General features: G+C 58.3%; 6 protein-coding genes across 22 annotated transcripts; 2 read left to right on the top strand and 4 right to left on the bottom strand.

Moving 5' to 3' along the window:
• Positions 1 to 29,457: 29,457 nt before the first annotated feature.
• CD40 (CD40 molecule) lies at positions 29,458 to 37,800 on the bottom strand. Of its 3 annotated transcripts, none has more exons than XM_066199017.1 (9): positions 37,719 to 37,800; positions 36,378 to 36,459; positions 35,672 to 35,797; positions 35,439 to 35,582; positions 35,116 to 35,215; positions 34,149 to 34,210; positions 33,794 to 33,892; positions 33,335 to 33,360; positions 29,458 to 33,031 (listed from the first exon to the last, which is right to left on the bottom strand). In XM_066199017.1, exons 1-9 carry the CDS (start codon positions 37,764 to 37,766, stop codon positions 32,876 to 32,878), a joined length of 843 nt encoding a protein of 280 aa, XP_066055114.1. In that variant the 5' UTR covers positions 37,767 to 37,800; the 3' UTR covers positions 29,458 to 32,875. The 3 variants fall into 3 exon arrangements, with proteins under 3 accessions (XP_066055114.1, XP_066055115.1, XP_066055113.1); XM_066199018.1 differs by having other exon boundaries at positions 29,458 to 32,953; XM_066199016.1 differs by lacking the exons at positions 36,378 to 36,459; positions 37,719 to 37,800 and having other exon boundaries at positions 35,672 to 36,065.
• A 1,705-nt stretch (positions 37,801 to 39,505) lies between these two features.
• On the top strand, positions 39,506 to 58,529 carry NCOA5 (nuclear receptor coactivator 5). Of its 5 annotated transcripts, XM_066198906.1 has the most exons (10): positions 39,506 to 39,696; positions 42,613 to 42,800; positions 43,291 to 43,398; positions 47,243 to 47,309; positions 50,729 to 51,088; positions 51,337 to 51,428; positions 51,555 to 51,681; positions 53,665 to 53,864; positions 55,796 to 56,119; positions 56,528 to 58,529. In XM_066198906.1, the coding sequence occupies exons 2-10, from the start codon at positions 42,638 to 42,640 to the stop codon at positions 57,184 to 57,186; spliced, it is 2,100 nt and encodes a 699-aa protein (XP_066055003.1). In that variant the 5' UTR covers positions 39,506 to 39,696; positions 42,613 to 42,637; the 3' UTR covers positions 57,187 to 58,529. The 5 variants fall into 5 exon arrangements, with proteins under 5 accessions (XP_066055003.1, XP_066055006.1, XP_066055004.1 ...); XM_066198907.1 differs by lacking the exons at positions 42,613 to 42,800; positions 43,291 to 43,398 and having other exon boundaries at positions 39,643 to 39,696; XM_066198909.1 differs by lacking the exons at positions 42,613 to 42,800; positions 43,291 to 43,398; positions 47,243 to 47,309 and having other exon boundaries at positions 39,635 to 39,696.
• A 508-nt stretch (positions 58,530 to 59,037) lies between these two features.
• SLC12A5 (solute carrier family 12 member 5) lies at positions 59,038 to 90,556 on the bottom strand. Of its 3 annotated transcripts, XM_066198699.1 has the most exons (27): positions 83,984 to 84,101; positions 77,036 to 77,130; positions 76,682 to 76,813; positions 76,322 to 76,468; positions 75,650 to 75,704; positions 74,656 to 74,786; positions 74,281 to 74,522; positions 73,998 to 74,209; positions 71,964 to 72,131; positions 70,906 to 71,004; positions 70,681 to 70,738; positions 69,845 to 70,019; positions 68,908 to 69,026; positions 68,517 to 68,615; positions 68,304 to 68,423; positions 68,041 to 68,145; positions 67,784 to 67,952; positions 66,700 to 66,895; positions 66,450 to 66,619; positions 66,231 to 66,362; positions 65,954 to 66,061; positions 65,658 to 65,780; positions 65,397 to 65,578; positions 65,028 to 65,042; positions 64,334 to 64,467; positions 63,740 to 63,848; positions 59,038 to 63,600 (listed from the first exon to the last, which is right to left on the bottom strand). In XM_066198699.1, exons 1-26 carry the CDS (start codon positions 84,033 to 84,035, stop codon positions 63,757 to 63,759), a joined length of 3,330 nt encoding a protein of 1,109 aa, XP_066054796.1. In that variant the 5' UTR covers positions 84,036 to 84,101; the 3' UTR covers positions 59,038 to 63,600; positions 63,740 to 63,756. The 3 variants fall into 3 exon arrangements, with proteins under 3 accessions (XP_066054796.1, XP_066054797.1, XP_066054795.1); XM_066198700.1 differs by lacking the exon at positions 83,984 to 84,101 and adding an exon at positions 90,481 to 90,556 and having other exon boundaries at positions 59,038 to 63,848; XM_066198698.1 differs by having other exon boundaries at positions 59,038 to 63,848.
• Positions 90,557 to 91,437: 881 nt separating this feature from the next.
• MMP9 (matrix metallopeptidase 9) lies at positions 91,438 to 95,946 on the bottom strand. Its single transcript, XM_066198701.1, has 13 exons — positions 95,727 to 95,946; positions 95,285 to 95,523; positions 94,801 to 94,949; positions 94,471 to 94,599; positions 94,217 to 94,390; positions 93,968 to 94,141; positions 93,668 to 93,841; positions 93,367 to 93,522; positions 93,026 to 93,278; positions 92,768 to 92,907; positions 92,506 to 92,656; positions 92,309 to 92,412; positions 91,438 to 92,033 (listed from the first exon to the last, which is right to left on the bottom strand). The coding sequence occupies exons 1-13, from the start codon at positions 95,865 to 95,867 to the stop codon at positions 91,924 to 91,926; spliced, it is 2,094 nt and encodes a 697-aa protein (XP_066054798.1). The 5' UTR covers positions 95,868 to 95,946; the 3' UTR covers positions 91,438 to 91,923.
• A 9,992-nt stretch (positions 95,947 to 105,938) lies between these two features.
• Positions 105,939 to 115,822, top strand: ZNF335 (zinc finger protein 335). 9 transcript variants are annotated; one of them, XM_066198801.1, is made up of 28 exons: positions 105,939 to 106,072; positions 106,544 to 106,775; positions 107,121 to 107,394; positions 107,768 to 107,845; positions 108,075 to 108,404; positions 108,548 to 108,679; positions 108,757 to 108,915; positions 109,024 to 109,282; positions 109,374 to 109,551; positions 109,628 to 109,740; positions 109,924 to 109,942; positions 110,154 to 110,270; positions 110,356 to 110,432; positions 110,512 to 110,672; positions 110,793 to 111,022; positions 111,098 to 111,206; positions 111,288 to 111,382; positions 111,516 to 111,796; positions 111,903 to 112,044; positions 112,115 to 112,504; positions 112,597 to 112,739; positions 113,076 to 113,209; positions 113,644 to 113,747; positions 113,870 to 113,947; positions 114,139 to 114,222; positions 114,383 to 114,448; positions 114,622 to 114,703; positions 115,073 to 115,822. In XM_066198801.1, exons 2-28 carry the CDS (start codon positions 106,575 to 106,577, stop codon positions 115,189 to 115,191), a joined length of 4,155 nt encoding a protein of 1,384 aa, XP_066054898.1. In that variant the 5' UTR covers positions 105,939 to 106,072; positions 106,544 to 106,574; the 3' UTR covers positions 115,192 to 115,822. The 9 variants fall into 9 exon arrangements, with proteins under 9 accessions (XP_066054898.1, XP_066054900.1, XP_066054904.1 ...); XM_066198803.1 differs by lacking the exon at positions 105,939 to 106,072 and adding an exon at positions 106,122 to 106,193 and having other exon boundaries at positions 108,551 to 108,679; XM_066198807.1 differs by lacking the exon at positions 105,939 to 106,072 and adding an exon at positions 106,122 to 106,193 and having other exon boundaries at positions 109,024 to 109,267; positions 111,906 to 112,044.
• A 3,408-nt stretch (positions 115,823 to 119,230) lies between these two features.
• Positions 119,231 to 121,153, bottom strand: LOC136298420 (E3 ubiquitin-protein ligase RNF182-like). The gene is made up of 2 exons (XM_066199134.1): positions 121,078 to 121,153; positions 119,231 to 120,604 (listed from the first exon to the last, which is right to left on the bottom strand). The coding sequence occupies exon 2, from the start codon at positions 120,571 to 120,573 to the stop codon at positions 119,848 to 119,850; it is 726 nt and encodes a 241-aa protein (XP_066055231.1). The 5' UTR covers positions 120,574 to 120,604; positions 121,078 to 121,153; the 3' UTR covers positions 119,231 to 119,847.
• Positions 121,154 to 121,524: the final 371 nt, after the last annotated feature.

Raw genomic sequence — 121,524 nt, 5'->3', positions numbered from 1 at the left:
TCCTTCAAACTCAGTTTTAATACTGAAATGATGCAAATAAATGAGATTCTGGCCTGCCCACAGCTAAATCAATTGCTGGTGGTTTCCTTGGTGCTTGGGGGCTGGGGAAGGATCAAGATACTCACGGCAAAAAGGCGTGACCTTCCCTGGGCCTGGGAAGCCTCACTGAGGTGGCTGCAAATGTTCCAGCACCCATCAGTGTGACAATGGCACACCATGGAGGGGGGGAGCAGGCACAGAGAGACGGGACATGGCCAATCTCAGGGGTGGCCTCAGTGTAGAACAGGCAGACTTTAAACTGCTCCATAAAGCAACAGTCATTTAAACAGCATCTTGAAGTCCTGGCTCCAAAACAGGATTATTGTTCCCCCAGGTCTTTGAGTGTTTCCTTATCCTTCACCATCCCCCTGCCTCCACTCCATCCTGCTCCCTTGATTATTCACTAAATGTTATGGAAGAAGCATCTGGTGACCTTTGATGACAGCAGTTAATGGGATACTGCGACAGAAGGGGGAAGTCCTGAGCCTGGAGGGTTTTCCAGAGGCACAAGGTGTGCTGTCAGACCTCAACATTTGCATGGTTTTCCTTCTCACACTAAAAATTAGTGCCTCTACAGCTGCCAGCCTTGAGGAAGCCTTTCTACCAGCATCACCATTAATTGCACCATTAATTACTCCCTCACAGCAAGCCTGTCAGTGCTGTGGTCACAGCTGCCTGCTCTGGCAGGTCTGGACACTTGGCCCGTTGCTGTTTGCAGAGAGTTGAGCATTGCTGAGTGTTTGCACCCAGGTTTCCAGCCCAGGCCCTTGGCAACAAGAACTCTCATCCAGCTGCAGCTCTTCAAGTCCTGCTGTCCCACTTCAGGCACCCAAACACTTTGGGACTCTAGAGGCCGGGGCTGAAGTGTTCTGGGAACTCCTCGTTGAGGAGGAGGAGGTGTCTGCAGTCACTGTGCTCATTGCAGTGGAGGTGACAAGTGCCTGGCACTGACTGTGAGCCTGCGCTGTGCAGGAGGATTTGCTTCTTGTATATTGTGGGGAAATGGAGAGAGCTCAAAGCAACAAATTGCCAGTCAGAACCAGACCCTTCACTACAAAAGAAGAGGATTATTGAGAGCTTTGATTGCAGAAGCATCTGTGAAGATGCTTGAATAGCTCCATGCCTCCTCAACACAGCCCCTTCTGAGGAAATTTTCCTGTAGCAGCTTCTGTCTCCAGCAGTTGCACAACAGCCTCCTTGCAGAGCAGGGTAATGGCAGGTTCTTCTCCTCTTCCTTCTGCAGGAGGGGACGCCAGTCCTTCTCTGCAGATGATGGTTCTCACCACGTGGGACGTGACCTGTGGCTGTCTACTGTCAGTGCTGGCTGAGGACAGTGGCACTTGCCACTGTCACATTCTGAACGGGTCCTACAGGGCTGGTGCTGCTGTGTCCCATCAGCCACGGGCTGCTGCAGCCCCTTTTCCATCCCCAGCACAGGGAGGCTGCATCAGTCACCTCCAGTGCCTGTACTGAGCCATGGCAAGCTCCAGAAGGCAAGGTGTCCAGGTCTCCTCTAGAGAGGTATTTGCAAAAGATGGATGTGATCTTCTGGGATCATTAAAGGGTAGTGAAAAAAGGGCAGTGATACCTTCACCCCCAGGAGGAAAATCCATCTCTGGGAGCTGAATGTAGCAAGGCTGTGTCAACCTCTACCTTCCATTCCCACTGGCATTATCATGCTCTGGAAGGTGATCCCTTCTCCCTCCATATCCTCTGAGGAAGCTGCTTTATCACCAGAAAGCTGACTCCTTTAACCACCTCCACTATGGCTAATATCCCAGCCCCCTACATCCTTTCATTTACCGAGCCCTTGAGCTCTCAGGGCTGGTGTCAGACTCTCCCTGCTCAGCAAAACCTGTTTTACATCTCTGCCCTGTGCTTGGTGCAGGCAGCAGCTCTGTCTTGTCAGGGCTCTCTTGCTGTGCCACAGAACTCTGGTTTGTGCTCTCTACTTGCTGTGGCTCTGCTGCCTCCCAACCCATCCCAGGAGTGTTCCCAGTATCTGGAGATGACCTGGCTCTGTGCTCAGCAGCAGCAGTTCTTGCTCCCCTCTTCACTGGTGGGAACGTAGCTGTGTTTCCAGGCAGCTGTCACAGCTCTGTCACCACAGCCAGAGAAGTTGGTGAGAAACAAAATCATTGAATTTCACTTGGCCTTGGAAGTGTGCTTTTGGGCAGCCAGTGAGGCTGAAACCACCCCTCACCTTGCTGAGCAGCCAGGGCAGTGTGGTGGAGAGCTGGTCTTCCTGCTGCCAGCGAGACTGTGTCCTCTGGGGATGCTGGTGCCATGCTGAACAGCCAGGCTGGCCATCATCTGTCACTCACACATCCCAGCCTGGGCTTTCTCCAGCCTCACAATCCCTTGCCAGATGAGTGTGGATTTAATGACTGTTCTTCAAATTTTTAGGGAAGTACCTTGGGCTTTGCAAAGCTGAATCCAGCATGGGTGGGCAGAGTCTGAAGTGGTTGAGATACACAGCAAAGCACGGCCAGGGCTCCCCACGCAGCAGTCACACAGCCCTGGCTTTCCCATGGCCCATGCCATCCCACCTGCCCTCTCCAACACTGAAACCCAGTTGTGAGGGGTCAAATCTGGCATTTAACAGGATGACATTGGGCAGCAAGGAAGGGTAAAAGCAGGAGCAGGGGCCCAGTGCCTTGGTGTTTGCCTCCCCTAGGCTGTGCAGCGAGTCACACCATCCACCCACCTCTTCTGCTGCTGTGCGTGCCCAGCAGTCGTGGTTGGGAGGCCAAGTGGTGATTCTTGGACATCCCTCATCTGTAGTCAGTGACAGCAAGTGTTTGTGGCTCAGGGTTGTTAACTGCCCTGTCCAGCTACACTGCAGGTTTTATAGACATCCATTTTTCATCTCTCTCCTTCGCTGCTGTGGAGGAGCTGCTCAGGTGAGCATGAATTGGTCCAGCTGTTCACTGGGGGAACAGCCACCAGCCATTTCTAAGCAGAACACATCCCCTTAGCTTGTGTTTTAACCATGGTGATTCGTAGACTTTTAATCCCTCTTCTACTGGGGGAAGCACGTGTTGCCGTCCACCCCAACCCACGGCAGCCTCCACTACAGTCAGGAGTCACTCACCTTTAGCCAGGAGCCAGGCAGCTGTTGAAATCCCTTCACACTGCACGCAAATTAGGCATTGAAAACACTCATTACAGGCAACATGACACGCCTTCATTATTCCAGAATAATTGTCTGAAAAGCTCAGCTCGCAGCACAAGCTTCACTTGGTGCAGGAATGTGATAAAAAGAAAACAGGAAGTGCAATCAATGCTTGTAATCCTTTTAAATAAAAAGGTACTTGCTAGTAGCTGCCAACATCTTTAAAAAGCTGTGATTTCCCCGGAGAGAGCCCTTATCAGCTATGACTGCGTGTCATTCTGGCTGTCTGTCAATCCATCAGACTTCAGTGCCACTGACATTAAGAAGCCAGGCGTTAAGATTATCACATTTACCCGTAATGTAGCACAGATTGTGTTGACATTTGGGAAGTATTCCACCACAGGAGCTATTTGACTTCAATGCTTTCTTCCTGAAGAAAAAAATGCTTTGAAATACTCGAGGGCAGGAGCCTGCTCTGCCTGCAGCATGCTGGCATGGGGAGTGGGAGGAGAGTAAGGGGGCACAAGCAATGACCCAGGATGTATGCCAGGAATTCTGCCCTCCTGTTCTTTGACTGCACCTGGCATGGAGCAGGCAGGTATTTGGGTTGATTGAGGAGGGTTCCCCTGTGCCCTGCCCTGAAGCAGCTGTGGTACAGTCTCCACAGGGACCCAGAGAGCAGCACCATCTGCTTGCACCCCTCCTTCCTCCTCCTGGTACTCCTCCTCCTCCTCCTCCTGAGAAGGCCTCGGCTCTGTCCACAATTGAGAGGGGGAATATTCCAGGCTAGGCCATGGAAACAATGGTAAATGACCTAAAATGAACTGATTAATCTCTTTAAATAACTGTGAAGCCGTTTTCCAGAAAAAGTTAATGTACTCTAAATGGCTCTGGTGCTTTTCTTGGGCTCCAATCAATATGTGGTCGCTTGCTTTTCATGTGTAATTCACAGTAATTGCAAAAGAGCATTTTCTGAAGAAAATGACACTCTGCAAGCAGAAATGCAAAAAGACACAAGGGCCAATTGTCTTTAAATCCCAGCACAAGGCATGCTGTCAGACACACTGGTGAGCTGGAGGTGCTTCTGCATCACAGGTTCTTCTAGGTTCTTCCCTGGGAAGCTGCTGGAGGTGCTGGAGCGTGTTGTGTCCAGATGGCTTGATTTGGAATCTCATCTGCTTTCAGGTCTGGCTGCCAAGGCCCTGGCCTGTGGACCCCTAGCCCAGCAGCTGCACAGAGAAGTTGGCTGCAAGATTACAAGGTTAGGCAGAGACACATCCCTTTCCTGTCCCTGCAGGCATTGCTGGGATTGGGAGGCAGCTGTGCTCCTTGCCAGGCTGAGCCATCCAGGGCTGCACACAGCCAGCACTGCCCATGCACAGCAGCACCCAGCCATCACCCAGGGCCTCTGGGGTCTGGGATGAGTCCTGTGTGCAGAGCTGGTGCAGTCCAGTGCAGATCACATTCCCAGGTCTGTCCTGTCCCTTTCATCTGCTCACGTTTGCGCCAACCAGGCTTGCTTCATCCGTGCCCAGCCTCGAGCCATGGCTGCCTGATGGTAGGACAGGCATCCCCTTCCAAAGAGTCCATTGCCTTTCTGTCATACGCTGTAAAACCAGAGCATAATTTTCCAGGATGTCATTCTAATTCTACTGAGAAACCTTATTACTTGTGATTTACCCATAAAGAAGGCGGGTGACTTACGCCAATGTGTCTGTGGGTTTGCCCATCAATCCATCCCGGCGGCGGCCGGCTCTCCGCAGGGCAGGGGGAGCGGATCCAGGAGCTGAGGTGAGCATGCCACTGTGATTGACACGCTGCTTTTACCGGCCCTAAAGCCTCTGACATATTCCTTTTGGCTCGCTGAGGATCCGCACTGCTGAGCTCCAGCACAAATGTCATTAAAACATGTTCTACCCATGGTACCTATAAATAATTGAGGCAGCAGGTCTGCACTGAGCTCTGTGCTGCAGCTTTCTGCTCCTCCAGTGAGGCGGTCTGGGGAGATGACCTCTCCTTCTCCCACTCACCATCTTGGACATGAAGGGGCACCTGATACTTGTCCCCACACTAATTTCTCTGCTGCATTGGCAGGCTGTGCTCCCAGGGCTGGGGGTCTGGGCTGCTCCCTGCAGGGAGGTGAGTGCAGACCATTGAGCTCCAGACCTTGCCTTTATGGGCCATGAGCAGTGCCTGGCTCCTGCCTGGGGCACTGCCACATGTGGATGTGTGGGGAGAACCTGTCATGTGGGTAGAGGAGCCCAGTGATCTCAGTGACTCAGGAGCAGTTCCTGCCTGTCAGTGTCCACCACCTCCCAATCTGTTGAAGTTTCCAGAGCTGCCTAGGGCAGCACCTGCAGGTCTCCCTGTGCCAGCACATGGCCAGCACAGTTAATGCTATCTGAAGTAGTTTAACTCAGATGCATTTCCAATACTGTCACTAAATGTGTGGGAAATTCACAATCCATGGCTGAGAATGCTTGTTGCTGCTGTGGCCTTGGAAGCACAATCTATCCCTGAACACAGCTTTCCTCACTCACCTGGCCAAGACTGGTGGGAGCATCCTGTCCCTTGGGAGTGCCACCTCGGTGTAGTACCTGCCACCCATTCTGTTCACCAGTCAGACCCCTCCAGCCCTTCTGCAAGTCCTGGCACAAAGGGCAAGTGCAATCCTTGATCGGGGCTCCTGCAGGCCATCAGGCATGAGCTGTGGGCTGGCAGATGAGCTTGCAGGCAAGGCTTACCTGTGCGGGATACCCATGTGGGACACCCACGTGGGACACCTAATGGGGTACATCAGCTTCTCTTGAGGGGCAAGCTCACACCTTCAGCATCAGCCCCCTACACCTCCCATCACATGGTTCTGGCTCCCTTCATGCCCACGAACAGGTTTTTTCTTTCCTTCCTTCCCATGACAGCCACCAGCTCCCCCGTACCAGTGGGAGTCATTAGCAGGCATCACGCTGGAAATGTGCAGTGTAAATATGGAGTGCTGATATCCCCCTTTGCTGTGTGCTGGGAGCAGCAACCCCAGACTGACGCTGTTCCCCTGGCAGCTCCCACCCATCAGTCTGGCCCTGGATTCTTTAGATCCATGGACTCCTTCTGGTGCCCTGAGTTCAGGAGAGCACAGTGCAAGAGAGTTGTGTCATGGCCACACACAAAGACAGAGAGGGGCTCATCCATTGTCCAGCACAGAGGCACACATGGAGCCACAGCAAGGTGTTCTGGATGGAGAAGCCACCTCCTGCCCCAGGGACACCTCCCAGGCAGCAGGGCTGAGCGTGGCTGTCCTGCCCCTGCACACACATGTGCAGGGTGCTGACACGTGCAGAGGCAGGTGCTGTCTGCATGTGGAGGTGTGCAGCCATGCAGAAGCATGTGTGTGCTGAGGCAGACGCTGTGCTGTGCAGCCCGTGTGTGCCCTGACAGATCGTGAAGGTGTATTAAGTAGCAGCTGTCGGGCTCTTCCCGTGCACAGCGGTAACACAGTTGGGACCATAGTGATGTCTTCTTAATTTAAACTCGTGTTGTCTTTCAGCCACGTGCTAATGAGGGCTAATGGGAAGATCAGCTTGCTGTTTGCCAGTGCTGCTGTGTGCATTGCCATGGCCCTGTCACTCCTGCAGCCTGGTTGTTCTCGCTGGCTGGTGTCTTTCCCTGCCTTGCTGCTCTGATGGGGAGAGGGACTCGGGGTCTGCTCCCCCTGGAGCTCATGTGGCGTGTCAAAAACCACTCCACCAAGCCAACTCCTCTGACCACAGAGCAGCAGGACTCATCTGGGGAGCAGAGCCTCCTGGTGCTGTCCATGGGCAGTCACCGGGATCCCCAGGGCTCCCTTATGTCACGGCATCAACAGTCCCAAAATCTCAGTTGGCCCCTGTGGCTGGGACACCCACAGTGCTGCCATATCCTCTCCTGTCTCTGCAGCCCCACGACAGCCACATGCACCCTTGGGACCCTCCTCTTAGAGAAGGGGCAGCCATGGAGTCTGTGCCACCCCTCGTGCTGCCCTGCTGTGACTCGGGGTCTGCACAGGGTACAGCAGTCACTGATACCCAGAGGAGTGATGGTTTGGCCACAGCTCAGTAACTTTTTGTCGCCTACATGCCCATCCTGGCTCGCATGGCTGTGGTGCTGGTGCCTGGGGACAGAGCAGCTCTGCAGGGGACATGTCTGCTCCACCGGGCTGGGCCCATTATCCCTCTCCCTGTGGCTGTCCCCTGCTGTCCCTGCTTCACAGCCACAGGTGCCAGCTGCACAGCAGGACACTGTCCCAGGGCTGGTGGCAGGGCTGCCTGATGGGTGCCAGCACCGACCCTTTGGAGCCGGAGCGGAGCACAGGAAGCTCCCTGGTGGCAGCATCCCTGGAGCTGCTTCTCCCAGCACTAACCCACACATTTATCAGGATTAATGAAGCGTGCAACAAACAGATCGGGGAGGCAAAGAAAGCAGCAGAGGCAGAGCCAGTGGCTGGCAGCAGGCAGGAGGGAGGTGAAGGAGTGTGTGGACCAATGAAGCTGGCCAGGGCTGCACAGGAGCAGCACACCTCCCTGGGTACATGCTCCCCGCTTCCCACATGGACACGCAGGAGTGCTCATGTTAGCTCATCATCGTGCACTCAGGCATGAAGAGAGGAGACAGTCCTACCAGAGATCAGCCATCAATATTTGAAAAAAAGCCATTGAATACTAACACAGCCACTTAAGCCGTATTTGCATACTTGCTTAATAAAAAATTATGACCATTCAAAGCCCAATCATTAATTAGCCAGCATATTTTTGTTTAACTCCCTCCCTTTTTTATTACAGACTAAGCTGTTTTCCTGCTTATTCAGCAAAAATTCCCTACTCTTCCACCAGGACGAGACATGCAATAAATATGTACTTATTAAGTGTGCATTACAACTGCACGAGCTGGGAGAAATAATAACAGGCCCAACATAAAGCTGAAGTATTTATGCATGTACCTAGGGCCACTTTAGCTATTTATTTTCACAAAGAAATTAAATTAGATAGTTTGATAGCTCTCAGTGTGACTATGGTGGGGATTTACATAGGCCCCAGCCTGTCAGGTGGAGATGGGTTTGAAGGCACAAACCCACGATGAGGACAAGCTGCAGACATCCTGCCAAGCCAGGTGTGCTGGGCAGGACTCCCATCCAGGAGGGTCAGTGCCCTGCCAATCTCCTCTGCCTCCCAGCTGGGAATCCCATGGGGACTCCAGGCAGTGAGGATGGACACCAGGCAGGCAGGATGAGGCTGCCTACTGCTGGGATCAGAAGCGATTCTTTGTGGGAAAAACACAGTGGTACAGTGTCCTTGGAGAAAAACTGTTGAGATGTGAAGAGGGACAAATTTTCTCAGGAAAATTGACTTTCCAACCTTTCTCACTTGAAATAATCCCAGCACCTTTGTGAGTGTTTAACGCCCACTCTCCGTAGATGCCTTTGACAAGAGATGTGACACCTGCCCCGGACAGGAGAGGGGATGGGGAGGGCAGTGCCACCTCCCTCCGCGCCCCCCAGCCCTCCCCACCCTGCGGGAGGCCCCGCAATTAGTGAGCGACCTGATTAGCGCTGATTGCGCACACACCGCCTGCAGCGGCGAGAGCTTGCGGTGCTGCCTGCGGTGCTGCCTGCAGTTCTGCCAGCTCTGCCCCACCACGACCCCGCACCAGTCCCACCCCAGGGCACAGCAGAGGGCACCAAGCCCGGGGGCTGTGAGCCTGGAGGGGACACTTAGCCCGGGGCCCGCCTGCCTGTTCACGTGGGGCTGGGACCACCTGCAGGACCCCCAGCTCCCCAGGGAGTGGCTTCCCCTTGTGCTTGTCCCCTGGGTGTCTGACATCCCCCTGTGCCTGTCATGCAGATTCCTGATGTCTCCGAGTTATTAAAGATGAGATTTTTAAATAGCACAGAAGATGTACAAGTTTTGCGGTGTCAGCACGGGGGAGTGACAGGAGCTGCTGGGAACCAGCCCAACCCCGGCAGTGACAGTGTCCTTTAATTACAATTGATGACCTGGCATCTCCCTTCCCTAGTGCTCCTCAGCTCATTGCCTCGCAGCAGGACAATGGGACCCCAGGCCCTACGCAGCCGCTCCCTGAACCCGGGCACAGCCTGCTCTGCTCCTCCAAATGCCCACGTTTTATCCAGTATAAAGGAAACATTGGCAAGATGCCTGCCCAGGAGGCAGAGGCGCCTCGGTGAAGTGCCCGGCGCCTGCCCATCCATGTATATGTGGCATCATGGTCCTGGTCATCCCATGGCCTCCAGCAGCTGCTTCCAATGAGGGCTTGTAGAGAGACCAGCAGCTGCCAAGCTTGGGGTGGTGTTTGCTGGCAGAGGAGTGAGAGGAAAACTGTCTCTGCCCGCGGCATGGCTGGGGTGGAAGAACGCGAGCTGAGCGCCGGTGCTGACCGTGGATGTACCAGCTTGCCAAGAGAAGTGTGAGAACTGCCTCTCGCTGGTGGAACAGGAGGGAGCACAGCTCAGCAATTACAGCACAATTAGCTCAAACAGCAGGTTGATTGTAAATTGCAGCTCTGTGCCAGCTACAAGTACGGAGCGAATGGCTGGCGGGAGCTCTCCTGCAGCCCGGCTGTCTCTGCTCGGGTCTGAGCCAAGCAGGAGGTGTAGGGCCATGGCCCACAGCATCCCCCGTGGGGTCTCCTGGCACTTGGCCCCACAGCCTCCCCCTCGAGCTGCTGTGGACACAGGAGAGCTGGTGAGGAGCCCTGTGGCCTTGCTAGTACAGTTCCTCTATGGAGAGCTGCCAGGAGCAGCTCGGCAGAGAGGAGCTGTTGGCCCTTCTTGGGGCCACAGGGTATATGAGTCACGCTGCCTTCCCAGAGCATCCCTTGCTGCAGAAGAGCTCCTGGGCCTCCCCTGCTCCATGCTGGAGCCTGGACTGCCACTGTCTTGGAGTCCAAATGAGCAGTGTCACCCATGGGTCCCCAAACCAGGTTTGCAGGGTGCAGCAGCCCTGCTGGAAAGGGGGTAGTTGTAACACTTCTCCTGCATCCTGTGTGGGAAGCAGCCATAGGGGAGACCGCCTCTCAGAGGGGGACCCCCAGACCAGTCCCTGTAGGGCAGGGAGAGATGACTGAGCATGGGCTCACCTTGCAGGACAACCAGTTACAGCCAAGCAGGGAGTGTGGTTGTTGTGCTGCCAAGGGGATGTGTGGCAATGAACATGGGCACTTCTCTTGGGAATGACTGCCTCAAAGCAGCCTGTTCCCTGCACCATCCCATCCCATGCTGTCCTGCCTGATGTACACAGGACAGGCACTGTCAAGGAAGAGGAGGGGACCTGGAACAGGCTGTCTCTGATGCCCAAGCAGTCATCCACCCTAACTCTTGTGCAGGGTATGAGGCAGCCTGGCTTCTCCGGCTGGCCATGGAGACATGGCAGGACTCCTGTGCAGCCCTAGGGAGGGACAGGCTTCTGGGGGCTCATAGTGGAGCTCCACTCACTAAGCTGCGCTGAGGGAACTCTGGTACAGGAGGACTCAATGCTGCTGGTGGAGCTTACAGTAATCCCTGTCCCCTGGGACAGCACCCCTCTGAAGGATGGCAGGGGGATGCTCACAGCCATCTTTGGGGATGGCCGTGCCCTCAGCAGGGTGTCCCGTTGGCTCCGTCCCCCAGACTGTGCTGGCAGTGGGGTCAGTACTCGGCGTGGAGCTGCGCCCTCAGCAGCAGCGGCAGACGGACACTGAGCCTGTGCCGGGGAGGGGCAGGAGGGGCCCCTGTACCCCGGCTGTCCCTGTGCGTGGGCTGCCGAGGGGCCTGGGGCAGGCGGGGGGCAGCGCCTGTCAGCCTGCTGAGGCTGATGCCTGCCATCTCTGAGTTACTGGCTCGTGTCAGGGCAGAGCTGGAAATGTCAGGGACTGCTGCAGGGTGACCGTGCAGAGTGGCAGATGGTCAATGATGGATTTGTCACTTCAGATTCAGGCGGTTTTTAAATATTCAGCAGAATCGGAGGTGACAGCTCATGGCAGCAGGCAGAATTTCTGTACGTCTCGGTAAGACCTCCTGGCCCCCTGGGAGGGGGGGCACAGCAGGACAAACCCCGGCACCTCGCGGCAGTGGCTGGGGACAGCGCAGCCTGGGACCATGGTGTGCACAGCCAGGGCTCCCTGTGCTCCCCGTGGCTGGTGACCCAGTGCAGGTGCAGGAATGAGGCTGCTGCTGGGCTTGTTCTGCTCCAGCTGCTCCCTGCAAGCTACATGCAGGTAGTGCCTGTGCTGCCTGTAGCCACCCTGTTTTGTCAGCACCAGTGCATTGGGGTGTCTCAAGAGCACTGGGGGCTTCCACCAGCTCCACACCAGAGCTGGCCCTCCCCAATGCCTTTGGTGATGGCCATGGAAGCCACGTTCTGAGAAGAGGCCCAGCAAGTGTGAAGGAGGCTCCTGAGCCAGGAAGAACAGGGGTGTGGGCAGAGCCAGTGGCAGGCTCGGCTGAGCATGCAAAGTAGCTGGGTCAGCAGGGAAGAGAGATGGAGCTCGGCACAGCCCACAGAGCTGCCCTCCAGAGAGTCATGCCTCGGACAGGGAACAGGGTGCCTGCTGGGCTGCATACAGGTGCTCTGCAGATTCCCAGTGGTAGCAGCAGTAAGGGAGGGCTGCAGAGCTGTGCAGCAGGTCAAGGTACACTGTTGAGTGATGCCTTCCACAGCTGCTGCCATCAGCCCAGGTCTACTGATGGTAATGAGGAGCAGTCACTCCTTGCTAGTGCTTCTTACTGCAGCACAAGTCATTGGTCAAAAACTGCCTTGTACCTGCTCAGGGCCCCTGTGGTGTGTGGATGGACATGGCCCTGCAGAGCCAGCACAGGAAATGTCTCCTGTTGCAAGAGGTGCAGAGCCAGGCTGGAGCGTAGGTCCTGGCTGATCCAAGGGACATGGAGCTTCCCCTCCCTAGGGGTTTGTGTGGCTGTGGCCACTGGCGGGAAGAAGGCAGCAAGGTCATTGCAGTAATGAACACACTGGCTTTTGAGGGCAGGGGATGCAGTATTGACTCTGCATCCCCTGTGCCTGCTGCCTCAAAGAGAGCTCTGCCCATGCCAGCTGGATTAACCAATCTGTCTGTCCCTCTGCCACAGCTCATCAGGTGCAGCCCAGGCTGCAGGGCAGGCACTGCCAACCACAAGCATTTGCATCAAACTTTGCTAACAGTGCAGGTCCTCCTGTACACCCACCATGTGTGCAGAGATGCCTGGCTAGGGGGCATGAGCAGAGGGATGGCATGCTCCCCCTGGTCCTCCTGTGCTGCAGGCAGGCCTGGGTAACCTCCCTGCCTCCCCCCAGCCCAGACAGTGGTGCCCTTGCAGTACAGATTTGCAGTCCAGGCTGCCCATGCAACATACAGTGGGAGCAGCACTGAGAGGGCTGTGTCTATCAGAGCTGTCTCCCCATGCCCCAGCAAGGCAAAGCACCTTGGCTTGGGAGTGAAACAGGTGAAATTGCAGCCCCTCCCTGCCACTGTCCAGCCCTACCAGGAGCCTGATAGGCAGTCAATGATGGCTGAAGTCAAACCCTTCCACCAGCTCCAACCTTAGAGTGCTCTGCAGAGCACTGCAGCCCCCAGGAGAGGTTCACAGAGGTTCTCCCAGGGAACCCCAGGAGAGTTCACAGACCACTCTGAATGTTGTGGCTCTGCAGCAGTGCCCTGCTCCACAGGGCTGACTCCTCCTCAATACTGTGCTGTCAACAGCCTGTTCCTCTCTCCAGCACGGGCTGCGTGATCGCAGCAGCCTCCAGCAGGGCCAGTTCTCTGCAGCCCAGCCCAGTGCCAAATTTTTCCTCCATTAGGTGCTTCTCTGATCAACAAGCAGAAGGCAACTTGCTGGTCAGACTCTCCTGGAAGACCTGAGCTTGGCTCTGGCTCCAGCCTGAGCTTAGAGCAATTTAATATCAGCAGCAGGAGGGGATGGGGAATTAATTTTGGTTGCTGCCACCCCTTTGGGCCACACCTACGTGTGCTGGGTAGTGCAATGTGCTGGCTCCCCCCTTCCTCTGCTGTAACAGCTGCTTGAATTTCCTTGTCCTGCCTTCATCCCTCCTTGCATTAACTGTTTCTCAGCCACGAAACACTGAAGAGCTGCAGCTGGCTCTGCCCGACAGGCTTGGCCCTTCTGCTGATGGAAAAGCACAAAGCTCTCAAGGAAAGCACAGGCCATAAATCAAGGACAGCAGCAGCATCAGGCAGCCCTTGGCTCTGAAGGGGCCCTGCAGGGCTCACCAGCACAGCTCAGGTGTTGGTGGCCACCACCCCCTCCAGATGACTGCAGTGGGACTCCTGGGTGGGTGCAGAGTCCAGGCTTTATAGGGCAGCCCCACACAGCACTGGGGTCTCAGGTCACATAGCACAACACGCTGTGTCCCCGCCCCTGAGAGACAGCACAGGATGTGTCCCAGCTCAGGTCTGGGGGTAGTGGGGTCTGGGGGGGACTTCCTGAGGAGGTGGGACTGAGCACTCACCCTGTAGAGGGGCACATAGCTCCAGCTGGCTCTGAAGAGGTTAAATCTTTCTAATCGCTCAGTAAGACCTTCTCTAAGAATTTATCTACTTTCTGCCTTCCAAGAACATATGGATAAAATCCCCCTGAGCGGGACTTACATTTATAGCATCTATTACTGAGATCAAGGTTAATCCAGAGTAATCTAATGGGGTGAAAAGGACTTTATATAAATCTGTTTTAATCTATGGGACATGATAGCCTGACAAGGCCATCAGAACACTCCTGCGCCACTGCTGGGGCAGCAAGAGGTGCCAGAGTTGCACAGGGGATGCAGGAGGGAGAGCTGGTGCTCATCCAGCACCCAGCAGTCTGAGTGCAACGGGATCAGGGGACTGGCAGGGCTGGAACACGGCTCACCGGGCCCAGAGCCAGGCCAGCTGTCCTGGTGTGCAGCTGCTGCTGGTGCCTCCAGAGAGATTGAGTGTCCCTGTCCCTGTAGGGATGTTGTGCCATGGGACAGGGATGTAAATGCTCTAAATTAAGGACCATCCCTGATATGTGTGATTGATCTACACTTAAAAAGAGGGGATTCAGCAGGGAGACACAGAAGGTGAACTTCAGTGGCTGCCAGCACTGAGGCCACATCCTGTGTGCTTGCCCATGCTGGGGACTGGTGGCTCCACCGGGGCTGGTGCCTGCAGCACATGCACAGGGCATTCCAGGTGGGCAGAGAAGAAGGACTGCCCCTGCCAGGATGTCACACTGTGATCCCTACTACATGCCACGTCTCCCATAGCTGGGTGAGTGCACCCACTCAAAGCTGTCTAGTGCCAAGCATTGCTCCCTCTGCTCCCTCTGCTCCCTGTCCTGCCAGCACAGGGCTCACTCCAGTCTGAGCCCTGCAGCTGTGCCTGCTGTCTGGGGATGTGCTGAGCCCCAGCCAGGCCTGGTGCTGAGGACAGCTCATGCCTGCTGTCTGCCCAGGCAGCAAGACTCAGGAGTGAATCCCACGGACACAGGAGTCCAAATAAGACAGTTCTCCAGAGCATGGCGTGTCGTTTTACATCTGCTCAGATGGAGACTGAGTTATCCAGGTCCCTGAGTCCCAGACCCGCCAGAAGACAGTATCTCAGCTAAACGATGCAAAAATGATTTAATGGAGGGAACTAATCAAGGAATCCAAGAGAGACTGCTCACCAAGGGCTGATGCAAGATTCAATTAAACTGCAGCCTTTGTGGGTTCACCATTTTAATTTTCCACAAATTAGCTTAAAAAAGGTATGGAAATGAAGATATTAGATTTTTTTTTAAGTCAAAAGGAAAAATCCTTTGAGGATTATATTAGCTATTTCACTTTAACAAACATAATTTCTATACTCATTTTCTTGTTTTAATCTCAGCTGTTGAGATACTCTTTCCATTCCAGCTCCAGTGTCAGTGTGGAAGGCTGTTAACCCTCCCCAGAGCAGGTCCTACAGCCCAGCTGCTGCAGTGCCCCATTCCCATGCCAGCCACGGTGCTGGGGCGAGGGCAGCACGATGGCACGGGAAGCCTCCTTGGTCAGCTGGGTTCCAAACTGGTGCAGCAGCACAATAAGAAGCAAGTCCAGCCCCACAGTGGTGATGGAGATGCCCCCCCACTTCAAGGGCTCTGCTCTGTCCCTGCCTGTGCCAGGCCAGTTGGACAGAGGCTGGCTGTGAGTGATTCCAGTGCAGACAGGGCTGTGGATCCACCCGGAGCTGCAGCAATGCTAAGCTCCAGACACCCCACATGTTCTGTGACTTCACCTGCTTTTGCCCTGAGGCAGCTGGAGATAAACACGGAGTAACAGTGTTGTGTGTCGGCTGTGATTTGTCTTCTGCAAGAGTATGTCTTGCACTGAGGATCTCCTGTGAGTAATAACAGCTGCTGTTATGGCCCTGCCTCCACTGGCACCTGCTGGCCTGGCATGGCTGGCCTTTTCCTGCCCTGTGTGGTGCAGCTCCAGGGCTTGGCTGGAGGCTGCTCTCCAGTAGGAAAGGTGCCTTGAAAGTGTCAGGGCTAGTGGCTGGTTCACTGGGCTTTGCCTGGCCCCACTACCTGCTCCTCACCCCAAGGAACAGTGTTCCTCTCCCTGGGTTCCTGCTCATCAGTGGAAAACAAGTCCCCATCAGCAGCATCATTTACTGGTGTGGGGGCTTTGCCAGGACCACAGTGGGTCTGGCTGGGCCACCCTGGCCAGGGCTGGCATGGCCAGGCCATGGCACCAGGCATGTACCATGGTGCTGAGGAGCATCATCCACAAACCCCCTGCTCCCAGGGTGGGGTCGACTCCTCCTTGCCCTCTCCTCCCAGAACTGTCTGCACCTCTGGCACTGTCCATTAGGCGCCACATTCACCGTCCCACCCTGCTTGCACCTTCCTGTCCTGCACTGTCCCCTCCTGGACCTCCCCTTGCCCCATGGCAGCTTCATCTGGCTCCTGGGTGACCTTCAGCTTACAACTCCTGGAAGCACCTCCCTGTCCCCTTCCTCTGTGCCTCGAGTGGAACGGAGCTTCATTTGTCACTGTCTCTTTTAAAAGGTCCAATCTCTTCCATGGGGTCACCTGGCTGCTCTGCCAGCAGCTCCTCGTGCTGGCAGGGCTCTGCTGCAGCCGCCGCAGCTGCCAGTCCAGGATGCGTCATCCCTGTCCCCTTGTCCTTGGGGTCCTGAGTGCTCCCCTCTCTGCCCATGGGTACAGGACTCCCAGTCAGAGCCCAACCCACAGGTGGCTGCAGCACACAGCTGGGGCTCAGGGCAACCCATCCCCTCCTCATGGAGAGGGAAGCAGAGCCAGGGACATGGGGCCTCTCGTGCACCACCCTCCCAGGGCTCCTCCAGATTATGCAGGGCTGGCTTGGCTCCTGGCACAGGTCTCGCAGTGGAGGCTGTGGCCGGGACCCTTCCCACCCTGCACACATTGAGCCCTGAGTGGAGCTCAATGCAGAATTAATTTGTCATATTGACACTGATCGTTTATTAGGGAGCAGAGTGGAGCCCATTCATTTAAACAGAAAACATTTCATCTTATCTCCTGCCTTTTCATGCCTCAGCTCTCACTCTTTAACCTTGGACAACGAGACATTCATAATTTCCTCACTGGCTCTATGGCTCCTCTAGATAAGAAACTTATTTTTTAATCTTTCTTTCTATTGAATTTTAAACATGTTCCATTACAAAACCTGATGCACATAACAACATGTTTCACCCAGAATTAATGTGGCCATGCTGTGCTGCAGCCTCTGCCCTGAGCTGGGCTCCAGGCCCTGCCATTCCCTGAGACCCGAGGGCCAGGGAGTAGCTCTGTTTTTCCAAATACCTGTAGGGGCTCTGGCAGTGGTGCAGGCGCAGGCAGGGCCCAGGCAAGCCTCTGCTCTGGGGGCAGTGTGACACCAGGGTGTTGCCTGCAGAAGGGCGCACAGGTTTGCAGGGCTGGATCTGCCCACTGCAGGGATTGCAGGCACTGGCACTGCAGGGGAATGGGGGCTACAAGAGGAACATGCAGTCACCACCTGATGGTTTTCAGCAATTCCCATTTGCTGTAATGTCGTCTGAGCTTGGGAAAGCATTTCTTGTTTGGGGAGGGTCACTGGAGAGTCAGCTCATGACTGGGAACTCTTGCAGCCCCACACATGAGCCCCACTGCAGCCTCACATAACAGTCCAGAGTCTGCCCCAGCCCAGGGTCATGAGCAGCTGCAGAGAGATTTGTCTCATTTCCAGTCCACAAAGCTACTGCCCCGACAACAAATAGCCCCACCAGGGCCCCTACAAGGAGAGGCCATGATTGCTTTCCATGTGCAGAAGAGCCAGAGAGATAAGGCTTTCACCTCCAGGCTCTGCTGAAAAATTAGGGATGGGAGGTGGGAGGGAGCAAATTGAGATAAATGAGCGTGCTGCATGGCATCCTGCCTGCAGGATGCTGAAATAAAAAATCAGTAAATAAAAAATCACCAGTCTTTATCTGGTCAGAGCCTGAATGGGCTGTGTGATAACTATAACGGATGAGCCTGCCATAAGGGCCTCTGAGAGGGACCTGCTGGCCCTCGTGCCACGTGGGAAGGCACCTGCTGGCGCTGGGGACGCAGCAGTGGCACGCACAAAGGGCCAGGGCAGCAGCTCTGCCGTGACACGCTGGGTCCTGTCCCTCTGAGTGCACCATGCTGGCTGCTGCACCAATCCCAGGTGGCTCTGGGAAGGGCTTGGCTCCTTCCTCAGTGTGAAATGCACTTTTCCAAGTCGTCCTTCACAGTGAGAAAAAGGCAGATCAGATGCCGAATTAGCCTGCGAGAGCCGTGTTCCCGTCTCTCTTATCTAACTCACTGTAACAAGCTCTTTGCATTTATTCTACCAAATGTGCTGCAGAATTGCGTTACAGCTCATGGCTGCGAGCCATCTGTGGAGAGAAATCCAGTTATACCTTGTATAATAAGTTCCTGACAATCTTACAGAGGACTCCGGGTCATAAAAGTCTCCCAGTTTTATCGCCAGTAACAGACACGGAGAGAAATTAAGTTGTCTTATCAAATTTAGATAATATATATCCCTCTGGAGTGGAAGGTTTCTGATGGATCTTTTACAGTATTAGAACATTTAGAGGGGTGAGCAGAAATGCACAGTGGGGGTGGGAGAGCATTGGGGTGCAAAACACCCAGGGGCACCCAGAAGCAGGAGTCTTGTAGCCACTGGGCAGAGACCAGCCCTGGGGAGCCCTTGGAAAGCATAAGGGAGGCAAAGGCTGTTTGCAGCCTCCAGGAGCCGTGCTGAGAGGTGGGTTTTACTCCTGCCTGGCTCACCTCGATCACTCTCATGCAGCTATTAATGAAAGCAATAACCTCCAGCATCCTGATATGCACACTCCTTCCCGCTGCCTCCTGCGCCAGTCACTGCGGGCAGAAGGAGCCACAGGGTGTCTGCTGAGTTCCTGGGTCCTGGGATGTGCTGAAATCAGGAGCCAAGCCCTGGGAAGAGGCTGGACTTGGGATGTCCCTGTCACATATCCTCTGTGGCCAGTGCAAGGATGAGGACCCCTGGTTTTGGAAGGGTCCTGCTCTGCCAGCCTGCACAGTGTTAGCCCTGTCTGGGCTCTTCTTGCAGCAGTTGGCAGGGAAAGGAGTGCTGCTCCATTCAGGCAGTAATTTTAAGCTCCCTGGAGAAGGCTCCCTACTGATCCCATTGCCCAGGGCTTGGTCTATCCCTGCCCTGACTCAGGTGTCAAGGCTCCTGCAGCCAGGAGGCTGGGACAGGGATGGTCGCCACCTGGACTGATCTGTGGCCCCAGGCCAACCTCTCCCTCCTGGGGGACCAGCTGCCCACAGGGATGGCGCTGGTGGCGTGGGAGGGCTGGGATCCTTGGCACACCTGCTCTCTGTTCAATATTTAGTTTCTGCAGAGGCAGAGTGCAGTAGCCATGGCAATGCAGCGGGCAGGCCCAGCAGCGCCGGTGTGCCGTTTATTATGAGCTGAGCAGTCTTGGGCACTGGGGATGCAGACACACGCCTCCCCCAAGAGCCCTGTGCTAATAAAAAAAAATGAATCCTCACTTACTGATCTCTGTATTTTTAAAGATTGGTTACTCTATCTTTTCCTTTTTCATTCATTTTTTAAAAAATCTATCTTGCCGTTCAGGGCAGAATTATCTGTTTAGCACCGTTGTTACTTTAATCACAATTAGCTTTCCCACTCCATTAATAAGACTCTCAATAGTGCTACATCATGGGAATGTGCCTTCACGGCCGTCCTGGCACTCTGCCGACTCTGATGCCCAGGGTTTGTTCTCCCTGCAGCCAGTGCTCTCAGTGCCATGCTGTGCACTCATCTCCACCGCCTCTGTGCTTCGAGGGGTGCTGAACCCCATGGCCAAGCAGGCTCTGGGGCAGGCAGGCGCTGGCAGCACTTCCCTGGAAGGCTGAGCTGGAGCTGTTCCCGCTCCTGGCAGCAGGAGCAGAGAGGCTGGGAATTAGGATTTTACCTCAAGAGTGGGTCAAGAGACTACCTCGCCTCCCCACATCTTTTCTTCAGAGCATTTGGTGAACAATGCATGCAGAAGGCTTTTTATTTTTGTGTAGAAACGTGTGTCTAATGAATTAGCCACGGATTGGAGCCTAACATGGGTAATTTACACTGAACATTCGCTTGCTCAGAATCATCCATCAATTTTGTACCACATTAAAACCCACGTCCCGCCCTGGGAGTGCGTGGCTGGTGCTACACCTCCAGACTGCCTCCCAGCACATCCCTTAGTGCAGTGTGACCACACTGGTGCCCTCTGCAGGGAGGGGGACTGGTGTGCCACAGGCTGTGGTCACATTGGCTTGGCCACTTCGTGGGCAATGGGATTTGCCCAGGAGTCATTGGAATGACATGGGGACAGACACAGGTTCCCTGTCCTGCAGCCTCTGGGCACAGGGTGTCCCTGTCCCAAGGCACTGAGCTCAGTCAGAAGCTCTGCTGTGTGCTCAGTCTCCCCCAAAAACACAAACAGCTTTTCTGCTGGGAGTTGTGTCCCCACAGCTTACAGTGTGGCATGAACCTAAATTGCCTGCCTGGGGACAGGCACCAGACCTAGGAGAGGATGCTGCCACCAAAAACCAGCATGGCCACAGCGGGGCACCTGTAACACCAGCAGGGTGTGGGTGGGGTGGCCATGCTCAGGGCACAGTGGGCAGCTCACCCCTACCTCAGGTGTACTGGGCCCCCTCCTCTCATTGGCCTCCCCAGCACTGCAGGGCCTGTCCCCCCCGGGGGAGGCATTACACGAGGGAATTGCTGGCACAGGCATAATTGCTCAGATAACTGCTGATTGTGGAGTTTGCAAACAAAAAATAGAGTGGCCAGGGTCAGTTATAATTGGTAAATATTTGTCTATCTAATCAAAAGGCCTTTTAATTAACAATTTTCTTCTTGCAACTGGTTTAATTTTTTTAAAGAATTTCTGCGGGAAGTCAATTAGACCCAACAGATGGCGAAGAACATCCCAGCATCAGCACATCCTGCCATCTGCCACCTCTGGAAATGGCAGCCCCACCAAAGCCTCATGCCCCATGGCAACCACCCCTGGGACAGGGTGGCTCTGACACTTTGCCCCCCATGGACCACAGGCAGGTGGGATTCTCTCAACGAGAGTCATGCACAGCCAGTGCTGGTGCAGATTCTGGGGCAAGAGGCGGCACTGGAACTGCCTGAAGCACACACCAGGGCCTCAGGGACTGCAACTCTGCCCCAGGCATTTTGCCTCTTTTTTCCTCGCCCTGGGCAGCTCTTGAGCCCTGACCCAAGCAAGCAGCAGGCAAAAAGGTAGCTCTGCCATGCTACAGGCTGGCTCCAGGTAGCATCAGCAGCTGGCACTGTTCAAGGTGGGCTCAGCTTGCCCTGTTGACAGGCTCTGCCCCAAAGCTGGAGACCACAGCACAGTGCCCCTGCCTGCTGCTGCTCATGGGGCTGCCTGGCCCCTGGTCCCCAGGTGGACTGTCCCTGCCAGGCTGGGGCAGACCTGCCCAGCCCTTGGCAGAGAAATACCAGCAGGGACACACGGCACTGTCATTTGGGAACGCAGGGCTCTGGTGTGCAGGGACCCAGGGCACTGCCACATGGGGACACAGGGCACATGCTGTGCAGGGACCCAGGGCACTGCCACATGGGGACACAGGGCACATGCTGTGCAGGGACCCAGGGCACTGCCACATGGGGACACAGGGCACATGCTGTGCAGGGACCCAGGGCACTGCCACATGGGGACACAGGGCACATGCTGTGCAGGGACCCAGGGCACTGGCACATGGGGACACAGGGCACATGCTGTGCAGGGACCCAGGGCACTGGAACATGGGGACACAGGGCACATGCTGTGCAGGGACCCAGGGCACTGGCACATGGGGGCACAGGGCACATGCTGTGCAGGGACATAGGACACACTCCCTTTCACATCCACCCTGCTCTCCCCGCTGTCCTCCCTTCCATCGAGGCAGGAAGAGCTCCTCTCTGCAGGTGAGCTGGCAGCACTCGCACCTGCGGCTCTCCACAATCAGGAGATTGCTGTGCACAAGAGGCAGCTGACGCATCTCTTCCTCAATCAGCTGCTCTTCACGCCCAGCTCCGTGCCACTCGCTGTGCCACTCTGTGTGCCACTCGCTGTTGATTGCCCTTTGTCTCCTGCAAGGCCACACTCGGTGGCAGCACAGACAGCAGGACCAGGGTGCTCCCATGGCCCTCCCGTGGGGTGGTTTTGCCCTCCACTCCCCAAGAACCCACAGTTCCCAGCAGAGGAAGATGCTGGGGCTCTCCCAGTTCCAGGGGCTTGAGGGGGAGCCCCGGGGATGGGCTCTCTGCAGGGTGCTGGCTTTGGCCCCACGTGGATGCCGGACCCTGCTGCTCCTGCCCCCAGGAAGGTGTCCAGAGAGCCTGCAGCCAGCTGAGTCTCCAGGTCCGTCTGGTGATCAACCATGGGGCAAGAGGCTGGTCCTGCTGCTGGCAGGGCAGGGAGAGATGCGGGTGAGCAAAGGGCTGGTCTGGGAGCCGGGCAGAGTGCCCGTGCCTCAGGGCTGGGCACAGGGTGGGAGGGATACAGCCGCCCCGAGCATCCTGCCCGGTCACACCACTGGAGCATCTCCAAAGCACCACGGAGCAAAGCACCTAAATCTTTCCTGCCAGGCCCTCCAGAGATGTCCCCCTTTATTCACAACTGCTTTTTAATTGCCTTTTGTCAATTACAGCGAGATGGATCGGGTTCCTCGGGGAGGCAGCAATTAGCGCGGGGATGAATGCCGAGGCAACCAAGCTCCCTCTGCACGCAGCAGTGGTGATTTGTAAACCTGTCACCCAGACACCGAGCTCCGCTCGCAGCCACAGCGGCCGCACGGCCCCCACGGCAGCGGGAGCACCGTCGCACCTGCCCCCGGAGCGACAGGACCCGGGCATCCGCCCCAGGCTCCCCCTGCAAAGCGCCCCAGCCGTGTCCCCTCGGTGCGGCTCCGGGGAGGGGACACGGCCGGTGTCCAGGCGGGCTGTGCCCCGCCGTTGGATACTGGGGCGCATGCAGAGCAGGGTGAGGACGGGAACATGGTGCCAGGGCCCTTGGGAGCTGCTCTGGACAGGCTGGGTGGCAGGAGCCCCTCTGGATGGGGCACCACCCCTGCCAGAAACAATTAACACCTACAGTTTCCAGCTGGCTGTGGCCAAGCCTCCTAATTAGGTGTGGTGACAATGGCAATTAGTCATCGAGGTTCCCCAGTACGGTTCCTGGGACGTGCAGGGAGGGAGCTCTGACCAGGGCACTGCTTTCCACGCTATGACTCCAGGTGTTCTCTCCATGGCTCAGCCTGCACAGATATACTGCCTGCTACTGCACAGCCACCACAGCTAACTGTCCTTGAGCTCAGGATGCTCTCATTCATCCCAAATGCATCCCTCCAGATAACCTGGTCGGTGATGGGACAACCTAGGCAGGACTTGTCTTGGCTGCATCCAGAGGTTCAGACTGCCAGGGGCTTGTTCTTCCTCAACACCCATCCCTTCCTTGGCACTCACTGATGTCTCTCACCATCCTGGTCCCAGTTCTGCAGGGCTTTGGGGACCAAGGATGTTTGGCCATCAGCCCATTCTGGGGCTGCAGCAGCCACTGCCTGCTCTTCCCGAATTCACCCAACCCTCCCTCTCTGCTTCATGGCCTTTGTCTAATTCCCTACGCCCCTTTCCTATTTTTCTTCTTGACAGAAGCAGCAGGCTCATGCATCCAGAGACTCCACAGCCCTTTCTTGTAGCTGTAGATTAAATTTCCCAGCTCAGTGTCTGCTGGCCTCTGGCTGAGTCACTGTGCACAGGTGTCCTCCTGTCCCCAGGAGCAGCAGGCAGTCCTGGTGGTGCCAGAGCCTGGGGAGAGGGTGCATGCAGGGGCATAAGGTGGTCCCTGCCAGCTGAGCTAAACTAAGCACAGCCTCCTGGGCCATGGCTGTGGGCAGAGAAAAGGGGTAAATCTTGTGTGGGCCCAGCAGGCAAACCCTGCCAAGCATTCCTCAGCTCCTGCTTCCCTCACTCCACTCCGTCCTTGACCCTGGGGAGAGTGCAGCAAGTGGAGGGAGCCCGGCTGCTCTAATTAAACCATGTTTGCAAATTCCCATGGCAAGCATCACTAATTATAATTAGGGAGAGTAGATCTGCCGTTCCTGCCTCTTGGACACATGAAGCACCATGCATGCTGACCAGGCTTGGAGGGCACTGAGGGCTGGCACATGGCACTGCTTAGCCTCCCCTGGGCTGGACACATTCCTGGAACAGCCCCCATGAGGCAACAACACCATTGGAGCCCTTGGGCTGGAGTGCCAGGCCGGGGGCAGAGGGCCATGGTGCAGCTGGCAGCAACCCCTGCACCCAGGCGTGGTATGACTGCACCCCTCTTCCTCAGCACACACTCTTCATGCTTGAACCATTGGCCTAACGATTTCAGGTTTTTCCCCATTTTCCTGTATTATTATTTGTCGTTGTTCCTGTTACAGTTCAGTGACCATGAATTATTGAACGTCTGCTTGCTCAGTAACTCTTTACTTCCACCTCGGCACACTGCTGCCGTGCCGCCTGTGTGGGACGGCCGCCAGCTCCTGCCCCCGGCCCCTCCTGCTGCCATGGGACCCCTCACCACACTCGGCACATGGCAGGGCCCCACATGCTGCCAGGGCTGTGGGCAAGAGGCCATACAGGCTCTGGGTCCAGCAAAGGCCCTTTCTTTGGCTCCACTACAGCAGTGCAAGGGCTCTCAGCCATGGGACCCCTGGCTGGGACACGGGATGCACTAGAATGTACTGGGATGCATTGAGAGGGTTTGCAGTGAGTGCTCTTGGGGCAGCACTCACAGGCATGAGGGGATTTGCCCAGCACCAATCCCTACTGTCAAGAACTCTGTGCCCATCCATGGGCAGGGACATGTTGGTGACCACTGTGCTGCCCTCGTGGTGATGGTGGCAGGACAGGGGTTGGAGCTGCAGCTGAGCCATGGTGTTGGCAGGAGTGAGAAGGCTTCTAGTGGGTGACAGTGCCTGTCCAGGCCACCAAGGCACAGAGGGGGCTCAGAGCGTGCTGATGCTCCAGAGCTGCTCTGGGCAATGTACAAGCACTGGAGATGAACAAGACAGGATCATGTCAGAACCCAGCCTAACGTGGGATGGGAGGACTGGGCTTTCCCAGAACGGCAGAACATATCCCTTCCCTGTGTCATACTCAGGATGCATTTGCCAGGGACAGAGGAGAGTCCCGAGGTCTAACAGGCCTTGGAAGTGACCCTGTGGTGGGTGTGAGGACACAGATATTGTCTGTGCCAGCGGAAGCCAGTCCTGGCAGTGCTGGGGCAGCCAGGATGGCTGTGGTAGAAGCTGCTGCCCTTGCAAAGCCATTGCTTTCCCTGAGCTGCTTTTGTACTTGGGGCAGAGTTGAGAAATCTCTGCTGGTATTGTGGGATTTCACAGACATGAAGGATAAAGTCTCTGAACTCCCACAGCTGCATTTTCTGAGCACTGCAACACTCCGATACCTCTGAACCGCTATTAAGCACCTGGTGCTGGTTTGTCTTTGCAACTGTGTCCCCTAAATAAATCCCTTCCCCATGCTGAGCCATGCTAATGGCCTATTGTTAAATGGCCAGCCAGCACACTGTAAGCTGAAGTCATTATTTTTTCCACTCATCGCTGGGAGAAAATCTCTCTCCAGCATCTGTCTTGAAGGATAAGACTGAAACTTGGAAGCTGCAAGCTGCTGTGCAGGGCACATGCCCCTTGCCATCGAATGGTGGCCACTCAGGCCCCTGCAGGGCTCCTCACAGGAAGCAGGGCTTGCCATTATTGAGCAGGATGAGACACCTCTCTGGTGGGACAGAATGGCACCAGGGCTGGGGAGCAATGTGGCAGCAGCTTCTCTGTCAAGGTGGGCTGGCAGCACCCACAGGGACCCTCGGCCCCCTCAGACTGTCCTGGACCCACCAGCACCTCTGGCCTCCCCTGTTGTGAGCCTGGGCAATCGCTGCCTGGTTCTGGGCTGCCTGGACTGACGGTGAGGCCAGGCAGGGGACCTGGCCCTTGGCACATGCGTGTGCCTGGCACTGCCTCCCACCGTGTCCCACCCCGGCTGCTCCCTGGCACCCGCGCCTGTCTCTGTCTGCCACCATCTCGCACGTAAGTGGCTCCCTGGGAGACTTGCTCCATTTTTTTCCTTTAACCTTGAAATGCAATTTCCTCCCCAAAATATCCTTTTTCCTGTAAACATCATCTCTTTAGTGAGATTACAGCAGAAATCCCTGAGCTCCCAGGTCCCAGGTGCTTTATCACCTGGTGAGCCCCATCCGTCACGGCCGCGCGTGGGTTCTCACCACCCCGCCCCTGCCGGCGGGTGATGGTCTTTTCATCATTTTTACAGATTTATTTTACAATAATTTAATTTCATCCTCAGCCCTGGGAAGACGAATTGGCCCCTGATGTGACTGGGGATTCAGAGCCAGTCTCATAAATTTGCCGCCTCTACACAAAGCTCTATTTGGAGTTCCTGATGCAACCGTGAGCGAGAGTCCTTAAACAACGGGAGACGGACTGTAAATCCCATGTGTGGCAGAGGGATGTCGTGGTGCCAGTGATGCTCCCTAAGCCTCAGCCTGACTTGCTGGCTCTGTGTGGCCACAGGGAGAGCAAATGGCAGAGAGCTGGGAAAGGGGCAGACAGGGCTTTGCAGGCTACCCCAGCATGGCCCATGTGACACTAGGTGCTGCCAGTGCTGCACTGCCAGGATGCCATCTGCCCACATGGGCACCGCTGTACAGGTGCCCTGGAGTGGCAAGTGCCCAGGACCCATGTCTGCCAGCACGTGCCTCACTTCCTGAGTCACTGGAGCTGGTGCTGTGTCGGTGCTGTGCCGGGCACAGGAGTCAGGGTGGTGCCGCCAGCTCTGCCACCAAGCTCTGCACATTCCTGCACATCTGTGCTTGACACATCTGGGACTTGCTGTGCTTTTGCTGCAAGAGGCTTGCCAATGTAATTAAACTCGAGTGACTCCCCTGCCCCCAGGCACAGCCCCTCATTTCCCTTTGATTTATTATGTCTTCTTAATTTATTTAAATGAGCCTCGGTGTTTGCACAGGCTCAGAGGGGGCTGGCTGGAGCTCTAATTGCCGGAGCGAAGGGAAGGTGGTGGGAGGGTTCCAGGGGATCTCTGCAGGGGTGTGTGCTGCGGGGTCGGGGGCTGCGGCCAGACCTCCAGCTGAACCCCAGATTTGGGAAATGCATTTGGAGCAAAGCTTCCTGCACATGTGGTGGTGGTTTGGCCCCTGGTGCTGGGCTGTGCCAGTGCCTGGGGATCTGCCTCAATGGGGCTCTGTAGGAAAGGCTGAGCATCTTTCAGAGCTGGCATAGGGGTATCTCTCTGGGGCATTGCAGGACAGTGAGCTGCCCTGGCTCTGAGCTGCCAAAGTCAGGAGATTGAGAAGCCCAGCAGGAAACCTCTGCTCAGCCACGCACCTGAAGTGTACAGGGCTGGGATGCTGCCAGATCTCACTGTAGCTCCTGGCCAGGTGGGAGAAGTGCATGGGACCATGGGGGAGCCCATGGCACAGCTCCAGGAGGTCAGCCTGTGCTTGAGGCCAACAAGGGTTTCTCTCACTCCCTCCATCCACTCCTCCTGCCTCCTCATGGCCCTACTCCCCCAGCTCAGACTGAGCAGACTGCGTTTCTCCTGCCAGCCCCATGCCTGCCCCATGCCTGTGTGGCCTCATGCCTGGCTGGACCCCACGCTGCCGGCCCTGCTTGTGTTTGCACAGCTGATTGTTCCCCTGCTCAGCGTACTGCCGTGCACTTGTCCCTGTTGAATTTCATCCTATTTTTTCCAGTCCATTTCTCCAATTTGTCAAGATCATTTTGAATTCTAATCCTGTCCTCCAAGATACTTGTAGTCCCTCCCAGCTTCGTGTCATCTGCAAATTTAATAAGCACTTTCTCTATTCCATCATCCAGATCCTTAATGAAAACATTGCGCAAACCAGAACCAGGGCAAGCCCTTCGCCATCCGAGCAGCCCAACAAATGCTGTGCTCACCATGCTCTGCCCAAACGTGACAGAAAAGGGTACCAGAGCTTTGCCGTGTTGGCTGTGCCTCACTGCACCCCCAGCTCACATGGGACTTCTCTGCTTTGCTGCCCTGGAGCAGTGCTGGCTGGCACCATGGTGTGCTGACAGTATCAGGGGTGCTGGTGCGAGGCTGGGATGGGACAGGGCTCATCTCCAGGACAGCTCCAGCTTGAGCCACCACTGGCTGGCACAGTGCAAAGGCCAGGGAGCAGCTCCCATGTGCTCCCATGTGACCCCGGTGGTCAGAGTGGGCACAGGGACAGCACAGCAGCCCCTGATGGGGCCATCCTCCCCTCTCACAGCTGCCCACCTCCTCTTCTACCGGGTGAGGCCTCTGCCCAGCCACACTATCTCCCCATTCTGAGGCTGCTCCCTTTGGGCTGGGACTGCTCCTGGGGCTGTATGGCAGGGATCTGGAACCAGCCCCAACCTGGAGCCATCTCGTGTGCCACCTCTGGCTACAGCCATCTCTTTTCTTTAATTGATTGTAGAAAGCAATTTAAAAATACAAACTTCTGCTTGTGCCAAGCCCTGCATGTCCAGGCAAAGCCTAATTTCACAGTAAAATTTCAAGTGCAATGAATGGCTTTTCCCAGCACCAGTCCATGTCCAAGCCAAGAGCTTTGCAGTTTGCATAAGCTGTGCTGAGCAGCCCAGAAATGGCTTTGCACTGCCCTGCGGAGCATGCAGCTCCCTTGGGCTGGCTGTCACAATAGCCAGGGCAGCTCTGCCAGCACTTACTTTTGGGCTGGTGCTGCCTGGGTTGGCATGGCTGTGTGGGACCACCATGGCTGCAGCCTGGTCTGCAAAGAGCCACAAGCCCCAGCTCTCCGTGCAGCCAGCTGGATGATGCAGGAATCCTGAGTGGTGCATGTGGCCATCAGGAAGGTGTCCCAGCAGGGCTGGCCAGAGCTGCAATGACGGGGGCTCAGCTGAGAGATGGTGCTCCCGGGCTCTGGCTCTTTTCATGTCAAAGCTGTAATTTCATGTCAGGGTCTAGGAGGTTTGTACACACAGATGCATTAATTCTGCATTTAGTGATACAGGAATAATTGGTGTCACATCAATTAGATCGGTTCTTGGATACTGCAGTGATAAGTGCTGTGCAAAGGCCTCTGGGCTGCAGGATATGAGGAATTCCAGCAGTGAGCAAGCCTGGTGGGGTTGGCAGCAGCAGGCAGAGAGGGGCTGGCAGGGACATTGGGTGCTGAGAGAGTGGTGGACTGTCCAGCACTTTTGGCCTTTGCAGGAGAACAGCAAGGCCTGGGGCTCTCACGGTGGTCAGTGCCTGGGGCTGCTGTGCTGGGGGCTGCTGCACAGTCTGGGGATACAGGCCTGTGCGTGGGGAGGGGCTGGTAACTTGGCAAACCTCTGAGCCTAATGTTCCAGTCCCATCAAGGTGATCCTCTGTGTCAAGCCACTTGTTAGATACCTGGTTCAGCATCATCAGCTGTATCCCTCATCGCTGTGGCACGGCTTCGCACACATGGTGGGCTTGCCTGCTTACGGCTGCCTGCCCCACCAGCTAATGGGACAAGGCTCAGGTGGGTCTCAGGCAGCGTGAAGACCCCCTGTGCTCACACTCCCACAGCACAGATCGGCGCTGTCAGTCCCATCCCTGCTGCGAACTGTAGGCAGAGGTAATTTGCAGATGACATATATCCCTGACAGTAAATATTTTTCCCGCCCTCATCTTTCTACAAGCAGATAAGGTGGCAGCACTGTAGCAATACGGTTGCTGGAGGGAGACAAACTCTTTGGCAGACTTAAAAGTCTATTGTGTCCCCGCAATTATTTATAGATAAAGAGAAGAAAGCCAATAAGCAGAGAAAGGAGCTGCACAACTGCATTTGTTATGACGATGATGATGTTATCTCTCCCTCACACCCACACACGCACATCTTCAGTGCATGGAAACTTGCTGCTGGCAACAATCAAATCCCCTACCAGGACAAGCCAGGACACACTGGAGGTTTTGCCCTCTCATCACTGACTTGTGTCCAGCCTGTTTTCCCACAGTGAACCCACCACACAACTCCTGTGGTTTCTCTGGAATAGCACCTGCAGGGCCTCAGGGGGTCTCTCTGTTTCTGGCTGCAGGATGTGGAGACCAGGTGGTCTTTGTCCCCAGCCCCTGGCATGCTGGATGCCTTGTGGTGAGGAGGGTCTGGGGTTGCCTGTAGGGAATATGGGACTGGCTGGGTCCTCACCAGCTCATGCAGCAGGACCCCAGAATGTGGGTGCTCCCCACTGATGGCAGGGTGCAGGGGGACTCTGTCAGCTTTCCCAGATCTGCATGGCCAGGACCTCCTCTCCCATCCCACACCACTTCTGAGAACAGAAATGTGGGTGTTTGGAGGGATCTGGGATTAAAAGATGTGGCAGGCAAGAGTGATGGAGGTCACTGCCAATAAGTGCATTTCTGCAGCCAGTGGAGCAGAGACACCCTGAGTGAGAAACATTGACTGCAGCATGGGAAGAGGTTGGGAAGCACCGTGCTCTCCCTTTCCAGTGAGCACTGCAGGAGCCAGTGGAGAAGACTATGGGCCTGGCAGGGCTGGACCCACAAAAGGGAAGAACAAGGAAGTTGAGGGGTCAAGACCTGGAGTGCCACTGAGCCAGGCATCGAGGTCCCTGTGTGATCTGTCAAATGTGTGACACTGGGGCTCTTGACCAGCCCATGTCTCCCCACGTTCCAGGGTGCTTCATGGCATTGCTTGGCTCCTGCTGGCGCAGAAGTCCTGCACCTCCCCAGAGCACGCACAGCCACTGCTCCTCCCCAGGGCTGGGGGTGCAGGAGGGGTGTGGGCTCCTGCCAAGTGCTCAGCCCCATCTCAGAGGGACCCCCACCCTGAGAAAGCCCCAGGGTGAGCTCTCCAGCTGGTAAGATATTGCTCAAAAGAGTGACTGGGAACCCTTAACTGGACTGGAGACTGGGACGATTTTTCATTGCTTCCTCATAATATGAGGACAGGAGTAAGTGACTAGTACAGTCCGTTCACTCGGTAAAGATTTATACAATCACTTCATCCGGTAATTGGTATTCTGGGGAGAGAGAGCAAGCTGCAGCTCCAGCATCCGCCTCTATTTGTTTTATCTCTGTCTTTCTCTCTTTCTCTCCCCTTTTCAGAATGAGTAATTCTGTCCCTCACAATCCCATTTAAACAGAGCATTTGCAGAGTGAATAATTAGTTACATTCAATTAGGCCTCATGCACTCTCCCTTCTCACTTTGGGGGACAGACGCACTAATGAGATGGTACATGCCTGACACACGGGAGTGGGCACTGAATATGCTGCGTGCCAGCACAGAAGGGTCAGCCCTGGGGGAAATGGGGAGGCGGCCCCAGAGAGCTCAGCCTGCCACCTGGGGAGACAGTCCTTTGGAAACCACGTGCAGCCAAAGGTTTAATGTTTGGAGCCAAACACTTTGCATCTGTGGCCCACATAACACCTTCTCCTCCAGCAGGATCACATCTGTCCCCAGAACTGGGTGTTCTCTGGGCTGGTGCCAAGGGAATGCTGCCCAGCCTGAGACCATCCCACCAGCACTGCTGGGAGTGCCAAGCTCTGAGAGGAGGGAAAGCTGCTGCCATGTTTTTATCTCCCTTATTAAACCTAACATTAGGTTTTAAGAGGAGCCTTAAATAATGTGCCACTGCCTGTACAGGCAAAGTTGCTCCATGCTCCAGCTGCTCCTGCTCTGGGATTTATGGCCTTTCCCATGCCATCCCACCTGTGCTCAGGCAGTAGTGGGTCACAGGCTAAGGATGCTCCCAGTACCTAAAGCCCGCAGTGGGCTCAGTGCCACTGCAGCCCCACGCCAGTGCTTTGTACTCCGTGGTGACTCTGCTGCTACACCGCAGCACCCTGCAGTGCAATGGACCCTACTTGTGCATTCTACTGCCAGAGCAGCGAGGCGAGGGGCACAGAGACGCCTGTGCAGGCAGCCCTGCCCCATCCTGTGTCTCCTCTGGCATGGGACACGGGCTGGGCACGGCTGTGCTGGGGGCAGCTCCTGCTGTGGGGGTCAGTGAGGGCAGCCACAGGGGAAGCACATGCAGGGGAGTGGACCCAGCCAGGGTGTGCTGGGGAGGGCTTGGGGCAGGGTGGGGGTCAGCACAGCTGGTGGCAGCTCTTCCCTCACTCCTCTGGTGGAAGCCTCTGCCTTGGGAGCGCCCATTCCCAAAGCATCCTTCCCGGAACATCAGAGCTGGGACCGCCGGTCCCGGGGGCTCGGGGCTGCTCACGCACAGGGGGCAAATAATCACGTTTAATCACACGGTTTCGCCAGCAGTGGGTGGAGGGGGACGGAGCGCGGCCGCTCCCGCACGGACGGGTGGGTGTGCGGGGGAGCCGCGGGAGGAGGCCCCGCGCTGTGCAGAGCCCCCCGTGCCCACCCGGAGCCTACGCGGGCCGGGGCGGGGGCGGGCGGTGCCGGTGCCGCCCCGCGCAGCCCGCGCCGGTCCCGCAGCACCATCTCCCGGCCGCCGCACGCCGGTGTCCGCGCTCCGGCCCCGCCGCCGTCCCCGGCCCCGTCCCAGCGCAGAGCCGCGGGGCCGCCTGTCCTGCCTTCGTTCGTCCCACGGGGCACGGCGGGGCCGGGGCCGGGCCGGGGTGCCCTGTCCGGATGGCAGCAGCCACCGGGCCCTGCTCCAGCACGGGCAGCACTTCCACAGCGCCCCAGACAGGACACCGAGCTCTGCCGTGATGATCTCACACTAGAAGCCCCCTTTCCCAGCCTTGGCTTCTCCAGTACTCAGGCAGACCGGGCTCCGTGCCGGCGTCTTCTGTCAGCAGTGACACCCTGCTGGGGCCAGAGGGTGCACTGGGCTCTGCAAGGGCTCAGCAGGCGAGCAGCCACGCTGGGCTTCATTGCATCACTTGGGCAGGAAGCAGGATGGGGCCCTGTTCCATGTCTTCATGTGGGCAGCCAAGCCTTGCTCCACCAGGGCAGCCCTGTGCAGGTGACCAGACCAGGAGTTGTGGTGGTATTCCCGTGGGGTGGTCGTGCCATGGTCCACTGCAGCATCACATCATTTGCAGTCAGGCCAGATGCCAGATTTCCTCCCCAGCTGGAGAGGGGACAGAGGAGATGGTGCTGTCCCCAGTCTGTGCTCCTGTTGGAGGCAGTGCCCTGTGCCTTCACAGCATCTCCTGCTCCGAGATGCGGCTCTCCTTGCCATCCTCCTGGGCCACAGGCTGGCCCCTGAGTAGGGTCTCCTGCACAGGCAAGACATTCTCATCCTGCTCCGTGGGCTGCTGGGTAACTGCGTTCTCTCCGGGCTCCCCAGCCTCTATCTGCACAGGGGCAGGGGTCAGGGGCAGACAGCTACATTCCCCCGTTCTGCACCCATGTCTTTCCACAGGCTCCTGCTACGCTCCCATGCAGGCCAGAGTACGGGTCCCTCCCAGATGTTTAGCACTTGCCAGCAGCACCCTTGGGTTGCCTCAGCCCTTGTCCTGCCCCAGCCAGGCAGCCTAGTTCAGCCCCCACCCCTCCTGCATTGCAAAGCCACCACACCTGCTCTGCTGCTGGCACATCCCCAGCTGTGTCCAGGAGGGATCCCACCCACTCCTGGAGGGGGGTCTAGGTAGACTCACCTCCTTCGGAATCCGTCGCCTGGAATCTGGATGGAAAGAGGGACAAAGAAGGCAATGTTCAGGGGAAGGTGCTCCTGCCCTGGAGGAAGCTTCCCAAGGTCAGGGCCAGGGCTGGTGCTGCTGCACCACAGGTCCTGCAGCTCACATTATGCCTGCTGCCACGGCCAGGCTGGGCAGGCTGGGGGTCACAGCAGGAGACAGAATAGACTCATGGGGCACCAGTGATGTCCCCCAAGAGCTGGGCCAGCTCAGGCTGCAGCAGTGCCAACACACTCGCTCCCAAAGACAGAGCAGAACTCAGCAAAACCTGCCCTGGTGATGTCCCCAGAGGAACTTTCTCACTCTCAGCAGAGCTGCTGCTGTCCTCCCTGGCTCAGCCCCTCAGCCCTTTATGACCCCTCAGGCCAAGGTTCTCCCTCCCTCGGCCAAGGCAGCAGCTCATATGTTTTAGCCCCTCACCTGTGTGGACCAGGCAGTAGATGCAGACACCCACGAGGCATGTGACAACTGCAGCCGTGATGGGGATCAGCACTGACAGCGAGGAGCGCCTGCTCGACTCTGTGGGAGGACACGGGGTCAGTGAGGCACCCACGGGACACCCAGCACAACACAGAGTGCTCCGCTCCAGCCCCAGCCCCACAGGGATCCCTCACGGAGACAGAAAGGCAGGAAGGCATCACACTGGCCACGCACTGACCACTTCCTCTCCCAAAAACACCATTCACGAGGCCAGCTCTTCTGAGTGCTGCAGGAGCTGGAGCCCTGGGGGGCTCTCTGCTTTGGACTGGATCAGCCCTGGGCACCAGGCACTTACCACAGATCACATCCGAGGAGTTCGTCCCTTTCACCTTCACCACCAGCCCCTTTTCCTCACAACTGCAGGGAAGAATAAGACCACGTAACCACAGCAGTAACCCGAGCTCAGGGAATAGTTGGGGCTGGGCAGGCACCCAAGCTGCCCCAAAACACATCCTGCTCTGAGCCCACCAAGCTCCAGCAGAGTGAGCAGGGGGATCCCCACTGACACAGCGTGATGGGGACAGCCGGGTACCAACCCAAGGGCTTAGCCTGGAGTTGCTGAAACTGCTGAGGATGGGAGCACGTTTAGGAACAAGGCAAAGGAAGGAGCAGACCTGCCTGGTCAGGGAAACCATCAGGGCTTGAGCACTGTAGCTACAACAGAAAAGCTCCGATAGGCTACAAGTGCTCTGTGGGGAAGTAATTTCTGGGCACAGATAAAAGCAAAGTGAAATCCAATGGCTGGCAGCTGAAGCAAGACTAATTCAGCTTGGAAATAAAGCTCATGTTTCTACCAGGAACTGCAATTAACCCTCAAGCAGCTTTCTAAAGACAGGGATGACCTGCCAATTCATGGCATCCTCAAAGCCAAACTCCCCATGGAGAGGGCTCGTGATGACTACAGTCACAGGGAGCACTGGGAGGGAGAACCTGAACAGGGCATGGGGCATTCCCATAGATCCTGATCCCTTGCTTCCAGCATGGATGACAGCATGGACACCCCTGAGGGGACAAGCAGTCTGTGCACATACTGAGGGACAGACACAAGTGCCTGAATGTCTGCCTTGACCTCAGTCAAGGCTGCACTGGACTGCACTGTGCTCCTAGCCCTGTTCCTCTCACTCTGGCCCTACACCGGCCAGAAGCTGTGACCCTCAGAGACCAGCCTGGCTGCCCAGTCCTCAAGGCTACCAAGAAAACTGGCAGCAGAGGATGTGCTCACTGGGGCTGGTGGAAGAACATAGTCTGTACTCAGACAATACCTTGTCCAGGGGTGGCATGGTTCGGTTTTAGAAGAGACATTGGAGAAGGTGCCTTCTGCACAGGGTTCACAGGGGGATGACATCTGGTCCATGACCTTGGCTGAAGAGGAGCAGAGATGGCAGAAAGGTCAGCAGGGGCTGTGGGGGGTGAGGGCCTGAGGGGGCCAGGGGCTGCAAAGGCCAGGTGTGCAGCACAGCCTGTGGCAATGGCACAGCTCTCCCAAGGCCCTACCAGGGGGCACCATGCTGGAGGAGCTCCCATTCCCTGAGGTCAGTCCTGATGGCATCAGCCCTGTTGAGAGGGAACAGCTTGTCAGATTTACCTGCCACGAAGCCAGAGCCAAGCTGGCAAGGCTGGTTCTCCACGCAGGTCTGGCAGCTGATGTCAGAGCAGTGCATGCCAGACTGGCACTGGCACACTGTGTTGTGTGTTGCACTTCCTGGCATCTTCACAATGAGGCCAGCATCTGGGCAGAGGGGACATGGATAAGGTGAGACACCAAGCAGGGGAGCCAGCCCCCACAGGTTGGGGTCAGTGGTCAGAGGGAGCACTTACTCTTTTCACAGATATCATGAGGAGTACAGTGCTTCTCCTTGGTCCAGCTTGGCTGATAGTGCCCACTCTCACAGGGGGCACATACAGAGTCTTCTGTTTTATTGCACTCAGAGACCAGCTTTTCCCCTGCAACAGAGGCTGGTGAGGAAGGGGCAGGGGGGATTTCCCTCTCTCCAGACAGCACCTCTGCCAGCAGGACAGGGGAATACTGGCATCTGTGGATGCCAGGACTGCTGCAGCATTCTGTATGGAAGCCAGGGCTGAAGGAGCCAGCTCGCCTGATGACCACAAACACTGCAGGGGCCAGGTGGGGAGGCAAGGCTGTGGGGCCACTCCAGCACTCCAGGGACTGGGACATGACCTGACAGTGACAGCAGGAGCTGGCAAATACCATCACAATTTGCTAGTGCCAGTGGCAGCACTCTCCCCACAAAACTGCCTTTGCCATGGGGTCCTGTAGCTGCAAGAGCACAAACAGTCTCAAGAGAGCTGTGGTGCCTTTGGCGAGGTCCAAGGGGTCTCCTAGAGCACCCACAAGGCCCTGGTTGCTCTGTCACTGAGATGACACAGGGAAGTGAAGCTGTCAGCATTGCTCGCAATGAGGTGGAGGGGCTTCATCACACAAAATTAAGCTTGCCCCGCTGTGGCCAGGCAGTAGGTCCTGGCACAACCCAGTTGTGAGGTCCTTAGGAAAGGGTTTCCATACCTGGCCGACACCGGTTGCAGCATCTGCCCTTGTACACATACTGCTTATCAAAGCATGTTAAGGCATCACCAGGTTCCCAGCACTGGAAGAAACAAGACCAGTGAATTCATATCCAATGCTCCCACATCACCGCACACTTCCACAGACACATGTGCGAACCTGCACCCTGAGGTGAGGGCTTTCTCACACTGCTCTTCCCACACATCCACTAACCACAGACCACAGCAGCCACCCACGCTGCTTGATGGCATCAGTGCTGTCTTTGAAGTGGAGTAACAGTGATTCCGGTAGAGTTGCTCCACATTTCGCCAGATTTCCAACTATAAGGACTGCCCGTCACCCTGTGCCCCTGCCAATAGTACTGCAGTCCCTCACAAAGGGAGCAGCGATCACCAAGCTTTCACGCCCAGAGCACTGCCAGCCCCTTCCCAAGGCTGACACACCGTCCCTGAGGAACAGGAAATCCCCAGTCAAGCACATCACCCATGCAAACTTTGTCAGAGCCTGCCCTTGCTCCTCCTAGCAGGGGACTGCCTGCACAGGGAAGGGTAAAAAGGAGGCAGGGAATGAGCTCTTGGGCAAGACAGGGTGCAGGAGGGCACCCGGAACACCGTTCCTCTCACAGAGCCAGCCCCTCGCTGCCCATCCCCAGTGGTCCGGCAGCTCCCAGCAGAACCGCCTGGCCTTGCTGGGGAGCGGGACGGGGGCTCCGGCAGAGAGCGAGGGAGAGAGGGCAGGGCCGAGGGTGCCGTGGACGGGCATCCAGCACGGCCGGGCGCAGCCCATCCCCGTGGGCACCTCGAGCAGCGCCGGCCCGGGGACAGCGATGAGGCCGCGGGGCCGCCCCAGCAGTCACACCCGCCCACATGGGACCCAGAACTGAAAGACGCGCCGGCAGCCGGTTCCAGAGCCCCGCCCGACGGGGGGTCCCGGCCGAGGGTCCCGGGGCTCGCCGCTACCCGTCCCTGCCCTTGGGGACCCCCGGGGCAGAGCAGGGTGGGGCTGGGCTGCCGGGCCCGCGCCATCGGAGGAAAGCGAAAGCGGGTGGGTAAAAGACCCAGGAGAGCATACCAGGCAGCCCAGACTGCTCCTCCGTCCCGGCTGGGTCCCGGGAGACCGGACCGACGGACCCGACGCGGCGGCGCCGCCGGGTCCCGCTCACGCCGCCCGCGCACAGCCCCGGGGCTCCCCGGAGGGGAGCGGCTGCGCCGAGGGGACGGGCCGGAGCGGCCGGACCGTGCCCCGTCCCGGAAAGCCCGGCGGGACACAGACACAGGGATGGAGGGATCCCCTCCCCCTCTGCCCCGTCCCGGTCCATGCCCCAATCCCGGCCCCACTCACGCCCAGCAGCGCCGCGCAGAGCAGTCCCAAAAGCCCCAGCCGGTTCATGGCGCTGCACCCCGGCCGCCGCCGCCGCCCTCCTAAGAACGCCTCGGTCCGTTCCCGCCCAGGAAGGGGCGTTGGGCCGCCGGGGCTTCCCCGCCGGCCCCGGCTGGGGACAGCTCCCTGAGCCCCGCGCTGCCCGCCCGGCCTGCGGGCAGGCTCTGCCGCAGCCGGGAACCCCCGGCCCGGAGCCACGGCCACAGGCAGGAGCCGGGGCAGGGGGCGGCCGCGGTCTGCGGGATGGGGAGGGGAGCGCCTGTGCAGCCCCCCGGCAGGAACTCCAGGTTTCACTTCTTCTTTCCAACAGCAGCTCAGAGAGGTTTGGGATTTTTTTATTTAGCCTTTAAGAGCCTCTGAGCTGTCGCCCTGGAGGGCCCCCACGGCTTGGTCAGGGAGAGCCCCTCTGGCTGCAACCCTGGAGAGCCCCCACAGCCGCCAGGAGTCCTGACCTCTGCGGAGCGTCCCGGCAAACACGTCAGTCCTGAAAGGAAGGGGGCAACAGTGCTGTGACGCGTCTGTACCTCCCTCTCAGAGGGGTTCCCAGCAACCCTCAGGGAATTTCCAGGATCATTGCTCGCTCCGGAGACATTCCTTGGACTCCCCTTGGCATTGCGGTGGCCGGGCAGCGAACGGCGGCTCCTCAGCGCCCCTCGGTGTCCCGGTCACTTCTGGCACTGCCGCCCCGTCCCCCGCGGCCACACAGCCCACACTGCCGCGATGCCGGAGAGGACACACCGCAGGGGCCGCCTCCCCGGTCCCGGTCACGGCCTCGGCCCCGGCCGGAGGCTGGTGGACACAACCGGCCGTCGCCACGTCACAGCTGCTCCCGGGAAGAAGGACAGCGTGCTCCCCGCGCGCAGCGAGAATTGGGAACCGAGTGCTCTGGATTCCCCGGCCCAATGTCACTTCCCAGAACTGACTCACTCGGGAGCACGAAGGGTCCCTGGGGAATCTCGAGGGCAGAGGGGGCGGCCGCAGAGAGAAGGGGATTTTTGGGCACGACTCCTGTGGGCCTGGCCTGGGAAATCCCCGCGGCGCCGGGCACTACCTGAGCAGGGTCTCCTGTGGCCCTTGCTCTCCGTGCCGGGCGGCAGCGGGGGCCCGGTTCTCCCGGTCGGCAGGAGCTGCTCAGGGAGCCCCTACGAGAGCCCCCGGTCCCGTCACTCGCACAGCGGGACAGAGCAGAGGGGCAGCTGCTGCTCGGGGCGGTGCCAGGGCTGCGGGCTCGGCACAGGGACACCGCCCCTTGAACGGGGCAGGGACACTCCGGTCCTGATCCTGGCCCCTGGTCCGGTCTGACCCCGACCCCTACCTCGGTCCCAGTCTGATCCCGACCCCGACTCCAGTCCTGGTCTCGGTCAGATCCCGATCGCGGCCCCAGTCTCAGTCCCTGTCCTGGTCTGATTCTCATCCCGGTCTCGATCCTGACACTGGTCCCAGTCCCGTTCCAAAGCTCCGTCTGGTCCCTGTCTGATCCCAAACCCTACTCCTGTCCCAACAGCAGTTTGATCCCGATCCCGGTTCCTGTCACAGTCTGATCCCGATGCCGGTGCGTGTCTCAGTCTGATCCCGATTTCGGTCCCTGTCTCAGTCTGATCCCGATTCCGGTCCCTGTCATAGTCTGATCCCGAGTCCGCCGCCTCCCCCGCGCGAGGTCCGATAGCGCCACCCAGCGGCCGCCTGGCCTCCTCGGCACTACAACTCCCGACCCGCCTTGCGGCGCCGTACCGCAGGTCATGCCGGGAGCCGGGGCAAATGGCCTTTGCCTCGGCAGGTATGGCGGCACGCTGCCGCGCCGTAAAGTGCGGTACGTCGCTATAGCGACCGTGCTCCCCTCTGCTCCTCTTTGCGACGGCGCCGTGCGGTAGCGGCGGGTGGCGCCTTTGTCCTGGCGGCAGCGGCCTGACGGGGCATCGGGTCCGGGCCGGCACCGGCGGTGAGTCTGCGGGTCCGCGGCCCCGGTACGCGGAGCGCCCGAGCGAGAGGCTTGCGGCAGCGAGCCCCGCGGAGGGCTCGGTCCTCCCGGCCCTCGGCTTAGGCTGGGCCGGGCGTGCCTCGCGGCCTGCGGGCGGGCCGCGCCTCCGCCTCGCGTCCGGGCGGCGCGGGATCGCCGGGATTCGCTGGGGTCGGCGGGGCTGCTCCGCGTCCCCGGAGCGGCCGGTGCGCGGGGTGAGCGGCGCTGGCAGCGCCCAGGCCCGGGCGGAGGTAGGGGAGGCAGGCTGGGAGGGGCGGCCGCCGGTGACGCTCCCGCTGCCCCGGGAGCCGCGGCGGGCCCGGGCTGAGCGGGCCCCGGGGCCAGGGCGGCGTTCCGAAGGCGGAGGCGCTCCCGGGGTTACCGTGTGCGCGGCACCGCGTCTGCCCAGGTGCGGGGGGCCGGGACGGGCCGCGCCAGCGCTGCCCCCGGAGGGCCCTCCTGGCTTTTGGGGGAGAACGCGGGTCCGCTCCGGGGGAAGCTCCTTGTTCTTCGGCACCTCTGCCTGCCGTGCCCGCTGTCTCGGCTTTGCCCCCGAACTTCTCGGACACTTGTGTCGTGTTTCGCTTGTGGCAAATTAGTTTCAGTATCCTACTCCAGCAGAGTCTTGTTCCTGAAGCTGTAGCGCTGTTAATAAACAACTCTGGTTTTAAATATAAGATTTTTAGAGAGATGTGGCTTTAATTACTTTCCAGAGGATTTGTTGGCTCATGAAGTGCCGTGGGCTGTCCTGCCGTAGCACCCACAGTTACTGCGCGGGGAACTGGCACCTCTAAACCGTCCCGGTGCCTCTCTGGCTGCCTTCATACAGCAAGACTCTAATATGGGAATTAGGTGTTCTCCCGATATAGCGTGCCCAGATGTGGGACAACATTCATTTATTCTGGTCTTATGATCACTAAATGGCCCTTAACTATGTCATCTGCCATGTGGAAAACGGTGAGAGGCAGTGAATTACCTTAGATGAGAGTTCTGGGTAACTCATCTGATTTACTGATGGTTTTGAAGTGGGAAAATAGCTCTCTATTTTTCTTAATGTGGGAAGTTCTTGCAGCCTCTTCCTCTGACATCCCCTGCTATCCCCACCCCTAAGGAACACATAAGGGAATTTCTTACAGCTTTTTATACTGTAAGTGAGATGTCCTGCCAGCATTTACAGGCCTGTTTGACACCTTTTTGCTGTGTGTGCCTGTACACTGCATCCTGCTCTGAATGGACCTTAGATGGTGCCTTCCATGGTTTATTGCCACTTATTCATTTTGAGGGAATTTTGAAAGCTTCTCTACCCTCAACTGATGAGAACTTGAGCTGCAGTAGTGAAATAGAAGTCCAATGATTCCATAATAAAATGGGATTTGGTACTTCTCGTGAGGAAGACAAAACTCTGTGTGTGTGTGGACAAACTTGCAGGGGGATAGGGGCAGATATGATAGAGGAGATTAATTTTGTTGGGTTTTGGGTTGGGTGTTGGGTTTTTTAACTCACCCCGGTTCTGGCAGTTAATTTTAGAAAGTTTATTAGACAGGGAAGTGTTCTCTGCCTCCCGTCTCTGCAAGGTTTCCTGAAAAGGGGGAAAAGTGATACAGGTGTGAAGCTGATTGATCTTTAAAAGATAAATAAATACATTTTATGTCTCAAATCTGGAGTAAATGTATTTTTCATGCCAGTTAAGTATTGCAAAAGTATTGATATAGAGCCGTCTTATATATTTCGACATTTGATTTATTTATTTAGAGATGACTTTTAAATTGTATTTACTCCAGGGTACTGTTAGGGGTTATCTAGGTTGTAGGCATTGCATGATTAAAAAGAGAAGTTTCTGTTGATAAATTTAACAATCTTTCTTTTTCCAGGCTTCTTGCATGTTACAAACAGAAAATCCCATCCTGCATTCCTGTTGGTGAATGCCTAGGAAGTAGAACAACTTTATTAAATAATCTTCAAACTTTTAAGTTCACCTTGAAAAATTCAGTGTTATTAATTTCTTTAAGCTTTATCTAATGGTGGATTTTAAACCAAAAAGTCTGAATCCTGGGGATGGTGTTTTTTGTTAGCCTTGGCAGTGTTCGTTTGGGGTTTTTTTTGTGGGTCTTTTTTTATTTGTTTGGGTGAGTTTGTGCAGTGAATGTTGCTGACTGCTCCAGCTGTGTGCAGGGGTGTGGGCTAAGGGAATGTGCTTTTGCTGCATGGGGGAGGTGAGGAACGGTGCAGCATTTTCCTGGGGGTTCTTAAATTCCCAGCTCTGGACCCGCCTGCTGTGGGAGCTGACATCTCCATGAGGACAGGAGTATGCTGTCTAATAGAAATGAGAACCTGTGTTTTCTGGGATTGGAAAGCTGAGATTTCACACTTAGTGAAGTGATCCAGGTGTAGTCACATAGGTGTATTTCAGCAGTATTTCCTGATTCCTCATTCCAAACCCTACTGGAATATTTGGGTGCTGTTATGCAATGTTGCAATGAACGTTTTCTTTCTGCTTATTAAAATATTGCATAAATTTCAATACTTCTTATCAGTGGATTGAAGAACTAGATGTGACAACAATGGGTGTGTTGAAAAGCTTAAAGTTAAGGTGTTTTAGTGGAAAATTAGTTTTATTTATATCTTAGATTGGAGTTAAACCATTAAAACTTATCTGCAATATAAGTAGGTTTGCTACCTTTCAGTATTACAGAAAAGCTCCACCAGAATGCTGCAGTGAGTGTTTTTGCCTGACCTCTGTGTCCCTCGTATTAAGATTTCTCTGGAGTGAAGTTTGCGTCAAGCAGACCCAGTTGGCTCCTAGTCTGCAAAGCTGTTAAGTTTAATCTTGTTCCAGTTTAATTTTAATGTCGTGGATTGATATTATATGCATGGCCATTTTTTTTTTTTTTTGCGAAGAGTTGGATTTGGAAACGAAAGCAAAATGGCTCGAGGACGCAAGAGCAATAGCATCAAACAGAGCGACTTCACTAACAGCACCAATCCTCAGGATTTAGAGAGAAGACTTTTTGTCGGCAATTTGCCCACAGACCACATGACTCGTGAAGAAATGGAAGAGATATTTTCAAAATATGGCAAAATCAGGGGTTAGTATATTATCTTATGCCTCTTTGTGGCAGGGATTTCAGTGAGAAATATTGCTTCATGCTTGTCAAATGCTATTTGATGATGATGAGAGGAGTGACCAACGTTGTTCCTAAGTAGTGACCTTTTAATAATTTTAATAGTTTTTGATAATTTTTTTCTGGAAAAGTGATTCCTTCAGTACAGCTCAAACACAATGCAAATATATCAGCTATGTTTTAGCTTTTAGAGTTGCAGTATGATGTCACAATACTCTTTCATAGCCTCTTAATCAAATCTTGGTCACTTCATGGACTGTATTTTGGTCACTGCCTTGGCAGAAGGAACGTGATCAGAGTCTTTGAGCTCTGCATTTTGATCCTGGTGGATTTGACTTTCCCAGGAAGAGCTTGCATAGTGTTTCCTGGGTAGAGTGCAGCTGGTGGGGTTAGCGGTGTGGGTCAGCACTGTCCGTGGTTGTAACCGGTCTTGCCCTGCTGTTGACTCTTGCAGCCCTCAGCATGTACCATGGCTATGGGTTCGTGCAGTATGACCGTCTAGAAGATGTCCAGGCCGCTCTGGACGGTGAGAAGGGTCGCCTTTATAAAGGGTATAGATTAGGTAAGGAAAACTGCTCCTCGCTCTCCTGACCCAGCATGCGTTCGGGAGAAAGAGTGCTGTTGTTTTAAAGCCCTCTGGAAAGGTCACAATGTCTGGCCTTAGCCTCAATCACTTTACTCAGAATTTATTTGCCTCCTGAGTTCCTGCTGTGTGCCTCACCTGCAAGGTGGTTCGCCTTGCTGCCTGGGTCTTACCCTGAATTTTTACATGTTAGTATTTGGAAAGCTCTGTTAGCCTGTGTAAGAAACTGTGCAACAAGTAAGCCCTGGAAAGGGATCATTGAAATGTCCAGCACAGAGTTTAATAGCATTTGTAAACCAAAACTGGGTTTCATCTTGACATGCTCAAAGGAATTGGTCACAGCACTTAGCTGCTGGTTAGCTAAATAAACTTAGCTGGGATTTTTGCACAAGTGGAGGCAGCCTTTAAGCAGTGCTATAAATACTGGGTGTTTTAAAAAGGATATTTTCATAAAGACGAAGATAATTCTGCTAAATGTGCTGGGAGCAGACTTAAACAGAAATGAATGGTTAGAAATCCACGAGTAGTCTTTTAAATGCAAGGAAAAATTTACTTTCAAAGTAAAGCCTATGATAATTTGAAGAAAAACAGTGTGACTTAAAAAAGAATGACAGAAGGAATAAATAGTAACCTGTGGGAAGGTGTATGTACAGTAACAAATAGGAGCCTGAAGATGGAAATGAAGGCAAATAGACAAGAAGGATAGAAGGATACAAAAAGAAATTATGTCCAGCATTATCCAAATCTAGAGGCTTAAATAGGATCAACTTTGGCTGTTTTAGAAGCTAAGGGTAACTGACTGAAAATGATAAAATTTCTGAGAATGTAATGTTTCTGCTGTCTGTTTTTGAAGAGGCAGGAGGTGTGTTTAATGTAATTTCCATTTCAGTAGCAAAACCAAAAAGGTAAAACTGCAGCTACCAAACCTAGAGCTCTCAAAAGAATTAGCATCAGTGAGGCTCAGTGAACTACTGACCTGCCTAGTCTGTTACTGGTGTTTTTCCACAAGCCTTGGAAAACTAGAGAGTTTCCAGGGAGCTGGTAGAGTGCTGCAGGTGAGCCAGTAGGCAGGGTGAATGGAATGGGCCTGGCATCAGTGCCTGGGAACAAAGGGATTCTTTCACCTGATGCTGATGAGAAGGCGGAATGTCCATCAAAATAAATCCTGTCTTAGTTACTCTTATGGTACTGCAAGCTCTAGGGCTGGAAGCAGCAGTGTTAATGTGCAGATTGCTGTAAGGTGTTTGGCTTGATGAGAAGCAAGAACAGATAAAAACAACAGTTAAATGAATTTCAAGTGAATATAGAACAGAATAGATATAACATAGGTGGAATTTCTCAGTGCGTTGAGCGGTGGTCTAGAAAAACTGAGTCCTGGCCAGGGCTTTTATAAGTGAGTTGGAGAGAAAAACATTTATGAAAAAGGATGAAATAAAGAAGATTTGAGTCACTGGTGGTGAAAGGACCTGGACTTCCTATCCTGGATGCAGACAGACCTGAACTTTAAGTGAAGCTGACAGGGAAGGTCTGCACCCAGCCAGAGTGCTTTGGTCATCCTTGGCCATGCAAAACACAGATGTGCAAGTAGGGAGGTTTTGGTACCTGTGTGATTTTGCTGCTGGAAGAGTGCTCAGTTTTGATATGCCTGGTTCAAAAAGGATAATGCTGAATTGGAAAAACCGGACAGTGGTTTAGAATTAAAGAACGAGCCCAAGAAAAAGCCTCAAGAGAAAGGAGTGATGTGATTTCTGTATAACAGACAGACCTGGGGATCAGGGAGTTTTAGTGTAGTAGGCTTAGGTGTGACAATGCCTTGAATGTGAATAAAGACTTCTCTCTAACAGCAGAGTAATTGGCTTCTGGAGTAATTTATTGGATCTGTGGTGGTTTCTGTGCTCTGAAGACTTTTAAATTGGAATTGGATGTTTTGTTAAAAGATAAGCACTAGTTCAGTGCCACTACTGCACTTGAGATAGATGGATTCCAGAAACTCCTGTCACCTGTATTTGTTCAGAAGGTTACTGTGTGATTATAGTGGCCCTGTCATCTCAAAATCCTGTGGGACAGAAGACTTTTTATTTGGGCTTTTTTTTTTTCCTGAAGTTTTGTCAGTGTTCAAATACTTAACTTGTAAACGCTGTGGCATTAAATAAAATGTTACTAAATGTGTTTTGCACAAGAGAAGAATCCCTGTCTAAGTTTTTTTTTTCTTCTAGTAGAATATTTTTGTGCAGATTTAAATACTTTTTTATTTGAAAGAAATGTATGATACTGAGTGTAAAAATCATAATAGGTTTCTTCAATGGCACCTTAAAACAGAAAATAAAAATAATCTTAAACCAAAGAAAGCAACTAGTGTCTTGCTTAAAGATAACACTTTAAAGGGAAAAAATATCAACTAAAAAATAAATGCAAGGAGAACAGATACTTCAGTTATGCAGCCTGAGTATTAAATACAATTGTTAATAACACAATAAAGTAAAAAGGTGTGGGAGAGTTTAACTCCAGTGTAGCATTATACAAGTATTTCCACAAATGCACAAAAGTGTTTTCACATCTTTAGCAGTAAAACTATTTACAGAATAAATGTCCTTCAGATGTAGTTTGGAACAGTAGACCCTGCAGCTGTGTTTGATGCTGGAGAGGTGCTCTGGGGTCCTGTGAGTGGTGTTATGCTGCAGTTGTAGTTAATGTTCAGATTGCACTTGCTTCTCTGCCCCATCAGAGAGGCAACATGCTGCTTGATTGACATCAAGAACAAAAATTAGATCCAGTCCTTTTATTACAGTTTTAATCTTGAAAATAATGAAAGCTAGTTTGGGATGTTGCAGGAGATATTAAGACTGAGTCTGCCTAAAGACATCATGGCATGTTTATATTCTCATGTAAGCACTTTGAAAGTGGTTAATGCAAATAACTCATCAGGTTTGAGTTCTTTTCCTTAAAAGGTTCTCAGTAAAATGTCCAAAGTCACTTTGCTGTTTGCTCTTGCCCCCCTCCAGTGCATTATTTCATCTCCAGTCAGCTGTCACAGGAGGCTTTGAGAACAGTGTGGGTCCCTAACAGTTCTGGGCAGCTTCGCTTTTGCGGGTTGAGGACATGATTCTATTTCTTCAGCTCTCTTACTTCTTTGGTTTCCCTTCATGGTGTTTTTCACGGAGATGCTCAGAAGCCAACCAATTTTCAAATTTCTGATCTGTTGCCTCAGTTCGCATCACATTTACAATGGTGTTTTGAATGCACCATGTTGACTTCATAAGGAGCCTGTGTTCCAGGCTCTCGGATCCATTTCTCAGTGGTGGGGGCCGTGCACCTTAACACTGCAGCAGTCCCTTGGAAGGCAGTTGCACGTGCCCCTTTGAGAACCCTTGGATTATTTCCTACAAGGGTATCGGCATGCTCCGTTGAACAGGACTGGCTGTGAACTTAAGACTGTGCTGGCCATCATTCCTTTCTCGGAGGTTTTCAGACTCCACTTTTTCTCCTAGAGTCCATGAGTCGCGTTCTGCTCGCTCATAGACTGCAGAAGAAAGAGATTCTCTTATGGAAGGAAGAGTCTGGCTGTAGGCCCGAACGTGCAGGGTTAAAACTTCACCCAAGCTCTCCAGCCTATTTTGAAGTCAGAGAAATCCATGAAATTTTTATTATGTTGTACTATCTAAACTTAATAAAAAATTGTCAAAGTGACAATGTCTCTCTGCTGAATGGATTTCCTTGCACCATTCTGGATGTTGTTGAGCTTAAGTTGCTTTCATTTGAATTGTGCTGATGATCTTTTTTTTGTTTCATAGCATTGAACAGATGGGTTGATTATTCTTTACAGATATTAATAAAGCAGTGGAAAGAAGAAATATGAATAAGGCTTCATCAAGGTCCAGTCCGACACGAAGGTAAAGTACCTGGAAGCAGTGAGTTATATTAGGAATTCAGGCCTTCAGGGCATGAGCCCAGCGGCCTGTGCTAAATGTCTTTGTCTCTTCCCTACTGCCACCTCCCCAAACAGTGATGCTTCAGCAGGAAAGTGTCTGCTCCACCTCTGAGAGCCCTTTTGGCTCCAGCACCTTGGGAGGCCCGAGGGAAACCTTGTGTCTGCTGCCATTACTGCAGCCCGGCATTCGGTTTTGCAGCACAGGCTGTAAGAGACTTGGGAGGAAGAATATACTTGATGCTTGCTCCTGCCTCCAAGGATCAGAGAACCCGAGACATGTCTAGAGAATGCCAAGGGGCTGCAGCATTTCCAGTGCAGAGGATGTTGGGATCTTGCCTCTTCTGATGTTGAAAGCTTCCAATGCTGTGATGAGACCGGAAAAGAGCACTTGAACAAAACACAAGACAGAGCAAATGGCTCTTGCACGGTCCTGTCCGCCGATGTGGTTGTGTTATCAGAGCCTGAAGCCTGCCCCCCTGTGCTGTTACTGCTGTGCTCTTCAGCTTCTCCTGGCTTCCCACCACTCAGTGGGCACAGCACATTCACCTCCTTCACCTCCTCTGTGTGGGCAGCCACAGGCAAGGGGAAGAGATAAGGATTGTCCTGTTACAGGAAGATTACTTCAGTTTCCTTTCCACAGCATCACTAGGAAGCACACAAAGACATGCTCCGGTGTTGTTTGGTACAAGGTATCCACCCTGGGTGTCTCTGCTGTAAAGCTTTCCATGAGAAGGCATGGTGATTGTTGGACTTGAAGGTAATTGAGGTTGCACATGCGCTTTACTAGCTTGACCTGTTAAATTACCAAAAATAAGGAAAAAGTGCAACTAGCAAGACATCTGCACCAAAAAATAAAAGCGCAGAGAATGAGTAGCTGCAATTCTTGGCACCATCTAGGATTTTTATGCACTGCACATAATCCTACACAGTGTCAAATGTGCTTGCAGAGACCGGTGTGTGGGTGTCAGGCCCAAGAAGGGCTGGGATTCCTGTGGCAGATGCATTAAGTCTTGGGCCTGGTGTGTGCTCGGTGCTGGTGGGAGGACCCTGGGACTGTGTGTGCAGCAGGCACTGGATGGCATATCTTTGGCCTCAGTGCCACCAGTGCTGCAGCACTGCAGGGATGAGGGGCAGGCATCTGTACCATGACCATTGGTCCTTGGACTGTGCTGCAGAGGGTCAAGCACAGGCACTGATGCCATGGGCATTGCAACCTCTGTCATCCTGCATGTGTGCAAGAGAAGGTGCCTGTGCCACAGTCCTAAAGAGCACTACATGTGCATGAGCTGTGGTGCTGTGGGCACCAGGCTGTGGACTGGACAGCAGCCGAAGGCTTTGGTCCCGCTGTGACAGGCACTGGATTTTGGCTGGCACTCCATACACCATGGCCATCCCATGTGGTTAGCACCAGGTCCCAAGCAGCAGTGTGGGCACAGGTGGTGGTGGGGTCACAGTCATCAAGTCCTGGGCATGGCTGTGATCAATGGGCTCTGGACCACGCTGTGGCCTGGGAACAACAGCTGCCGCTGCCAGTGCTGCAGGGCCCCACGCTGCACCGCACACAGCAGTGCTGGGCCGGCAGGGCTGAGTCCCACGCAGATGCAGGCAGTGGTGCTGATGCTGCAGGAGCCAGGCCATGGTGACTGAGGTGTGGAAGCTGTGCTTTTGTGCTGCTGTCTCCCTTGAGCAGGGCAGCCATGCGGGCACAAGAGCCAAGGGTACCAGTGCCACGTCTCTGCTTCTGTCTCAGTTGTGCTTTGTTCATTCTGGATCTCTTCGTCTCTGCAGAAAATGAATGTGGCCTGTTCTGGTCACCCCCACTCTAGCTGGAATAAATGTCATGTGCCAAACAATTCCCCTGCATCTGGTTGTGTTGCTAAATGGTCTCACAGCTATGGAAAGATCAGTTACTCAATATCCATTAGAGTAAGTCAGAAGTTTCCCCTGAGCTTCTGCCATCATTCATTGTAGGTTTTGAGGGAAGGGGGCTATGATGTGTCTCTCACAGGATGTGGTTTCAACACAGATCACAAACAAAAAGTGGATTTATATGTCCAAGAGGCTGAAGGAGTTTACACCTGGCTGTCTGCAAATTCAATATGTCACTTAGAGGAGGAGGCTATGTGTGTCTTGGGATCTCTCATTTGTCCCAAAATCTGGTTTGTATCTGACATGCAAACAGAGAATACCAGCACTTATGTGTTCCCAGCACAGCTGGGCATCTGACACCAAAATCTGTGCACAGACTCTGCTCTTCCACCTCATTCCTGTCACTCTGCCTGACGCCAAACTTGGGCTCATCTGACTCGTTCTCTCCAGGTGATCTCTGTATGACTGCACTGCAGTGGATGCAGACTTCGGTTCTGCTTATCTTTCCTAAACTAAATTAGGCTGTTTGAGGACTGTAAAAGTCATGTCAAGTATGGGAAATAAAAAGATTCAAAAAGCTGGGGTTTTTTTTCCTGATGGTTGTCAGTATTTTGGGGAAAAAACAGTCCGAACACATGAAGCTCTGTAGTTTTTCTGCAAGATTTTTTTAAATGCTTTGTTTTGACTACAGTGGAAAACAGAATACAACCTGGAAAAAACCCTACTACTTTGGGAAAACATGAAGACTGGAACATTATTTTTTCTTACCTCTGAAGACTGCAATACAGAGTCTGAATGAGATGGATCATTCAGATCCAACAGAGAAGTCTTTTGCGGCGGCTGAGGATTCACTGCTGGTTGGGTTTAGTACCCTCTTAAAGCAGGCCATTATAAACATAAAGCTGGCTTTCTACAGAAACTATCCCTCAGATCCAGGACAACACCATAGCTGTCTTTGCTTTCTGTCAGCAGCACAAACCCAACCGCAACGTGGAACCTGCAATGTCTTTGCTCACAAGCTGCTCCTTTTTTTAATCATATGCCAATAACATTACTTCACGTGTTCTGCTGTCATTGATGAGTGAATTTAATGGATCCCTTGAGCACTCCTGGCTATTGTGTATTTGTGGGTATTAGCCTACATCACCTTAAATTCTCTCAAAGAATTTGCCTGACATGATTGATAGATCGTGTATGGCTGATCTTGGAGGTAGGAGGCCTAAAAAATGATGATTTCTGAAGAGCCTGTTCACTTCATCCACAGGTGCTCTACACTTAATGCTCCATTAAGGAGCTTTCTGGGTCTTGTTTGGCTATGCTGAATATTAGAATTAAAAACCTTCTCCAGACTACTTCAAAAATATGACTTCTGGTCAGTTTTTGTTGTTGTGGGATAGGAGGGGGGATTCAGCTGCTGTGAAAGGTCACTTTGGCACCTCAGGTAAGAGATCTAGGGGTAGCTGTCCTCGTGTTGTTAGGAGGCTAATGGAATTTCCCTGGTGTTTTCCTCAGAGAGCAATATGCCTACGGGGATGGCCGAGATGCCAGGCGCGACCGCTCCCCTCTTCGGGGGAGCCCACGGAGAGACCCCAGGGATGGCAGGGATGGCAGGAACGGGCGAGATGCTAGAGACGCTCGAGACATTCGAGGTAGAGACATGCGTGATGCCAGAGACCACAGGGACCCACGGGACCTGCGAGACCCACGGGATATCAGGGATCCAAGGGACTTGAGGGACCCACGTGATGTTAGAGATCTTCGTGACCCACGGGAGCCACTGTATGATCGATACAGGGATCCGCGGGATATGAGAAGTGCCCGAGATGTGAGGGATCCACGGGACATGAGAGACCCTCGGGACCCTTTGTACAGGTAAACTCTGCGGGATCCTATTTGCCAAAATAATGTTTTTATGACATTTCTGCTGCAATTGTTTGAGTGGTGTCAGGTGTTTAAGGAAACCACCCTTGGCTGGGGACAGTGGGGTGCTTGCTCTGTGTCTTGTGAGGAGCAGATGGGTACCTCAGAAATGAAACTTGGGGGAGGTCTGGGTGCATTGGCCAAAGTCACTGCCTGAGATGGTGCTGGAGGAAACCCATTGCTGCTTCTGAACGTTACAGACGAGACGAATCTTATGATCGATACCTGCGCCTCGACGACTACTATCGGCGCAAGGACGACTCCTACTACGACCGCTACAAGGAGCCAGAGGGTGAGTACCTGTACCACTTCACAGGGAGGGTGCTGGGATGCCACAGTGCCACCGTTGTGGCACTCTGTGCCCCTCTTGAGCAGGTCTGAAGGGTGTCGTTCGTTCTGTCCCTGCGGTTCTTTTCAGACCGCCTGAAGCGCGAGGAGCGGCGCCGGGAGGAGCTGTACCGTCAGTACTACGAGGAAATCAAGAGACGTTTTGATGCAGAGAGACCCGTGGATTGTTCTGTGATAGTGGTGAATAAACAGACAAAGTAAGAAAATAGTTACAATCAGTTTTATTATTGCATGATAGAAGAGAATGGATTTAAACTTAGTCCTGCCTTGAGGCTTACCGGTTGCTCTTGAGGAGTGTGGCTTTGGAGTCCCCACAAAGCTACAGCTCCAGTTTTTATTCTGGGAGTATATGTTGATGAGATGAGGAAATGTATCTTATGCTTTGCTTGTATTTTCCCCGTGTAATCTATTGCTGTACCTTCTCCTGATACTTCTATACCTACTCTCCATATAAACCTAGCATTTCAATAGGTTTTAGGGGCCTGTACTTGTTTTTACTTGTTTTTCCTGGGTAGCATGATATGGAATTTAGGAATATGTGCCAACCAGGTGACAATACAGAGCAGGGGTCAGGGTGGATTGGGGGTGTTTGTTCAGAGCTCCTGCTGGATTGATTCCTAGGTCAGACACCAGTCATTGTCATTAGTCCAATATGCAAGAAGTACAAAATCACTGCTGAAGGCAGTCATGGATGGTATCGAAAGCAGGTAGAAGCAGTAACCAGGGAGATCTAGTATGGCTGTCTGAGCACTTACTGAGTTCATGGGGCAGGCATTCTGTTGGGAACAGAAGGTGCACTTGACGCAGTAGTAGAGGGCTTTAACAATGTCACCAGTCTGATGTCTGTATCTTTACAATTAAATATACTAAAGAAGAGTAAAGATGTAAATAAATCACAGATCTGGCTTGTAATCTGAGGAAAATGTTTGTCGGGGGGAAAGGTAAAGCTCTATCTCCTTCACCCTTCAGAGAAAAGATCAAGAGTTGTTTTTCTTTAACTTTGTTGTACATGTGGGGCAGAAAAAGACATCTGGCACTTGCCTCATCTGCTGGTAGAAAATGGAGCAGGAAATGGAAACAGGAGAAGCGGTGAAACTAGAAATAAACTTCTGATGGAGTTGATTACCTATTGGAACAAATCTTGAGAGGAAATTTTAGATCCTTTATCCGCTGGTGGCTAAAAGTCTTCGAAAGATATTCTAATAGACCACAAGATACCATGCTTGACGCAAGAATAATTTTTTTGTGTCAGAGGGTCAGCTTAATATCCCAAGAATCATTTTGGTCTGTAACAGCTACAAACCTTAAGAGTTGGAGTCTGTTCATAAATCTTGTATTGAAGCATTGATGTCAGCTGCTATAGACCTGTTGAAAGATGACTCCTGAATGCCTTAGATACGGTCATTTTACTTTGAAGCTCTTAAAAAGATGGTTGACGGGGAGACAGTTTTAGTCACCATTACAGACTTTGCCTCCAAAGACAATAAAATGACCCTCTTTCTTGAGGTGTGGGTGCACACAGACTCAATTTGTCAGACTTTTTGTGCAGTCAGTATTGCAGGTTTGGTTCTAAGTATTGTAGGCTTAAAAAAACCTTGGCAATTTAAGCTCAGCCTCGTGAGCTGTGTTTTGTGCTTGGATGAGGAAGTCTGTAGAACAGGGTATACAGGAGCAGTGGAACCAGAGATGCTGTGCTGGCAATAGGTTAGAGCGGAAAGCAGGTAGTAGAATAGAGCAGGCTGATAAGGAATGAGGCACGTGTGAACAGTCGAGATACTGAACAAAGCAGGAGTAAGTGAGTTCTGTAGGTTGGCTCCTCTGCTCTGTACTCCTTGGACCTCTGCTTGAGTAAATTTCTTCCCCTAATGAATTCAGCTGAAACACAATTATGTGTAAACAAATTTGTAATAGTGTAAATCCCTTTGCAAAGATTTTGTTTCTCAGCTAAGCTAAGGCTTGATTTGTAATTTATTTTGGTTGAACTGAAATTACTGATTCAGATCAGAATAAGGGTTTTTATATTGCTATAATGGGATTGCTTTAGTAGTGTCCTGGTAAACGTCATGAAGCTGGGCAAGTAATCAGAAAAGCGAATCTGAGATGTGGAGAGGGTGCAGTGCCAAGGTTTCTGTTCCTGTGTGTGACTGATTTGTTAAACTGCTGTCTTTGCTTTGTGGTAGGGAATACGCGGAGTCAGTGGGGCGGAAGGTGCGGGACCTGGGCATGGTAGTGGACCTGATCTTCCTCAACACAGAGATGTCACTGACGCAAGCCCTGGATGATGTGAGCAGAGGAGGGTCTCCTTTTGCCATTGTCATCACCCAGCAGCATCAAGTTCACCGTTCTTGCACTGTTAACATCATGTTTGGCACCCCACAAGGTACTAAGGTCTCAGTAGGCTGGGAATTGTGTGGTCACTCAAAACCTTTCTTTCAGGCAGCACCACATAGGACGAAGTTCATCCTTGTCACATAAGTAGTTATAAATGGCTTGACACCATGTCATAACTGTGAATATCATTATTTACAAGCTTCTGTAATACTCTATTTGCCCCTTGTCAAAAGGAATGTGTAGTTCCTGCCAAGAGGGAATCTCATCTGTGTTCTTGGCTCCTAGCACTGCCAGCCGTTGCATCTCAGGGCAAGTCATGGATCCCAGAGCTGCAGTGCTGTGGGAGATCTCTGAGAAATACCCACCCAACCTCACTCTACCATTTGTTGCTCTCAAAAAGAGCCTGTTGGGAGTGTGGCAAATTAAAGGACAGATTTTAAAATCAAATGTGATTTAATAAGGATTTGGTAAAGGTAGAGATTTGATAATGAAACTGGGAATAGTAATGAAAAGATAAAACTACAAAGTGTTTGGGTATATGGGCTCTACCTTCTTAGCACCTTTACACTTGTCACATCACTTTCCATCACAGGGTGTGACTTGGTTGTTGCATGAGGGTGGGTGTATATACTAAAAATGCCTTATCAGAATATGATTGTGGAAAGCAGCTGTTATTCTGATCAGAGGCCTTTTCACCATAATCTGTCAACACAGGTGACTGGTTTGACCACAGCTGAGCTTTCAAAGGTTATTGCTCCCTTACTGCGTTCCCAAGTAATGTTCTGCAAGTTCATCTGGGAGAGGAAACCTCTGAGTGCACAGTCAGTGCTTAGTGTGTGCTCCCTGACTGGAGAAGCCCGGTTTCTTTTAACATCAGATGCAGATGTGAGAAAAGAGCTCCCTCATTTCCTGCAGACACATAGCTTACACACACTGTCACTGGGCTTCCCATTGCCCTTGGTTTTAATTCTTAACTTCTTTGGTTTAACACCTGTTAAACCTTTGGCAGAAGGCCAAAGCTTCTTTTCTTCACTGGATCTGCTGGGGTATCAGACCTGATGGGAACCCCAGTCATTAGCTCATGCACAGCTCATTCCAGAGATTAAATATGCTCACTTCAACTGCTCCTGGCCACCTTTGCGTGCATGTTTGTTTCAGGGAACTCTTTCGCAACTTGTGCAAAGCCTAATGTTAAAATGAACCCAAATTTCCTGTTAGGAGGAGGAGTCTTGCAGGATTTGATGTTCTGCAGGTGTAAAAAGGACCCTCCCCAGAGCTTTGGGCACTTTTGGGAAGGTAAAGGCTCTTTTGATCTATCAGTTTAAATCTGTGTTCAGGTGACTGTTCATGCATGTGCTTTGGGAGGTGGAAATAATGACCTCAAACCCTGTAATTGCCCAATACTCACTTTATCACAGAAGAATTTGATTGCTGCTTGTTGCTTCAGAGTGGTGAATGTGTGCAGCCATGTGACACTGAGCCAGTGCTGCTCCCTCTTCATCTGCATGTGCACATGAGGTGTTAAGGCACTGGCAGCACAGAAACAAAGGTATTCCAATGGCTGTCCTCCTTTGGGAAGCATACAGCTTTCAGAGGGCAAGTTTTGGATCTGTCCAAGGGTTTAACAGTAAAATAACTGGGACCACCTCATCTCAGAGACCTGAGGATTTATGTGAGAGGTAGAGGGAGCTGCTTTCCTTGTAACTGGTGAGAGACAAGAAGGACATTTCTGGGCTGATGGGATGTCTGCTTAGAGCCCTCAGCTGGGAAAGGAAAGACTGGCCTTGCTGGCTGATAGCCGTGGGTCTTCTGTTGGCTTTGGAAATGCAACTGTTTCCCTGTGCCTGGGAAGTTCCCAAGTCTGCCCTCACACTCCCTGAGCAGTGCCTGCAGTTGACTGGGCTGTGCTGGCAGGCAGGAGGAATGGCACCTCTGTCAGGGTCACTTTGGGTCACTCACAGCATTTCTTCCTTTGTGCAGAGCACCGCAACATGCCCCAGGCTGATGCCATGGTGCTGGTGGCAAGGAATTACGAGCGCTACAAGACAGAGTCCCGGGAGAAGGAGCGGGAGGAGATCGCCCGGCAGGCTGCCAAGATGGCAGATGAAGCTATTCTGCAGGAGCGGGAGCGCCCACCCCCCATGGAGGAGGGTGTCAGAGGAGGTCACCCTCCCGGGATCCAAACTCTCCTGAACCTGCTGGCAGACAATCGCTATGTGACTGCTGAGGAGATAGATAAAGTCATTAATTACCTGAGAGACCGGAAGGAACGGTTGCTGCGGGGCAGCTCTGAATCTCTGCAGGGTAGGTCCCACGGCCCCAGACTGAGTTTATTGTGTGGTTTGTTGTCCTCAAGGCTGGGACAGGAAAAGAGTCTTGGGGCTGCAGAGGAGCTTGGGAGCATAATATCCTCATGCAGCACCTCATTTTACTGAGATGGACATGTCGTTGCGTGCCATGAGACAATTCAGAGTTTTCATGTGGAAGACCTTTTATACTGGATTCTCTTAGGGCAATAGCAGGACTGCCACAACTGGCTGGGCTGCTACTCTCAGTTCTGTAGAGTGGTTTGGGTTCCCAGAGCTGTGCAGGTGTGATCTGAGGATGGATGTTCACTGATGCCATGTCTTTGGTAGCTGTTTTATTAGTTTTCTTTAGATGTCCCTTCAAGGGAATTTGCAGAGCTTTAACCATCTTTCCTTTCTTTCCCAGCACCCATGTCAAGACAACCTTTGGGGGCACCTTCAGGATCATCACTGGGTAGTCAGTCCAACCTTCCAAGTTCTCAGGCTCATCAGGGTTCACAGCCTCTGGTCTCTACTCCTTCTGTTCCAGTGTCCTCTTCTACTCCTCAACAGGAACTTCAAGCAAAAATCCTCAGTCTCTTCAACAGCGGGGCGGCGGCAGCGGCAGCAGCTGCTGTGGCAAACAGCGGTCCTGCGGCCTCCGCAGGCTCTTCAGGCACCACTCCCAACCAGAACTTTGCTAACCTGGCCAGCGGGCAGCCCCGGCCAGCACAGATGAATGCTGGAAATTTAAACCAAGCTCCACAGAGATTGCAGACTCCAAACACACAGCTTCCTGCTCTCCCAGGCCCTTCGAGAAACACAGGTCCGAGACCCGGAGCTCCTCCACAACCTCAGCCGCTCTATGGTCAGCACCAAACCCGCCTCCCTGCCCCTGGCAATGTGCCCGCCCAAAGGCCGGTGTCTTCTGGTATCAACTTTGACAACCCCAGTGTACAGAAAGCCTTGGACACCCTTATCCAGAGTGGTCCTGCACTCTCCCACCTTGTGAGCCAAACCGTGGCCCAGGGGCGAGCGGGGTCCTCAGGCCAGCAACCGATGGGTGCGTACCAGCGACACTATTAGAGCTGAGCTGTTGGGCCCATTCCCCTTCCCTTTGCCATTCCATACTTATAGCTGTTTAAGGAGTTTCCCATCCTTGACCCGGGACAGATGCCCTGGACATGCATGTCCTCTCCACTCTGGCGAGAGCATACCCCCTGCAGCATTGCTGCCAACGGTTGCTGGTGCTGCCCTCCCTCTCCTTGGTCTGGTTAGCAATGTTTGGAGCAGAATGCTCAGTTTTCTCCACAGCACAATGTGCTGAACTGTGTTGGATCGTTGGTTGTCTTGTCCCATCCCAGAAGCTGCCGCAGTATCATTCCTGCTGCATTTTCCCTACTCCTAGCACCTGGTGCACCTTCCCATTGAGGTGCAGTCTGGGCTCACTGATTGGTCTTGGTGTAGTTTTGGATCGTCGGTTTTGATGAATTGGGGGACTGTAAAGAGCAGCAAACTGACGGGCCTTGGACACCCACCACTGTGGAATGGGCACTATTTTTCTGTGGATTTCTTTTTTTTTTTTTTTTTTTCTTTTTCTTTTTCTTTTTCTTTTTAATAGCATATAAGCCATTTGGAAAGTCCAGTCGTATTGCTGGCAGCCAAAATCTTGAAGCACATGCCTGACCATTGTTCAGTAACCAGGACTGTGCAGTCCGTCCGCAGCTGGCCTCCCCTATCCAGGCAGAGAGGCCAGTGTTTCTCACCTCAACCCACTCACAGAGACTGGCAGCTGTGGGCTGAGCACACATCTGCAACACAGGAACTTCCAGCCAAGGAAGAGATTTCAAACGGTCTGTCAATTTTTCTACCGTGAGTAATCAGTGTTAAGACCAACCTGGTTATTTGGTGTGTAAATTTCCTTTTCTAACAATCTTTGGCACCAGTGTTAGTGTTGCTTAGCTGCAGCCGTGCTGATGTGCTACTGGCTCTCCCTGGGAATACCTGTCACCAGATATGGGGGGCAGTGCTGCTCTATCGGACCTCTTCTTACTGTTGATGGATGCTCGGTCCATTGAGGAGGAGAGGCAGTGCCAAGATGTAATACCATCATTTTAAACATTTTTTCAACACTTTAGTAGCTGCAGCGGACAGTGGAGTGGTAAATCAGGCAGTGATTCCTCACCGTGTTTTTACTGGGAACATACTTTGATACCAGAACACAAAACATCATTTAACTGTGTGGTCCTCCCCATCATGGCCTTCTTGGAGTCTGTGGGCTTCCTGCAGGGAACCAGAGGATACTATGAAAGCGATGGATTGAAGCAGAGGATTTTCTTTGTCCCAGGTGGTTTGTGTTGTAGCATTTCTTTTATCTCTGTGCTGTTAACAAGAGAACATTACTTTCTAATAAAAGGCCAGAAAAATTACATGTTGCATTTTTTGACACTTGCGTACTCTCAGAATACAATCATTCAGTCATTCCATGTGTTTGCTTTTACTCTCCTCTCCTGGATGAGCTGTGTTGGAGCTCCGCTCTGGATGCTGAGCAGAATGTGTGTGGACCTCACAGGTCCTGACTTTGGCACAGCACTGCAAGTTCCTGTGCCTTCAGCACTGGCATCTCATAACTTCATGCTACCATTGCCCCACAGGCTGAGTCTGGACAGCAGTGTGTCTGTCTGCTGTGTCTCCTCCTGTTAGATCCCTTTCTCCACCTCTACAATCCTGCAGTCAGGTAGAGCACTTTTGCTGGGATGACCAGAAATCTTTGTGAGGTTAAATGTGGGAACTGCATCCCTTTGGAGAGGCTGTTCCTCCCCTTGTGCTTTGCTTCCTCTGCAATCTGCACCCTATCAGGGCTTGCTCCTTGTGGTGGAAATAGTGCACCATAGCTGGGGAGACCAGGAAGCAAGTGAAAAGTCCCCATGCAAGTAGTGAAGGGTGTAATAAAATCATTTATTGCATTTTGTGCAGACAGGAGTCTAGAAAAATGAATACAGGTAAAGCAGTAAAGCAGTAACAGGGAGCATTCAACAGCTGAGGAGCCACTCCTCCATGAACACCTGCACAGAGAACACGGGGTCTGCACCGAGGCGGCCTAATGCACAACACTGAAACACACACAGAAATTAAATGCAAGCCTAATAGGGGTTTTTTTTGGTTTGCAACCTGTTTTATTTACAAGGTTTTAAACTTAATTGCATTGCTCTGCACACAGATTCTCTAAAACACAAAGCATTCTAGGTCACTACATGTCTATTGAAATATTGCACTCGAATAAAAGTCACTTGAATGGACAGAGAACATCTAGCTACAGTGATTAAAAGAGTATTGAATGAACCGACTTTGTGATAACATTCATAACAAATATATTGCACATGTAGCACAGAAAGTGTTGTAACCAGCAGGTCTCAGACCTTTCGGTCTTTCTGCTAGTTTTTAGTCCTGCTACACAGAGGAGGGTCTTGACTCTTCTAGTGCAACTCTTGCCCTTGTGCAGTCTCTTGTCCTTCCTCTCGTCCAGCCACGGACCAGCACCTGCCCAGGCTGGATACTGCCTGTGCCTCCTGTCCCTGCTGCCCTGTGCCTTGCTGCCTGTGCTGCGTGGTGGCCACAGCGACCTGAGCTGCCCTCCACAGTGACCTGAGCTGCCCACTGCCACTCACAGGGGCCAGGGCTGCTTGGCCCTCTTGAAGCAGGGACTGGAGCACGTGCCACCAGCGCTGTGTGCTGGCCGAACACTCCCTGCCAGCTGTGGCCACACTCCAGCCCACCCTCCTGTGGGTTGTGCTGCTTAGTGCTGCTCCAGCAGCAGCCTGCCTGTAAAACAAACTGGGGGGTCAAGACCTTCCTATCTGGAACAAAAACTGGACCATGTCTGCGCATGTGCCAAGGAGGAACTTGCATGTCTACCAGAGGAGGACACTGTCTTCACCACGGTGGAGCGGCAGAAGGGTGCTCCATGGGGAAACTGAACACTCACAGAGGCCAAACGTGCAGGGCTGGGTTTGTAAACTAACATGCAGTGCTGTCTGCTAAAACTGGCCCTCTCCAGCCGACAGCGAGGGGACACGCTGTAGAAACCAGCTCCTGTCTTGCCACAGCCAAACTGCCTGGCAGGGGTGTGGGAGCAGCCCTGGCTCTGTCCAGAGCTGTGCCCCTGCTCTTGCTGAAGGATGGGGAAGGGAAATGCCTTTTTTCAGCAGTAGTGATGGAAAGGAATGGCCTTCCTACTCCCTGGGGGAGCTGGGACCACGGTTTTGCCATCAGGGTGGAAGTGATGCTGAGGAGAATGGAATCCACTGGTGATGCTGGGGGGATGAAGCAAACCTGTCAGAAGTGTGCCCTGGCTGCTCCCACCACTGCTCTGCAAACGTCATTCCTGACTGCCCTGTACCTGCAGCCAAAGGAGGAGCCTCTCACCTGATGCTGTGAGGGTGAGTGCTGTCTGCAGGCTCAGCAGAGGGGCTGTACACAACCTGCCCCTGCCCTCTGCCCTGTGCCAGGGCAGGAGGGGACCATGCTTGCTGCCTCAGGCCCAGCAGCACAGGGGGCAGCAGCCAAGCTGCAATTAGAGGGCAACTGCAGGGAGCGAGTGGCATCTTGTGAAGAGGCAGAGCAGCTGGCAAGTGCTCGAGGCCCGACAACATGGTGCTAACACATGAGCTGTGTGGGCAGGCTGCTGTGCCTCCCCCGCTGCTGCTGAAGTGCCTCAAATAATTTTGGGAGGCTGGAAACAGCCCGTGAGCTTGCGTGTGGTGGTATAGGGCCAGCTCCAAGGGACAGAGCAGCTAGACACTGGCAAATGCTGGTTCCCATGGGCTGCCCTTCCCAAAACTAAAGGAACTTTTCACTTGCAGACCCCTAGCTGCTCTTCTCACAGCTCCCAGGCTGCTGAGGCAGCAGCAGGACCGGACAGTGCTACCCTGTGCATCTGCACCACTCATCAGCCCTGAGCTCCTGCGCTGAAGCCAGGTTTCAGTTCAGCCCAACAGTCCCCCTGTAAATACTGAGCTCCCCATGCCTATGGGAGCGGCTTCCACAGCAGCGTCTGTGACACAAACCTGCAGCTACACAGGCAGCCGAGCTACCCTGGCAGAAAGTCTGGCTGTGACTGGGACTGCTCCTGGAGAGAAGGGAGGCACTTCGGGAGTGATGGAAATGTAGGAGCAAGGTATGAACAGGCACAGATGTGCAGCTGGGGCTTGGTTTTGGTCTAGGAGTGTGTCCAAGTAGTATCTTATAGCAAAAAAAAAAAATCCAACATCAAAAAACCCACTGCTTTTTATCCAAGCATCCCCAAATAGCTTTGGCCTGGACCTGGAGTAGAGGAGCTCTGAAAAGGAGCAGGGGCTGGAGTGGCCGGTGCAGGGGGGTTTCCTGTTCACAGGGAGGCAGGAGCCAAGGTTGGCAGGGAGTCGGGTGGGCCGGGAGCTGGGACCTGTCAGGGCTGCCTGTGCCAGGCAGGAGGCAGCTGCTGCCTGGATGGACACCCGCAGGGATGCTGTAGCAGCACCCGCTCCCCCTGCGCCTGCTGCAGTGTGGAGCAGCACTGGGGAGCGTCTGGGGGGGCTGAAGGGGCGAGTGCTTCAGCATAGGGGCTCAGCTCTGGCCAGGGAAAAAGTGCTGCCCCAGGGCCCAGGCTGGCACAAAGCTGCCAGCGCTGCCAGGAGAGGGCAACTCTTAGCAGGCTGCACTTTGAGTGGAAGCTCAAGTCTGCTGTGAAACAAGTTCAGAAAAGTCTGTGACTTCTTTTCCCTGAAAACTCTTAAGAAGCTAAATTGAGAAGAGAATAAACCTGCGACCTGGCCCTTTCCCAGGGGCTGCTGGTGGCCGGGGAAGGCTGCAGCCTCCACCACCACTCTGGAGCGCTCGGTGCAACGGATGGGCTCCTGGTTTGTGCAGGAGTAGCCCGGCTTAGCTCCCCGTCCCTGCGGCCTGGTGCTAGCAGAGCCCTGCATCTCTCAGAATAGATATAGATCTCTATATATAGACTTCATCTGGTTCTATTAACATAAATATGATCACTTTAAAAATACACGTACTGTATTATGTACACTATGTACACGGGGCTGGGGCGGGCGCCAGCGGCACCCTGCTGCCCTCGCACCGCTTCCTGCGTGGTTCCTGGAACCGTTCACATTTGTTAAAAGCGCCTCAGTTTCTCTTCTGTGAGAGATGCTGGGGGTGGGGGCGAGGGGGGGGGGACGGCGGCGGGGGCGACCCTGCAGCTGCTGCCAAAGATAAGAGGTGTTTGATCTGCCCCGGGGGGCTCTGCTGCCCGCGGGGGGCTGACGGCTGTGGCGTGGCTGGTGCCTGGGCTGCCCTGGCCAGCCGGGTGAGGGAGTGTCATGATGCCGGGGGGGCAATGGGACCCCTACAGCCCCCTCCTCACTGTGACGTCTTGCTGGTCAGATCAGCAAACAGCCTTTGCATATGTTAAAAATACAAACAGCTCCAGACTGTCCTACAGCCCCCGGCAGCATCTGTGACTGCCTGGGGCCGCGGCCAGGGCTGGGTTAGCAGCGAAGCCCTGGGCAGCAGCAGGGAGTGCAGCGGGACACAGGGGGGACCCAGACACATGTGCAGGTTCTGGGGCCAGCCGGACCGGGCCCTGAGAGCCCCCAGTTTAGTGCGGCGGGGGAGCAGGGTGGGGCTCCGGGACACCCCTGTGCCAGGCCAGAGCAGGCACTGGTGCCACGGGGGTCCCCATTGCCCATGCGGCTCCGGCCGCCAGAGAGAGGCCCCGGCTCACGCTGCTCATGGCAGGGCCCCCGCGCGGCTCCCGACACCGCGGCTCCACACCGCGACTCCTGCGCAAACACCTGGAGAGCGTCAGGGAAAACAGAGCCTGGAGTCAGGCAAGGGGCACAGGGAACACGCCCAACCACCCTAGGTCAGGGCTCCTGCTCTCACGGCCTTGCTGCGCTCCAGCACCTGACCCCACACAGCCCTTCCCCGCCCTCTGCCTCCTCCAAACCATCGTGCTGCATCTCCACAAGCTCAGCCCGCGGTCTCCAGAGACGACGGTGTCGAGGCGAGGTGGGGCTGCCCGGGCCCTCGGCGGTGAGGGGCAGCGGGGGTGCAGGGCCGTGGGAGGCAGCCCCGGGCGCTGCTGGAGGTGGGGAGAGAAGCGTCCGGCGGGGGAGCGTGGCGGGGGCCTCTCTCTTCTCCCAGCGCCCCGCAGGGAGGCACGGCGCAGGCGGCGGGCACAGGGCACGGGCGCGTCCAGCCGAGTCTGTGCAGGAGTAGCAGCACGGTGGGGCCAAGGTCCGTCTCGGCACAGCCGCCCTCCTGCCCGGCCAGGGGCTGCAGCGGCAGTGCTGGGGCTGGCGGCGGGGCTGGCCCTGCCAGGGCAGGCGGTGGAGGCAGCGCCGAGCTCTGGTGCTCAGTCCGCGGTTCACTGTATATATTTATATATAAACAAGGACAGCAGTGCTGTGGTGTTGCAATGAGGAACAGCTGCTCAGGTGCTGGATGCTCCCGGAAGATCTGGTGCTGCAGTTCGAATGGAGAGATCAGGGGCACGGCCAAAGCCAGGAGAAGGTTCTGCGCACCGGCTGCCATCCGGCCTTCCCTCCTCCCCTCCGGGAGCGCGGTGCAAAGGGGTGGCGGGGCTCTCAGTGTGCAGACAAACCTCTCTCGCGCCGTCTTTCAGGAGTAGATGGTGATGACCTCCCGGCCCCCACCACGCACCAGGAGCACTCTGTCCAGACGCTCCGTCAGCACCTCCAGGAACTCCATGTCTGCACAGCTGTCAAGGAGGACAAACTTCATACTGGAACATAGGGACAGCCCTGTGCCATCCCTGTCCAGCCCCAGCTGAGCCTGCAGCACTGAGACTTCCACACCAGAGCCAGGAGCTGGCATGGTCAGTCCCAAACCAAGGGGCCAGGGAAGCCCAGCCATGCTGGTGCTGTGTGATGGGGATGGTGACTGAGCCAGCAGATGGCTGAGCCCCACCAACTTCTGCTCAGGCCCTGTCATGTGCCATTGCACTCATGGGTGTAGGTGAACTCATGCGGTCCCATCACCCACCACATGTGGGACGGGCAGGCTGGTGCCAATGGCAGCTGCTGGACCCAGCCAGGAGCAGGAGGTGTGCGGGTCCAAGCTCAGGAACTAGACCTGTGCCTCTTGGCACTTGCCTAAAAGACCCACCAGTTTTGGGGATGACCCTGGTCCCCCTGGCATAGAGGGGTTTTGATGACTGGCCCCACAAGAAGGATACAGTTCTCATCCCCTTTCCGGTTACGGGGAGGCCCTGGCATGTTCAGCAGGACCAGCTTGGCGTCCCGGGACTTCTCCACAATCGCCTCATTGAGCTTCACAGCCGTGTGCATCCTCCGCACATTGGACCGGTTCCTGTGGGCGACAGCACGTGTGGGCACGGGACAGCCACAGTCAGTGTCCAGCCCCACACAGGCCCAAGGGGCCACAGGGAACACCGGCCGACTGCCCTAGAGCAGTGGAGGCTGGGCTGCAGCGCAAACTCGGGGTGCAGCAAGCTTTGCCAGGTGACTGGTGACTCTGAGCCTGCACCAGTGGCCATGAGCCACAGGGCCATGCATGGTGCCCACGGGAAGTGACAACCATGGCTGCTCGGGGCCGGGCCATGTGGGAGTGAGCAGGAGCAGACAGCACAAGTGTCACCATGGGTGCCTGAGCCCAGGCTCGCAGGGAGCTGCTGGCAACGTAACAGGGCAGACGAGGAGCGTGTGGTGCGGGCAGCGCACGGTGCACAGGGCTGGCAGCCAGAGCTGCCACGCGCTGCCCGGGTGAACTGTCTGGCACGGCAGCTGTCACGGCTCACTGAGCCGCCCTCCTGCACAGGGGCAACCCTGATGGCTCCCATCATGCTGCCCCACGAGCACAACCCAGCTCCCTCCACCCCAGCCCCGGCACCCAGCCAAACCCGGACTTACAAGTTTTCCCACTCCCTGCCAGGAGCATGATGGGGTCGGAGAAAGAGAGAGAGAGAGAGAGAGAGAGAGAGAGAGAGAGAGAGAGAGATGTGGTGAACACCAGGTGTGTATCCCCACCCCCTGCAGTACACCCAGCCTGGGCACCCCACCCCTTGCTGGCTCAGTTCTACATAGGAACCCGTCTCCACCTTGCCCGCATCCCCTCTAAAAGGGCACACTCAGACCACCCAAGCTGCCTGACCACTCCTCAGGACAAGGATCAAGCTGGCACTGCCAAAGCCCTGCCTGCACCCGCCTGGCTGGGGCGGGCAGGGACAGCCAGATTCACAGGGCATGGATGGGACAAGGTGGCAGCATGGGAGGCCGTACGGCTTGAAGATGTCCTTGATGTCCTCTGGGCTGACAGGGCTCTTGCTCTTGTTCTTCTCAGCAACAGACTTCTCCTTGGTCCAGGTGAGATGCACCTTCTCAGGAGCTGCCTCCACCTCATCACCAGGGGACTGAGAGCTGCTGGAGAAGGTGGTGGCGTTCTTGTCGTGGATTAGTTGCACCTGCAGAGAGAAGAGGGGAATGGTGGGCAGGGCCTGGGGCCAGCTACCTGCATGGCTGTGTCTTGGTACAACCCCTCACCTCCTCTTCTGGCTTCTCCTCACCGTCGGCAGCCTGCTCCTCGGGGACGTTCAGGCGCAGGCGTGTGTTGGCCGGGTTCTTGCGCCGGATGGAGCCACGAGACTCATCTGTGATGCTTTGGATCTGTGCGGGAGAGGTCAGCTAAGGGACTGGGGCACAAGAGGGCTTGGCTGGGCAGAGCCTAGCCTGAGGCCCAGTTTTCCATTGGGATGAGCACACAGAGCTGCAGGGCAGCTCGGTTCACATCAGAGCCACCACAGGGGTCAGAGCCCACCCAGCCTGTCCTGCAGCCTCACCTCCCGCTCCCGCTCATTCTTGGTGAGATGCATCTGTTTGAGGATCTGGGAACGCTGCTCCATCACCAGCGTCTTCTCGTAGGTGTAGGCAGAGATGTCACTCTCGTGCTATGGGGGGAACATGAGAAATTTGTTAGGGCAGGCTAAGCTGTACCAACTGCTCCCAGCATGGCCCAGCATGTCCCCCCATGGTGCTGTGTGCCCCACGTCAGGCTCTGTCTGGCTCTCCCATGCACAGCAACCCTGACTGCAGGGCATGCCCCATCCCAGTACTCACCATCTCCACCACCTCCACCTCTGCGGTGATGCGCAGGTGGTACAGGAACGTGGTCAGGTCCTTCTTCATCTGGATGCTGTTGTCATCCATCTGTGCCACCGTGAAGATGCGCATCTTGCATTTACGCCACACCTGCAAGGGATGGGGAAGGCTTAGGCACGGCTCGACAGGGACAGCTGCAGCCCAAGCCCCAGCCCTGCACTGCAGGGCCCGGCCTACCTTGTGCTGCCGCAGGAGGAAGGGCAGCAGCATCAGCATCCCCCCATCATGGACAATCCACCAGACATCAATGTGGCCCTCCGAGAACCGCTCCTGGTTGCCCGGAAACATGGCAACATTCTTGGCCACCAGCAAGGCCAGGTGCCCAGCTGTGGTCTCTCGCACCAACTCTGGGAGGGGAAGGGCCACGTCAGCCAGGGCAGCTTGCAGCCCGCCAAGCCCAGCAGCGCCCACCCTCCACGGTGCCTACCAATGAAGTTCCTCCAGGTCTGGTGGTCCTCCTTCTGGCGCCAGCTGCGGGGCCAGCCCACCAGCACTGTGTTGTGCTGCAGCCCCCCCAGCCCGCTGGACTGGATGAGGTGGGACATGCCATCCCGCAGGTTAGAGGAGATCACCACCTGACAAAAGCCCTTCACCTTCTCTGCTTCCATCAGGCGCCGGATGGACTGCAAGGAAGAGGGAAGTCAGAGATCCCAGGGCCTCGAGGACAGGCATGGATCACAGGCACAGCAGCTGCCAGGGCCAGCAGTGGCCCAACCCAGACCAGGTGAGGTGTGTAGGGTACAGGGTATAGAACAGGGGGTGCAGAGTATGGGGTACAGGGCTGTGAGGTGCAGGGTGCAGGCTGTGGGGTACAGGTCCTCGCAGGGTGCCTGGGTCTCTGGGCCTCACAGAGGCCAGTGGCTCCAGGCCAGGGGGGTGATACCCAGCGGTGCACAGAGTTGGCACATGGCTCTGCACCATGCAGAGTGGAGGGTGTCCTTGTGCCAGGGCTCTGACAGGCAGCGGAGCAGCAATTAGAGTTATTTACTCAGAGAAATTATAACATGTCTGCATGGGAGAGAAACTGTTTGCTTCCGAGGGCTTAATCTCATTAATGTGCCACCCTGCGGGTGCAGGGGGTGGGGAGTGCTCTCACTCTGGCGGGGAAAGGCTTGTCTCCCACCTTGCCTGGCACCAGGGCCACAGAGACTGTGGAGAGGGTTGAGGCTGTGGAATCCGCTCAGCCCAGCAGCACAGCAGCTCCTGGCTGGGCACTGTGCTGTGATATGCCATGCTGTGCCAGGTCCTGCAGCAGCTGGCCAAGACTGGGACCAGTGCTTGGCTGGTGCTAGCATCTCTGGTCTTGGAGGGGAGAGGGGTCCAGAGGTCCCTGTGGTACTGTGAGCACCAGTGAAGCATGGAGTCCCCAGGCTCTGCCTGATGCCACTCCAAAGCTCTCTGGGCCATCCAAGGCCAGCAGCCGTAGCCATGGGGCAGAAACAACCCTGGGCACCTGTGGACCAGGAGCACCTGCTGCTGGCACAGCCTGTCTTGGGGCAGGCAGCTCTCACCTCCTCTGCCCTCTGCGCCTGAGGGTGGTTGTCCAGGAAGGTCCCTTCTAACACAGAGGCCACGATAGTGAGGCCCTTCCCAGCCTTGAGCTGTGACGTGAAGGACAGGAGCTGCGGGTGCACCACATTCTGCTCCTGGTCCCCACGGACCAGGACCAGCAGCTGCGGCCTGGAAGGAGGGTCCTGCAGTCAGTGCCCGCACCCAGCGTGTCCCTGCCCCAGCACCCTCAGATCCCCATCTCCCTGCCCAGCCTTACCTCCAGTTCTTGGTGTGTGGGGGCCCTTCCTCCAGCCGCAGCAGGGCGTAGCGGGCTGCACTCAGGGACAGGCCCCGGATCCCATCACCCCACTCCTTCTCCGCCCTGCAGGAACCACCAGCACGTAAGAGATGCCCATGGCTCTGACCACAGAGCACCACACTAGCACCCTGGAGCATCCTGGGGGAGCTGAGCAGCCACACTGAGAGGCCAAGTGGCCACAGGGGGCTGGCCAGGACCCGCAGCACCATGGCCTCCCTTACCCGCGGTATTCGATGTATTTGTAGATGAGGCCAGCGATCAGCATGGCCACCAGTGCGTAGTACCAGGAGCAGATGAACATCAGGGCCAGGCAGAGGCTCATGCCCAGGAAGGAAAGGGTCCTGCAGAGAGCACAGAGCTGTCAGCGTGCCCTGGGGTCCCCATACCGGGGTGTCCTGGGGTGTCCCTGTCCTGCCCCATCCCAGCCGGCTCACCAGTGGTAGTAGCGGAAGCGGGGCCGCCAGTTGGGTGTCCGCAGCAGCGTTTGCACCGCACATGCCAGGTTGACAAACATGTAGCACATGAGGAAGAACCTGCAGGAGAGAGCAGGGGGCTGAGTGGGCGTGCTGTGAGGGACTGAAGTCTCCACACCTCCTCGCCCCGGGGTGGCCAGTGCTGGAGCAGGCCCCACTGACAGACAGAGAAGCAGTGCCGTGGAGAATCCAAGCCTCAGTGCTGGCCAAGATGGGACCCCAGAGTGCCTGCAGGGCCCCCCTCTTCCCAGGTAGGGGGCAGGGCAGCAGGTGCATTCCCCCCACGAGGAGCAGAGACCCACACTCGCCACCCGCTGCTTGTGAAGGTGCGGGTCGACAGCACGCTGCCTACATGGAGAGGATGGGAGCCACCTCATCCAGGGAGGCGATCAGGATCCCGATCTCGCAGATGCAGGCTGTGAGCAGCAGGGCCCATGTCGGCTCTCCGTTGGCTTTGCCATGGCCGAAGACCTGGAAGTGGGGGGAGAGGGGCGTGTCAGGCTCTGCAGTGCCCTGTAGCCCTGGGCAAGAGTACTCAGTGCAGTCTGATGAGACTGGACCCTCCCATATACCCAGCCCTGGCAGCAGCAGAGACTGGGAACACTGGGTGCCATGAGCTGGCACATGCCCCATGCTGGAACCTGCCAGGGCAGCATTCCCAGGGCTGGCTCCTGCTGACAGTCCCATTCCCGGCAGATCCCCACACCCAGCGCAGCAGCCCCTGTACCCCCACCAGGGATGAGCCCCAGCTCAGCCTGGCCACTGCTAGCAGAGTCAGGCACCCTGTGCTTGGGACGGACAGGCTGCCGGGGGAGAGTGGCCCCTCCTGCGGCCTTGGGGACGCGGGAGGGGACAGGGGAGGGGGCCGGGGGCGCGTGTCCGGACGCATTAGAGGGTGAGGGCGGCGCGAGCGAGAGCTCGGGCTGGGCTGGCAAGGAGAAGGAGGGAGGATAAAATTAGCCCGCTCTTCCCTGGGGGGAGCTGTCGGGTTGGATTTGGAGAGATGAGGTTGTGGGAACGCGTCTTCAGAGAGCAGATAAAATATGAAGCGGCACGGCAGCGGGGGGGAGGGAATTCTGACCTTTCCCGACACTCTCCTCCCACCGATACCGCAGCCAGAGCCACCACGGCCGCCCACCGCCGTGCCGGTGCCGGCGGGATGAGGGCAGGGAAGTGGGGCTGCTCCGGGAGGTGGCAGGGTGGGTTCCCACCGGTCTCTCATGATGGTGGGATCCGCAACCACAGTGGGCGCTCAGGGTGGGGCAGCACCGGACTCGGGCGTCACCTACCCTGAGGAAGGGTACGATCCCATCCCTGGAGATGGCTTGCAGGAGGCGGGGGGCTCCAGTGAGACTCTGCAACCCAGCCCCACATGTGGAGAAGAACGAGCCAATGACAATGACCCACGGGGACGGCCACGCCAGGGTGCCAACCACTAGGTTTCCGTTGACGGCCTCACCAAACCTGCGGGGCATCAGCATCACCTGCGGTTCCATCCCATGACCGAGCCCCGAAAGCACCAGCACCACAGTGGCACAACCCAGCCCCCCGCAACGACACTGCTTTGGGGGGATGTGACACAGCAGGGCAAGGGCCCACCCCCTCGAGGGGTGAGCAATGGAACAGGGTCAGAGGTTGCCAGGGGTCTGTCCTCATCCCTGTACCCGTCAGCCTGGCCAAGGACAAGGGCAGGTGTGGGACAGGACTCCTCGTCCCTGTGCTGGGGGGGCAGTGATGATGCATGCAGTTGGATCCTGTTTGTGTTGGTGCTGGCGACCCAGAAGTGTCACCTGCCACGTGCGGTGAGCAGGGCTGCCCCAGATAGGCAGGAGCACAGGCAGCCCTGCTTGTTGACAAACAAGTGGCTGCCTGCAGCCCCGGAGCGGGAGAAATGCAGCAAAACATGGATGGTTTGGGTGCACACAAGCCCCCAGTGCCTGTTACAAGCTGCAGCCGCCCTTCCCAGTGACAACCACGAGCCCCCCAATGCCTCCATGTCTGCCCAGTGTGTCTTGGTTGCAGCCTTCCCCACACTTCTGCCTGCCCCTGGGACTGCGCTTGCCCTAGCCTGTTCCAGGGGGCTGCCAGACTCTTCCCATGCTCCCCATGGCCTCGGGACACTCACTTGTCACGCAGGACGACCCCCTCAATGCATGCTCCAAAGAGGACAACAGAGCTGATATCTGCCAAGTAGTCAAGGAGAGCCAGGAGGATGCTGAGTCCTGCCTGCCCAGCCAGTGGTGGCCTGGGACCCTGACCCAGCCCAGTGAAGCGCCCGAGCTTATCTTCCCTGCAGAACCCACCCACCCTCAGCCCCACAGCCCACGCTCAGGCAAGCCCTGAAGGATACAGACTGCAGAGGTGGTGGCAATGGCCAGGATGGTGCCCGTGGGGATGGACTTCTGGGCATCCCGCAGGTCTCCAGAGCGGTTGGAGCCAGCCATGATGCCTGGGGAAAGAGAGGATGGTGTCAGGGGGAGCAGAGCTACAGCCCATACCTGTCCCAGATACCCTCATGCCAGGCACCGTGTGAGTCCTGGGTGCAGCAGGGCACGGCTCGGTGTGCACCAGGATACCAGGATGGGAACCAGACATGATGGGCAGCGGAGGAGGCGCTGCTGCGGCTTGGGGTACCCAGCCTGCTCTTCTCATCCCCCCCAGCACTTCCCCTCCCCACCCCAAACCGCAGTCTGAGGCCACTCAAGGATTAGGCTCAAAAGCTCTCAAGTGCCTCGTCTCATTAGCCCTTAATTAGCTGAAGCAGGGACGGTGGCTGCCGCAGGGGCAGGGACAGGGTCCAGCCCCGACGCTGCTCTGGGAGGGCAGGAGGTCACGCAGGGACACGGCTGCACAGGCGGGTTCAACACAGCCCGAGGGATGACCCGTGCTCCGGCCGCAGCAGCAGCCCGGGGCAGGACCCCACAGTCCGCGGCACCGGGGGACAGGTGTCCTGCAAAAACCGGGAGCTGCTGGTGAATGGGCAGCGGGAGGTAGGGCAGCGGCGGCTGAGCGGCTGCCGGGGACCCCGCAATGCCGGACCCTCCAGCGCTCGCCATGCCCGGGACAACCCGGGCGCTCCCGCCGGCCTTGGCCCCGGGGGAGCTGCAGGGGAGCCCCGGAGGCTGCGCCCCGCTCGGCTCCGCAGCGGGACTGGGGCGGGGGGGCTCCTCTGCCCCCGGAGAGCTAAAAATACCGAAGCGGCGGGACGTCAGCGCGCACCGGGCGGCACCGTCAGATCTGGAGCGCGGGCGGCCGCGTGGGAGGCGATGGCGACCAGCCGCCCCCGCGACGCCGCTGTCACCGCCGCACCCACCGCGGGGGTGGCACACGTGGGGCCCCGCCGAGCACGCCCGGCGGCACGTGCCCGGTGTGCCCGCGGCACGGAGCGGGGCCGGCGGCGACTCCCACCTGTGACTGAGGGGAAGTAGATGCCGACGAGCAGGGTGAAGTAGGACGTCATGTCGCTGAAGACGTAGGGCTGGTCCATGTCCACTGGGGTGTCGGGGGAGCTCACTGAGGGCAGCCCCCGCTTCTCCACGATCACGCCCTTGGTCAGGTATGAGCTCCAGAGGTTCTCTATGAGGGGGGAGGAGGCCGGGCAGTGGCGCTGGCATAAGATGCCCATAAGCCCCCTTACCCAACACATCACGCCCATCCCCACCCCACAGGGATGGAGCTGGGGGGTGTCTGGTTCTCCCTCCCCTTGCCCGGCCTCACTGAGCAGCTGCCTCAGCAGCAGACGGGGCTACGGGCAACCAGAGGGTGAGGATGGCAGCACAGGTGGGCAACCAGAACAGGTTCATATTGCTGCTGGCAGCATCCCCACAAGATACTGGAGCAGCTGACATGGGATTGCAGTAGCAAATAATTAAGAGGGTAATATAATTAATGCTGATCAACACAGGTTTAAGGGAAGTGGATCGTGTCAAAGTAACTTGATAATGTTTTTGATGGGATTATGAGGTGCGGGGCTGATGTAACAGGCTTAGTGTCTCTCCGCGTGCTGCTCTGGCCGCAGATCGCAGGGAGAAACTGGAGCAGTGGAGAGCAGCCAGCGCCAGGCAGGGCGGGCAGAGGCAACTGCCCTTGGCATGTCACTGCCGGGGGCTGCAGGGAGGGGCAAAGGGGCCCCCAGGGACCAGCCCTCAGCACTCGGCACTGAGCCCCCTTCATGGCTGCTCACAAGTGACAGATGGGGCTGGCAACCCCTATTGGCCTTGCCTGTCTCATCCTCCTAGAAACAAGTGTTTCTCCCTACAGAGACGCCCCTCACCTAGGACGCACCAAGCCCCAGTCATCTCTGCCAGGGTCAAACTGTGCCACCTCTCTCAAGATGCTCTGGGGCCAGTCACCCTTGTCACCAGCCACCCCAGAGTGGGGTCCTGGCCCTGTCCTGATGCCCCCAGCGCAGGAGTGTTTGCTTCCTGTTGCCCTGAGAGAGACCAGCTCGGTGGGTGGGGGTCTGCACCCCCTCCCCAGCAGCACCATTGCCAACAGGAGCAGATTCCACTCAGCAGCCAGGAGCTCCTATCTGACCCAAAAGACCTCAGTGGCACACCATTGGGAGGCTCCCAAACACCTTGTGACTGCACTCCACTAATCACAGCCACAGCTGCAGCCCTGAGCACCACGTGCTTAGCCAAGTCTGAGCTCCCATGCCTGCGTCCATTCAGACACCAGGGCAGGATGGCTGAGGCAGCCCTGCAACCATCAGGAAGGACTGATCCTGCTCGTGGCTCTTCTGCTTTCCAGAGTCCCAACAACCATTCTGGCATGGGGGTCTGCAGACACCCTCTGAATGTGCACAAAGCATCAGCCTCTGCCACCCACTGCTGAGCGTGAGCACCTGGCAGATGTACCAGCATCTCCAGAAAAACAGGTCATAAGTGGCCCCTCCCACCAAATTCACTTATCTTTCTGTGGTCCTGGCCACTCTCCCAGCCGGGCTGTAGCCACAGCAGCTAAGTGGCCCCAAGAGCTGATCACTTCTTTCAAAACCTCAAATCAATACCAGCCTTTCCAAAGGCCAAGAGGAAGCAGAGGGAGGATTTATTCCTCCCTAGCCTTTGGGCATCATGCTGAGCCACCCCACTGGCTAACACAGACTGCGTGCAGGTGGCTGCAGCGCCCTGCTCTGTCACCCAGTGCAGGAGTCTGTCCCACTGCCTAGCACAGTATAAGCACAGCTCACTGTACCTCAGGAGCAGAGCAGCCCCCAGCAACGATCACCCACATGCCCTCTCACCTGGACCCAGCACTGTTTGCCCCCATAACACCTGGCATGGCTGAAGAGCCATGCTTAGGACGGCCTGCTGGCAGAGCTGCCCAGAAGGCACAGCCACTGCCCCACCACAGCTCCCTTGCACTTCCTTCTCCACGCTTCCATTCCCATGCCTTCATGCCCATGCCCATGTTCCCATGCCTCTGTCGGCACGTGCTCACCTTGGATGAGGCCACTGGCAGCGCCGGGGATGCCCTCGATCTCAGTGACATTGTTCATGGTGAAGTACTCATCACAGGTAGCATTGAGGAAGCGGGAGGTGCAGAAAAGCTCCCAGAGCTTGGAACCAACTGTCTCGTTCCCCTCCACCACCATCTTGGTGCAGAGGTCAAAGCCATGGCGTGAGAGGGTCCTGTTGCCCAGGAGGCAAATCCTGGGGGGACATGGGAACTCAGCATTTGCATGCCCCAGCCCTGCTGCATCCCTGCAGAACCCCATACTCACGGGAAGCTTGGTGGGTCAAAGGCCGATTTGATGACACCAGCATAGATGGCAAGGATGGAGAGGATGACACAGCCCAGGAAGACCAGGGCAAATTTGTTGACATACTTGACACCCACGAACACAACGGTGGCCATGCAGGTCAGCACACAGGTGCCATACACACGCATGTTGTTGAGCATCGCGGCTGCCTCCCCACTGGCGTCCTCTGCCTTGAAGATGGCCATGGCTGGGAAAATGTAGGCCTGGGAAAGAATCATGGCATCACCACCTGGCTAACAGCCTGCAGAGGGGATCCCAGGGAAGGGTCCTTCAGGCCCCCTGCACTGCCAGGAGCTGAGCCCATGGCTATGCACAAGGCAAGGACCAGGTACCTACCAGCAGGATTTCGATGGTGCCCAGGATGTACATGGCACCGGCAAAGGTGGTGCCCAGGTAGAAGCAGAGCCCCACAGCCCCACCAAACTCAGGTCCCAGGGAGCGTGAGATCATGTAGTAGGAGCCACCCGCTGTCGGAGAGAGCAAAAGTGGATCCCAGCCAGACCCCAGTGACACCCTCAGCCAGTTATCCCAGAGGGCAGACTGGAACCAGGATAGCCATAGGCCCTGCTCCAGCACTGAGCAAGATGCTCAGTAGCAAGAGTGACAACACTGGCAGAGTCATTCCCCAGGAGCCCAGCAGCCAGGTGCAACGGCCAGTGGCACAGGTGTTCCCTGGACACCAGACAGGAGCTGAAGCCCCAGGGACCTGGGCCATACCCTGCTCCATCCTCCCAGAGGAGCCCTTAGAGCTGGGCTGCTAGGATCGATGGTCCCACTGCGGCAGCAGGATGATAAATAGCTTTAATTACACCCCGTGTTGGGCTGTCAGTGATGTGCCCAGCCTGGCGCAGCTCACAGCTCCCCAGGGCTCTGCAGGGCTGGCATGTTCTGGGGGAGGCAGCCAGGGCACCCACCGGCCAGACCCCATGGTGCCTCCCGGGGGGCAAAGCCCACACACAGCAGCGTTGCTGTGTCCGGCGGTGGGAGAGCCCACCCCACCACCCAGCCCGTGGCACCCGGCGCGCCCTGCTCCCATCCTCCTGCCGTGTGTCTCCCGGCTCCCCGCGGCCTCGCCAGTCTGGCGGAGGGAGGAGCCGCGGCTGGCGGCTCTCGCTGCCATCTGCACCTCGCGGCTTTGGGGACGGGTGGCGCCTCCAGCACCGCGCTCCCCCGGGCCGTGGGGATCCCGCGCGGGCTGGTGGCAGAAGGCTGGGGAGCGGCTGGCGGCCCCGGGGGATGCTCCCTGGGAAAAGCCCCTGCAGGCATCCCACCCCGCAGGGACCAGCTGCCCTCACACGTGGCACACGCGTGGACGCGGGCTTGGCTCTACCTGGCACCACACCGTTGGTGGCGATCGCACTCATGGAAATGGCCGTCAGCATCGTCTGCAGGAAGAAAAACAGTGTGGGCACCCGGCAGAGCTGGGCAGAGGGACAGGGGAGCAGGAGGGAGAGCTGGGGCCATGCTAGGACATGGGGCTCCCTGGGGCCACGCTGAGATGTGCCACAGGGCAGCGATGCCCAGGGAGGATGAATGGATAGATGTATGGGTGAGTGGGCGGGCAGGGCTGTTGGCTGGCAGCACCGCTGAGAGAGCTGAGCCCTTGGAGGGGCTGGCAGCACTGGGGGGGGGGGGGGGGGGGTCAGGCTGTCCAGGACACTGGACACGGCCAGCCTTCCCAGCCTCTGCCTGGGGTGACTGTTCTGGCAAGGTGGCTCTCTGCAGCACAGTATGGTACCGGAGCAGGGGATCCCCAGCACATCCCCCTACATGGCAGCTACGATCTGGGTCACCATTTGAGCAGCATTCCACTGCTGATTCCTTCGGGAAGCTGAAGGCTTCTCCTTGCTCTAAGTGGGGCATGAGCTAGGGCAGGGGCTGAAGCTGGGGCAGGAGCAGAGCAGGGCATGGTGGGCTGACTGCTAGAGCACCTCTCCATAGTCCAGTCAGCCAGACTGGTGACCCCCAGGAGAGTGGAGGCTTATCTGGCTCCAAAACTCACACATGAGCAGCAGAGAAAGACCATGCAGAATGACTCCATGATGCCAGCAATCCCCACCACCCAGGTGAGACGCAGGAAGAGGATGACTCCAAAGATGTTCTGGAGGCAGGGCAGGTAGACACCCATGAAGGTGCCCATCCGTGGGGCCTGTTGAGGGAACAGCAGTTATCAGGGTTCAGGGGCCTGGCTGGCAGAGGAGCAAGAGGTCCCACTCCTCCCACAAAGCAGCCAGGAACGCAGGGTAAAACTGCCCCTGGTTGAGGCCAAGGGGTCCCCTGTTCCCAGGGCAGTCTATGGCCTGGCACTACACAGCCAACGGCTGAAGACAGTGGGAAGATTACCTCCCTCCTAAGTCCTCACCTGCACCGGCTTCTTTTTGCCTCCATCATTGTTCTCAGCCTCCTCATGCTCCCGGCTGCCCTGTGGCAAGTTGGTGTAATTGGCCAGTCCACTCAGCAGGGACGAGACCATAGGGCTCGTGTCCATCTCCTCCTGTGGAAAGCAGCGCCCCAGTCATGAGAACAGTCCCTCGGGTCCCTAGCCAACTCCAGGAGACCTCACCAGATCCTACGCCACTGCCTGCCCCTCCAGGAATGTGCACCAACACTGGCCTGGGGCTCTGGCATGTCCCAGTGCCCAGGGCGCAGGTTGGGTGTTGTGGGACAGCTGCTTAGCTCAGCCCCCTCCCCATGCCCCACTGCCTGCATGCCCTACCTCGAAGAGGGCCATGTTCTTGCCATCGTACTCTTTGCCCTTCTCCAGGTCCGTGCTGTTAATGAAGGGGCTGCTCTCCTTGGGATTGCCATCACCTGCGGAGACATCACTGAGTCAGTCAGGCACCCCCTGCCCCACCCACACCTGGGGAACACCCACCCCACAGGGTCACCACTGTGAGGGTCACAGCAGCCCGTGGCTCCTGCAGGAGAGCTGCCAGGGCTGTGTGCACCATGCTCGTGCCCAGACCCACCATAGGTGATGGCAGGCCGGCATCCCAACCACCAGCATCACCTCCCACACCGCACACGGGCAGGGGCTGCCATCCCCAGGAGCCACACACTGCCCTGCCTGGCCGTGCTCACACGTGGAGTCGCCGGAGCGCATCCACGCAGTGAGGCAAGGAGAGTGGATCCGGGGGGAAGCCTCCGGCGGGATGCATGGCAGCAATAACTCACGGCACAGGGTGCCTGCGGGTGAGCTCTCTGGGACTGCCCTCAGCACTGCGTCTGCAGGGGCAGGATCTGGACGGCTGCTCAGCATCAGCACAGAGGGGACGGTCCCGGCACAGTGCCTGGAGTGGGGCGACTGGCCAGGCGTCTGGTCCTCCTTTCAGGCACGCACCACAGGGATGGGAGTCACAGGGCAGGAAGGCATCTGGAGGTGACACCACTGAGGGCAGGTGATACCCAGGTCAGTGCAGCCACCCACAGCAGTGCCAGGCCCATAGGGGCCACATAGCACCAGGACAGGGGCCACAGCCACTCACTGCATTAATGACCTAGTGCAGAAGAAACCTGGAGTTGGCTTAATAGCGATGAAAACAGCTGAGCTGCAGAGCAGCAGAAATAAATCAAGCTGGAAATGGAGCAGCAGTGAGGACGGTGCTGCTGGAGCAGCACAGCTCCAAGAGAAGGCCCAGAGCAGAGGGGGACCGGGGCATGGGGATCAGGAGCCAAAGGACACAGTCCTGGGCAGAGCAGCTGAGGGGGCACCCACGGCACGAGGAAACCTGGGTAGCCAGGCTTGTCCCCAGCCCCCAATGGAGGGAGAGAGGCTCCCTGCCACACACGCATCCCACCAGCACAGCCCTGCAGCCAGAGCAGTCACACTGCCATTGGCCACCGCACTGCTGGGCAGGCTGCCCACATGGACAGGGTCACAGACCATGTCCACACTTTGGGGCCAGGGAGAGAACTGCCCCCTCTACCACCCCCTCCACAGCCTACGAGTGCCCTGGGGCAGAGGAATGGTGTCCTAACAGTGTAGTCACCCACTCATGGTGGCAGCCACAAGACAGACCCTGCGACCATTTGGAGCATCCTGGTCCTTTGAAGACCGCCATTCTCCTGCCAGTTGACTCATATTTGGGATCCTGGAAGCCCGCGTGCAGTGGTGATTCACCATCTGCAATTCCCTGGCAGACAGGGTACTTCTGCCTGACCAGGAGGTGAAGCCTCAAGTGCTACAGGTGACACCGACCTGCGGGCTGGCCCCCAACTCCCATCATCCCTGGGCTCCTCCAGCATGGGGCAGCGCAGGGCAGCAGTGTCCCTAAGAGCACAGCCAAACACCAAGGCACAGCCTGCAGGCTCCTCCTGTGCAGGAATGGCCATGGCAGTGGCACGGGGACACCTTGGCCCACAGGTCCCACAAGCTTCACTCCAGAGTCCCCTTGGACACACCCAGCATCCCAGGTTGCACCACTGGCATGTGCCTGCCCTGCATCTCCCCATAACAGCTCTCATCACAAACCTCATATGCTCCCTGCTCTGTGTTTGGTCTAAAGCCCCAGTGAACTCTGCTGTCATTAGGTAACAGCGATGCTGTGGGTTGGCAACCACCCACTCGCCACAGCTCTTGCCCATCTGCACCAGCTCTGGGGACCACATTGACGTGAAACATCCACCACACTGACAGGACATCCCCCAGGCTGATGCTGCGGCCATCCCCAGTGTGGCAACACAAGGGTGCAGGAGCAGGGGTGGCTGGAGCTCGCCTCCCCCTTGGGGCTGGGTGGCATCGGGGGACACGGGCAGCTTGGCAGGGCGACATGCTCGAAACGTGGCAAGGCTCTGGGACCCCTCCGGGAGAACGGAGCCCGCGGGGGCCTCGCCTCACCGCCTGGTACCCAGCCGACGACATCACCGTGCAGGTTTCCATGGCAACGGCGAGCCACGGCCGCCTCGGCTCCCGCTCTTATGTAACGGCGCAGGCAGCCGGACGCTGGCCCCACATGGCACCCTCGCCCTGGCCCACCGGCGCCTGACGGATGGTGCGTCCGGACCCCCGGCCCCAGCCCAGCCCCACCCCACGGGACTGGCCCTGCTCGGCTCACACGACAGGCGCCAGCAGCACCCTGGGGTGCCCACGCTCCCATGGCACTCACAGCACCCACAGCTCGCAGCCCCTCCACCCCACCTCCGGCCAGCGCTCCTCACGCCGGGGCCGCGGCCCGTGCTGACATCACCCAGGCTGCTGGGGCTGGCCCGCGGCGCAGGAGCCCTTCGCCTGATGCTGCTGCTGCGAGGACCAGCACTGGGAGAGGCCCCAGGCTGGTGAGCATGAGGATGCAGCACGGCTCGGGGAGACTCTCAGTCTTCCACGACACTCCAGCCCCACAGACTGGAAGGAGTTAAGCACCAGGGCGCAGGGTCCCAGGTGACAAAGCGCTCCCGCTCCCGCTCCTGCTCCTGACGGAGACCATTTTGCCGCAGCGGGGCTGGTGCAGCCTCTCCCCGGTAGCTGCCTCAGACCCGTGGTGTGAAGTCAGGGGCAGGCAGGGCAGGCAGGAGCAAAGCACCCGTCCCTCACCTGCCACTGCTTCGGCCAGCCCTGCCCGGCGGCACAAATGCGGTGCTGCCTCCCGGCCCTGGGGACACGTGGGGCACTGCCAGTCCTACCAACGCCCACGGAGCTGCCCCTGCTCCGCTCCCCCAGCGCAGCCAGGACAGAGCAGCACAGGGCCGGAGCGCTGGACGGGGCTAGCAGCCCCAAAGCCAACAGCCGAGCCGGGAGAGACAGTTTGAGCAGAGCCGAGCCGAGCCGTGCCAGGCTTCGATCCCGGCGCTCAGCCGGCCCCCTCCCCAGGGATCACTCAACATGAATCGGCCTTTTAATTTGCTGCGGCGGCTGGAAGGGCTGGCGGCGGGATCGCTGGCAGGAACCCGCAGCCCCGCCGTGGGCACCGCGCAGCCCCACTCTCGGCAGGGCTTCCACCAACCTGCCTGCCTGGGGCAGCGCAGAGCAAACACGGCAGCGTCAAAGGACCGTCACAGCACCCTCGGAGCCCCCCAAGGCAGCGCTCAGGCAGCAGCACCAGCCACAATTTGATCTTCTAATGGCTTTTTACTTAGCCCTAAATTGGGTTGGGAAGCGTCATGTCCCTTATCCCAAATCCTCCCTAATCGCTTTACACGGCGCGGGGCACTGAGCACTGGCTGGGGTAGCCCCAGCAGCCACCCCCCACGGGCTAATTAACCAGAGCTGCTGCCAAGGCTGCTACCCGACCGCGGCCGGCCCGTCGCCTCCGCAGCACCCAGAGCACAGTGAACCCCAGCCAGGGACATCGGGCACTAGGGCTGCGGCACTGCCCGGGAGGTGCAGTGGGTCAGGGGGCCGTGGCTGGGGTAACCCCGACCTCACAGCCCTCCGCGCCTCCGTCTGTGCTCCTGCACAGGGCTGCTGACAGCTCCGGAATTCCCTCTGCCACCCCCACTCCGGTCCCCTCAGCCCCAGGGGCAACAGCAGTGCGAGGGCTGCTCATGGCACTAGGGATGCCCTGGGGCTCCCCTGGAGGTACACAGGACACCTTGACTTCTGCCACAGGACATCTGGACTCCCGAGGCTCTGCCTGCAGCAAGGGGCACCCCAGGGTGACCCCAGCAGGCCAGCGAGCACATGGGCGAGCACGTGGCCCTGGCTGATGTCCCCAGCTGCTGCCGTTTTGCAGGAGCTGCTGGCCAGGGAGGCCACGCCGCTATTCTGTCACCTCCGGCTATCAAGGGGACTTGACTGTACACAAACTGCCTGGCCCTGGGCTGTCGGTCTGGGGCGCCTACGGCAGATGGGGATGGCCAAGGTATTCTTATGGCAGTGGCATATCTGCGCCCACCCGGCTTCTTTCTACCCTGCACAGGAGTGTCCGACAGCTGCCCTGGGGAGGGTGACCCTTGGAGAGGCCACACAGCTCTTGCAGCCCCACTGAGGCAGAGACCACTGATGATCAGAGGAGTGCTGGTTTGTGCTGGCAGTGTCACAGCAGAGCCCGCTCCAGCTGCGGCGTGGCAGGGGAGTGGGGGTGGGGGTCAGGGGCGGGATGGTGGAGTATGATGCTCCCCCCATCCCAGGGCTGTGCTTTCACCCTCCAGTCAGCAAGCACACCCAGTGGCCTTTTGGGCTGGATTCCTTCACTGCCTGACCCAAATTGGACCAACTGCTACTTCAGACCTATCCTCTTCCTTCCTAAACCCGGGATTATCCTCCCTTTGATCAGCCGGCCCTGCAGCGCAGGATTTCCAGCACAGGCGTTTTGGCTGGCTGCATTTAAACAGCTTCCCAGATTCTCCGACAGTCCAAGCCCTGCCTTGGAAATGGCCGTGGACACAAGTTCCAGCAAAGCTCCTGGTCCTGGATCTGGGCTCCCCAGACATCCCAGTGCTCCTGGACTGGGTGTTAGCATGGCACCCTGCAGTGGGGCTGCGGCTGACATCCCAACACCCTAACCAGAGGAGTGCAAGGTGCCAGCCCGGACACTGCAGGCAGAAGCCCTGCCTGCTCCCCACTCCCACCATCTCCCCAGAGCGTCTGCATTGATCCAGCTCTTGTGGGGTTGCTGGGGCTGGAGCCCTTCCAGTCCTTGTAATGCAGCTCATGCATGCTATCCAGAGCACAACCTGAGTGGAGACACTGCTCACCCTTTTGATAAATAAGGCCGAAGTGGCACCCAGAGCTTCAGTGGTCATGCTGGGCTTGGCAAGTTGCTGGACAGCCAACACTGGAGCAGCCAGGACATGTGCAGGGGGCCCACTGGCAATGCAACAGCTTTGCCACCCAACGGGTTTTCTATGGTCCCTGCAGACAGACCTCACGATGGGAGTTCAGCTGACCCTAGGCACAGGGGGACAACCCACCCCCCCGAGCTCAACTACCCTTGTCACAGGTGTGGGGAGCTCTGCTGAGTCCCTTCCTGCAGACAATCCCTGCTGCCCTAAGCCTCCCAGGCTCCTGCTTCCTCCAGCCCTTCACCCGGCTGTCCCACAGGGCACCATCTCACCAGGCTCAGCTCCAGAGACAGTCTGCCTGGTCCATCTGTAGTGGCACTGTGTCCAGCCCTCCTGCCAGACCCCAGCATGGCAGAACCGCCTGCTGCCACGCCGCTGGCACTGCCACGATGGAAATCGGTGAGTAGGAGAGATCCCGGTGCTGCAGAGGGCAAGGGGAGGGCAAGTGCCCAGGGAAGGGCACGGCCGAGGGCCAGTGCGACAACCCCAGGCCAGCAAGGTGCCCCCAAAAGTCTCCTGCCAGCCCTGACCTTGAGCAGAGCTGCAAATAAACAAGCAAATAAACACACCGGGGTCGGCAGAGCAGAGGAATACACAGAGCCTGTCTGGCTGTGTCCAGAGCCCCTCTGTGGGCAGCCGGGACCCCCACAACCACTGCCATAGCCAGCCATGTGCTCCCGGCTGAGGCTTTAGCAGACCCCACGACAGGGCCAGGAGAGGAGATTTGGCGGGGGCCTGGGAGGGTCAGAGGGACAGTGCAAGTCCTCCTGAGCACACACTGCATCCCCCTGGCTGCAGCCCATCCCTGTGCCCAGCAGGAACACCCGCAAGAACGGGGCCTGTGTTGCCTGCCTGCCTGGTGCTGGACGTGGCCCCGGGAGGAACGGGGACCCTCACACAGCTCGGTAGTGCCGGGTGCCGGGAGGGGCTGAGGCCAAAGCGCCAGCAGCGACGGGGTTGCTGCGGGGCCGAGCGGGGCCGAGCGGCCCCTCGCCCGCTACGGGCAGCGGCCCTGCGCCGGGGCTGCGCCAGGGCTGCAGCGGGACGGGGCACAGCGCGGCGGGGACTGGACCGGACCGGCTCGACTCGGCACGACAGGGCTGCTTTGGTTCAGCTGGGCTCGCTTCAGCTCGGCTGGGCTCGGCCGCGGGACGAACGCCTCCTGCGGCCCCGGAGAAGGGCCCGGGCGGCCACTTCAGCACCGCGGACAGCGGCAGCGGCCCCGGGGGGCGGCAGGGCCGGGGGGGCGGGAGCGGAGAAGTGAGCGGGGGGCGGCTGCCCGGGATGGGGAGGCGGCTGCCGGAGATGGGGGGGCGGCAGAGGAGAGGAATGGGGGGGAGGGCAGCGGGGGTGACAGAGGCGATATGGAGAGATGGGGGGGCGGCAGCCGGAGATGGGGGGGCGGCAGCGGGGAGGGCTGGGGGGGCTGCAGCGGAGATGCGGGAGGTAGGGTGGGGGGCCGACAGTTGGGCGCAGGGACCCTTGCGGGGGTCCCGGGCGGGCAGGAACGGGACTGGTGCGGTGACTGGCGGGGGCTGTCCGGAAAGCGGCGGGACCAGCCCCACAGGGTCGCTCGGAGCACAGCAAACAGCCCCCACCCGGGAGGAGGCTCCTAGTGAACCCCGCACGGCTCGGCAGCACGGCCGCTTCTCGAGGCTGCCGCAGCGGCGGGAGTGCGGCCGGGGCTGCGCGGAGGCGCCGGGAGCGGGAGCATCCCCGCACCGCCCGCCGCAGCCCCGCGGGGCCGCGGGCGGAGAGCCGCCGCCGCGGCCGGTGTCGGTGCCTGCGCCTCCCGCCTGCCCCGCGGCAGGACACCCCCAGCCCCCGCTGCCCCCGGCTCCGCGCCGCTTCTGCTCCGCGCCGGCGCCTGCCCCCGGCCCGGCGGGGGCGGCCGCCCCGGGCCGTCCCACTGTCCCGCTCGTCGGTGCCGATGCCGGTGCCTCACCTTGGCTGGCGCCGCCGTCGCCGTCCTCGCAGTCGGTCAGGTTGTTCAGCATGGCGCCGGTACCGCGGCCGCTCGCTGCCGCCGGAGCTGGAGCTCTCGCTCCGCAGCAGCCGCGTCCCCGCGCCGCCCCCCGCGCCGGTGGGAGGGGGCTGCAGTGCGGAGGCGCCCGGGCTCACGGCTCACGGCTGCTGCCGGCGGAGCCCAGCCCGGCCGCCCGCTTCATCACGTATGCGGGAGGCATTGCCCCCGCCGCGGCGGGGAGGGGGGGCGCGGCGGCGCGGGGGGGCACAAAGACGAGCGAGAAGAGCGGGGCCGCCTCCCGGCTGCGCCAGGCGTGGGGGAGAACTAGGGCAGCGCTGCGGGCCAGGCTGGCGCGGGCGGGACGGGACGGGACGGCCCCGCAACCGCACCGACCCTGCACCCGGCCCGGCCCCGAACCCCGCCTCCAGCCCCCGCACTCCGCACCGGCCCTCTCACCGGCCCCGCATCCGTCGCCAGCCCCCGCATCCCACACCAGCTCCCGCACAGGACCCCGGCGCAGCCTCGGGACCTGGAACACCCTCGGGATGTACAGCGGGGCAGAACCTGTGCCTGCGGGACCGATGCATCCCCTGAGGCGGTTTGGGCCCGGGATCAAGGCAGCCTCTGTTCGCGTGGCCCCTGTCCCGCGACGGGCGGCTCCCAGGTGGGGGCGGCTCCCGGGTGGGCAACACCACGTCACGCAGGGGACCCCTCTGCGGGCAGCAGGGCCTCGATCGTGGATGGAGACCCCCTGCTCCAGTAGTAGGACCACCCAGGGCATGCGGGGAGGGGGAGGACATCCAGACCACCCCACAGTGGGGCTGGGGGGATAGCAGAGGTGACTGACCCTGCTCTGCTCAGCTGACCTGCAGATGGGAGCAGGCTTGACGTGCCCTCCCCTGGTGACCAGGGGGCTGAGATGACACCCCTAACAACCTTCTCAGACCTGGAGAAGGGTTGCAGTGGGGCCGAAACCCCCAGGCCCTGTGCCATCCATGGAGGCCCCAGCTCTTGCAGCTGTCACACACAGGGCCGGGGGCACAGGCCACTCTTGAGCTGGGGTTGTAGAGGGACCCTGCAGGGCTGCTTGAAGCCCCCTGTTCTGTCCTGCATTCAATCAAGGAGGATCCCCCAGCCGGAGCTGGCTGCAGCTCCCAGCATCTCCTCCGGCACAGGCTGAGATCATGACAGCCCGCTGGCCTCCGTTACTTCTTGACGGCTGTAATTAATTGTTTACTTTCTCCTGGTGCGGAGCCAGCTGCTCCGCAGCACGAATGCTCCCCGGCCTGACCTCACGGCCAGGAGAGAGGCTCAGACCCCACACCCCAGCCCGGCAGGCAGCGTTGATCCCTGCCCTATGGCTGCAGCCAGGACTCCAGGACCTGGCATCCCTGGGGAGCTGCGGCAGCACAGCCCCAGCTCCATGGCAAGTGGCACAGGAGGGCTACAGGGAGGATGGGCAGTTCAGGGTGGGCAGCTCAGCGTGGGCACCCCCCCACCCAGGACTCTGTGTGGCAGTCACGACATGGGGCTGCCCCTGTCCAGCTGCAGCAGCACCAACCCCTCACACCTGCATCCCTCCGCCCTGAGCAGCAGCCAGTGCTGAAGCAAGGGGCTGGCCCACTCCCAAGGGCTGGGACTGGAAGGAAGGGGCTGTAGACAGGATGTAGTGGACAAAACCACCATCCCATGTGGGCCGGGGGGGTTAGAGGGCACCCCCAACACCCCCAAAGAGACTGTGGATGGGCAGAAGGGCAGCGGGCCAGGGTCCAGCCAGCCACGGTGAGTGCCAAGCACCAGAGGGTGGTTTTTTGCAGGAGGCCATAGTGCGTGGGCTCGGCACAAGAGGGATTTTCCTACTAAAACAGATGCAGGGGAGGGAGCACGTGAAAGACCACTAATCCCCTAATCCCTGGATTATGGCTCCATTTCAGGGGTTGGGATTTGACGGCAGCACAGTGGACTACGCTATCAAGCCTGCATTGGCTTAGCCTGTGCGCAGGGTCTCACCAGCATGTGAGGACAAACTGGGAATGTCTCTGAGGCAGAGACTGAGGGGGCTTGATCCCCCAGCAGAGCACTGGCCTTAACCCCAGCCCAAATGCCCAAGACTGGGGTATGTGGTACACTGTGTCAAAAGGAGAGAGGTCTGGCACAGTTTGGGCATCATCCATGCCCTTGCACTGCTTGCAGTCCTGCTGCAGGCAGCACAAGTGCACGGGGAAAGAGGAAGACAGATGCTTTTCCCTGGCCATGGAGTGGGGGATCAACTGCAAGTGGCCCCTGAGTCTGAGAGGCAGGCAGGATCCTGGCACCAGGCCAGGCAGAGCATCAGTGCCCCACTTAAATGCAAGAGGCTGCCCAGGAATGACGACGAAGAGCAGCCAAGCCAAGAAGCATCCCTGCAAAATGTCCTATACCCCTGCAGAGACTCCCAAGAATGTCCCAGACCCCTCTGCGTAGAGCCTGGGTTGGGGGAACCATTCTCACAGACATTCCCAGGGCCGGAATCCTGGCCGCCGGCCACACAGCCCTTGCCTGTCCTATTACTAGCAGCGGTCAAACCTCCCAGGAGCGAGACACGTGCTGGAGTCACTGGGAAACCTCCTGAGGGCAGGGAGCGGGCAGCCTGGCAGCGTGCCGCCCGGGCAGTGAGGGCGGCTGTGCTGTGGAGATGCTGGTCAGCACATTGCACTGCGTGCTGTGATCTCCGGGCACTGTCAACAGCCTGCCCATCCACAACCTGTCAGGATGGGACACCCCACACTGAGGGCTCGAGGCATGAGGACAATCAGCTCCCAGGGAAAAGAAGAGCTGGGGCAGGAGAGACTCCAAGACGATGGAGGTGCAGCAGGGCAGAAGGGCAGTGATGCCAGCCAAATGTCCTAGTGGGGGGTTTGCATCACAATGTGCTCTCACCCTGCTGTCCTGACAGCCCCACAAGCCCAGGGGCAACACGTCCTGCAGCACCTTGGCAGGTTGGAGTGCTCTTGTTTATCTCCATCCAGACAGGTCAGGGCCCTGCCAACAGTATGGGGCAAAAGCAGAGCCCAGAGCTGACTCGGGCACCAGCTGAGACTTGACACCAGCTGCAGCAGCAGGACAGGACATGGAGGGAGGTACAGTGTCCTGTGGGGATGCGAGGGGAGCCACAGGAGCCACTGCAGCTGCTGAGGCCGAGAGCAGAAGGGCAGCAGTGGGGCAGGGCTGGCAGAGGCCATGGGGCAAGGCTGTGAGCTCCTGCGTCATGCGAGCCCAGCACAGTGTGCAGCTGGCGCAGCGTCCCCAGCTGCCCTTGCCCAGATGTCTTGCCAGCAGCAGGGCCATAGCAGTGGGCGGCTGGGCAGCCTGGCACAGGGATCAGCAGCAGAAGCAGCCTCCTCCCACCAGGCCCTGCTCCTGGCGACACAGCTGAGGAGCCCCCAAGCAGCCCTGTGCCAGTTGCAGTACCCTGGGGATTCCAGGCAGCCACTGCTGAGCCAAGGCCAGAGGGCCCAGTGATGGCCGAGGAGCAGCTGCATGGCCACTTGCCAGCCACCGCCAGAAGGGTTTGGGTGCAGGATCAGCTGATGAGACACTGGAGTGTCCTGCATCCCACACAGCACCCCTCACTCAGCTCCACAGCCTGTGCAAGGACCTCCACTCTGGCACCCCACTGAAGCACCTGTAGTGTGTTCAGTGGCATGGAGACTCCCTGGGAAAGCTACTGCAGGCAGCAGAGGGGGCTTTGGCTGCTCCAGCCCCCTGGCAGCATCCCACCCCCCATATCATCAGCCTCTACCTGCTGCAGACCCTTGGCTCTTCTAATGATGCCCCAAGGGCATCCAGTCTGCCACAAATCTGATCTGGGTGTCTGCGAGGGGGCTGGAGGAGATGGGGGTACTGGCCCCTGTCCCTCACATGTACCCCCCTGTGCACGGTGCCCCAAGGGGGGACCCTGTCCCTCTCTTGTGTCCTGGCCCCCCTCGGCAGGGGCCCTGCATGGGGGTGCGGCCAGGGTTGGTGGGGTCACTACTCTACCCAAGCCCCCCTCAGCGCCTCACCTCCCACCTGGGGCCAGCCTCACACAGCTGCCCCACAGAGCCTTGTCCATGGCTTATGGCCCACAGCCCCATGGCCCCACGGCCCCCAGGGGGGCCGAGAGAGCTGCTGAACCCCCTCAGCACCGAGAGCCACGGCAAGGGTGACACCGGGACCGGTTTCCATGGCAACGAGAGAGGCTCCATAACTGGTTGGTTGCCATGGCTACTGCCGCCGAGCCCGACCGCTCGGGACACAGAGGGGCTCCGCGCTGGGGATGCCCCGGTGCCCTCTCGGGCCAGGGCGGCTGTAGCACGGGCAGCGCGCCGGGCACGGGGGGAGCAGCCCCAGGTGCAGCTCCCGGGGGCGGGGCCAGCCCCACGGCGAGTCCCAGGTGGAGCACATCGATCCCCGGTCCCGCGGGGTCCGGCCCGCCTTGCGCTCGCGGCGGGACCGGGTCCCCGCGGGACGGCGGCACCGGCGAGTCCCGGGGGCGGGGCGGGGCGGCGGGGGCGGGGCCGGGAGGGGCACACCCCCACCGGAGCCGTCCCGTCCCGTTATCGCCCCCTGGCGGCGCCGCGGCCCCGCGCAGCCCCGTCCTCCCCCGCCGCCGCCCGCACAGACCCCGCACAGACCTCGCCAAGACCCCGCGCAGCCCTGTCCGCCCCCGCACGGACTCCATTTCCCGGGCCAAGCCCTGGATCCGGCCGTACTCCAGCAGTGACCTGCGCCCGACCCCGAGGCCCCCGAGGCGGCGCCTAGTCCGTACCCTGCCCCGCCCGGCACCGGGCAGTCCCTTGCCGCCACGGCCCCTGCCCGGGGGCTGAGATCCCTCCTCAGCACCACCCGCCTGGGGCCGCCCCGGGCAGGGCCTTCCCAAAGGGCGGTCCCGGGAGCCACAGGGCGCCCTGAGCACGGCGCCAGCTCACGGATGAGCTGGGGCCCTCCAGCTGGCCCGGGGTCCCCGCACCGCCCTGGCACTGGCAGCACGGCCGCCTGCAGCCTTAGCTCCCGCACCGCCCCGAGGTCCCGGGGATCTCCGTCACTCTGTCCCCCACGCGTGACACTAACATGGGGCCAGGCAGCACTGAGCGCTCACCCAGGGCCGAGTCCTCCCGGGATCACTGCTGTCCAGAGCTCCCGCCTGCCATCCACAGCCCCTGCCAGTCCTGCAACTGCCAGCCCCATGCACCCCTTCCCATCCATCCCCCTGGGAGGCAGCATCCATAGTCCCAGCGCTGTGGAGAAATGTGGGATGTGAGTGAGGAATCCCTGAATGCTGCCAACCCCAAAGCAGCCACCTTGCCACAGCCGCGACCATGCCACAAGATAGGGCACCTCCAGCAGGACCAGCCACTGGCTGTCCTCTGGGAGGGCACAAGGTCACAGCTCAGCCAGAAGGATGTGTCCCTTGCTCACACCACAGCCACTCAGCATGCCCACCCCAGCTCCCTGCAGCCCCCCACCAGTGGACTGGCTGCCAAACCGAGGAGCTGTTCCTAGAGGGCCCCAGAATTCAGCCACAGCCACGGCTCATCACGGTCTGCTCCGCCCCAACACAGCCCACAGGCCAGGCCCAGTTGGCCCAGCTGCCATAGAATGACAAGTGGCCCTGCATCCCCTTGCTACTGGATGCAGCCCTACATCACCCATGACAGCGTGATCCTAGACAGGGCCCCAAAGGCCAGAGCCCACTGACAGAGGCACAGCCCACCCCGGGTGTTGTGGTATCTGTCCGGCTGCTCGCGCCTCCCACCCGCGCCCTTCGCCGAGGGTGCAAGGTCACAGCTCCGGCAGCACGGTGCTGCCGTCGGCCGGTTTTCTGGGATCGATACGGCTCTGGTGACAGCAAAGCCCCACCGCCACGTCCCCTGGGCACCACAAGGCGATGGCTGCCGGCTCCAGTGCCTGTGCCCATGGCAGTCCGGTGGGCACTGATGCATCTGAAGGCTGCCCACAGCCTGCCCTCACCGGGCTGGGCAGCGGCCATCCTCCACCGTGGCTCCCTGAGGAGCAGCATGTGACCTCGCACCCACAAGTCGACCCACAGCCACAACTCCGCTCCATCCCGCTGCCGATCCGGCAGCAGCAGGGCCTCGCTCCAACAGCCCGCGGTATGGGGACGGAACAGGGGAGCTCCCTGAGGAGCGGAGGTGGCCGCGGGGAAGAGTCTGGGACGAGGGGTCCTGCGCGGGTGGCCGAGCCCCACTCCCCGCTCTGCACCTCCCGGATCCCGCAGCTCCGCACCATCCCTACTCCGGGGGTCTGCACTGCCTCTGAGGGGCCAGACCGACCGCAGCTCCGCACCCCCCGTGCTGCCCCGACGGCCCGGCCCTCCTCGCGGACCCTTCTCGCGGACACTCCCCGCGGATCCTGTCCTCGCCCCGCGGATCCTCGTCGCGGACCGTGTCCCGCCTCCGGAGCCTCCCCGGGCCCCCCTTGCCCCCGGCGCTCACCCCCGCCGCCGGTGACTGTGAACCGCCCGCTCATGGCCCCGTCGCCGCCACAAGTGGCTCCGGCCCCGGCGGTCGCTGAGCGCGGCCCCGCCGGGCGCTGACCGGGGTCCTAGTGCCCGCGGCACCGCCCGCCGCGCCGCCCCCGCGGCCGCAGGGCTGGCTCCAGTCCGAGTGGATCGGCTCGGCCCCGCTCCGGTCGGCTCGGTTCGGCCCGGTTCGGCCCGGTTCGGCCCGGCTCGGCCCGGCTCGACTCGACGGGACAGGACCGCTCCGCCACGCCCGGTCGGTCCCACAGCCGCCGCCGACTGGGGGTGCTGGGACCGTGCCCCAACGGGACGGGAGGGGGCCACGCTCTGCCCCCGCCCTGTCCGGAGCCGCGGCCGCTAATTACAGCTAATTACAGGTCCGGTGCTGCGGCTGCCCCACCCTGCCGCGGACCCGGGCACCCTCGGGCACGATCCCTGCCCTGGCCCTGCCGCCGAGCTCTGCGGCCACGCAGGGACAGAGTGGAGCCGGGGGAATCTACGCGGCCAGCCCGCGGCGGGGTCTCGGCTGCAGTGGGGAATCCGGTCACACGCTGTGTGCCGGCCACACGCGGTGACAACCGCCCTCTCCTCATCTCGGTGCAAAGGTGGAGCGCAGGAGAGGGCACTGAGTGGAGGATTATGCGGAGCCAGGGCTTGGAAGGTCGGGGGAGTCGGAGGGGGGATTGCCGCGCCTGGCATAGGGCTGGTGGTGGACAATGTTGGGGCCGAGGGACATACTTTTCCATTGCATCCAGTGTCCCTGAGGGATCCAGAGTCCTTAGCAAAGGGGCCTTGGTGACAGCCGCCCCCGCCTCAGTGCCCCTTGCCCCCTGGTGCTGGCACCCCCCGGACTGGGGGAGGATGACGCCCCCAGTACATGGAGGTTTTCTAAACTGTGGCTCCTATAGCTGATAAAGCACTCAAGGCTGTGTCCAAAGAATTGTCTTTATTACAAATGGGCAGGCAATTCGCAGAGGGGGTGGTTGGCAGAGTGGGCAGTGGGCAGGAGTAGGCAAAACCCTGTGTCCCACCCTGGTGTGTCCCCAGGCACCAGCTCCCGGTGGGGCTCAGCCTGACCTGGCATTGCTGGCTCAGGGAAAAGACATATTTGTCTCAAATCCATGTGCGGTTTGCACCAGACAAACGCCTCTGTGCAGTGGAGCTGGCGCTGGCAGGGGTGGCACAATGCCAGCTGTGGCAAGAGTCCTTCTTCCTGGAGCTGGGGCTCCCCAAGCTGGGCAGCTCCCAGGGGGTGACCCCAGGACCCCCTGCCCCTTTCTTCCAGGGAGATGGTGACCTCATCTGGGGTTACCCACAGCCACAAGGCTCCCAGGGATCAGCCTATGAGACAGGAGCCCACAGGCTGGGAGCAGTGGGCAGGGAGCAGCACTGGCAGAGCCAGTGGCTGGTCAGGCCCTCAGTGCTGGGGACACTGCAGGATGTCATACTTGACGTAGCCCACCCGGTCCACCTGGTAGCGCGGTGTCATCCTCCAGTAGAAGCTGCCCCGGCAGAAGTGGTACTTGCCTGGGCAAGGAGGTGGACGGAGGGAATGGAGGGTCAGGAGGAGTTTGGCCATACAAAGACCCATCCCGGTGGCTGTCCAAGCAGCACAGGCACGTGGCACCCTGCACCTTGCTGGCACCCTGCCAGCTCCACCACAAGGGAGTGATGGTGTGCCCTGTCCCAGGGCCATTCCCCACACACTCGAGCATCCCGAGCCAGGAACCAGAGCAATGCCATGAGAGGCTCAGGTAGCCCAGGCCTGAACACACAGCACCCACCTGCCAGGTTCCACTCACCTTGGTAGAGGAACACGTTGCGTGCATCGAGGGGGACGCCAGTGAAGACGTCATCGGTGGCATGGGGGTAGCCCTTGTCCACCCTCTGAACCTTCACATCCAGCCTGTGGGAGAGCAGAGCCGTGCTCAGGGCTGCTGGGAGCCCCCACCCCAGTCCCTTGCTCAGGCTGGCACTGCTGCTCTCCAGTCCTGCTCACCTCCAGTAGCTCTCCCCACTGAAGAGCAGCACTTTGCCACGGCCCCGCTGCAGGGCCCCCGAGAGGCGGCCGGCTTCCTTCCCTATACCCAACTTCTCAATCCCCCGGGGGCCCAGCACGGTCTTCCCAGAAAACACCCAGAACTGCCGACCTGCAGTGGGAGATAGTGGGGGTGTCAGGCAGCCCTGAGAGCTCCCAGGCTTCACCAGGCTCCTCGCACTGCTCATGGGACTGGGCTGAGGGCAGTGGGGGCAGAGCTCACCAGCAAAGAAGAAGACCCTCTTAGTGAGCACATCCTGGAAAACAGCATCGATGGTGTCTGGGAGGCCAGGCCAGGTATCAGCAACAGAGAAGGCACCCTGGATGCCTGATTTCCAGAAGGATGAGTAGGTCCAGTATTTCCTGGTGGGGAAGATGAGCTGTCCTGATCACCTCAGTCTGCCACAGTCCATGTCCCCCACATCCCTGTGTTCCCCCACATCCCTCATCAGCGCAGGAGGTGCCAGATGCTGCCACTCACCCATCCTTGAAGAAGTACAGCTCCCCATTAATCTCTGTGATAGCATCAAAGTTCTTCTCCATGCAGGCATCCCGGCTGGGGTCCACAGGAATGGGTCCAACTGTGGGCTCTGGCGTCTCCTCCTCCTCCTCCTCAGTGGTGGATGTGCTGCCAGCCTCTGTGGGCATGGGCTGAGGCTCCTCCGTGGGCAGGGGCTGGGGCTCCTCCGTGGGAGCAGGTGCAGGTGCAGTGGGCTTAGGGCCAGAGCCATGACCTGAGTGAATACAGGGGAGGACATGAGGCTGGAATCAGCTTGGTGCTGCAGGAAACCAAATGCACCCAGCTGCAGTGCTGTTGCTCACCGTAGAGGTACTGGATGCCCTGGACATCATCGGGGTGCAGCTGGAAGTCCTGGATGTAACTGTACATAGGGTACATCAGGGCCTCACGCACACTGGAGTGGTCCAGCCCCAGTGAGTGTCCAAACTCATGGGCAGCCACCAGGAAGATGCTGTAACCTGCGAGAAAGCATTGGCCTAAGTGCCTGGTGAGCCACAACAGGGCAGGACACACCATCCAGAGACTGTGGTCCCCATAAGAAATGTGAAAATATGGCGTGGGTCTGGGAGGCACAAAGCGGAGCACGGGCAGAGGGGTCAATACCTCTGTCAGGGCAGAAGCCCCACTTCTTGTCGGTGTCATAGTTGCTGGTGGTGGCACACCAGAGCTTGCCATCCTGCCGGCCCTGACTGGTGCAGGTGCTGTAGGACTGGCCCAGGAAAGTGAAGGGAAAGACACACGGATCCCCCTGGGAGTTGCCGCCGATCACAGCCGTGTCTGCAGCAAAATGTCAGTGAGGCTGTGCCTGACACTGCACTGGCCAGAACCCAGGACAACTCTGAGACCCCTCATGTGCCCACCCTGTGTGCCCCCTCCCCTGCATGCCCCCCTGTCTGCTGGCACCTCGGTTGGGGCAGAAGCCGTATTTCTTGTCCTGGTCAAAGCTGGAGGTGGTGGCACACCAGCGGTAGCCATCGGAGCGCCCATCCGTGGTACAACTATCGTAGGAGGTGCCATCGAAGATGAAAGGGAAGACACAGGGGGCTCCATCGCTGTTGCCACCATTGGTATAGAGGACTGTGGGGTGAGGGAGAGTGAGGATGGTCCCAGGCACTGCGGGGCTGGGCAGGGGTTACGGTTGCCACTACTCACGCTCACTGGGGCAGAAGCCATATTTCTTGTCCTGGTCATAGTTGGAGGTGGTGGCACACCAGGGCAGCCCATCCTTGCGCCCCTCCGTGGTGCACTGGGAGTAGGAGCGGCCCTCGAAGATGAAGGGGAAGTGGCATTCAGCTCCATTGGCATTCCCGTGGCGGGTCTTCACCACTGCTCAGAGAGGGGTGACTCAATGCTGCAGCTGGGGTTGGCACAATCAGACCCCTCAATCCACCACACCCTGCCCTTACCTAAGCCAGTTCCCAATGTCCAGAACTCATCGTCGTCAAAGTGGGCATCACCCTGGATGCCCTGGCCTGGGGGAAAGGCGTGGGCCAGGAGCCCATCCTTGCCGTCGAAGGGGTACCCGTCCCCATGCTCTGCAGGGAAAAGCACCCTCAGCTGGATCTGCCACAGGATCCCTCACATCCCCAGCATGCACACAGATACTCTGCACACCTCCTGCATGTGTTCGGGCAGGGGGACTCCAGCACAGCCCAAGGAGACATGGGGTGAGGATCCCACAGGCAGGGTGCATCACCAGGACCCTCCTCACTCCCCGCCTGCCCAAAGGACATCACCTTGGCTGCCAAACATGATCATGATGTCTGCCTCGCCGCTGTATATCTGGGTGAAGGTGAGAGGGGTCACATCGCTCCACACTTGGAACGCCCGTCTGAAGGCGTCATCAATCACGGCACGGTCCAGGTCGGGGGAGTAGTTTATCACCCTGCCAGGGAGGCAGAGAGTCAGTGCTGCCAGGTTCCCCCCTCATGCAGGAGTGACCCTGTTCTGGGAAGGGGCAGACCCCCATTCCCAGAGGTGATAGCAGTCACCACCACCCTTGACCTCGCCCAGAGCTCAGGTGCTCTTCTGAGCATCAGGGAGCAGATGCTTCTGCCATCCTGGCTTGGCCTTGGCAGCACTGGGACCCAGCTGTACAGGCAGCACCAAGCCCAGACAAAGGCTGAGCAGAGGCTGTCAGCCTCCTGGTCCCTCAGACTCTCCATTCTCCTGGGACCATCACCCTGGGAACACAAGGGTTCATCTCCAGAGCAGACTCACCGGTAAGTCAGGTCCATGTGGTCCCACTTGAGGTCCCCCTCAAAGGTAAGGAAGGTTCCTATGTCAGGAACACCGCAGCGGGGGGCTCGCATGGCCTCCAGTGTGGCAGCATCCAGCTCTCCCGTCTCCTCCAGGCCCAGCTGCTTCTGCATCTTGAGCAGTGCCTTGCCCAGGGACATGTGCCTGTTACCAATCTTAGCCTCTGCCTCCGTGGTGTAGCCGAACCTCTTCAGGTAGTGCTGTGGAGGAAAGGCAGCCAGAGGGGTGAGTGAGGTGGGAGTGGGCTCCAGCAGCCCCGGGGACCCATCCCAGCCTAGGTGCCTCCCTGAGCTCAAGGAGACTGACAGCTCTCAAGCCGTGGCTGCAGCCCCTCACTGTCAGCTTGGGTGCCCCTTGGGGACCTGAGTGCCAGGAGGGCATTGTGGGGCCGTGCTCCCCTCACCTCTGCCAGCTGCAGATCCGGCAGGGTGCTGATCAGGTCCCCCGGGAAGGTGACAAACGCCTGCGGCTTGCCCTGGAGAGGGGCCGCACAGCAGGAGACGGCCAGCAGCCCGACGACAAGCGGGGCCAGGAGGAGTGTCATGGTTCGGCGGTAACAGGAGGGATGTAGCTGTGCTGGTCCCTGCTGTCTTCTCTAGGTGCCGCCGGGCTACCCGCTCCTATTTATGGGGTGGGAGGGCAGTGAGTCACCCTCAGACCCCTCAGCGCCGACTCACGCTCCCTTTTCCCTTCCCACGGTGACGAAACGCACACTCCATCTCTGCCTTAACTGTTTCATCACCTTGTTTACTAAACACACCGCGTTCCGCAGCCACACGAGGACAGGAAGAAGGAAAGTGGCTGGGTAGCTCCACCGGGCCACAGCACAGCACCGAATGGCCACCCTCAGGCTGCCCTGCACAGGCACTGCCCTGCTGGCCCCAAGACCATGGTAGTTGTGGGGACAGCAGGGCACCACTGGAGGCCAGCCAGGTGCTCAGGACCCTGTGGCTCTGTTGTCACACCGGCTGACACTGAGCTTGGCTGGCCAAGGGCTGATGGTGCTGGATCCACAAGGGCCAGGGGTAGGCATGGGGGCAGATAGCAGAGGAACCCCCACGTGAGCCCCAGCGCCTGGAACCCACCTGCCTGGGATTTGGGAGCTTGCACCCTCACCAGGACTCTGCATCCTTCCCACCACAGCTGCATCACCCCAGTGGGTCAGAGTGTTTCCAGCACTGGAGATGCTCATGGCCCTCACCCCATGGCCTCTAAGCCCATATGCCAGCAGTCAAATGGCACAGCTTACTGGTACCAGAGGCAGCACCTGCCCAGGAGCAGCTCTGGGCATGGGAATGCTCCACCTGGGGCCCTGGGACATTAGGGGTGCCCTATCCTTGCTGCCCTGCTATGCAGGGTGCTGCTGACTCAGGTTCCCACCCAGCACAGCACAGACCTTGCCATGGGATGGTGTTTTCCTGCTTCTCCCAAAGTGCCGACGCTTGTGGGAACGAGAGCAGTGAAGGGGAAAGCAAACAGGGATGAGGAGCGAGGGAAAAACAGATGGCAGAGAACAAGGCGCAGCGTCAGCGGAGGGGGGGAGGACTGGCGTAGCCCAGCGAGGCTGCCTGAGACAGGTCCCAGAGTGGGTCCCCTGTCCCAGCCCTTACAAACCCCATGAGGCCAAGGGGTCCTCAGCTGGCTCATGAGGAGGATCCTCCTCTTCACCCCATTGCTGTTAGTGCCTGTCCTCCCAGCTCCCAACAGTGCCAGACTGTGGCTCAGAAGCTGCCCCCTCCCGATATACCCCCAGCCCTGGCTGAGCCAAGCCAGCAGCTCCTGGCCCAGCCAAAGGACAAGCACGTTATGCTGGCATCCAGCATAGCTGGGGACAGTGAGAGGTCGGGGATGTGCTCCCTGTGCCCTTGAAGAGGAACCCCCATGCCCAAGGGAGGGCTCATCCCTGGGGCAGCATCACCTGCCAGGTGCCCTGTGCTGGTGGGATGCATCTCAGGGCCATGGCTGGCTGACCACAGGAAACTCACCGGCAGTGTGGGCTAAGCTGGGAGGAAGCAATGGTGAGAAATCAGGGGGTTGCCTCACTCCCCCACCACAGCCATGCAAGAGCAGCCCCCATTCCCTGGTACAGGAAATTGCTTCACAAGCAGCCGCCATCCTGTGCCCGGTGTGACAAACACATCCAGCCAAATATCCCCTCATGGTGGGAACATAGGCCAGGGACACTACAGCCACGTTACGCTACAGCCCTCTCCCACAGGGTCCAGCCTGCTCCCCTTGTCCCTGGGACGGCCCAGCTCTTCACCAGGCAGGAGGCAGTGGCTCTCTGTGCTCCCCACCTGGCTGGCAGCTGAGGTGAGGGGGGCCTCTGCCAAGGTGCCCTGAGAGCCCATTGAAGCTGGTGGCTCCTGAGGCATTTGGGGAGCAGGCACTGCTCCACATCCTCCACTCTCCAGCCTGCCAGGACCTCAGACCTCAGCATAGAGCTGTTGAGGGAGCTGGGCGCTAAATAACCCCTGGGAGGATGAACCTGCAGGGCAGCCCCAATGAGGAGAGTTCTGACTCTGGCTCTGAGAGTCAGAACTGTCAGAAAGTCAGATCCTGCTCTGGTCTCCCTGGCATTGTGGTAGATCCCTTGGCCTTCTCCATGTTATTCCCATCCCTTGTTTCCACCACATGCAGAAGCTGCAGCTCCAACAACCTGAGCACTCTGCCAGGGCATACCACGGTATCGTGCTGCCTGTGGCACCCTGAGGGCAGAGCCACAGCCCAGCAGCATGGAGTAGCACTGGCAGAAAAGGGGCTAGGAGGGGAGCGGGGCCTTGGAGCAAGTGATAGCAGAATGAGATGAGGGCCAATGACCCACACACTCTGCACCAGTCCCAGCAAGCCCTTGAGCTGGGCACTGGGAGCTCCAGTGGGGGGTTGCCGGCTGCAGCTCTGCCCCTGTTCTGGCCGCTCCCACTGACTCATGGCCCCGCTCACCAGCTTCCTCCTGGAACCATCCCGGGGGAATTTCTGGTGACTCTCTGGAGGCTCGTCAGGGAGCAGGGCCAGGGCGGCAGGGAAACCCCCATGTCTGGTAGTGCCGGCAGCCTCTGTGCCAGGCAGGGAATTCTGTGGGATGGGCTCAGTGCTGCTGGCATGAGCTCTGTGCAAGGCAGCCTCAATCAGCTTGTTTATGGGAGCTGGATCAAGGCACAGGTTCCTCAGAAAGTGCATGTGTGGAGGGAGACTTGGGGCAGTCACCGTGGCAGGTGGGAAAGAGAGGAGGGCAGTGGTGATGGGGCAGTGCCACAGGCAGGAGAGGGCTGTGGATGGCAGAGACCCCAAGAGCTGTGCCCAGCCCAGGCTGCCCATGGCCTTTTTCACTCCCAGAGCCCCTGAAAGGAGTGAGATGGAAAAACCCAGGCAGACATCCTCCATCCCAGACACTGGCTGAGCCACGAGGTTGCCGGTCACCACCGTCGCTGCCAAAAGGGGAAGGAACAGCCACCGCAGCCCCTTCACACACCCTTACTCATGGCCACCCTCATGCAGACCCTTTGTGGGAAACTGGTCCAGGACCTCAAACTGGCTGGTGCCTGCCTGGATCCCTGCCCAGGACAGAGGCTGGCAGGACACAGCGGTACCTCTGTGAGGCTGCGGGTCTCCTGCTGGGAGGTGCTAGTTGGGTCAGCAATGAGGGCTTTTTAGGGGCATTGTATGGAGCCAGGGCCCCTGGAACTCCCCCTGTTCAATTCCCCCCATAGAGGTAAGCAGGGTGGGGGCCAGCCAGGGAGGAAGTGTGGCACCAGACAGCCAGGAGAGAGGTCCACAAACATGGGATGCACCAGGGCAACAAAGCTGGTGGAGAGCTGAGGAGCCAGGGGTGAGGGAACACCTAGCTGCCACAGTCACTGCTTCACACCCAGGAACCCCAGGCAGGGGGCAAGGGTACAGAGGAGCAAAGGACGTGCACAGGCGTATGGATGGCATTAGGTGCTCTCCCAGCATAAGCAGGAGTGTGGTGGCAAGGGGAAGTGGGGTGGGAGAGAGTCAGCATCTTGTGCGGGTGAGACAGCACTGGATTGGGGAGAGCAAGTGCCGGTCACACTGGAATACAACCTGTGCAGAGGGAAGGGAGCACTTGGAATTGGCAGTAGCCACAGGGAGAGCCACAGCCACAGCCACCACAGCACAGCCAGACACCCTGAACAGTGGGCAGCCACTAGCCCCACTGCCCTGAGCTACAGTGCCTCAAACCCATCCCCGCCCCTGTCCCATGGGCTCTGCACCACCCCATGCCCAGGGAGCAGAGCTGACACCCCAGCACTGGCAGCCCTGGCCAGCACCAGTCCATGGTATGCAGTGACTGGAGCACAGGGACACTTGGCGTGGGAGCAGGACAGGGCACAGGGAGCAGCTCTGCGTCAGAGGCTTGGAGCCCCATCACTCCTGCTCAAGGGCTCGAGACAGAAACAACATTCCTGCATGCATTTCCCGTATCTGCTGTCCTGGCGCTGGGCCCTGCGTGGGCTGGGATGCAGTCTCCAGCTGGGCCCAGGACCCTTCCTGGCAAACCACCCTGCATGCTGCCGACCTGCAGCTCTCCAGCACCACCAGTCCCTGCCTGCATCCCTTCCCTGCCGCCCCAAGCTCTGTGGATACACCTGCTCAGCTCCTTGCTTGTCCCTTGCTTGTCCCTTGCCTCACCTGGGGAACTTCCCACCTCTCATCATTCCCTTCTTGCCAACCCTTCACCCCTGCTTGCCTGGTGTCCTGCCCCCCAGAGCTCCTTACCCCTTAGTCCCACTGCTGCCCAGCCCCACTGCCCCCAGACCGATGTTGCTGCTCCTGCACCTCTTGTCTGGGTGAGGGTGACGCAGCTGCTGTCACTGGGCTGATCACTCCTCCCTGCAGGCGCTGAAACCAGCGCTGCTGTGTCACCACCCATCCCAAACCACACATGACGGATCCCCTGCCTGCCACACTGACTCCCGGTATCCAGGTGGGCGGCACAGTCACCTCCCTGTGTTGGGCTGGGACACCCCTCCTCCATGCCCACTCTGGGAACCCCCCATATATGTTGGGGTCCAGCTGGAATGCTGCAGGAATCCCACCCAGAACTGCATTCACCAGGTGCTGGGACTGACAGCTGGCACTGTGGCACAGCTCACACCAAGGCCACCAGCAGCCTGCTCCTAACTTCACAGGGCTCTTGTGCTTCAGGACTTCCTTGCTGTAAACTCCATCCCATCCCTTGACCCTCCTCCTGCCTCAGCTTCTGCCTCCAGCTTTGACCAACCTTTCTTCTCCCAAACTTTCCCACCTGCTGGGAGCAAGAGCATGGGGTATTCAGGCAGGTGAGAGGGGCACAGGGTCCAGGTCACTTGGGGAGCATTTGGGAAGGGTTATCCATGGGAAGCCTCATGGCCATCACCCCCTCAGCATCCCCTCTTGGGTGACCTGCCAGATCAGCTCCATGGAAGCATCTCCTGCGCACCACAGGAGTGAGGCAGAAGCTGGGAGGGGAGCAGGGGAGGACAGAGCTGGGTGGCTGCCAGCTCCGGGGGGCACAGCTGCTGTGGGTGAAGCATCAGCACTATGGCACAGGACGGGTGGGCAGTGCTTCGTTCCTGGCGGTGACACGGGCACAGCAGCTGCCTGCTAAAACAGGAAGAGCAGAAATTGTGACAATGACAGGGAACCTGACTGTGTGCGAGGGGACAATGTGCTGCCAGAAATCCATGGCTGTCAGCAATGGAACGGCTTGGGAATAAGGAGCGGGGGTTTGTGGAAGGTGGAATATGGGCAAAACTGGTGGTATTTAATTGTAAACTGCGCAAAGCAGAAGGAAGGGCGGTAGATGCAACACGTTCAGATTTCAGTAAAACATTTGACAACTGTTCCAGCGCTTGCTGCCAAATTAACTCAGAGCAGCTCAGTTGTCAACACAGGCATATGGACAAAGCCCAGGCAGCCCAGGAATGGCACACAGCCTGGCTGTCTGCCGGGAGCTGCCCCGGCCACGCGACCTGAGACCTTTCAAAACCGGGCATCGTGAGCAGAGGAAGGCACACCCTGGGCTGAAGGAACATCAGGATGGACAGAGCTGCCATGCTGTCCGGGGAGGAGGAGAGCTGAAAAGCACCCAGGCAAGAGCCAGCAGACCTGTGGGAGCTGCCATGCCCCCACAGGGTGGGGAGCAGCCCCAGAGCCTGCCTGCTCTGCCCTGGGGTGTAGCTACCTCCTCCAGTTGAGGGGCTGGAGCAAGGGGGACTGAGCAGAGCAGCCTCACAGGACCAGTCGTGGGCAGGGATGCAGGACTGCTAAGGTGGAGAACCCCACGGCAGTACCAGGTTCTGACCCCCTGCTCCGGGAGCGCTCAGCCAGGCACAGGCCCTGTGCTGGGGACGAGTGCAGGGGACAGACAGAGCCCAGCACACCAGACACCCGCGGCCTTTGGGGCCCTGCTACATGCACAGTTCTCTGCCCACCTTGTTTATTTTACTTATATTTCAGTAATTTGCTGATTACCATTTTTTAACTAACCAGCAGTGATGAATCAGCAGCACGGGAGAGGGTGGAAACTGGTGGCCTTGGACCGTGGCTCCAAGGTCTCAGGGTCTGGGAAGGAAGCCACAGGATCCCTCCAGAAGGGGAAAAAAAACACTCAGCAGTAGCAACAACAGTTCTGGCAGGCGCAAGGGAGCCAGCTGTTTGCATCCAGCAGCTCCAAGCACATCCTGGAAAAGCTGTTGATAGCCCCAAAAACTTTCAGGAATGGCAGCCATGGCACTCACCTGGGTGTGGGACAAGATACATGAGAGAAGGAATGCATGGCTTGGTGCCACCATCGCTCCGTCTTGGGGTCAGGGCAGGCACTGATGGCACAAGAGGCACCAGGACACACCAGGAGAGCCCCTCCGTGCCCAAGGCACAGCCACCAGCAGCGCCACTAGGGCCAGTGAGCTGCCTCCTGCCAAGGGGACTGTGTGAGGTTTTGAGTGGTCTCACCATCAACTTCCATGGGCTCCTCCACTGTCCCAGGAGTGCCCTGCCTGAGCCCAAGGGTGGCATTACGGCTGAGGTCACGGGTTCAGCCACACCTTTGGTGGCCACAGAACACAGGCATTATCCTATGGCACTCCCACTCACGCCAGCGCTCTGGGAAATGGGGATCCCAGCTGGAGCAGCCAGCACCAGGGGAGGCTGCTTGCCACAGAAGCACTACCCTGGCACAAGGCAGAGGGGCCGAGACTGTGCCCAGCAGGAAGCTGTCCCAGCACTCATGGCCACCCTGGCATGGAGCTATCCCCCAGGAGTGCCCCAAGAGCCTCCTCCAGGAGCCAGCATTGCTGGGAATGCACAGAGCGGTGAGGCAATCTGGTGTGAAGAAAAACCATTTCCTGCAGCAAGGGCTGCTTTGCTCAACGTTTTACAAAATGTGCTGATGCAACTGCCCTTCCCAGGTGGGATATAAATACAAGCCTTGATGTGGATTCGTGCCCTGCAGCTACACAAACATCGCAACAATGTTTTCTTTGAAAAGAGAAAAGAAAACAAGGAGGAACAAACAGAGCGGATGACAAAATCACTGGCAGTGGAAGTCCGGGGTTCGGGTTGCAGGGGGGGAAGCTGAGGCTCTGCCTTGGGCACCGTGCTCAGCACAACCATCTCCTATTTTGGGACAGTGACTGGGGCCATGAGCTCATGGAAGAGCCATTGTGGGAGCGGGACAAGCCCACTCAGCAGCTCAGCAAACTGCACTGAGGAGGGGACAGCCCAACATGGCCGCAGGGCACCAGCAAGGACAGGCCCCTGACTGGGGTCACCCATCATTGCACACCCACCCTGCCTGAACAGCAGCTTGTCTGATGGCAGCTCCTTCCCAGCGCTGCATCCAGGCTGAAGAGCACAGAGCTGGGAAACCTCCCTGGGCATGGGACAGCCTGTCAGTGCAGCCCATCAAGCAGCCTGATAAAACCAGCCTCATACTCCGCCCAAGCCTGAGCTTTGTCCTCCAGGCACAAGAGCTGTGTTGTCTTCTCAGCCCGTTCCCAAAAGGCCTTTAACCTGCTGCTCCCCCCGCTAAGGTATTTGGACACACATCCAACATGTGTTGCAGCCATTTTTGGATTCTCTTTAAGCCTCTTACTGAGATTTCTTTGTGTTTTCTTTGGCTCTTAAGTGATTTCAGGCTCGGAGGCACAACAGTAGAGAATTATCAGCAAGGAGCTGTGTCTCCAGAACTGAGAACGGGAGCTGTGCTTTGCCTGCCCTGGAAATCCCCCGCTCACCCTGCTTGGGGGCACGCAGCATTTTTAAAAATAGCAGGTTACCCATCACAGCAAAGCTCTGCTTGGGACAATTCACCGAGACAGAGGACATGGGGCACCTCTGCAGGGTGACAGGGAAGCTTGACACAACTTTCCATCAGCCGAGCCAGCACCAGGACGGTTCATTTGAGCCCCTGAGGCCCCTGGAGCTTGGTCTGTTTTGCCCTGCAGCCATCACCCGTTGGGAAAATCCTTCACTTGTCTCACACAGCAGCTGACTGAAGGCAAAAAGAGGAAACCTGCTGGCCTGACACAAATCCATCCCCCTTCCTCTACCTGGCAGGCAGCTTTTGCCAGGGGTTCCTCTGACACCACTCCCCCTCCCCAAAAGAAACACGGAGCTTCCCCCAACAGGGAGCACAAGGGCATTCCAAACCCAGACAGAGCCGGTCAAAGGCAGTGCTGGACTCTACCGGTGTGTGCTACAGAACTGTGGAGGGGACACCGGGCACAGGAGCACGTCCCTCCCATCCTCCCCCACCGCACTTCCCCCACTGAGCTACACAGGGCTGCTTTAAAAAGCAGTAGTGGGAGAAAAAAAGCTCAAGCCCTTGGTCTTTCTGGGTTTGTGACATGACAGTGACGGCAGCAGCCGGGCGCTTGTGGGGACTCAGCCCTGAGGCACTGGCAGCAGCGCTGCGGCAGCAGAGCTCACACAGCCAGCCCGGGGATGGCTCTCACCGCTGCTGTCTGCCCGTGATGGATGAGGGCATAAACCTTTCAAGGATGCATTTAATTAGCTTGAAAAAGAGCCGGAAGGTGCACAGGCAGCAGCTGGCGGTGCAGCTTCTCTACTGCCTCTGCCGGGCACACGGTGCCTCCGGGAACTGTCACCTCACCTGGGGCAGGACACAAGGGACCCGCAAAGCCCCAAGAGCCCCGGGCTGTGGGGGCTGGATCCAGGCGCCGCCTGCCTCGCACAGGAGCAGAGGTACAGAGGCACCACAGCCAAATGCTGCAGAGTACTGACCCAGCCCAGCACCCATCGGCTCGGATTTCTGGCAGCCTACGTCCATGCTCACAGACTGCGCCAGATGAGACACTGTCTGTCCTCCTGCAGCTGGCACCATGTCAGCACCGGCCGCGGACCGGCCGTCCTGGCCAGTGACAGGATGGCACTGCCTGCCCCGACCTGCACCGCGGGCTGGCTTGGTCTGAATGGCCGCAGAAAGGCCTGGGATGCAGAGCCCTGACCCGCCTCTCCCCGTGTGTCCTTTCCACAGGGACCCAGAGCCAGGGTCAGCCCACCATGGCCCGACCCCGACAGAGCACAGGCACAATACAGCTGCCTTTCTTCCAGAAAAAAACCGGGATAGAGCCGTTCTCAACAGCGCACTGCAATATGAGAAAATATCAGTGGGAACAAGGAGGCACCTGAGGGTTTGTTAAAGCCATCACCGTGGAGCAGAGGCCAAGCCCAGGCCATGCACAGCTGAGCTCAGCTCGAGGATCTGGACCAGCACCGCGATCAGCAGTGCTGCAGGGAGCAGGGACAGCAGCAAGGTCCGAGCGCATCCCTACAGGGAATGCTGTGGCATCAGGAGGTGCCAGCAATGCCCCACCGTCGGCAGTGCTCTGGGAGCCCTCGGTGAAGCCAGAGCAGCCCCCCGGACTTGTGCACCCCAAGCGCGGGCACAGCCCGATTTGCAGCCAAATCGAGTGCCCGTCGGCATCTGCTCTGGGAGAAAACCAACCCGGAGGGAAGAATTTGGTGAGCGAGAGGCCATCGGAAGGTGGCTGCTATTCAGACGCAGAGCTGCCATCGAAAGAAGCAAGTCTGGGACAAGGAACAAAAGGACAGTAGGTGCCATTCCCTGCCAGAGAGCGAGGCGGAAAGTGCTCAGCAGCCTGAAGCTGGGCCGCCGCCGGGGCTGAACGCGGCAAGGCCCCGTGCCTCGCAGGGAAGGGCACGGCGGAGATCCCGCGGCTCGGCTCGGATCACTCCGGGGATGGGCAGCCCCAGCCCACAAGGCGCGCCGGTCTCAGCGCCCACCGCTGGCTACGGAACGGGAGCTGGAGCGCCAGGGCTGCACGGCTCACCCGAGGTAAGGACCTCGGCTGGGCGAACGCGATACCGGGTCGGGTCGGATCGGACCGGGCCGGGCGAGAAACAGAAGGAGCGGAGAGAGCGGTGTGACCGCACCGACCGCCCACGCCCCGCTCCCGGCCCGGTCCCGCCGCCGCTTCCGCCTTCCCGTCACGTGACCAGCGCAACCCGGCGCGACGCCGACGCTCAGGGCCCGGGCGCCGCTTCCGGGCGCCGCTTCCGGGCGCCGCTTCCTGACGCCATGACGCAGGGCCCCGCCACCGCCGACCCTTCCGCGGGGAAAGTAGTGCCCGGCGGGGCGCCGAGGCCTCTCCCCTCCCGCGGGGAGCGGGCGGCGCCGGGAGGCGCCTAAGGCGGCGGCCGGAGCGAGAAGCGCATCTCCGCCGCGGCGAGCGCTGCAGGCGGGGCAGGGGCTGGGCGGCGGTAAGTAGTCCCGGCGCGGGGCCAGCGCCGCCATATCGCTGCGCGGCAAGAGGGCGGGGGGGCATGGCGGCCTCCGTGGTGCCGGCTCCGGCGGGGGCGCGGCTGGGTCTCGGCGGACCGGGTGAGGGCGCGGGCTGGCGGGCGGGCGGCGGCGGCGGGACCCCTTCTCCCCGGCGTGGCGGCGTCTCCCCCGCCCCGGCGGCACCGGGGCTGCCCCGCCATGTGCGCGCGCGCGGAGGCGGCGGGGGGGACCCCGCGGCAAGATGGCGGCCGAACGCCGGGCGGGGCCGCGGGGCATGACGGGACCGGGGGGCGCCCCGTGGCGCCGGGAGCCCCGAGAGAGCGCTCGGCACCGCCGGGAATGGGCCCGCGGCGGCTCCGGGGCCCCGGGCCCGCCCGGCCTGGGCTCCCGCGCTGGACGGGGACGGCGGGAAGCGGGTGGCGGCCCTGACGGCGGCGGTGCTCCCGCAGGTCGAGCGTAGCGGGCCCCGGCAGGGCGGGCATGGAGGAGAATGCGGTGGAGAGCAGCAGCGACGCGGCCCCGCAGGCGGCGCAGGAAGAGCCCACCGAAAGCGGCCTGGGCGTCGGGAGCTCGGACGCCGTATCGGCAGACAGCAGCGATGCCGCCGCGGGGCCCGGGCTCCTCTCCCGGGCCGATGACAACTGCGTGGGGCAGAGCTCCGACAGCAGCGGGGCCTCTTTGGTAGGTGCTGGTGGGAAGGATGGGGTGGCAGGGAGGGCAGCCATGGTTCTGGTTCATAGGGGTTTCTGTAAGCATTTTTGACAGACTGAGCTTTGCGGCCTTGGCAGGCACTGTTATATGTCTGGTCCAGCATCTGCTTGTCAGTCTGAGAAGAATAACTCCCTTTGGGAGCAAGAGCAGCCCTGGATGTCCAGGTTTTTGTCAGTACCAAAGGAGTTGCTCTGATGCCTTTCCTGGAAGTTTTGCAGTGCTACACCGGGTTGTTTGTATAAGCTGGCTGCCCCAAGGGCTTGTGCTGGCAAAAGTGTCTCACCTGAGCTCTTCTGGACTCTTTTTATCTGCCAGGAAGAAGTCTCGGAGGGCAGCTCCAGCACAGATGCCATTCCAAGGATTTACCTGCCAGACTCATCCTCTGTTGCCCAATCCACCTTGGTCTCCAGTGTCTCCACTGTGAGCCAGTCCATCATGGTGTCAGAGTCTCCACAAGTCCTGGTCCACTCCAGTGTTGTCACCGATGGAGCCACAGCTGTGTCAGACTCCACTGCATCCACTTCCTCAGACCTGGGGTCTGCCATTGACAAAATCATCGAGTCCACAATAGGACCTGACATCATCCAGAGTGAGTGTGTGCTCCCATGTGGAGATGGCTCGGTGAGCTGGGGAGGGAGCACCAGACCTCAGGAGGTGGGGGAAATATGGACATGGAATCATTAAGGCTGGAAGAAACCTCTGAGGTCAGTGAGTCTAACTAGTCAGCAAGGTTTTCTCTTCTTGCTTTATTGTAGTGACAGGAGGGTTTGGTGAGGAGCTCATGTTGCTGGACAGCCTTCCTTTTGTCCAGCAGCTCCTTCAGCCCAGGGCAGGCTCCATCCCCAGAGCCAGCCCCTCACACCTTCTGGCTTCTGTCTGAACTGAGAGAGCCCCAGGGAGCCCCAGTGACTCTACAGCCCCTGGATCTGGCAGTTACCACTCTGCTCTTCTCTCCCTGCCAGGCTGCATCGCCGTTACCAGCGCAGAGGATGGAAGGGCAGAGACCACACAGTACCTCATTCTGCAAGGCCCTGATGATGGTGAGGAAACTCCCTGGGGTGTCCATGGTGGCCAGCTCTGCCTCTGAGCCTTGTGCCACTGGAGCATGGCCTGGAGTGGGTGTCACAGCTGTATTAGCCGCGGTGCTTGTACCACAGTCCTGTTGGGAGCCTGTTCCTGAGCTTGTGTTCAATCCTGTGCCCCCTGTATGGGTGCAGCCTTGGATGCAGGTGAGGGTCTACGCCTTGGCTGAGTGGGTTTTGGTTTCAGGTGCCCCCATGGTGTCTCAGATGGCCACTTCTGCTCTAGCCAATACCTTGGCGATAGAAGCTGTTGCTGATGGACCTACCTCCACGTGCCTTGACCAGCCTGGCCCTTCAGAGCCTTCCAGGCAGTTGGAAGTGCTGGCGCTGCCTGCACAGCCAGACCGAACCCAAAAGGCAGATGGTGGGGAGGAGCTGGGCCAACCAGACATGGAGACCCTGGAAGAGATGATGGAAGTGGTTGTGGTGCAGCAGTTCAAGTGCAAGATGTGTCAGTACAAGAGTGTCTCTAAGAAAACACTGATTAACCACATGAAAGAGCGTCACTTTCAGCCAGGTGTGTGCCAAGGGCTGAGGAAAATTCATCTCACTGCAGACAGGCTCTGCTCTCTCCTGGGAAGAAACAAGAGAGGAGCTGGACCATAAGGGCCTGTTTTGGCACAGTCTGTTAAAGAGCTTTCATCCTGTTCTCTGTGGCAGTAGGTTCAGCTCTGGCTCTGAAGAAAGGACGACCACGAAAGGTGGGAGCTGTTCCAAAGACTGAGGATGAGGAGGCCCCAGAAGAAGAAGATGATGATATTATGGATGCTGGTGCAATTGATGATCCTGAAGGTAGGACTTGGCCTCCCTATATCTTACTAAACTTAGTCTTTTCCCAGTCTCTGATGTTTTGGGGCACTTGCCTGCAGAGGACAGTGACTACAACCCAGCTGAGGATGAGCCCCGGGGCCGGCTGCCCAAGTACGGCCGCACTGTCCCCACGTCCAGTGAGGAGAGGCCACGCCGACGCCCAGGGAGACCCCGCAAGCTGCTTCGTCTGGAGAATATGTCTCAGGACATGCCAGAAGGTGCGGGAGGTGGGAGGCAGCAGCCCCGCTGAGGGGTGGAACAGGGAGTGGTGCTCAGCTCCAGGAGCCACAGCAAGAATGCGAGCTGCGCTGTGTTCTCTGGAACAGGAGGGGAGATGGAGCCCTTGGTGACGTCCCAAAGCGTACCAAGCCAGGAGCTGCAGAACTTGGAAGCAGCCAGTTCCTCTGGCCTGGAGAATGGGACCAGCGAGAACTTGGCAGAGCCTGGTATCAGCCAGTCCGACTCTGAGAATAAGGACCCTTCCTCCAACACTGGTGCTGAGGATGCAGACGTCATCCCCCGTCGGCGCGGGCGGCCCTCCCGCCGCTTCTTGGGCAAGAAATACCGCAAGTACATGGGGCGCAGGTGAGGGGTGTGCTGGGCCCTCTGGCCTGTGCCCAGGGCCGGTCCAGCCCGTTTGCCACTGCAGCTCTGAGCCCTATTCCTGTTTCTGCAGGTACTACTACAAGTCCCCCAAGCCCCTGATGCGCCCCTATCTGTGTCGGATCTGTGGCTCGCGGTTCCTCACACACGATGACCTGCGCTTCCACGTCAACTCACATGAGGCCAATGACCCGCAGCTCTTCAAGTGTCTTCAGTGCAGCTACCGCTCCCGGCGCTGGTCCTCCCTCAAGGTGAGCTTCATCTGCCCTCTAACTCACAGGCTGCCTGGAAGCCCCAGGTCTCACGACCCTGGTCTGTCTCTTACAGGAGCACATGTTCAACCATGTGGGCAGCAAGCCCTACAAGTGCGAGGAGTGCAATTACACCAGCGTGTACAAGAAGGATGTCATTCGGCACTCCACAGTGCACAGCCGGGACAGGTGAGGGCAGCACAATCCTGGGGACTAAACAGCACTGACCCTGTTCTTCCTGTCCTGGGAGGGTGGCTGTGTCTGCCCCATCCCCTGACCCTTTCCAAAATGGAGAATTTTGGTGTCTGGGTATAAGGCAGCTTGGGCTTGGGCTGTGGCTGACACAAGGGGCTTTTTTTGCTTCTTTTTCAGGAAGAAGAGAGCTGATCCGGTGAGTCTGACTACTCTGTTGACTTCAATTTCAGTATTGTTATATGGGAAGAGGCACGTCTGGGTCTTCCACAAAAATCTCAGTGTCTCGTTGAGGGCATTGTTTCTGGATTGCTTGAGGAAAGGCAACACAGGTCCTCTTTACCCTCCAGAGTGGGTAAAGAAACTGGTGAGCTCATCCAGGTGATCTCATCTTTATGCTCTCTGTCCAGCCACCAAAGCTGAACTCCTTCCCATGCCCTGTCTGCAACCGTGTCTACCCCATGCAGAAGAGGCTTACACAGCACATGAAGACACACAGTACGGAGAAGCCACACATGTGTGACAAGGTGAGGGGGACACAGCCTGGGGAGGGGCTGGCAGTGGGTGAAGCAGGGCAGGGGTTGAGTGCTGCTTCACTTTGTTTCACCGCAGTGTGGGAAGTCTTTTAAGAAGCGTTACACCTTCAAGATGCACCTGCTGACGCACATCCAGGCCATTGCCAACCGCAGGTAGGAGCCCAGCATGCCTGGGCAGAGCCTGTGTCCCACTCCCCCTCAGCAGGTGTGACAGGTGGTTTTGTCCTGGCAGGTTCAAGTGTGAGTTCTGTGACTATGTCTGCGAGGACAAGAAGGTCCTGCTGAACCACCAGCTGTCACACATGAACGACAAGCCCTACAAGTGCAGCGTCTGCAAGTATTCCACCTTCCGGGAGGACTTCCTGGTCTCGCACATGGCAGTCAAGCATACAGGTGAGAGGAGCTGTTTGACTGATGCCCTGCACCCCCCCTTCTCCAAGAGACGGAGTCTGCCTGCTCTCCCTGCCATCCCCTGGGGACCTCCTGCCTGACTGCCCCTCCCGGGCCCTGTAGGAGGGAAGCCGTTTGCTTGCGAGTTCTGTCACTTCACCACCAAGCACAAGAAGAACCTGCGCCTGCACGTGCAATGCCGCCACGCCGACTCCTTTGAGGAGTGGGCACAGAGGCACCCCGAGGAGCCGCCCTGCCGCCGCCGCCCCTTCTTCACCCTGCAGCAGATCGAGGAGCTGAAGCAGCAGCACAGCCAGGTGCAGGCACCGGCTGAGCCAGAGGCCAGCCCACCGGTGAGTGCCATGCCTGGCCCCAGCTCCTGCCAGTGCTCACTGCCCACTGTGCTGTCAGCTCTCTCTCTCATGCAGGCACCTCTTGGCCCCATCACCTGCCACACGGTCCAGGCTGTCACAGGTGCTGAGCCCTCTGTTCTCTCGCAAGGTTCCTTGGAAGGGGCCACCATCATCTATGAACAAGGTAGGTGAGCACTCAGGAAGGGGTGGGATGGGGAAGGAGGTGGGCGAGCTTCTGCCTAACCCTTCCTGTCTGATCCCCCAGATGTGGCTGAATCAGCAGAGCTGGCCACGCAGACAGCCCTGGATCTCCTGCTGAACATGAGCACCCAGCGGGAGCTGGCCACCACCTCACTGCAGGTGGGCAGAGTCGAGGGCAGCCAGGCCTGCTGTGGGCTGGCTTAAAGAGGCTTCCCAGCCCTGTTCTGCTGCAGGGGTATCTTGCAGAGCCTTGCCCCCTTGGCTGAGCTGTTGTATTGCACATACTGCGCAGGTGACAGTGATGAAGTCAGATGACCCAGAAGAGACTCCAGGCCCCTGTGAGCTGCAGGCACAGGAGGAGGAGGCAAAGGTGGACTCCAAGGAGCAGCAGCAAAAGTTGGTGATGCTGCACATGGCAGAGCCTGGGCAGACACTTGTGCAGGAGCCTTATGGGGAAGCGAGCCTTAGTGGCTCAGAACTGCAACAGATCACCATCCCCTTCAGTGGAACAGCAGAGTACAGCATCGTCGCACCCATCAGCGAGGAGATCCAGGCTCCTGCCACGCTGTACAGGTCAGCTGTATGGGAGGAGTGGGGAGGGAGAGGCACTTCTAGCCACAAGTGAGGAGGCTTTAGTGATGAAGGGGAGGCAGATCCTCCCTGACTCTGTGCTCTCCAGCAGTGAGGAGGAGAGCCCCATGGAGACCTCCCACACAGTTGTGGTGAGCGGAGCTGTGATGACAGAGGAGGCGCTGAAGGACCATAGCAATCGCTACATCATGTCATCTGGTGTCCCAGGAAACCAGTTCCAGACCGTGGAGGTAAGGATCTGAGCCTTCTCCCCATCCCTAGCAGCAGTGTGAGCGGATGTGACTGGTGTTTCTCTCTCAGCCCCTCAGCAGGGACGCTGCCTTTTCCTCACCTGCGGAGGGCCAGGAGGCACAGTCTGCCGGCATCAAGTGGCCCCTGGTGCAGTGTGTCACCAGGCAGCTCCAGAAGGACTCATCTTTATCCCCAGTGTCCGAGGGGCAGGAGGTCTCATTCCCAAAGATCAAGTGGCCTGCACTCCAAGGCGTGGCCAAGAAACTCACATGCAAGGTTTCCACAGCCAAGAAACTCTCATGCAAGATTTCTACGGCCAAAAAGTTTTCATGCAAGATTTGCACAGCCATGTTCACAGGGAGAGCAGAGATGGAGAGTCACAAGAGAGCCCACATTGGGCCCAGCACCTTCAAGTGTCCCGACTGTCCCTTCACTGCCACACTCTGGCCAGAGGTCCGGGTAAGTTTCCTGGCACAAGGAACTTGTTTCCTGGGAACAAGAGGTTTGGAGGAACAGAGATTTCTGACCCAGCACTTGTCCTCCTGCCCCAGAGCCATATGGTTCAACATGCCAACCTCCGGCCACACAAGTGCCCGCACTGCAGCTTTGCCTCCAAGAACAAGAAGGACCTGCGCAGACACATGCTGACCCACACCAATGAGAAGCCCTTCGCCTGCCAGGTCTGTGGGCAGAGGTGAGTGAGGGAGCTGGGCTGATCCTCCTTTGGGAGATCCCACAGAGCTCTGCAAGGCTTATGAGGAGATAGAATCTTGGCGGAGCTGTCTACCCCAAGCCTTCCCTGGGATCAGCACATTAGAGGGGACAGCACCCTTGGGAACAGTTCCTGCTGCAGGTGGACCCAACTTTGTGTCCAAGGAACCTCTGCATAGGAGGATTCAGTCCCTGGGCACTGATGGGAGCATGCTGGGAGAGGGGACAGGCCATATCGTAGGATGTGCTTACGGCCTGCAGAGAGCACAGGATCCTGTGCTGTCTGTGGCACACCCCACCTCACTCTGCCTCTCCATAGGTTCAATCGTAATGGGCACCTCAAGTTCCACACGCAGCGTTTGCACAGCTCAGAGGGCAAAAGGCCGGGGCCAGCTGCTGCCCAGCAGACCATCATCCTGAAGAGCGATGAGGACACCCTGGCCACCCTACACAGTAAGTCTTGTCCCCGGGACCAGGGCAGACCTGTGGGTGTCCAGAGCCCCAGGGATTCACCCAGCTTGTGGGTCTGATGGGGCTGAAGGACCAGGAGGATTGTCCTGTGGTTGGGATTGCTGGTGGAGGCAGACCAAGGGGCTGGGCACGGGCAGCTGCATGGAATGAGGGGGCTTGTGTTCCCTCCAGTCAGGTCCTGGTAGATCAGTGCAAGTGGGAGCAGCTCACACTGGAAGCAGAGTTCAGGGTCTGACATGGAGGATGTTCTCTGCCCTTAGTAGTTTAGCTCTCACCTTGTGTGAACAGAGCCCGGAGACTGCCCCATGTTTTTCTCTGGGGCAGGTGTGATACAGTGGCCACTGGGGAGTGAGGCTGTTGGCAGCCCTGGCAGTGTCCCCAGCAGCATCCCCACTGGCTCTCTCTCTGTGTCGCAGCGGCTCTGCAGGCTGGCCAGGCCGTGCTGGCTCCTGAGCGACTGCAGCAGGCTCTGGGGCAGGAGCACATCCTTGTTGCACAGGAGCAGAGTGTCACCAGCCAGGTGAGTTGGGTCCCTTGGCCTCCACGTGTCCTGTGTGGCCACTCCTCACAGTGGGAGCCTCCTGGGGGGCTGTGGTTAGGCCCAGCCCCCGTGACCACACTGGGCACTTGCTGACGTTGCAGGAGGAGGCAGCCTACATCCAGGAGATCACAACTGCTGATGGACAGACAGTACAGCACTTAGTGACTGCTGACAACCAGGTGAGGGGGCATGGCCCGCAGATGGGAGACTGCCCAGTGGAAAGAGCTGGCAGCAGTGGGGAGAGCAGGGCTCTGTAGGGAGAGCTGAAGGCACTGGGGTGGTGGAAACAGGCAGAGGAGACAGACCAGATCCAGTTGTTGCGATGGGAGGTGGGTAGTTGTGACCTTTTTCTGAATTCCCATGTTTGCAGGTTCAGTACATTATTGCCCAGGAAGGCGTCCCGCACTTGCTTCCCCAAGAGTATGTTGTTGTCCCAGAGGGCCATCACATCCAGGTGAGCTTGACTGTTCTATCACATACATGGTGGGTGGGGCTCATGCGGTGCTGTGTGAGGCTGGGCCCCCTCCTGCTCCCTCTTCCTTACTCTGGGTCACAGCATTGTTGGGGGCCTGGACACCCACAGACCCTACTGCCACCTCCCTGCTTGTCCTCAGGTACAGGACGGTCAGATCACCCACATCCAGTATGAGCAGGGTGGCCAGTTCCTCCCGGAGTCACAGGTGAGGAGCCAGGCATGGTGTCAGGAGCTGGAGGGTGGGTCTGAGCCTGCAGTTGGAAAGGGATATCTGAAATAGAGGGAGCTCATGGGCTGGTGCCTGAGTGCAGCAGCCATGACTGGGGCAGCTCCAGGAGGGACCCTCCCCTCAGGGATGTCCTGTTTTCCCCTCTGTAGATCCAGTACATGCCCGTGTCACCTGAGCAGCAGCTCGTCACCCAGGCACAGCTGGAAGCAGCAGCACACTCAGCTGTCTCAGGTAGTAGCAGGGCCCTGTGCCAGAAGGGCCAATCCTCCCAGGGTTTGGGGGTGCCAGTTCTGCCAGTCCTGTTGTTGGGGTTGGCAGCAAGTCGTGCAGCAGTCCTTGGTGGGCGGGCTGGGAAGATCCGGCTCGATCACTGTTTTGCTGCCGGCCACGGTGTCCAAGGGCAGATATTTGCTGATCCCAGCCTGGTCAGTTCTGGAACAGGGTTAACCAGAGCTGGGCTCCCTGCTGGAGCCTGACATGGGCAGCGTGGCCTTATGTCCCTTCCCCAGGGACAGGTGTGGGACATGGAGGGGAGCCCTGAGTAGCCGCCAGCTCCCCCTGCCCTCGGTCAGAGGCAGCACTGACCCCCCTCCCCTGCAGCAGTGGCGGATGCAGCGATGGCCCAGGCCCAGGGCGTCTTCACCACGGAGGCAGCAGCCGAGCAGATGCAGCAGCTGCAGCCGGGCATCCACTACGATGTCATCACGCTGTCGGACTAGCACCGGGCCCCGGCCGCACCGTGCTGGCCGCACCGGCCACAGCCGCCCCAGCCAGCAGTTGCCTTATTGTGCCGGGGCTGTGGAGGACGCACCTGAGCCGTGGCAGCACAGACACAACCAGGGACACGCTGCTGCTCAGCCCTGTGCCATGGGAGTCCTGCATCTCCCCTCAGAGACTGCTCAGCAGCCACGGGGGCAGCCCTTGTGTGGACGATCCCTTTGCCTGATGCACTTGATCATGTGAAATCCCTTTTCCTGAATGGTCTGTGGGGCAACCATGGATCAGTGTCTGCCCAGCACATGAGGATTCTGGGGAAGCTGTAGGACTGGGCACAACTGTGTGGTGCAGTGTCGGGCAAGGTGTGTGCAGCCACAGCTACTGCTCCCTGCAGCCATGGGGCCAGTGGTCCTAGTATGGCAGCAGCCAGCCCTCCTGTGGTATCTCCAGCCTGCAGGCAGGCAGCAGCAGGGCTCTGGACTGGAGGAACTCAAGGAGAAGGAGGAGGAAGATGCTCTATTTTTCTTCTGAAGAGGATGGACTCTTTTGTTAGTCCGTTGGTGGTTGGAGGGGTTCAGCTGTGACATTCTCAAGCTTTGACTATGCTTATGAATAAAAAGGGATGGAGACATACCTGTGTATGTGCCTGCCTCGAGATCCAGGGGACAGGGATATGACAGCCCAGCCTCAGCATGGCCTTGGGGCTGGGGCATAGGACTCCAGGAGCCCAGTGCTGTGCTGGGCTGGTCGCTGCTGGCAGACACTCTGGACTATCAGCTGCCTTCCGCCCGAGTGACCTTGACTCCTGGGAAGCGAGCCGGGCAGCTGGGACAGCGGTGGGCTTGGGGCTGGAGTCATGAAATTAATCGAGTGGTAAACAGCCTAAATCCCGTGTAACTCTGTCCCGAGCCACACACCGCCCTCCTGAGCGGCTTGTCTGGGCCTATTTACATGCGATTATAACAGCTAATCGCAGAGTTTTAGTTCTCTGCTCCTGCATTAAAGTGATTATCCAGCGAGGGTAAAAAGGCTGGGAACCACCCTGGCTCGGTGAGAGCCTCTGTGAAGCCTGAGCCCCACGGGGGCGGGGTGATCTCTGCTGGGCCCTCCCTGCCCTCCTGCAGGGTACGGCGGTGGCACTGGGGTCGCTGTGGGACGTCCCCGCTGACCTGCAGGGCAGTGAGGTGTGGGTGGCCCGAGGTGGCTTCGGCTGATGTAGCTCTCCTAGCTATGGCTCTGTCGTGGCCACAGCTGGGAGAGTGTCCCCCTGCCTTCACACCAGCCTTGCCTGTGTACGGCAGTGCTGGTGCGTGGCTGCGCCTGCCCGGCTGCGGCTGTCGGTGTCCAGCTGTGTCCGCCCGCTGTGCCGGCGGCTGGCTGGGGCCCTCCCTCTCCAGCTGTGCTGTGCGGGGTCAGGGTGCTGCGCACAATCCGCAGGCGCTTTCCTAGATTACAGCCCCATTATCTAATCAAGCAGATCCATGGTGCTGATTAGGGCTGGACGAGTCCTGTGGGGACAAGGTTATGGGGCCACTGCGGGGCTGAGGGCAGGGCTGGTCCCAGCCAGCAGCACCAGTGTCCTGCTGGCTTTGTCCTGCTGGCTTGAGGCTTCCATGCCTGTGGCTGCTGAGAGCACAAGATCAGCCCACTGTGGGATGGATGGGACCAGAGCTCTGGCTGCTGTGTGCTGGGAGCTCCAGGTGCTGCTCTTGCTCTGGCTACGGGGTGGTGTGGGGGCTTGGGACCTCTGGGTGCTGACACCTCAGCCCTGGGACCTTCTGCTGTCACCAGGGCCTGCAGGGATCCAGGGATGTGGCCGGGTTCATTAGCACCGGTGACCTTCGCCTTCCTGTCCTGGCCAGCGCTAAGCGGGTTTGTTACATATTTAATATCCTGAGAGCGTTATTAGTCGGTATTTAATGACGGATACAACCTGTGGGATAATCCCAGTCTTAGCAGGGAGGCGTGGTGGCAGGAACAGGTGGCTCAGGGGGTCGTGGGCTCTTGGGGCCCCTCACACAGCAGCCCACCACTGCCCTGCCCACCCACTGCCACTGCTGTGGGAACCCCGCAGTGCCTTGCAGGGGTCCCCACTGTCCACGGGGTGCAGGACCCTTCCCCTTCACCACTCTGCTGCTGGAAATCCAGCGGCAGGCATGGCAGTGCTGGGGCTTGGATGAGGACCTGGTCAAGCCAGAGGAGGAACAGGATGAGGCAGCATGGGTTGCTGTCCTCCCACCAGGCTACAGTTCTTCCACCAGCCCCTAGCCCTCCAACCTGCCCTTCCACAGCACAGGGGGCTCTGCCACCCACAGCCCCAAGTCAGGGCTGGGGTCATGGATGGGACACAGCTCAACACTGCAGTAAAGCCCCAGCTGGGCTGTGTGCTTGTGGCTGTGTGCTAGTGGCTGCGGGTGTCCATGGGGCTCGCGCCGGGCCCCATGTGCCAGTCCCAGGGTGCCATTGTACCCCATCCCTGGGATTTGTGTAGGCTATGCAGAGTTGGGGGGCTGGGAGGGACCAGGGCTCTGGCTGGTGGCAGGCGGGCAAGGAGGACGGTCCCTTCAAGTCCCTGCCCAACAGTAGCTGGGGAAGGGGGGGTATCAGGTGCCCCAGATCCTGCTGCTGCTCTCATGGGAGCTAATGCCACCTAATCAGCTGTCAGTCACTGCGGACCCCAGCAGCTATAAAACACCCGGGAGCAGATCCCCGGCTCCTCTCCTGCAGTATGGCAGCACCTCGGGGCGAGAGGAGCCCAGGACAAGAGCTGGGGGGCTGCGGGGGGCCTTGGGGGACCCTGCGGGGGCCACCCCAAGCCCTACTGCCCTGCCCCTGCCCCTACTCCTGCCCCTGTCCCGTTTTGGCCGGGTACAGCTTCCTGCCACCCCCTCTCAACCTCGTGACACCCCTGGTAAGTGCCGCGCTGCAGCTCCGGGGGACGAACGGGATGTGGGGCTTTCAAGGGCCAGGATGGGACTGTGTGGGGTGGTTGGAATCGGGGCTGGAGCCCTGCTGTCCCGAGGCCCCTGCCCCTCCCCGGCATTCCCCTGCCCCCACACACACGCCCTCCTGCACTTGAACACTTTGGGTGCGCATGGGAGAGGAAAACGAAGGGCAGGATACAGCTCTGCCCTCTCCCACACACAAAGGGCCAACCCCAACATCCCACAGCCCCTCTCCTCTGGCCATCATGCCCCCCTGTCCCACCCTGACACCCTCTGCCCCTCCAGGTCTCTACACCCTATGAGGTGCCGCTGGGGCTGCCCACAGAGCCGGGGCGGGCGAAGGCGGTGGCAACGCGAGAGAGCACCGGGGCACTGAAGGCTTGGCTGGCACGACACCCCAGGAACCCCTATCCCAGCAAGGGGGAGAAGGTGATGCTGGCTGTGGTCAGCCGGATGAGCCTCACCCAGGTTTCCACCTGGTTCGCCAATGCCCGCCGACGCCTCAAGAAGGAGAACAAGGCGAGCTGGGCCACACGCAGTGCCTCAGACAGTGAGGACAGCGAGGGCGAGGGGGTCCCATCAGGTGCTGTCCCCATTCCCAGTTCCAGCCCCGTGCAGGATGGGTGCAGGGGCAGCCCCGAGGTGAGGACCGGCTCTGGGCAGGACAAGCAGCCCCAGAAACCCAAGATCTGGAGTGTGGCAGAGATGCTGGAACCTCCCGCCAGCAAGAACGGGTGTCCCCCAGAGGTGCCCGTGGTGCTGGAGCAGGTGTAGGGCTGGCAGGGTCATGTCCTGTCCCCAAGGGCATGGCAGGAGAGAGCCATGGGACCCAGCAACGGCCTGGCCAAGGAGAGTGGGAGATGTGGGTGGGGAGGGACACAACACAGTAATAAATATGACTGTTTTGGGTCTCCTGGTGTTGTCTGTGTATGGTGGGGATGCTGGTGGGGGATGCTGGCAGGGATGCAGGGGTGCCAGCAGAGATGTGGGTAGCTTCACTGCCCCTGCTGCAGCCCCTGTGGAGCAGGGCAGGTCTAAGGCAGAGATCAAAAATAGACTTCGCTTTTTTGATAAAGGTAATAAAACAGTTAGCGGTATTAAATTAATCCTTACAAAGCAAAACCCAAGGAGGTTAAATAGAGACTGGAGGCTCTGCAAAAAGAAACCCACAATGACTGCAAAACAGCTGCAAAGACATCTTTACACACCAAAGGAACTCCCCCACTCCTCCCCTCTCTGGGACACAATGTCAGCAAACACAAGACTCACACATGAAAAAGAAACACAGATGCAATGGGAGCAGCCCCATGAAGAACGTGGGTGCCATGGACAGAACTATTTACACTACGGACACGGAGCCGTGCTGGGGCCAGTCCGGCCACGGTGTTCAGTGCCCACCACTCGCGCTTCCTCAGTTGGGATTAGTGTCCTGGCTCCTGCTCTTTGTCTGCTGTGGAGGAGGAGGACAAGGAGCTGAGGGTCTGGCCCAAATGCTTGTAGGCTGCAACGAGCTCCTGCAGCCGCTCCAGCCAGTGTGAGCACCCACAAGGAAAAGACAGTGCTGTTCTGCATAGGAAGGCACCAGGCACTGAGCTTCTCCCCATGGCCCAGGCAGAGCATGCTGTGGGTCAGAGGACACGTGTACCTCAAGGGACAGTGCCCCAAGGAACCCAAATCCTGCCTGGCTCAGGCACAGGGGTTGGCTGTGGAGGGTCAGGAGTGGGGAAACCCAAAGACCTCCAGGCACAGGCACTGGCAGAGGCTGTAGACAATGCAGAGAAGGAGGGTGGAGGGCACGAGGCTGACCAGGATGATGCCCAGGCTGTGGTGCTCGATGAGCAGGAGGTAGATGCCGAAGGGCAGGGAGCTGAAGTATAGGAGGCAGAGGAAGCCCAGAATGAAGCGGGGGATGGCTTGCCACCCCCAGGAACGCCACTTCTGCCCAGGGCTGTGGCAGGGCAGGGCACCCAGGCTGGTGGGGCGGTACAGCCGCACCACCTCCAGCCTGCCCAGGCTCTCTGGTGGGGTCACATCCTCTGGCACCTCCAGAATGGTGACAACCAGGCAGTCGGGGCTGGATGTGGGCTCCAGCACACTGGGGCAAAGGAGTACCTCAGGAGATCGGGGTGGACCCCGTTTCTTGGCTCGTTCACGGCCTGTCAGCAGTGCCAGTGCCTCGCCGTCATCCTGCAGCTGCAGCACGTCCCCGCCCGGCACTAGGCTGTGCTGGCGGCAGAAGGGGCAGCGGAGCTGGGGGGTTGAAGTGTCCCCCGGGGGAACAATCCTGCGCAGGCAGCGGGCACAGAGGCGATGGCCACAGCAGAGCAGCTTGGGCCTGCGGACACGGGCATCGAAGCGGCTGTAGCAGATCTGGCACTCCAGCTCCGGGGACGAGGGTGCCACCGACGGGGACACCGGTTTGCTCTCTGGCTGAGCCATGCTCCTGGTGGGCTTCTGGGGGCTGCCCGAGCTGCAGGGAGGGGGTACCGCTGTCAGCCAGGGCTGAGGGCAGGCCCCGAGCCCGCTGCCTCCCACGCGTGGGGTCCCAGCTCCGCTGCATCCCACGGTCATTGTGCCGGTCAGACCCCGGGGCTCGGTGGGAGAGCGGGGCAATGAGACCAGAATGTTGGCGACAGCCCCCTCCCCGGCCCCGACACCAACCCCCGCCTGGTGCCGCCGACGCTGGGACTCGCCGTCATCCCGGCCCCTGCTTTGCGGGGGAAAAAATCGCTCCCAGGGGCCGGCACCAGCGGAAGGGCAGCTCCCGGACGCATCTTTGGCCCTCACGGTGCGTGCGGCCTCCCTGGGGCCCGGGGCGGCTCCGAACACCGGCTCTGCCGGCGGCGGGGACCCCCCCACCCCGCACCCCGCTCCCGGGGCGAGCAGCTCTCGGTCCGTACTCCCCGCCCCCGCTCCCGGCCCTCACTGCATCTTCTCCCGTACCTGCGCTCCGAGCCGCGGCTCCCGGCGGGGACACGGCGGAGGATCGGTCCCCGCCGCCGGCGGGCTCGGTGGCACCGGTGGGCTCCGCGGCGGCGGGCGAGGGCCCGGCAGCCCCATGGGGGGAGGCGCGGGGCGCTGCCCGCCGCGCTGCGGGGGCGAGCGCGGCGCAGGGGCCGCCGGCAGCGCCGCGGCGTTGGCCCGGTAACGGGGAGCGGGGAACGGAGGGGGAGCTCGGACGGGCCGTGCTAAAGCCCTGCGGAGCTGCCTCTTGCAGAACACGGCCCCGCCGGCTGCTGAGGGGTAGGCGCAGCGGTCTATGCAGGGAGTGGTGCGGTTTTGGTGCGGTATCGGTGCGGCTCCCGGTACTCCAGGGTTCCCCGCTCATGGTCAGCCTTGAGGATGCTCCTTCCAGGCTTGGGGCCTGCGGTAGCGGCGCTTGGGGTTCAG

This window comes from Chamaea fasciata, unplaced genomic scaffold (assembly GCF_029207755.1).
Source record: "Chamaea fasciata isolate MVZ Bird 193981 ecotype frontalis unplaced genomic scaffold, bChaFas1.0.hap1 SCAF_17, whole genome shotgun sequence".
Lineage (NCBI taxonomy): Eukaryota > Metazoa > Chordata > Aves > Passeriformes > Sylviidae > Chamaea > Chamaea fasciata.
This window is presented reverse-complemented; position numbering and strand designations above follow the sequence as displayed.

What these genes read in the sequence shown, in the direction of transcription:
- CD40 (XM_066199016.1), bottom strand. Translation starts at nt 36,065, where the DNA reads ATGGTATTTGCCAGCTCCTGCTGTCACTGTCAGGTCATGTCCCAGTCC. An exon ending in TGGCTCTGGCTTCGTGGCAG is followed by an intron (nt 35,216 to 35,438) that starts GTAAATCTGACA and finishes GCTCCTCTTCAG; the next exon opens with CCAAGGTCATGGACCAGATG. An exon ending in CTCCTCGGATGTGATCTGTG is followed by an intron (nt 33,893 to 34,148) that starts GTAAGTGCCTGG and finishes GTCCTCCCACAG; the next exon opens with AGTCGAGCAGGCGCTCCTCG.
- NCOA5 (XM_066198906.1), top strand. Translation starts at nt 42,638, where the DNA reads ATGGCTCGAGGACGCAAGAGCAATAGCATCAAACAGAGCGACTTCACT. An exon ending in AGGTCCAGTCCGACACGAAG is followed by an intron (nt 47,310 to 50,728) that starts GTAAAGTACCTG and finishes TGTTTTCCTCAG; the next exon opens with AGAGCAATATGCCTACGGGG. An exon ending in GTGGTGAATAAACAGACAAA is followed by an intron (nt 51,682 to 53,664) that starts GTAAGAAAATAG and finishes GCTTTGTGGTAG; the next exon opens with GGAATACGCGGAGTCAGTGG.
- SLC12A5 (XM_066198698.1), bottom strand. Translation starts at nt 84,035, where the DNA reads ATGCTGAACAACCTGACCGACTGCGAGGACGGCGACGGCGGCGCCAGC. An exon ending in GGGGTCGTCCTGCGTGACAA is followed by an intron (nt 70,020 to 70,680) that starts GTGAGTGTCCCG and finishes GATGCCCCGCAG; the next exon opens with GTTTGGTGAGGCCGTCAACG. An exon ending in AGGAGAAGCCAGAAGAGGAG is followed by an intron (nt 65,579 to 65,657) that starts GTGAGGGGTTGT and finishes TTCTCTCTGCAG; the next exon opens with GTGCAACTAATCCACGACAA.
- MMP9 (XM_066198701.1), bottom strand. Translation starts at nt 95,867, where the DNA reads ATGACACTCCTCCTGGCCCCGCTTGTCGTCGGGCTGCTGGCCGTCTCC. An exon ending in GGGCTTCTGCCCTGACAGAG is followed by an intron (nt 93,523 to 93,667) that starts GTATTGACCCCT and finishes GCTTTCTCGCAG; the next exon opens with GTTACAGCATCTTCCTGGTG. An exon ending in GGGCATCCAGTACCTCTACG is followed by an intron (nt 93,279 to 93,366) that starts GTGAGCAACAGC and finishes GTATTCACTCAG; the next exon opens with GTCATGGCTCTGGCCCTAAG.
- ZNF335 (XM_066198801.1), top strand. Translation starts at nt 106,575, where the DNA reads ATGGAGGAGAATGCGGTGGAGAGCAGCAGCGACGCGGCCCCGCAGGCG. An exon ending in AGGACCTGACATCATCCAGA is followed by an intron (nt 107,395 to 107,767) that starts GTGAGTGTGTGC and finishes TCTCCCTGCCAG; the next exon opens with GCTGCATCGCCGTTACCAGC. An exon ending in CGCAAGTACATGGGGCGCAG is followed by an intron (nt 109,283 to 109,373) that starts GTGAGGGGTGTG and finishes CTGTTTCTGCAG; the next exon opens with GTACTACTACAAGTCCCCCA.
- LOC136298420 (XM_066199134.1), bottom strand. Translation starts at nt 120,573, where the DNA reads ATGGCTCAGCCAGAGAGCAAACCGGTGTCCCCGTCGGTGGCACCCTCG.